At 40.2% G+C, this 144,179-nt stretch overlaps 9 protein-coding genes and 1 long non-coding RNA gene across 14 annotated transcripts in view; 3 read left to right on the plus strand and 7 right to left on the minus strand.

The window, feature by feature from the left end:
• The first annotated feature begins 1,903 nt into the window (after positions 1–1,903).
• Positions 1,904–4,111, plus strand: LOC134883611 (uncharacterized). The gene is made up of 2 exons (XR_010168300.1): positions 1,904–2,436; positions 2,527–4,111. It is a non-coding gene; the product is annotated as an uncharacterized LOC134883611 (long non-coding RNA).
• Positions 4,112–6,693: 2,582 nt separating this feature from the next.
• kif21b (kinesin family member 21B) lies at positions 6,694–64,037 on the minus strand. Its single transcript, XM_063910615.1, is given in 35 exon segments — positions 6,694–12,192; positions 13,978–14,177; positions 18,819–18,989; positions 19,236–19,353; positions 20,014–20,178; positions 20,458–20,638; positions 20,842–20,978; positions 24,005–24,043; positions 27,379–27,489; positions 27,643–27,711; positions 29,214–29,458; positions 30,134–30,182; positions 30,353–30,413; positions 30,703–30,868; positions 31,471–31,572; positions 31,718–31,921; positions 32,046–32,229; positions 32,784–32,952; positions 32,955–33,099; positions 33,963–34,070; positions 34,151–34,350; positions 34,490–34,678; positions 35,256–35,391; positions 35,483–35,615; positions 36,424–36,654; positions 37,114–37,177; positions 37,275–37,464; positions 38,167–38,362; positions 38,732–38,847; positions 39,072–39,278; positions 39,445–39,579; positions 40,888–41,037; positions 41,897–42,079; positions 42,609–42,831; positions 63,666–64,037. Coding segments are annotated over 35 exon segments (5,067 nt in total). The 5' UTR covers positions 63,707–64,037; the 3' UTR covers positions 6,694–12,143.
• A 7,965-nt stretch (positions 64,038–72,002) lies between these two features.
• On the plus strand, positions 72,003–75,646 carry lhfpl5a (LHFPL tetraspan subfamily member 5a). Its single transcript, XM_063909834.1, has 3 exons — positions 72,003–72,408; positions 74,607–74,851; positions 75,536–75,646. The coding sequence occupies exons 1-3, from the start codon at positions 72,006–72,008 to the stop codon at positions 75,644–75,646; spliced, it is 759 nt and encodes a 252-aa protein (XP_063765904.1). The 5' UTR covers positions 72,003–72,005.
• Positions 75,647–76,407: 761 nt separating this feature from the next.
• On the minus strand, positions 76,408–98,103 carry srpk1b (SRSF protein kinase 1b). 4 transcript variants are annotated; one of them, XM_063911252.1, is made up of 16 exons: positions 98,013–98,103; positions 97,326–97,380; positions 83,975–84,102; positions 83,631–83,739; positions 83,103–83,190; positions 82,915–83,002; positions 82,177–82,283; positions 81,860–82,025; positions 81,131–81,156; positions 80,810–81,035; positions 80,170–80,589; positions 79,557–79,651; positions 79,297–79,404; positions 78,524–78,593; positions 78,289–78,381; positions 76,408–77,890 (listed from the first exon to the last, which is right to left on the minus strand). In XM_063911252.1, the coding sequence occupies exons 1-16, from the start codon at positions 98,023–98,025 to the stop codon at positions 77,706–77,708; spliced, it is 1,977 nt and encodes a 658-aa protein (XP_063767322.1). In that variant the 5' UTR covers positions 98,026–98,103; the 3' UTR covers positions 76,408–77,705. The 4 variants fall into 4 exon arrangements, with proteins under 4 accessions (XP_063767322.1, XP_063767323.1, XP_063767321.1 ...); XM_063911253.1 differs by lacking the exons at positions 97,326–97,380; positions 98,013–98,103 and adding an exon at positions 95,507–95,699 and having other exon boundaries at positions 80,170–80,586; XM_063911251.1 differs by lacking the exons at positions 97,326–97,380; positions 98,013–98,103 and adding an exon at positions 95,507–95,697.
• Positions 98,104–99,291: 1,188 nt separating this feature from the next.
• mapk14b (mitogen-activated protein kinase 14b) lies at positions 99,292–118,902 on the minus strand. Of its 2 annotated transcripts, none has more exons than XM_063909822.1 (12): positions 118,460–118,902; positions 111,188–111,317; positions 107,421–107,479; positions 106,074–106,185; positions 105,434–105,463; positions 105,224–105,271; positions 104,984–105,098; positions 104,634–104,705; positions 103,220–103,299; positions 101,939–102,017; positions 101,574–101,747; positions 99,292–101,462 (listed from the first exon to the last, which is right to left on the minus strand). In XM_063909822.1, the coding sequence occupies exons 1-12, from the start codon at positions 118,576–118,578 to the stop codon at positions 101,395–101,397; spliced, it is 1,086 nt and encodes a 361-aa protein (XP_063765892.1). In that variant the 5' UTR covers positions 118,579–118,902; the 3' UTR covers positions 99,292–101,394. The 2 variants fall into 2 exon arrangements, with proteins under 2 accessions (XP_063765892.1, XP_063765891.1); XM_063909821.1 differs by lacking the exon at positions 103,220–103,299 and adding an exon at positions 102,471–102,550 and having other exon boundaries at positions 118,460–118,900.
• A 1,277-nt stretch (positions 118,903–120,179) lies between these two features.
• Positions 120,180–123,036, minus strand: tmem167b (transmembrane protein 167B). The gene is made up of 3 exons (XM_063909823.1): positions 122,857–123,036; positions 121,839–121,970; positions 120,180–121,289 (listed from the first exon to the last, which is right to left on the minus strand). The coding sequence occupies exons 1-3, from the start codon at positions 122,864–122,866 to the stop codon at positions 121,207–121,209; spliced, it is 225 nt and encodes a 74-aa protein (XP_063765893.1). The 5' UTR covers positions 122,867–123,036; the 3' UTR covers positions 120,180–121,206.
• A 1,014-nt stretch (positions 123,037–124,050) lies between these two features.
• b3galt6 (UDP-Gal:betaGal beta 1,3-galactosyltransferase polypeptide 6) lies at positions 124,051–127,862 on the minus strand. Its single transcript, XM_063912090.1, has 2 exons — positions 127,236–127,862; positions 124,051–126,746 (listed from the first exon to the last, which is right to left on the minus strand). The coding sequence occupies exon 2, from the start codon at positions 126,740–126,742 to the stop codon at positions 125,723–125,725; it is 1,020 nt and encodes a 339-aa protein (XP_063768160.1). The 5' UTR covers positions 126,743–126,746; positions 127,236–127,862; the 3' UTR covers positions 124,051–125,722.
• A 305-nt stretch (positions 127,863–128,167) lies between these two features.
• On the plus strand, positions 128,168–137,642 carry LOC134883241 (dnaJ homolog subfamily C member 16-like). Its single transcript, XM_063911528.1, has 15 exons — positions 128,168–128,551; positions 128,820–128,886; positions 129,048–129,193; positions 129,909–130,084; positions 131,270–131,454; positions 131,867–131,971; positions 132,418–132,576; positions 132,714–132,844; positions 133,083–133,260; positions 133,539–133,721; positions 133,924–134,000; positions 134,266–134,346; positions 134,612–134,701; positions 135,383–135,553; positions 135,760–137,642. The coding sequence occupies exons 1-15, from the start codon at positions 128,364–128,366 to the stop codon at positions 136,238–136,240; spliced, it is 2,418 nt and encodes an 805-aa protein (XP_063767598.1). The 5' UTR covers positions 128,168–128,363; the 3' UTR covers positions 136,241–137,642.
• On the minus strand, positions 137,614–140,455 carry cdab (cytidine deaminase b). The gene is made up of 4 exons (XM_063911529.1): positions 140,207–140,455; positions 138,881–138,992; positions 138,284–138,341; positions 137,614–138,058 (listed from the first exon to the last, which is right to left on the minus strand). Exons 1-4 carry the CDS (start codon positions 140,391–140,393, stop codon positions 137,927–137,929), a joined length of 489 nt encoding a protein of 162 aa, XP_063767599.1. The 5' UTR covers positions 140,394–140,455; the 3' UTR covers positions 137,614–137,926.
• Positions 140,456–140,730: 275 nt separating this feature from the next.
• The window catches only part of LOC134882902 (trypsin-like), a 4,724-nt gene continuing 1,275 nt past the window's right edge, over positions 140,731–144,179 (minus strand). Inside the window, exons 3-5 of the mRNA XM_063910914.1 lie at positions 143,596–143,737; positions 142,010–142,267; positions 140,731–141,262 (exon numbers count right to left, since the gene is read on the minus strand). Coding sequence (XP_063766984.1) covers positions 141,113–141,262; positions 142,010–142,267; positions 143,596–143,737 — 550 coding nt within the window. The 3' untranslated portion in view covers positions 140,731–141,112. The remainder of the gene's footprint in view (positions 141,263–142,009; positions 142,268–143,595; positions 143,738–144,179) is intronic.

Genomic DNA, 144,179 nt, shown 5'->3' on the forward strand with positions numbered 1-144,179 from the left:
ATAAAATGTCTAGAGAGCCTTTGCGCTGAGCCTTTCGCCAACCTTTTCTAATTGTGGTATATCACTTTGGGTAATACAGTCAATCTTTGGAGCTTAATCCTCTCCTTTCTGATGGGACACAAGGCTTCGACAAGCTGTCTCCATTGAGACATGTCTTGTGATGTGTGCTGTGCTTTGCCCCATGTTGGGTTTATCTCCTTTAACTCAGCCGTCACAGTTCATTGCCAGGTTATTTTGGACGCATCTAGCTTCTTTTCCCCCAATCGCGTCCATTGTAGTCCTTTGGGATTTGATTCCTTGCCATGTTGAAGAAATATCTTAGTCATTGAAATCGCTGGAGTTTGTCCTCCAGCACCAAGCTGTTGCTGAGATTTTCCCAGGCCAGAATATGCAACATACTCTATTTTGAGAGGCATCCATTGAGCAAGGATTCAATCTTTTACATACAACAACACAACAAGTCACTCTTATCTTTTAGGCTGTAATGCCTGTAATTCCAGATATATGATATAGGTTGGAGCCTTACAAAAGCAATGTAAGGCTTCCCAGTATTGGAAAAAACAAACCATGCTACAACACATATATTGCGTGCTGAAAGCTCTCATTGCAAAAAAGGGTTTATCATTACCAAAATGATGTTCTGCATTTTCTGCTCAGAGAGTGGTTCGCTCCAACCAACAAAAGGAACAAGCGTTGTTATCGAATAAATGCTTCGAGTTGTAACTATTACAATCAACTTAATGATTGAGCTGGATTAAATAAGAGAGCCGAGGCTTCGTCTTTTTCTCTGCTTGCTGTTGAAGAGAGTGGGAACCTTACTTGTACCCTGTAGAGAAGTAGGGGATTTGAAAAAGCGTAGTTCAAAAGGGCCACATGTTCCCTCCCACTGTAATCCTCCTCTGTGTCCCCGTGGATAAATCCAGAATCAAAACCCCCCTGAGGTGGCAAACATCAAAGAGGAACCTGTTATGAATGATTGCTCTGAGAACGACCAATAAAAACACGGAAGGACCCATGGAATGAAACACACTCTGGCGTACATACGGTATTTATGGAAGACCACAGCAGCCATAGGTGGCTGATTGACTGGCTAATGGCCCAGCGCTGCCTCAGGATGCAGCAGTGGGGTTCCAAAGAGCTGGATGTTATAACAGCTGCAGAACAGTAATATTAAAAAATAACTACCCGTTTCCTACAGTCAATACACAAGCACTCATGCTAATTATGAACTTCTTGAATCAATACTTGCTGCTGCACTTGATCAGATGAGCCCATCCAAAAGTTTTAATGCTGCCGTACTGTAGGAAAGTTCACTGCTGAGCCCTCATGGGACACCCTGCCCCTCTCTGCTTTTTTATGAACTGAGCATTCGTAGAGTTTTTTTTAACTCCAGATTAACACCAGACTGAGCAGAAAAGAACTCCCTACAGGCAACGTCTTCACCAAAGACTTTTAAGAAAACAAGAGCAAGCAATCTGCTCACTGACAGCCTAATGTCAGCACATTGTACTCGTTCTCTGTAACTCCGACTATTATAGCCACTTTTCGACTGTGAGATCACTAACTACATTAAACAGAGTAACTTAAACAGAGTTTACTAATAGATTATAAAAGATTAACATATTTTAGTTGTCAAATAATTCTTAAGACATGAACCACACTACTCAGAAAACAACAATAAATACAGTTTTATTTATAATATTTGATTAAAAGATGTCCGACAGGCTCTGTGTCCATGGTGTACAAAATGCAGTTGTAGTCTAATTTTGATTTCATTTCTGGTTACTTGACCACCGTGAGATGAGATGATTAATACCATGCTCAGACAACTGATATTCCGCCTTTAAGTATTATGTTTAGTAGCATTAGTCATAGACCTAAGATTGCATTTATTTAAAGACTTATAGTTGTTTTTTAGACATGATAAATAAGTATAAAAAAAGCCATTCAGTACGTCATTAAAACATTCACCTTGAGCTAAAAGAAAAAAGAAACTATTCAGTTATTCTTTTGTTCTTAACTATGCAAAGTAGTGTGTACTGTAGTGTCATTTTCCGGGGGGAGGGATTTAGTTGTGTTTTTGCAGGTTATAATACGGGTGTTCATGGATGTACTAGTGTGAATATCCCTGGATAAATTGTGCTGGTCAAACAAATCCTGCTGAGCGTTAATTTGCAAAACAAGGTGAAAATATTGACGCACTAGGGGATCAGTTTTATTGTGCCGTTTCAGGAGTGCTTTAACAAAACAAACATATAGTAGATTGTGTTATTGGGCAACAACTACAAGGTGTCCTGATAAGGAGCGCAGGAGGTGGATAATGTTTGACAGGACTGTTGTGACGACGGATCAAAGGTCCAAGTCTGTTTTCCTGTCAGATCCACCTTCACACTTCAGAGGGATTTCTGTCTGCCAGTGAGAGAAAATCTGATCCTGGTGAGTGTGTCTCTGCAAATACCCTCCCTCAGTACTTCAGCGGATTTCACAAGCTTCTTTCCAACACCTGTGCACATGTTAAACCCAAAGGCTTTCTAGTGCGTGGGAGCATCCTGTCTGCAGCACCATGGAGGAATTGGCCTTCTACCCAGCGGTGGCACTGATGTATTTTTTCGGGGTGATGAAAGCCACGCAGGACGATCGGGTGGAGCTGGACGACCGGGCGTCAAAGAACGTGTTCTGCCTGTTCGTGCTGGCACAGCCGCTTTGTCTGGTCTTGGGAGGATACACTGGCATGGCTACATACCTCCTCACAGCTCTAGTCTCCTACAACTTTCTGCCCTGGAGGAATCAGCCTGCTAAGGGAAAAGATTCAAAGAAGAAGACAAAGTGAGGAAATGAAACAAACACTGAATGGAGAAAGAGACAGTAGATATCATTGGTTGGAAAAGAAAAAATATAGAATGTATATGTATGTATATATATATATATATATATAATGTAAAGAATAAGATTTCCAGGTGAAACTGTTTTTATATAAGAATAAATCAATGCGATGGTCAACCATGCGATACAGTTTTTTTTTCATCTGTGGTTGTAAACATCTGTGAGAAGGTACTTTATCCAGGAACATTACGCTCTGTTCTGCAGAGGAAGTGACTCATTATTTCCTAATGTAGCAATGGGGTTTATTTTAGACTAATGGAAGGGTCAGCCGTATAGCTGTAATGGAGTCGGATGAAAGTTCTGGAAAGTTTTATAAATCCCTGTGTGCCTTAATTTTACAAAAAATATCAAAAGTTATCAATTTAGGCAAAAAAGCTTTTGACCAAAATTAGAGATTATTATGCAAAGTGAAGAACGCTCTTTTCTGTACTGTACATTTAAAGATGCCACTGGTAGGCGGTTAGTCTAGTTAACACAAAAATGTATAAAAGGGAAATACTTACCCAGGTTATATTCCACAAATCCATCTACCGGCAAATGTAAAGTGACAACAAATGTCTTATTTTTTCATTAAAAAATAAATACATAACTGAAAAAGAACAACCTGTTGTTTCCACACCTCAGCTTTTGTACAGAGGGTTTATGTGCTGCATTAGTTATTGGTTGCTTCTTTTAGTATATCATTTATTATGTAATGATCAAAAGCTTTATAGGTGCTGGTAGGCAGACCTTGTTACATAGTGACTGATATAAGTGGTATACATTTGTACATTACATTCTCTACAAGAAAAGGAATAAACATATTACCCAAAAGGGGAAAATATTATTTTAAGTGTGGAACTACTAAGTCATATCAATTTAACACCATTATACCTCAATGGATACCAAATTTACCATGAACGTGACCATTTTTTGAATACATGTAATATTAAATACCACTTCACAAGCTCCTCCTGTAAATTCTACCCAAAAGACATTATTCTCTAATAATAACAGTGTTGTGTTTTTAATTATCCACCCATGTTCAGAAATGACTGTGTCCCTCTGATGTGTTAAAACTGGTAGTGTGGCGACTCTGTGTGTGTGTGTCGGGCTCAAAGAGAGAGTGTATAATGGGATTAGACCGTGCTATTTAGTTGATAGTCCGAGGCTTTGTTCAACATGCAGATGCTCGCTGTGTGTATCTGAGAAACAGTGGGGATTTTTTTATTAAAGATGTTCATGACTTCCCTCAGCATTAAAATCCTCTTTGAGGTTAAGGGAAATGAAGTCATTTTCCAGCCTCGCTTCAGTGGTTCTCTCTTATTTTCTTTATAATGCGTAGTCAATACAGGGATATCTTGTAGTGTGGCGAATTCGATATGAGGTTGCATTAAAGCTTCTACACCTCCTTTCAAGGTTTTACCAGTCAGTCAGAAAATGTAAATATAATATTTGCTCATTAGACATGTGCAGTATGGTCTCAGTTTGCATTCACACTCTGCATCCTCCATCGTTTGAAACTGTTCAAATCTGCTCCTCCTGAACTGGCACTGCTCATTTATTGCCTAATTTTTATAGCATGTTTCCGTCCTCTTAGCTGAAAATCGTCCTTTTGTTGTTTATCCATCCATTTCAGTCATTCTGTATTTCCATTTAAGTTCATTTGCATCATATCATCTCACTTCCATTATCATATACGAGATCTATATTTACAAATGAACCGAAGCGCCTTTTACAGCTATGCATTTACTGACTCAAATTGTTACTGGATCATTTCTGTCATGTTCTTTTTATGGGCACTACATCATTGTGATTGTAATAGTTATTCAAGAAAATTATGAAGGCAACAAGTCATTAATTTTCTGCTCTGGTTAGGGACATTTTTCTAGCACTGTTTATTCACTTGAGTAGTTCCAAATTGTTGCACTAAATGAGAGTAGAAAAGTCATGTTGTGCCAACCGCCCTACTACTGAGGTTTATTACCTGCACTAAGTGTTGCTAAATTTCATGATAGTTATGATTTAGGAATAACTTGTGTTAAGCCAGGCTCTATTTTTGAGGAGGAGCTTGGTCCTAGTTTACCTTGGTTCTTCTCTCAACCACATTCTGATGTAAATGTGTGGTTCTTTAGCTGCTAAATATTACATGGAGTTTGCCAGCATGATGCTAACTTTCCCTGCTGGATGGTGGTGAGACATATGTATCAAGTATGATCAGAGTCCTGAATTATGTAGAGTGAATAAAAATGTGGTTACTTGTGATCAAGTCTTACAGTAATGACCACATGACGTAGGCAACAGTTGAATCACTCACACTGATGCTTTACCTCTTCCACTCACTGCTTTATTGACTTTAATAATGTTATTAAAATTGCCTTTTGAAAACAGATAACACAGATTCCTGTGTGCTCTGTAAAGAAATGTGATGTGTAATCCGTTTTAGAGTTTTGGAGACTTGAGCTGAGGTTTTCCTCTCTTTGTTTCAGTTTCAATGATTGTGCTTTGCGTCATTTTAGAGTTTAAGCAATTGAACATATTTTAAACTGTTTAGCTGGTATGTTTTCGGTCTTCCCCACCACCTTGTTTTAGCACGATTATATTTACTGAGCAGCATGAAACACAAAGTATAATCGAGGCAGTTGCTGCCAGTGGTTCTGCAGTTTTGCTAGTATACGAAAATAAAGTATTGGACAAATATAATTGGTGACTTGATGATGGAGCTGGATGATTGGACCATGAACATAATAACAATTTATCAGCTGGCACATTTCTGTGAAAAGTAGGGCTGCAAATGGGCCAAGGTGATGTCTTTAAATTCCTTATTTGTTAGTTCAAAATCTAGAGATAGTAAGGTTTAAAATACGATAGTTACGGTTTTAAATAGAGAAAAGAAGGAAATATCCATAATTGAGATGCTAAGTAGAGCATTTTCTGCCATTGTTCAATTACAATTACTATTAGAATGATCAATATTTACAATAGTTAGCAATTTATGTCTGTTGATCAACAAATAGATCAGTGGACTTCTTTTGGAAGAATGTGTTGTACAGACCCAGTGACATTGGCCTCCCAAATACATAAATATAACCATTCTAGTTGCTAGTTATCATAATCAATATGGGACCTGAACTATTCTCTCAGGGTATTTGGCTCATTTTCCCAGGGTGATTGATAAATTCAGTATGAAACAGACTAATGAATCTACAAGCGAGAACAGACTCTACTGAAGCATTGTGTGTAACTGAAACAGACGAAGACATTCAAATGAAATTTCAGGATTTGTTTTTACATAGAGAAAGCAGATGGAGCATACGCAGCTGGGAAGTGACAGGCTCTGTGTATGAAGGCGTATGTACTGGTGACTGGCATCTTCAAATGGGTTTTGCCTCCTCTGAGGCGTTAATGGTCGTCGTACATCACAGTGCTGGTGTCTCCCGTTGCGGCTGGGACAAGCTTAGCCCGACAAGAGTTAATGATCAGGGTTTGCAAAGGAAATGAAGATGTATGAGTTTTAAGTCTGTTTCTGCTGCCCTGGAGTAGAAATAAATGCCTCGGGATGAAAAACATCTCCCCATGCCTCCATCTCATCCCTTACAACCCGTTTGCCTGAATGATCAATAACCTCCCTGTCTTTCTTCTCAGCTGCTTTGGTTTTACTGTTAAACAGAAGCAGCTTAATGTTGTTATTTTTAAACAGCTGGGGAAATAAGAATTGAGGAAACCTGAAAAACTAATTTATTCAAATTTACAGGAGTGTAATTGGGAACATCTCTTCTTCTTTTTTTTATCTTTTTGATCCAATATCACACAGAAATACACAAAGGACAGTTGTTTTTAACTTATTTATTTTCTTGAGGGAATGTTGGATCCTTCATTAAATATTTACTTACATTATTTACAGTTATTATTTTACATGGCTTGGTCACATGCACATAGTCATAAAAAAAAAAAACTGTACACACATTTACACTCATTTAAGAGGGAGTTATCTGTGCAATAAAAGGCACAAATGACCTTTGACCCTGCATTTATGTCCCATGAGTAGATGTTTTACAAACACGGCCACATATGTGTTACCATATGTGAGCTCGATATGACAACACACGCCTGGGGACAATGACTTGAGCAGCTGCGTGTTGATGCGTGATAGCGATTTGCCGCCAAGCAGCAAAGTGCCCTCTTGATTGTGTTGAAATGCGATTCCATCCCCTTTGCAGCTCAAGGCAAAGTTGAAAGTCTCTTCAGCCATACTGATAAAGTGAGCTGTGTTGTTATCTGACTAAGAACAGAGGTCCACAATCTGTAGGACAATCTACAATCTTCAGAATAAGTCTATTACAGATTCAGGATATTAAATGAATGATTATCAATGTCCTACATACACATTCTGTTTCTTTAAGGCAGTAAGGCCTGTTTGCTGAGGCACAAGGCTGAAGTTGAGTTGACTACTTTGATGTCATTTCCTCGAGGTCATAAGAAGGTAGGGCTGGGCTGAAAATGCTACAGGTGGTAATCCCACAATCAGTTTAATGGCAGCTTTCCTCTATCTGTCCTGTGGTCCCAGGTCTCATACAAGCCAGTCTGCCTACAGCCACATTGATTTCTGTTAGTTTTCCTGTTAAATTTGTCTTTGTTTTGCTTTAAGCCAACTGACCCTTTGCTAATCCGTGCCTGTGAGAAGCTATTATCCAATCATAGCTAAGCAACCGTGTCTATGCACAGTGGACCTTTTGATTTCACCATACTGAAACATTGTTAATAGGACTCTAATATGGTCATAATTTGTATAAAATACTTTCAAAGGGGTTCTTTTAAAAACAATAAGTGCCAAACCTGAAGTCGAAAGAATACGATTGGCAAACTCATCATTCTTTTTCAAAATGATTTTCTTTGGTTGGGTTAATCAGTCGTTAAAACAGTAAATCGGGGGCAGGGCTTAGCAAATGGTCCAATTGGGTTCACAGAAACATTGAATTATAGTGGCTTTAAAGCTATTTAATTTGAGCTAGATGATAATAGGGGATCCAGTAAACCACAATGAATTTTCTTTTGCTCAAAACACTGTCACCAGCTGGTGTACCAATTTAAAGTCGTTGAGAGGTATTGATCAAACAATACCACATGCTCAATGGTACATTTGTGTGATAATATCCTTTTCTAAAAGGACATTTCATCAGCTAGATTTTTCCTCAGTCTATTTTTGCAATAGAAATAGATTATGGTTAGATGTTGTCACCCGGTGTCTATGATTATATCTTTCATAGAGTAACATGGCCTGTTTGTGGTCAGTATTATTAAGAAAAATGTCCAAATTACAGCAAACAGCCAGGGAAATAAGGAGGGCAATGGGGTTCTCCTGAGCTTCTACAAAAGTGGTGCATGCTGCTCTGTCAAAGAGAAAAATTCTCATTCTCAGGTATGCTATAAAAAGGGACGCTAAAGGCAGGGACATAATGAGGACTGCCTTTCTACTTCTTGACGGTCATCTTACATACTGTATGAGCACAAACATTTATATATTTGGTTTCTAAACCTAGCTAAAAAGATGTGATCTTTTCTGCACAATTACAGTGCTTTAAGCCTTGTTTTGACCACATAAACCTCATCTTTGTAAACTAAGTCTAAAAGGTTTAATACATGTCTGGAAAACAGTTAACAGAGTATTCACAGCAGTGTTCATTATCCAAAGTGCATGTAAATCCTAACTTGCAGAGATTACTCTGAGGTCAGCTGATGAGGAAGACGTCAGTTAACCTCCACTAAATCTCCTCTGCAATATAAAAAAAAAGGTATGACACACCTATTTACACATCATCAAGTAATGAAGTGGTGCTGACATCTGCAGAATACAAGACTCAGACGTCAGGGTAACTTTGGGTGGGGCTGATCAAAGACCATCTCGTATTTTTTTGTGAAGCACACTTCAGAATCCAAACAAATGGCCAATTCTTCAAAGATTTTGATATAAAATCCAATCAGGTGAACATCAAGATTGACAACAGCACAGGAAATTAATGTTTTAAAGGTGACCAATCCACAAATGAGCAGCACCAACATCATGCATTTTTTTAAGTAAATGTACAAGCAAAGGATGAGGACAGTACCTAAATCTACAGTACTACGAAAACTTCGGTCCAGAAAAAACAAAGAGATAAAGGCTGTCTGAGAATTGTTATCGCATTAAAAAAACACCACAGAGCTCTGTGAGCAAGGTCAGTTTGGCTAATGAGCACAGATAAATACATAATGTACAGCGAGGGGCCCAGTGGAGTCGGACAAGAGGTCAAAGAATATAACCCATTATGTCGAGGTTAATTTCCCTACAAACAACTCTTTGTATCTCTCCTCTCCAGTTTAACCATTATACAGTTATTCTTGAAATACTTTACACAAGTACTTAAAGTGAAAAAATTCAGTGCACATCCTCTCAGAGTTGCAAGTCGTTCAGCTTTGGCCAGATTTGGAAGATGTTGTTTAATTTGCGTACATTCTGTACGAAAAAAGCAGCGTACATATATAACAAGTAAAGGGAATTAAATGTAAAAGCTAAATATTGAAGTTACTCTCGTAACAAAAAGGGGGTTATACATGATAGTACCATTAAAAAAAAACTAAATCTCTCAAACAAGGCATTTGGTCAATTCAGAAAGCTACCTTAATTCACAGGGTCAAGTACTGACTAAAATATGGCCAAAATTATCCTTCAACCTTTACCTGAGTTTCTAAACATGGCAAAACAATAATTCCAGGAAGGATTCACCAAATCACCCCCATCCAAACATTTCCATTCACTTCACTAACCCCGCCCTTACCACAATATTAAAACAAAACCCAAGTCATTGCTTTTAGGAAAAGGAAAGCAGCTTCAAACTGATGTTGAAGCTTTTTTTAATTAGATAACATACACTGCCCGGCCCAAAAAAAGGTCACACTCTAATATTCGTTGGACCGCTTTTAGCTTTGATTACGGCACGCATTCGCTGTGGCATCGTTTCCACAAGCTTCTGCAATGTCACAACATTTATTTCTGTCCAGAGTTGCATTAATTATTTTTTTATCTTGAACTGATGACGGGAGATTCGGACCACTGCTCAAACTCTTCTCTAGCACATCCCAAAGATTCTCAATCGGGTTCAGGTCTGGACTCTGTGGTGGCCAATCCATGTGTGAAAATGATGTCTCATGCTCCCTGAACTACTCTTTCACAATTTGAGCCCGATGGATCCTGGCATTGTCATCTTGGAACATGCCGTGCCATCAGGGAAGAAAAAACCCATTGATGGAATAACCTGGTCATTCAGTATATCCAGGTAGTCTGCTGACCTCATTCTTTGGGCACATAACCAACCCCAGATCATAGCACTGTCCCCCACAGGCTTGTGACCTTTTTTTTGGCCGGGCAGTTTATATTTCTGGGTCTATGAAAAAAAAAAAAGTGCACTAATTGGCTAAATGAAAAATATGTTTTTCAACAGAAGGAGTAAGATCAACTGTGCTTTGCCATTTTACTAAAAGACATACATTGGGATTTATCAAGCCATAGGACAAGAAGCTTTTCAATTCTGCATGTCATTTTGAACGTATACAAAAAAAGGCTTAAGTCATTAACTGAAAGTTATGCAGATGCAATTTTCTGTAATCAGAACAAAAACATAATTGAATCACTGTTAGATGAGCCTGTTAGACTGTGTATGTATGAGCATGTTGGTGTCTGCATTGCTGAATCTGTTTCATTAGAGAGACACTTAATCATCACAGTGAGTGACGCCAAGACCCATCAGACAAGATGGATAACCGAAACATCCACTGAACTCATGTGTTTGTGTGTCATCAGTTTGTGCATATGTGTGCACACACATAATCTGCGACATAAACATATTTCAGTGCACCAGAACAGGACGTGTTTTCCTTTACCTTATATAGTATGTAGCAGCAAAGTGTGGGTGGAATAAAATTGGGATTTAAAAAGAAATCCCTCTCGGTTATGACCTACTTTCCCCTAAGTAATCTTGCCTGAAAAGCAGTCGGTAGAGTTGCTAGACCTCTAATTAAATTGAGTTCCCAGAGAGGTTCAGTAGCTGGGAAAGAGGTGCACTCTTCAGTAAGGCTGGTCAGTCTGATACAGTCACTAACCTCAAACATCAGAGCAGAGGAGAAAGCAGGCAGGGGGGAGCTAATGGGGTTCCTATAACCATTTGTGTGGAGGATTAATGGCAGGTAAGGGACACATACTGTACGATGGTCGAGATAATGATCTGGCACTTTGGCCTCATGTCTTCGGAGTGTGTGCTGTAGGTATGGGTTGTCTGTGTCATGTGCATCTGCAGGGAGGATTTTTATTTTTGCCGAAGTTAGCTCTTGGTATAGCAGATATTACAATCCGGTGGGATCCTCCAGGGCCAGTGTTATCTTAGTTGTGCTACTGGAGGTGTGCTTTCCTGTTTGCAGGGTCAGCAGTTAGACAGTCTTATAGCCAGGGAGGCCACAGAGGACACATCGAAACGGATGAAGAGCCAGGCATAAAATAAAAACTTCAAAATGTCAAGCACCAGGTGTTTGTACAGAGACCCGTAAAAATGTTCCATCCAACCTCAACAGCTGAGGAAGGGAAAATAATAAATTAGTAAAAGTCATTAAAAATATGAACAAGACACAGCAACGTTTCAGTGACATACTGAGAGCGCCTTGAGGGTGTGCCCGGTTTTCAAAACATAACATCCAGTGGTGTTTTTATGTGATTTTCCAGTTATTCAAGATCTGAAACATGACTCTCCAGTGAGTAAAGTATCAGAACAGTTATAACACTAACAGTCTTGAATGGAGGAAAGCAGGAAAATGTGTCCCAATTGTTATTTGACGATTTTTATGCGGTCCGTTCTATGACTTTCAGACAAAATCCCATATCTTTCAGCAAATTCATGTATCACTGTTCCTCGAGGACTCTGAGACCTTGGTGAGAGGACAGAAGGGCTCTTTTTTCTTCTCTTTTCAATAACAGGCTGTGGTTGTTTTCTTTTCAGGAGAGAGAAATGAAACTTTCTGAGTTTTTATTGCCCAAGTAGCATCACACCTGAATGGCACTTTCACAATCTGGAAGGCAAATACTGTTATGCCATTGAATTAATCTTCTGTCTCAGTCAATTTGCACCTTGACAAGGAACAAAAAAACCTTGATTGCCTTGGAAATGGTGTTTTCAGCTTCACAGCTCAATGAGCAGGTCACAGATCAGTGGCTGAAGTTGCAGCAAGATGGCCGACAAAGGAACCACTTTAGGCTGTCACCTCTTCCTCCACACCTTTGACGACCAGATCTTCACTGTCCTGTCACTAAAGAGAAACAGAAAAGGTTTGGATGATGAGCAAAGGGTTGCAAGGGGAACATAACAAAAGGCGAAAAGAAGAGAGCATCAGTCAGGCAGTCCTCCCTTTCAAAACAAACAGGAATGCTTCAGACACAGCACAATCAGTTCAGTTCAAAAAAGGTCTTTAAAGTGCACTTCACACACACACTTTGTTAAAGTTTCTCCTCCAAAAAATGTTAAAGACAAAAAAGTCACATTATATTATTCACTCACATTATTGTTGTTTTAGAATTTTTACTTATACAAATAAAAACAATGCTAATAAATGGCTATTTCCAGCTAGCCAGGGTACCTATTTCCCTCTTTTTCAGTCTTTATGCAAAGCTAATTGTTTGGTGCTCATAGCCTTAAATTATAAGCCAGACATGAAATTGGTATCCATCTTCTCATCTAACGCTGACATATTCCCCCAAAAAGTCTAAGAGGAGCAGCAGCAGCTTTTATATTCTGAACAGCACTGTGAGTCACTTGTTCAATCTCTGATAAACTGTTTGTCTTAGAAGAGGCAGCAATCTGCATAAAAACATACAACAAACACAGAATACGTTTTAAAAGTAAACGGCAGCAGGTTAAAAAAAACAATCAAGACAAAGAAAACCATGATAGAAGAATTGGAACAGAAATGAAAAGAAGGATAAAACAGAAGAGAAAAGGAAAAGAAAAAGGGTGGACATTAGTTAAGAGAGTACCAGAGGAAGGGAGGGTTGGTGAAGCAGTCATGGGAGGCTGGTGGCTCTGCCCTTGATGGCCAGGACCCGGCGAGGAAGACACGGGGTTAAGCCTGGCACATAGCTCCACAGCTTCACCCTGCAGTCACTGGGGTGGAGGTGGAGGAGGAGGAAGAGGAGGAGGACGGTGGAGAACAGGAGGAGTGGGAAGGCAGAGTTTAAGCAGGAACAAGAACACATATGTGTAAAGATTACAAAAGAGCAAATAGAGGTGATAAAGGGATTACGAAGAGGAAATGACCAGAAGAAGAGGGACTTAAAAAATCAGTCAAATTCGCTGAAAGCCCACCAGATGAAAAGAAGGATGAACACAGGATGTCCCACTCAGACACACATACATAGTCAGCAACCATTAACGCTGTCTGATGCAACCAGTAAAAACACAGATTTTAGAAGAAAACAGGATGTAGCTTGACCCTCTCTGAGCTACAGACGCTGACACACACCTGCTGCAGATGAGATGCTTGAGATGCAAAGAGAATGAATCTCAATCTGGTATTACACTCACATTTTCAACCTTCTAACCCTCCAACCTCCCTTCTGATAACGCTGGCATTATATCTATATGTTTGCTACTGTCAACATATTCCAGAAAACCAATACTTTTTGAAAGTTTTTCAGCGAATATCCAGCATTATGATATATTAGGCAGGCAAAACTTCTTGCGAATAAGTGCATTTTTGGTTTTGGTCTCTTTTCGAGAAAAAATCAAGTATCAATTGAATTGAATTGAATCAATTAAAACAATAATGTTACATTTAAACAACAGTCATTTGTTATTCAAACAATTAATAAATAAATGGCATTAAGACATAAAAGGTTGCTTTTACCCTCAACAAATGTATAATCTTATTAAGAAATTAGTCTTTTAGCCCATTAATCCCTTTACTACATTGAAGGAATACTGGAAAGATATACAGTGTCTATACCATTTGAAGAATACCACAAATACCAGCACTTCTATTTTACAGTGTCACAATAGAAAACATTTTTGGATCAGCACTCCACATAACTCTTCCTACCTGGACGCAGTGAAGATCTGTCTCGAGTTGGTACATATGGCGTTAATGGGGCTGTCGTGACCTTTGATCTCTCCTATGGGGGTGAAGTTGTCTACGTTCCACACCTTCAACATGCCCCCCCGACAGGCACTGAGCAGCATGGGCCGACCCGGGACATAAGCCAGAGCGCAGACCCAGTCCTTATGGGCGTTGGGGATTTGCTGTGGAGTCAAAACAGAGACATAAAGTCAGACATGATGAATGATCTTACATCTCGTGTTTTTACACAAGACAGTCATCTGGTTCTTCTGTTCTTAAAATAACAGCAATGTTTCGGTTTTTTATAAATGCAAACTATTGTCAGGAAAGCGCGGTATGCTTTAAGACAAAATGCATGTTGTTGCTAGGCAACGTACTCATTAATACTGTATTTAGGCATATTACTGTACTTATTCTTAGCTCCGGTGTCTGCTTGTTTAGTAATTTACAATGTCTTCAAACATGATTCATACACTGGAAATAGACACATCTGTCTTGGGTTTACTTAGATAGAAACACTGATATGAGCCACTATTCCATAAAGCAAATGGAGAAATTACTTTAAAAAGACAGTAATATGTGCGCTTGTGGACAGCCTTAAAGTGGTAGGAAGCGATTCAATTTTCTTCATTTGAGATTGCAGTGTGAAGGTTAATTTATGAGTAGTTCCCACCCTATGGGCACACCTAATCTCTATATGACATTTAAGAGATTCAAACAGTACTATTTGCTGCCGTTGTAGAGGATTAATTGTTCCTTCTGCTCGTCTCTAAACTCATCCTGAGAGGAAGAAACTGCAACACACTGACAAAACCTCTGACACATAGCTTCTGAACAAACATCACACTTTTTATCACGCATTGCTGTATTGGTTAAAGAGAATAAAGAAGAACACAGTGAACCAAGTCTGTGATCACACAGGACGACAGAGGTGGGATGTTAACATAATCAGCCTCTTCAAATTTAGTTTTTCTCAGAGCTTTAACAAACTTTGGCTTTTGCTGTTTTGAATGTATTTATTTCATCCAACTGGGCTGCAGATTGATTTAGCTCTAAAGGGAGGAACACAAGGAGATAAAACATGTCTCCACTTGTTCATGTTGTGTTTGATTTGCTTCTCACATTAATTATTTTCATTTTGAGACTAGCTAAAAAAGCACTGCGACCAAATTCCTTTCCATTGATGTTTCCATCAGTTTTAAAAATACTCATTTGTTTTTAGTAGAGTGCTTCTTTAGCTTACTGCAATTGCTCTCCTCTATATATATGACTTTAAACTCAAGTATATTTAAGCCCTATTTCTTGTGATCCAAACAGAAGACAGACAAGCCTAAATGCATGTGAAAAAATAAAATAAATGAATATTATTTAACTGAAGGTGAAACACAGGTCCAATATTTCTGTGTAGTGTTTGTTACAGAGGAATAGTCAAGAGCCAAGACAGATTCAAATACTGTGTGACATTACCCAAAAGGCTATAATTGGTAATTCACCATATCATTTAGAGCAGCTCTGTACACAAATGTGTATTTTAAACACAGCTTGACACTTAACAATTTATGATTCAACATACAAAATGAGAAGTACTCTTTGAGGCCACACATTCTCCTGCTTTCCATTTATAAAGTATCCATTCAAACACACACACAGCAAATGGTTACAAATGGATAAAAGATGGAAGAATAATTGGTTACTAAACATGGACAGCAGTGGTGGAACGAAAACAGATTGATACTGTTCACACATTAATCCACTTGAAGTCTTTAAAGCTCATGTTCATATTCTTTGGCAGAAAACGAATTCATTTCATTCAACTGTTACATACATTTATGTGGCCTTCTTGTTTACAGAACACAACAATTTCTTAGCCATTGACTCTCTCTCATTCACTCCTCAGAGCTAGACTGATGCTGGCTGGGCTGATATATATATATATACAGTATATACTCTGATATTAGTTGGTCAACAATATGTGAGTAATAGGGCTGCACAGTATTTCTTTTATTATTGTCAATACAATGTTAACTTGAACTATGTGTCTTCTTATCTCTTCATCTGTAGAAATATCCAATCATTTCCTTTTTTCTTATTTAACAAGCCATTCTTTTTGTACAGAAGAGCTGCAGATAAAGGCAAGACTGAGTCAAATGTATTATTTGTTGATGTCTGGCAAGTTACATCGTTATTGTGATATTCAACAACTTAATTTCATGTTTTCCTCATTTCTTGCAGCCCTGATTCATTTTAAAGTGTAACTCAACAAGCAAACGTGGAATATCAGGACAGAAAAGCAAAAGAGAAAAATAAGTTAAAGTAATTTAGAAGCAGTAAGCATGTGAAAAAGTGGCAGATTTATTGTTATCAGATTTTTGAATCTCTCATGTTGAAATCATCGGCCAGAAAAAATGAATGGGTCGTCTTTTATTCATCGTCTTGTCTCAGCAGGTTGGCTGTTTCATAGAAAGTTGATCAAGCATCAGTTATTACGGAATGCCGTGTTCGATGCGGTTCATTTATGTGCATTTTGTTTATCTAGAAGTACTTTTTTCTTTTTCTCTTTATCAATTAAACATTTTCTGTGTTTCCTTGTCATGAAAATGAATGTAAATGTTGATACATATGCATAAACTAGCTGAATATAAATATTAAATGGGTTTGAAAATAGCCCCATTCCAGTACCATCTATTCGAAGCTCCCTTTATGATGGCTGACAACTCCTTAAATACGGGAGACAACAGAGTCGGGATCTTAAGTCCAAAGAAATGTTGAGAAATTCATATTCAATACTGTCGAGGAAACCTTAGGAGGGCAATACCTGTCCCTGAATCCACTGATCTTGGGGAGGTTTCAGAAAGGGAATAACAACTGTGCTCCTTCTGTATCTAATACATCCAACCCGCCATCTGTAACAACTTTACACCAGTGGGTAAAAATGTGTTACTGCGATCCAACACTTCATAGAGAGCAACACCACACTGCAGCAACAGTTGCATAAGCAAAACACAGTGAATGTTCAAAGTTATACTATTTATCAAGCAACAGGGAATCACTAAACTTCAGAGTAGAGTAATTATAAACAAATTGCTTTACTTATTCCTCCAAGAAAAACAATATGGAGTATGAATTTTAACAGGGGGGTTGGAGCACAACAGCTTGCAGCAGCAAGCCTGGAGGAGGCATAGTCCACTGACTGTAATATATTCTATTGTACCCTAAGCCACAATTTGATCCTATTACATAATTAGACTGAGACTACTGGGTTAAAGAGGCTGTAAAATGGATTGTGTTGGCTGATTCACAAATGAGGTTAAAGTCATCTGCCGCAGACCACAGCACCCACCGAGTTGCTTTATTCAGCCTTTGAATGGAAATACTAATGTTGTGTGCTCAATTTCGCAGTTTGGATAAACAAAGGCTAAATGGAACACATGCAAACAAGAAGAAAGTGCTTCTTAATATGCATATTACTGTGCATGCAAATGAGGAAGCCACATCCACCCACAAGGTGCATTATTATGCATTATTAACATATGCAGCGAGAACAGAGGATACACCAGAGACAACGCAGCAGTCAACACATTCATACAAAGAGAAACACACACACACACACACACACACACACACACACACACACACACACACACAATGACTTTCCTTTCCGGTACCTGAGGCTCTGATACGTGTGGGCTCTAACGCCCTGATGTTAACTCACTGCATACCTGCCACATTGCACATGACGGCACTCTATTGACTTTCTCCACAGAGGGAACGGTCAGGGTTGGGAGACATGAAGGGAGCTGTCCACCAACTGAACGCTCAGAGGACAGCACAGTTCTGACCTGTCACGTAAGTGTCAGATAACAGGTAAAGTACAATCTCCACAGGGGCTGTATGGGCAAAGCTCAGGGTGTCTGTTTTTTATTCTTCTTTTAATGATAGTATAGCTTAAGAGCAGGAAAGGAGAGAGGGAGAGAGGAGAGGGAGAGGGAGAGAGAGGGGAGAGAGAGAGGAGAGAGAGAGAGAGAGAGATATGCTACAAAGGGCCATTGGTGGGAGTTGAACGCTGGGATGCTGCAGGAACGACTAAGTCTTTGAATATTGGTTTCCCTGAGAGTGACTTGTTAATAAAACGGTTTTTTTTTTGTGAATTTGTTAGTTCTTCCTTTACTCAATGACAATGTCAGTCTTTCTCAAATAAATCACAAACTATTGGATGGAATGCCATGAAAGACATCTCCCTGTCAATATAGAGTATTTTTCTGACCTTCCTTCTAGTGTTACCTTCAGGTAAAAATGTGCAAAGCTAGTGACATCCTCGACAGTGTCATCGGTACTTTGTGTTGTTTTGGGGGATATACTGATAGGAATCCCAAAATAATCTAATAATTGTTATACTGTGTTGGCCCTCTATCTGTTGCTCTACATACACCATACGGAAAGACTGGCTTTGCTCACAAGCTGATAAGGGTCAAAAGATCATGAATTAATGGGCGCAGAGAACGATGGACTCAGCATGCTTCTACCTGCAGGCTCTTGGCACGTAGCGTCAGGAGCAGCACTGAAGCACAGCCAGGTGGTAAACTTTGATGTGTGAACTTTACATGAATATAAAATCATTCGAATTCCCGCTTTACTCAACTTCACTGACCTCACAGACTGTATAGGAGCATAGAACACATGAACCCTTCATTTCAGGTAACTCTTGGCCAGTTTCGCTATGTTTCCGGGTGGTAAAAGACGAGTTTAAGGCTTTAAAAGACTCTTCATCATGGAAACCAAAATCTAACTAAAAACACATAATATCCACGAAGGCAAGTACACACCTGAGTGAGTTCCTGTTCTCCCAGATCCCATTTCTTGATGCCGTTGTCTCTGGACCCACTGAACAGCACATCTCCCTGTATAGCCAAACACTCGATGCCGTCATAATGGGGAGGCTCAAAGTTATGAGCTGGACCTATATTACCCATAGTTCCCTCTGCCACGTCAAACACCTGAGAAGAGAACAGGGGTATTAAAAGATTCTGCATCTGTGACACTCACTTGTCTAAAAATTTGAGAGTGAATATGTATGTGTGTGTGTGTGTGTGTGTGTGTGTGTGTGTGTGTGTGTGTGTGTGTGTGTGTGTGTGTGTGTGTGTGTGTGTGTGTGTGTGTGTGTGTGTGTGTGTGTGTGTGTGTGTGTGTGTGTGTGTGTGTGTGTGGGGTTGTCGATGTCGGTGAGTGCGTGCGTGCGGTACCTTAACATAATGGTCCTTGGAGCCAGTGATTACTTGATCTTTGCCCATTAGGGACTGTCCCACTGTCAGACAAATGACAGAGCCGATGTGGCCCATCAGCTTCCCCATCCCTTGCATCCTACAAACACATACACACAACCACACACACATGTGTAAAGGAGGTGAAGCTAAGAACTGTGAAATTCATTACTTGGAAGAAACCGATTTTCAAGGTTTCACCGTATGAAATCCCTTTCCGTCTCTGGAGTGGGGTAAAACTGCTGAGATGCAGTGATGCCATAGGCAGAGTGTTTAAAACATTCATTTTTCATTTCTGGGGGTTGTTTTGCATCATTAAGCGGGTCTGAGCCCCTCAGCGTAAACTGTCTCGTCCAATCTGTTAATCATTTCCCTTTAGACGCATAAAAACTAAGGGGAAGACTGCGATGTAGCTGGATTTCAGAACTGGCCGCATTGTAGAAAACATACTGATGAATACACCAGTGCTGAGTTCCTGCACCCTCTGTTGACAGCCTTCTTAAACTCTTAAATCAAGAATGAATCAGCTCTTTGGTTAATTAACATCTGACAAGCGAATATATACATCCACGTCTACAAGGATTAAGAGCTGGCTGTCACAAAGCTATCCGACTGAACCAATGAATTTTGAATGACTCGCACATAAATCAGTGGAGGAATTCATGAAGACATAGATACGCGACTGACTTAATACTTAAACAATCAATTGGATGAGTAGTTATGTAACTAAATGAATCTATGAGTTAATTCATTAATGTACCTGTTGAGGTCCCACATGCGAACAATGTTCCCAGCAGCAGCGTAAAGTACAGATCCTGACGGGTTCAGGGCAATCTGGTTGATCTGACACTCGCCCTGTGCAAAGGTTATCGTACGGGTGGTGGTGCCCGCACATGCATCACCTGAGACCACCTGCCCAGACGAACTGTTGGGATAAAGAGAACAGTGTAAGGGGGACATCGGGAGGAGGAATTAATGGGAACAGAGACAAGTGCAATGAGCAGAACTTTACATTAGTCAACTCAGCAGGAGGCATTTCACATCATATTTCTCCACATGTAATTTGCCACTTTTTTGCATATTGAAACGTATCACTGAACTGAAAAAGCATCCTATCCTAAAATTACTTCTATGAAATATCTCCTCAGTTGCATTTAATTCCTCCACACCGTTTCATCTGGCTGGTTGTGGGGAGGAAACTTACGTGAACGTGCGAACACACTTGGCTGAGTCTCGGATGTCCCACACCTTGATGTAGGAGGTGGAGACGGAGAAGACCAAACAGGAGGAGGGACTATATTTGATGGACACTACGTTGTTTGGGTGGCCTTTGAGGGTGACGATCTCTTGACCGGTTACCAGGTTCCACATCTTACAGGTGCGATCTGCAGGACGAGAGAAGGTACGTTCCCTTACCATCTAAAGGCTGGTAAATTCCAAAATGGAGATCTAATCTTTAAGGGTTGTAATTGTTTTCATATGACAACCATTAAGTTACCAGGTTATTTTCTACGACGCAAATAATATCCATTTAAAAGATCTTTTAAGAAGTATTTATACAGTAATGTATAGTAAGTGGAAGGTATACCTTTAGATCCAGTGAATAGCAGCTCATCGGTAGCATCCACACACAGGACCGGCTTTGAATGGCCCTCGGCTACAGAAACACACTGCAGGGGGGCCGTCCGACCCCCCTTAACACCCCCAATGGGATTGATCACACCCCTAAAATTCACACACACACACGCATTGTATGTCAGTATTGTCAGTATAAATCAGTAAAGGCGATTTCGTTCCACATATCTACATGAGCATTTAAATCAAATCACAGAAAGCTTACAAACATGCACACAAAAACACAAACGTTCATTCCATTATACAGAGACAATACCAGCCCATACTGGAAAAATAAAGATGATCCACCCTCGTTTAAAAAATGATACACAAATACAATCACACAAACTCCGGTTGTTGTTTATTTTATCCCACCTGCTCCATTCATCACCCTTCCTGCTGTTGCTGTAGACAAGACCAATTAAGGCACTAGAACAGTAAGAGCGGCTTTTCTTTCTCAACCTGTCTTTCTGTCTCCCCCTTCTCTCTCTCACACGCGCGCGCGCACGCACACACACACACACACACACACACACACACACACACACACACACACACACACACACACACACACACACACACACACACACACACACACACACACACACACACACACACACACACACACACACACACACACACACACACACACACACACACACACACACAGCCTCTCTGTTATATGTCCATTCCCTCTCTCTACTGCACCTCTGCCCTCCTCACACCCCAAATCGATGTCCCACTGACAGACGAGAGACCAAGAGTGCCTGGAGAGCAGTCAGCAGAGTGAGACAGCAGGCAGAGGGTGAGAAGTACAAGAGGGAAGAATGTGGGAAAATTGGTCCCCGGTGGGCTTCCTAATAACACCAGTGGTGGTTAGTGTGTATGTGAGTGCATATCTGTGTGAGAGGGTAAGGTAGAGAGCAAAACAGTGAGGAAAAGCCGGAGGATGTGAGGAGGAAAAAGAGAATCTGTTAATACGCACAGAACTCGGGGCAGGTTTTGTTCCTGCACAGACTGAGAGATGTGTTTGAAACCTGTCAAGTATGGCAACATGTTGCTCATCTGTGCCTGCACGTATACGCTGATGTCACAGCGTGACAGCACACACACAACTCAAAAATTAAATATTAAACCATACTTTCTGTGTATCTTACATAACATTTCAAATGCCAACCAAAATAGAACACTGTCATTCATCAGCCAATGAAAAAACATTGCATGCATGTCTGCCAAAACTCAAATACAAAAGAAAACCGACTTGTGTAGAATAAGCTCTAAACAATTGTTGACAACAGCCACAGCTTGAGAAACCAACTACATCGCAGCCTGCAACTCAAAAATAAACAACAGCACAATGGCTTGAGATGTCACCATCACCACATGCAGCATTCATTCTCCACCAGTCAGTTGGTAATTGACTCAGTTCAGCAACTCCACAACCATTTGCCTTTTAGAGCCTCTGGGAAAAGAGTATGTGGTACATGAGGGCGCAGAGACGTAACAAGTTGATATCATTGTAAGATTATTAGATTTAGCTCCTCTGCAGAGCTTCAAACAGTGACTGTGATGGCAGGTGTATGGAGTTATTGCAGTATCACATCAATCTGTCCCACCCTCATTTTGGTCCAATTTCATTAGGCAAAGACTGTTGACAGACCACAGGTAGTGATGAAATAAGTGGGGAAAAGACGTGAATAGAGATGTCCCAAAATGATCCCAAAAAATCAATGATCAAGACATTTCTTTAGTGATTGGTAAGCAGCATCACAATACATGTTTAGTCCACTGCATGAGACTGTTGATTTACGTTATTTTGCAGATTTATGTCCAATCAATGATTGCAAAGAAGAAGGGAAGGATGATTTTTGTAGAAAACCAATTGTAGTTTTAGTTTGAATGAACTTTATCACTCTTAAAGCAGTTAACACTATAATTGTGTACAATTAAGAAAGGCCTTATGCTCCATCCTCATTGGTCAAAACAAAGGAGCAGTAAAGTGTGAAACTATGACTAATTTAACTTTTAAATAAAACAAACACAATTTCACTGAAATGTCTTATTATACTTTTTAAATATATTTTTATATTATTACTTATTATATTGAACTAGAGCCCTTAGTAATAACCAATTACAAGCTACTGTGTTCACCTACCAGAGAAACCATTACGTTGTATTATTTTGAATACTTCTCTTTGTTTTCTCTATACAGTATACATACTTTATAAGGTACATTTTATAGTATTGCCTAATGCAGCACTCTATTTCACAACATGGCGCTGGCCCAAATGGCAGAAAGTGTTCCCATTCTATCAGCATCTGTGGAAGATATCATAGTGTGCTGCATAATGTGCAATGTGAGGGCTGCTAATGGCTGTTGCAGGGCCAAGCACCAAGAGACCGGCAACCTAATGAAAACATGGAGGGAGCTCATACTGTGCTCTTTCAAAATACACAACAGAAAAACAGACAAGACAGCCATGGTGAGCGTCAGTGCACAGAAATAGATTAACCAGGTAGAGAAGAAGAGGAAACTCTGCTTTTACCATTACTAAATCATTTTATTCTGCGTCTCAAAGGAATAGTTTAACATTTGGAGCAAACGTTTTTCTTATTTGCTTTCTTGCAAAAAGCCATGTCTGTACACTAAAAGCTATGCAACAGCCATGGCTCCATTTTTTTCTCACACAGTGATCTTGATACATATCACATGTTCAGATTCATGTAAAAGATGCTTCTTTAAAAAAATATTTCTACATTTTTGTATTTGTTTTTTTTCTGCTGCAGAAAAGTTGTAAGGTTCATTCAGGTCTTGTGTGCGAGCAACACTACAGAGAAACCCGACACCGGTGGGAAAAGGCCAGCGGGTCAATCGAGCTGCATGTGGTTAGAACATGCACCACAGCTACCTCGCCGACAAATGAGGAAAAGGAGGTACTGACTAGGTTTCAAGGTTTTATTGGTCATATGCACAGCATATACAACGTATATGTTGGCAATGAAAATCTTATGTCCCATGCTCCTCCAACAACTCAACATACATGTGCATACATGGACTACCGGTGGAGACGAGGTGACACCAGGTGAGTTAACAGGCAAACGGGAAAAACAGAGAGTGACAAACACAGTTCCTCTACCTGAGCACCTCGGAGAGCGAGGAGTCGCTGTCATCCGACCTGGAGGCAGAAGAGGAGCAGGAGAGGGGAGGAAGGGGCAGGAAGAGGAAAGGGTTAACCACACTAAGGAAAGACAGAAGGGTTACTGGCAAAGGGTTAAAAGGGAGGAGTGACTGGAGGAAGGGTTTAAGATATAAAGCAGTGAGCAAACTGGAAGGAAAAATCTGTCAAAAAATAAAGCTTGTCCAGTGGTTAACAGGCAGGTTGCCATCACGTGTGCTGCTTTCCATGAAAACCACTGAACAGACTTTATTCTTGACCGCTGTATGCAGATGTTTTCCTTGGTTAAGCATGTTTACTGTAAGTAAACCCACAACAAAGGCTGGTTAAGGGGAGTTTTCCCTGGTTGTGTTAGCGCAAGTTAAGGTTTAAAGGAAATGTTAAGACTTTCCGCTTTCTTCCTTGACAAGTGTAGATGAGACTATTGGTACCACTCTTATGTCTGAAAGTTCAGTCTACACCCAGCAGCAGGTTAGCTTAGCTTGGCATAAAATGGAAACAAGGGGACAGCAAGCCTGGCTCTTTCTGATGGATACAAATTGTGCTTACCAGCACCTCTAAGGCTCGCTACTAAAACGATCGTATCTTCTTTTAGTTCAAAATACAATGTTTGGAAACAACAATTAGTGGTTTATCAAAAAGACACATGTGTTTACTTAGCTTCAGCAGAGCTAGCAGCTTGATTTTGTTATCTGTGGCTAAGTTAGCTGTTTCTCTGTTAACAATCTTTTTGCTAAGCTAACTTAAGCTACTGCTGGCTGTAGACTCACATTTAGTTTACATCTTACTCTCAGCAAGATAGTAAACATTTAAAAACTAAATAATTTATTTGAACAAGGTAGAAAGAAGGTACTGAATGAAAGAAGGAAGTAGTCAAGCAGGAAACACTGATGCCAAGGAAGTCATACAAGAGGTCAACAAACTGCACATAACATTTTTACATTTATGCAGCAATAATGTATGACTTCCGTGATGCCAGTCTTTACTTGCATATCTAATCCTTCCAGACATATACAGGGAATTAGTGCAGAAAAGAACATAAGGAACCGCAAACAGGGTTAACAGAAGGGAAAATCTTGGAGGACCTGTTTAAAGCTGTCGAGGGAAAGAATCCAGACCACACCAATACAGTACCTCCACTGTGTGTAACCGTGCAATAAAAGTGTTATTATATTGTAAATATTTTATAGCCTCATGTTTGTCACCATGAGAGCCTGCTGTGCTTCACACTCTGAGCATGAAATAATAAAACTAAATGGTTGTGGAAGTGTCTGGAGGGAACAACAGTGTTAAAAAGGTGATTAATAATTCCTCCATCTCGTGGTATTCAGGGCTGGTCACAGTATTTATTAGCATAGTGATATCAGCTTTTCTTATAGACTCTTAAGATAAAATCCTTTTAAAATTCATTGTTTTCAGAAGATGCAAATGTAACGCGAAGATTAGAAATGGCTCTGGGATGCAAAGCCTCTTTATCCATCAGACAACATGAAAACTTGGTTCAAAATTAATTTTCCTCATTCTCATGTGTCTTTCAAATCTGTTTCAAATGCCTGATCCATGTCTCATAGGCAGCCAATCTCCTCAAATATTATACGGTCGAAAACAGAGGCAGAATGCTCCCCAACATCACAAACACATTTTTAATGGGTTTTCTGTACTGACAAAGATTCATCTGTGAACATCACAAGCAACTCATTTAAACCCAAATTACACTGATTTCAGACTGGCTTTCTCTATATTTAGAAATTGAAGAAATTAGCTAGATGTAGCTTTGAATTAATATTTGTTATAATAAAGTCTGGCTTCATCACAAGGTCATTGTCAGAAGTGTAAAGAAATTGAAAGCAAAAACAGAAAAATGGTTTAAATTATTAAGAAAACTGGCAACATATATATATATATCCAGTGTTCAATTCAGTAAACAAATCAAACTCTCCACACCTTACTTAGGGACAAACGTGCAGATGACTAGAATGCAGCAATGCAAATGCTCCCTGACACAAAAGATGAAACGGGGGAAAACCTTTCATACCCCTACATAATGCTCACTATAGGAAGGCCTTTCCTGTGAGAACTACAAACGCAACCCTAAACATAAATATCCTCCCACTCTGCCACTATGAGTTAACATCAAAATGGCTTCCAATCTCAACAGCTCCATGGGAAGATGACAACAGCCAACTCATTTACCTACCCCTGCTCCAGATAATGAGGACACACTGGCTCCTACACACAAATATACACATGTACAGCAAACGCAACCCCTACCTCATTTCTCACAGCATTTTTTGCTAAACAATTATGGGTCAATAAAGCTTAGAAATGTTCCGTTTTAATAAAGATTACAAAGCAAACACCTTTAGAGCAGAGCCAAACGCAGACTGAAATTAACTGCTGACATTTATCAGAGCGGCAAGCTGGAATTGATTGTAAGCAGGAAGGGAAAAGGCTGGTTGCTGACTCCAGACTTAGCATCTTTGCGGCTGACATTAACATGCATCTACAATTCTTTTAACCTCTATAAATGGAAATAGGACTATAAACCATTAAAAACAGGCCAATTCGTCATCAACTCTAGAGCCTCAAAAATGTCCATTAATTTTAATGGAATTCCCTCCGTCACAGTTTCAACAAACCTGAATATTATGAGATAAGATTTACTACAGAGCAGTTTCTTTATTAGATCAGACTGTACAACATGATTTCTCTTTGTCTTGCCCAAATGCAAATATGCACATCATTATCATGCACATCACAGAAACCTCTGAACAGACATACTACACATATACAGTTTTCTTGCAATACTGCCCTGACAGTTTGCTCTTACAGAGGATGTTACTATCCTAGCTGGTTCCCTCCTAATTTGCATTTGTTTCCTAGTAACTCCTATAAATGGAGTGGAAACACACTGCAATTACACCCTGTTAATAGTGTTGCTAAATGTTGCCTGTGGATGTGCTTTGATGTGGTCTTATCTTCTAAGTCATTAAACACCTGGATTCTGTGAATGTTTTCCCCATCTGTCCTTCCAGGAAATACATTCATGCCAAAAGTATTTTGTCTAAGAGTGGGATTCATCGGAAAATAAACAGTTGGTAAATAGCACATTCTTAAGAAGCTCATCTACACTGCGGACAGAAGCACTTTCCTCTCAAAAGGCCTGACCTTCTGAAAATCTACAGGGCGTGTAAAGATCTCAAACCATGGAAGAGGAGAAAAGAAAGGAATAGAAAGTGGTTTTAACGTAACATTGAACTGATCAGATGAAAACGTAGGTACAAAAGGACAAAAGCAGTGTGTGATTTAAAGTATCTGCGCAAGAGTGCACTCACTTGTCCAGAGCAGAACCTTGGGTCTGGTTGCTGGTGAGCCGGGAGAAGACATTGCGGTCGTTCCTGGACCTCAGAGGAGGGGAGGAGGGGGGAGTGTAGCCATCAGTGGGCCTGATAAGAGGCAGGATGGAGAGCAAGTTAAGGAAAAGGTAAGACAATAGGAGTTAGGAATGACAGAGTGAGTAAATTACATTATACAGTGAAAAAAAAATAGACGAATCTTGAGACAAAATAGCTTAAATCTGAGCATCACAGTGCATGTACCTGTACGAGCGGTCGTAAGATTTCCTCCTTGTTAGAGGGGAAGTGTCATAACCACGAGACTGCCTGGGACTGACACACACACACACAAAAGCATACTAAGCAATCTTTAAGGGAGTGCACAGGAGGGTGATGCATGCCTATAGGAATCAATAAGCAAGAGGGGTTAATGCATGTTAACAGCATTTCTAGCAGACTGAAGCAACTCGCAGACTAATTCCTTCAAAAATTAAATCACATACACTCAGGCTCCCCTCCCTGAGGACTGATGCTAATTTCATTGGCTTTTCCCTTTCTCTCCCTGAAGCAGATTTATAACCTAAAACTGTCAGGCCTCTGGCAGGTTTCCAGCGGCTGTTAACTTGGAAGTGAACTGCAGGAAAGACACTAAAGTTCTTGACAGCTTTGTCAGGAAATAAAATGTGATGAAAAGATGCTTTTGTTATGTTGTGTTGTGATATCCCACAGGGTGTATGGTTATGCAATTATCATCATGTTTCTATCACACTTGTTAGTCTATCTAAGCAACAGGTTTTATTTTTAAATAGTTGCAAATGTTCCCGTTCAACCCACGTCACCGACACTTCATGACTCTGCTCTTGCTAAAGGGAAGTGCTAAAGGGCACTTCAGCAGAACAAATGTTTACCATCATGGGGATAAAAGATAAGCTTCACTATTTGAAGAAGACTATAACACCAGCCCCCCTGCTGTCCCACACAGCTAAGCAGTGATTCCCAACCAAAGGGTGTGTGTTCCCCAGGGTGTACATCTGCAGGTTCCAGGCGCCACAGAGATTGGTAGAGAAGCTAAACTAAGTTGAACAAATGGGGTTCAGGATTTGATTAAAGGCACAATGAGTAAGATATCATAAAAACAATGTTTAGCCGGGTTAAAGGTTCAACTTTGAATGTTGTGTTTACAAACAACTAAAAATCCAACTGTGATAAATAACAAAATCAGTCAGCTGTAATACCTGAACACAAAAAAAACCACTAAAAGTAAAGGATTAAGCGCTTTAATATTTAATACATGTAATGGATGAATGTTAAAAAAAATTGTGGAAAAAATACACAGTAAGTAATATTTAAAAAATGTGTATAGTTAGCTTGAAGTAATTAAAAGGCTTAGTTTGATGAAATTGATAAATGGTAATTCGGCTATTGTTTCAACCACAAAAATAATGTAGTGACTTTTACTTGTAAGGTGTTTAAATCATCCTTAATTGAACCATGCCCCCAATAACTTCTTCCCGGTAACACTTAAGGGAGTAACTTCTTCTCCTGTTTTGTTGTTGTTCTCCTGTGCTTTTCATTTATCGGTTTCTTCATTTCCCTTTTATTTCCTTTGTTGCATTTGAGGCACCTAACGACTTATAACTGTACTATAAGTGGGTTAAAGTCTATTCCGTTTGTATCTTATTTCCTCTCTATGTCATTTTTTTAATGTCGTTCCTAATGCTTTTCTCTGGTTTAGCACTTTGAATTGCTGTGTTTGTAATTGTCTACATGTATATAAATAAATCTTTCTTAACCTGCCCCTTGTTACATCTCAGCCATCCATATGATTTACTTACAAGGTGTGTCCCCTGACAGGTAGGCTGTTTGTGCGGGTCGCCCGTTCCCTGTGGTAGGGGTCTCTTAGGGCGAGGCTGAGACCCAGACTTGCTGACCCGAGGCTCAGGCCGTCTTCTTGAATGTCTGTCAGCGAGGCCAGAGATTTGGTAATGAACTGATGCTTGCTGCTCGATGAGGGGTCCAGGATTGGCCCCAAGTACTCCGCAGAGACCGCCTTCATCTGAACTGACAGACGAGGCTCCATCTGGGAGGGAAATGAACGCCGTATGTGTTACGGAGGACCATAGGTGGGAGGATGATAAAAGGAAAGAGAACAGTGGGATATGAAAAACTGAGTAGTAAAATAAAAATATGAAGACGGAATAAAATCCAGGAACAGGAGGAAATGAATAAAATATCATTCAGACGGGAAAAATGAAGAATAAATAAAGAATAAGACCAGCAGCTTTTTGCAGGTTCAAACAAAGGCTGCATTGTGAACAAATACGTAGGATAAAACAATAAACTCTAGAGAGCACAGCATTAGCAAGAGGATAAGAGGAATTTGTGTCAAATTAGAGGCTCCTTCTCCAAATATCAAACCAAGCTTCAAGAATTGGAAGAATCTTTTAATTGTTTGCCTATACTGCCACCTCGTGGTTATAAACAGAGATGGCAGACTGTCTTGCAGAATAACTATGAAATGTGTGTTAAAACTGAAAAGTAAAGCAAGAGTCTAACACAATCATCACCACATGTAATGTTATCTGACAAAATGCTGTGTCCTGATGGTCTATTCCTGCATATGTGTTGAGCACTAACAAAGACAGATATTCTATAATGTAAAATATGGAAGTAATGTTAACATCTGGATTTAAATCTGAAACATCTGTAACAGCTGAATAACAATTTATGCACTTCAAAGTATAATCAGAAGTACCTTTATTTTGATATCATCTTGGCTGTTGGATTCTTTCATTCGAGATACACTGCAGAAGGAGAGGAAAGGAGAGTTAAACATACAAGGGTACTGAGAGATATGGAAATGGAGTACAGGTTTTTCAGCTAAATAGGAAAAACATCAGAACATTGTGGTCAATTCTTCTGAAAAATAAGTCAGGGTGAGTGGAATATTTTGTGTGGGTGACTGCAGTCCCACCTGATGTCAGACGCTTGGCTGAATTCAGACGGCTCCTCGTCAGTGCTCGCATAACCATTTTCTGGAAGCCAAGAAATCATACAACCTGTCAGCCCCAGCACACCTTGCAATCCAACACCATATGATTCAATTTCACTGTTACAGTTTAATATGTCCTTAAAATCGATTAAAGAAATGCAACATAAATGATGAAGTCTAAAATGATGAACACTAGTGCCATCCACACTTAGTCGATTGGTAGATATATTTTGTTGTATCGGTCGTAGTCGACTAAGATTTCTTTAGTTCTTTGCGTGATTCTTTGTGGAGAAACTCAGTTTTTAGATCTATCGATTAAAGCACACACTCACCCAGCTGTACATTGGCAATTAGAGCCTGGAGTTCAGGGATGTATTCTGCCTTTTCTCTCAGGGCATCGAGGATTATGTGATTGTGAGACGAGCCAATAACATCTGTTTGCCTCAGCTGACCCTCCAGCAGCCGGATCTGAGCCTCCTTCTGAGCCACCTGCAAACTCTGCAAACACACGATAAACAGAACATTTGAAATGATAATGCACAAACACATACACACTGAAACCCGACTTTGATACTAGCTAATTAATCACACAACAAGAAAAGTTATTTTTTAAACAAAATGAATAGAGAAAAAAAAAGCAGCATCATTTATAATGAGTTGAATTAAAATGTGAACATTATAATTGAATCATTAAACTATGTAATACAATAGTGTTATAGTGTTTTAACCCACTGAAAGGGGATTAATGATGTACGTGTACCACTAAATACATCCCTGATAACATCCTGCAGCAAACAGAAACACCACTAGTTGGCACTACAGTCCATCATTCACTGCACCTGCACTTCACTCACTTCAGGACATTGCAACATCATTACATTTACATTACATTATTGCATCTTATCCAGTGAGGTGAGATGATAAGTATAACTATTTAACTGTAAAGAAACACAATGTGTCTTTTATGCTTGAATATTTATTCATGTTTAGTTTCATATTCTCGTTCACACCTCAAAGAACGCAGATCTAAATTGTTTCAACTGCATTGATTTTTACAATTGTTTCTGAACCTGCACACCAGGCCCTGAATGATAACTTACTTTATCTATGGAAGCCTTCAGGAAGTGATCCAGCAGGTTGCGCGCTTCAGCCAGAGAGCAAGAGCTGATCACCACTGAGGTGTCCACCGAGTCCAGCTCATCCTGTAGGAAAATACAATCCATTACAAGAGGCCTCCTGTCCCTTCTCACAGCTGCAAAGCAAATATCAAAGAGTGTGCGTGTATGTGTGTGTGTGTGTGTGTGTGTGGGTGTGTGTGTGTGTGTGTGTGTGTGTGTGTGTTCATACCTTTGTCTCTTCTATCTGCACGATGGTGGCCTGGCAGTCAGACAGGCTGTCATTGATGTAGTCTATGTTGGCGTTCAGCACCTCGATGTCTTCGTTAATTTCCAGAAGGAGACGGTCCTCTGCCTCTGGACCCTCGCCATCGGCCATCAGTACCTCCCTCTTATGTGAGAGCGATTCCTGCTGGACCGTCAGCTCCTCCCGCTTCTGACTCATCAAAAACACAGACATAGAAAAGTTAGAGCCATACTTATTATGAAAAAGTAAGTAAACAGAAACTGCACTATTTTCAAACGTTAATGTAGGGGTAAATTGTGAATGCCCTTCTTACCTTGATTAGCCGATCCATGTCAGCTTCCACGTTAGAAATGGTCATTCTCTGCATGACGATGTCAATAATGCGACGCTCCAGTGTTTGCCACTTTTGCCTGGCAGACTTGGAGAAGCTGCTTACTCTGCCCGCCGTTGCAGCACTGCCCAGGCCTGCTGGCTTACGCTGCAACTTCTTCCTGCTGCTGGGAAGAGACAAGGAAGAAAAGCGGTAAATGGGCTGTCACAAACAACAATCATCAGCCATCCAACAAGAAATAAATCAATAATCATTTTAAATGAGACCCCTTGAACTTTATGCACACAGTGACACATTTGACTTATATTCAGTCACATTAGGAGCCTAAATTATACTGATTTTTCTACATGGAGAGCCAATTGTAAGACAACACTGACATCATCATTATTCATTTGATATGGTGATCCTCTCAGTAAACAGTTGCCTATTAATACATCCAGAATGTACGAAGTAACATTTATATTGATTTGGAGTAGTGTGTTTGTATCCACCTTAAGAGGATATCGCTCTTTCTAAATACTCCTAGAGCTTCACAATGAGCTGACTCTCACTACATGCTTCAGAGGTCAAAAACAGCTCCAGATTGGGTTGATCATAATCTGTTTTTCGTTTTCCCACTACCAGTGACTCCTTTTACATTCGACCCAAAAAGTGATTATAAAATATCCACTAAAATGACAGTGTTAAGACATCAGCTGTGAAGTAGAGATCACATCTTACCCAATGACTCTGGTTCCGTCTATGCTGCCCTCACTCTCAGCCAGATATCCAATCACGCTGTTTTTGCTGTTCCACTGTCTGACCATCCCGCTCACAGACCTCCCAGTCTCATGCTCAGAGCTGCTTGCTGTAGTGCTGGCCGACAACTCAGCTCCTGAGTCCGTTATTTGGGAGACTGGTTCCAGCGGGCCACACGCCCGGCCACACGGTCTGACATTGGTTTGGCCATGCGACGCAGGGCGGTCACCTCCTGAGTCTTCCTGCGCAGCACCTGCTCCTGCTGCCGCTTCTGAGACTCCAGCGCTCGGATCTGGTACTGAGGGACAGGACAGAGAGAAACAGTTCTTTAATACTTTTAGTCTTCATATACATTCGTTAGAGTGTTCTTCAATGTTAATTAGATTCCTGATCTGACTGTTTTGCAAAACAGGCTTATGAAGTGTTTATCATAAGAGGATTTAAAGACGAAAACTGAAATAAAAGGATTACGATGAGACCGTGTAAATGTTCCCATGCTTGTTAATAAGCCCTCTCCTCCAGGGAAAACAAATACATGTGGAAATGAATACATTTGGTGTATGTGCTTATCTTCAAAACATGGAAAGCCAAACCAACAATCTGTGTGCAATATGGACATAATAAATGAATCAGCATTTTAAATGCCATCCTGTCAAACAGATGGAGAACTTCAATGCAAGCAATACACACCTACTTATCAGAAGGAGTCATTCTTTAAATACAGTCGTGAAATTAGAATTTGGACCATCTGGGAAGTAGCTGAAAGGTTACCTATATCACCTATCCCACAAGTTTCCTAGTAATTATATTTCTACATGAGAAATAGGAAGGAGATAAGCAACAAGGAAAATATGTTTATCTAAGTGCTAAATATCTAATATATCTAATATCAGAAACGTAGTATCTAGTGTACAACTAATGATCAATTGTATTATCAATGCACGTAGATTAATCATAGGCGGTATAGAACAGAGAAAAAGCAGGATGAGAACGATCTGAAAACAACACTTTCTGCCATTTTGCCTTGAAATAAAAAAATGTAAACAATTAATTGATTGTCAAAAAAGTTGTCAAGCTTTTTTTGGGCGATTTACTTATAATTGCAGCTCTATTAGTATGTAGAGAGTATTTTGGTCCTAAACACACAGACTGCAGTCTGACCTCTTGTCTGCGCTGCTCCTTCTTGAGTTGGGCGATCTCACGGTTTCTCTTTGCCTCCACCATCCTCCTCCTCTGCTGCTCCTCCTTCATCTGCTTCATCAGCGTCACCTGGAAATATCAGGGAGGTCAGGTCACTAGTGTTCCTGCTCACAATCCTGCTCCTTCCCACTCACTGGACTCACTCTCACCTTGGCTTTCTTCATGTCGTTGACCTCTGTTTGGAGTTTCTTCAGCTCCCGTTCGTACCTGCTCTGGTTTTTCAGGAGACGAGCATGCTCTTTCTGTGCCACCTGTAGCTTCAGCAGGTCTCGGTTCATCTCCTTAAGACGTTTTTCATAGTCCTGCTTGACCCGGTTGGCCTTCTCCTCTGTGAAGTTCTCCATGGACACTGTGTAGTCATGTCAATATGTTAATGACTTAGAGTACGTCAGGATGGTTTGCCTTTAATAACGCTTTTCTTATTTTTCTAAAGATCAACAACTCTACAACTGTGTACGACTTAAAAATGCTATGAGGGATGAACTCACTGAGATTCTGCAGTACGCGGTCCCTCTCCTGCTGAGTGTCTCGGATCTTGTTCTGGAGGAGGATGAGCTTCTCCTCGTACTGCAGCTTCAGCATCAGCAGCCTCCGCTGGCTGTTCTCCAGCTCGTCTATCAGCTTCTGTTTGATCTCGATCTCGCAGGTCAGATCCGCCAGGTCCGCCTGGAAGTTGGCTGTAGGATGGAAAGGAAAATCAGACGGGGTGCAAAGTAGAGGTTGATGAGAAGTTCAAATAAAAACATTTTGAGGGTAATGAAATAAATAGCAGGAAAAACAGCCCAGATTAATGTCTTCATTTATTCTGAATTACATTAGACATGAGTCATATGTTGCATCTTCATGCTACTTTTAGAAAACTGTCCATAACACTGTAAATCAAATTCAGCTCTACACCATGAGATGTTTTTAACTGTCAAAATTAGATCAAGGTAATGTCGAATAGGACACATTTATTATAAGGGCCTGCTAGCAGCTCTGTGAGACTGTATACAAAATACACCATAGGTTGATGGGAATCTGATACATTCTAAAAATATGTTTTCATTAACAATAAAAAGCATTTTTTATATGATAGCACTCGGGGCACCATGAATGTATTTTAAAAATGTCATGGTATTCCATATCATAGTTGTTAGATATTGACCAACAAACACCCAGACATTGGCTTCTATAACTGTGATTTCCTATGGCTGAAAACAGAAGAAAAAGGGGGAAGAGGTTCTTCATTTTGTTACAGCAGATGAAACACACCTTTCTCTTCAGAGTCTGAGTCTGAATCCACCAGGCTCTCGTCACTGTCAAACCCGTTCTCCTCCTCCCTGCCTTCCTCTTCATCCTCCCCCTCATCTTCACACCCACTCTCCTCCTGCAGTGGAGACATGACATCCTACAAACAGAAACACACTGATACGTCAGACTTTGTTTTATTTGTTATTTGTTTTGTTTTGAACTTACGAACACCAACGCGTGCTCCTTACCTCGACGTAATTGTCATCAGAATCGATCTCTCCATTTTGTCCGTTTTGTCCGTTATGACCGCTCTGCCCGTTCTCTCCATTCTCGTGAGTGTGCAGTTTGACGCGTTTCTTCATACCTTTCTCCAACTCGGGACTTAGTAAGTAGAAAAGCATGATTGTTTAAGCCACATGAGAAAACACACAAATAACATCCTATGTCAATAAGTTCTACATCATGAAATTATTTTTCACTTTTTGTTGACAATCTCTCAATTGCATTACAACAGGGAACCACCATTAAAGCTTTGGGAGGGTTGCCAAGTTATGTGCTCAAGGTGAAATTTTATGTCATTAGCTGAAGTCCTTTTCAGCTCGTCTTACCCTCATCTTGACTTTTAAGTCTTAAACTTTTATTGCCAATTTTATTCTCCGCTTTGGTCCCTTTGTTACAGCCATCCCACTTATCACCCGTCCCATCTCTAGCTTTCTGTCTTCCTCCATCTCTATTCCATTAAACCTCAATTAGCCTATGAGAATGTGTGCTCTTCTCTCATGACCCACTGGCTGACTGAATTAGACCTTTTCTGTTTTCAAGCCAGCAGTACAACTCAGCACTGGCTGCATCTCAATTCTATTCAGAGGCTGGCCCTCCCAAAGTACTAATCGTCTTGTGAGGTGGCTCTTAAGCTAGATGAAAAAAACAATGAGTGAGATTACAATAATGTACTCATCATGCCTGCTTGGCTTTTAAACCATGCATAAGTTCATTGACAAGGGCTTAGAGGAACTAATGATAAGTTACATTTAAAAACTTCTTGGATATATGAGGATAAAATTGATTCCTGAAAGTCTGTGAAGGCCTCCCTATCTGTTATTTGTGTCCCGTTTGTTTCAATTGTTAAACGTTGTATTTTAGGAATAACAAATTAATTGTGTCTTAATATCTTAAATGCCTTCCTCACCTCATTCTCCTCTGCTTCCTCTCTTTCTTCTTCAACCTCTCAATGTCCATTTTGGCCCGTCTTAACACGTCTGTTAACTCGGCCTCCATGGACAAGGGAGCAGGGGAGGAGCCAGGCAGGTGACCGGGGGCGGGGCTGTGAGAGGAGGAAGGGAACGGGGAGCGTGTGGCAAGTCGGGTTGCATGCCGTCGTAACGACTCGTTCATGGCCTCGCTCTCAAGAAGCTTGGTTCTGACGGAGCAAGAAGAGAGACAGAGAAAACATGATTGGTCGTTCAGAATTTCTTTCTGTGTGGTTCCGAAGAGAGGGAAAACTGTAAAACTGGTGTAATGCAGGATGAACGCTTCTTTAAGCTAACATTAGCAAACGTGAACTATTTCTGTGACTATAACTGACTTTACGGTACATTTAAAATGTTATAAAAACCTATGTAGACTTAAAGGTATAATTTGCTCAAAAATGTGGTGAACAGCTGTAATATTACAAGTACAGAATATGCCACTTAACTGCCTCCATCGATGCATGAAACCGCATAGACATATTTCCCAAAATGTAAACTATTCCTTCAAAAAACACAAACTTCACAAAACTGGTATACGTAGTGTTATGGTAATGCTGTCCAAGTTCCTGTTTTGAATGCAAGTATTCATGGCGGTGAATAGGGGCGTGCCAGGAGGTTATGCAGTTTACCTAAGTTCTTCAACCTCTCGGATGTATTTCTGGATGAGAGCCCCGATCTCCTCATTGCCCTCACCTAAAAGTCAAAACCAAAAGGAAAGCAGTAATTAATATGGTATATTAAAAAGAAACAGACTTCATGTTCAAAGCAGTCCGACATCCTTCTCACGTACTTGACTTGGTCAGCAGAGTGCTGACCTCATTGGCCAGCAGATGTGTTACACGGGTGTTGAGATGGTCGATGGTCTCCTGCATGGCCTTTACCCTGAGGCGCAGCGTGTCGCTCTCTCTCTGCAGCATGGCGTTCTCCTGACACATGTCGCTGTAGCCTTCTGATCCATCCTCACCTGCTACACGCTTCCCCTGTACAGAGAAGCTGACAGTCAGCATGGAGAACAATGACACCGAACACCACACCCTTTTTAAGGAGAACACAACATCAGGGCCAAATGATAAATGATAAATAATAAATGAATGATGAACACAGACTTTCTTTGAATTGTTGGCCTATTACATGTCACGTTTCTGGTATCGTTCTCCAGCCTTCTCTCAGCCTCTTGGTTTATATCAGGTAAACCATGTCAGACAGGGCTTGTCAGCACAAGCACATTAAGGTACATGATCAATTTATCTCTGCATTAGCTGGGAAATGCTGATGTTGCACAGGTTCATCTTCATCATATTCTGCAGTAAATGTATACATGGATGTGTGTTCCAGTAAAGATCTTTAATTTGATAGTAAACAGCTGCTGCAGCAGACATGGCCTCTGCTTTTCTTATTCGCCTTTCAACACTAGCTTCACTTACTCCCATTAATGTTGTCTTTTTTCTTCCTCTGCTCAGTTACTGTTCACATTTTTATCCATCATGTCAGCCCTTTCTTACCGTTACACTGACAGCCATGTTCTTCAACCTGCCGATCTTCATTCAGCATCTCTGTCATTCAGCCACTTTGATCTTTTTTCTCTGAGCTCCTTCTTGTCTTTATTTTTTATTCAAACGCAATCACAATGTTTTCTGTCTTATAAACGTTTCTTATAGTCATCCATCCCACCCATTTCTCACCGCTTTGTACTCCATCAGCTCTATCTGCAGCCGGGCGATCTCTGCGCGCAGGGCGCTGATCTGCTGGCTGGTCTTGTCCTGGTTCACCACCACCTTGTTCTTGATGTTTCGTGCACGGTTGGCGTATTTCAGTGTGTTCAGTGTCTCCATGAAGTCCCGGTCTGACGGACTGACGCACGCGATCATCAATGTGCGACTGGTATTGGGGAGAAAAATGTAAAAGGCATCTTACAGAAGGACAATGGTAAGAAATAAGAATGTCTTGTAAGAATAAACACAACAAAAGCCCTTTTAAAGCTCAGGCATAACATTAGCAACTCCACAGCTGCTTCAGAAAAACTCTGTCAATAACTCGCGTTCATTTTTCAACCAACTTTGATTAATTGACTGTTTCAGCACCAATGGTTTAGTTAATTACAAAGGCCCACACCTAAACTTATATTGCGGAATTATAAGATTTGTAAATATGATACTATAACTATGGTTTGCCTGTGTGTGTGTGTGTGTGTGTGTGTGTGTGTGTGTGTGTGTGTGTGTGTGTGTGTGTGTGTGTGTGTGTGTGTACCTGTTGCCGCCGAGTGAGTCCTGTAGCAGACGAGTGAGTTTGGAGTCTCGGTAAGGGACGTGTCCCCCCTTCTTAGTCTGGTCTCCTAAAGCACTGATCACATTTCCCAGGGCCAGCTACAACACAAACAAGCACACACACATTGACATTTGTCTCAAACTATTTTTCTAAAATGATCATTTATATATACTGAAATGTTTGAATCAGAAAATAAATGAATGTATTTTTATACATCTGAGTAGGGAACAGCTGACGTAGGCTTTGCCATTTTCTTCAGTTTTATATCGCACAGCCCGCATATGAGCACACACACACACACAGTTTGTATTTTCTGTCTTACCAGTCCACAGTTAATAGAGATTCCCTCGCGGGCTCTCTCTCCCGTCGCCCCTGTGCGTTTCAGCCTCTCAGAGCCAGCCAGGTCAACAAAGTGGAATTTGGCCATCAGAGTCTCAAACTCCGGCTGAGCAATGGGGCCGGAGTCCACGCCGTTCAACTCCCCGTTCAACTCCCCATTCAACTCCCCGTTCTCTCCTCCTCCATTCTTCTAGCAGACAAAAAAACATTCAAACTGAGTTCATGAGGGAGGGCATACTTAAATGAAAAATAGCAAATATTTCATCATCTTTAATGATACTGTAATCTTGAATTAAAAATGTTTTAAATGAACTCTTTGCTCAGTTTGTCCTCCACCCTAAAACTCCATAGCTCACCATTTGATCCTGCGGACACTCTCTCATCTGACAGAGGTGGATGGTGAAGATGGCGTGCGAGCGAGAGCTTGTGGCGTTCATCTGGGTGCTGGCCGTGGTGCGGGACAGAGCACCGAGCTTCAGGCATTGCAGCAGCTATAGCAACAAGAACATGTGGAAGAATTGTGGTAAGGAATTTTATTTCAAACTAAAGGAAATAAAACTATGATCAAAGAGCTATTTTTATTTTGGATGAATGCTCCGGATCACTCGCTCCTTTCCGACTGTACAGCCAGCTTTTTTAAGGGAGGTGGGAAACTATTTATTTGGTTCACTACAGTCTTCTTAGTTTTAATTTGAACTTTTCAACCCTCTACACACATAAAATGCTGCCACCAGCAAGAGTTTTCTCTTAGGTTTGCCCTCCTCTCCTTTTTACACTCAACCTGACTGTCTTTTTCCCACAATCCATCACCAACACACTCCTATCTCCTCCTTCCCTGTGTGTTGACATTTTCTCTCTTCCCTTGCACAAGAGAGCCCATCTGTTTCTACTTGTCTCTCAGTTGTCTTTTTGGGAAGCTAATGAGGATGAACTCTCACAGATCTAGCATTATTCTCCTTTTCTTTCTGCATCCATTAAACAACATCTACTCCGGCTCCTTTTGACAATAAATTGAATAACACTTTAAGTGTGTTGTTTAAGACAGCGTTTACTGTGCTGTAGCTTTCCCCCTTAATCTCCACCTGCCACCTCTGTCAACGTCTCTGTGACTTCTCCACTAACAGTCATTCACCCTGCACTCTTGACCCCATCACATACTCCTACTTGCACACTGTCACTGATGATCTGTTCCCCTTTTCTGTAAGTATAACTCGCTCTTTATATCCTTCAACTTCTCAAGAACTAACCCTCGCTTAGTCTAGTCTATCGCTCAGATAATAGCCTCATGGGTGTTAAAGGAAGCATGGTAGTGCTAGGCTTCCCTTATTATCCTCGAAATGTTTCATTTTTTTGACGACTGACCACCAGATGGTTCTTGCCAGACTTCATGTCGAGCTGCTAGAGATCTAAGGCAGCTCGATCTGCCTCAAACAGTCAGCATTTATTCACATCTTCACAGTTAACTCTTTGCAATGCAATTAAAAATTACTTATTTACGATCACAAAAAAAAGATTGCAGCATTCATGATTTGAGTTTTGCACATTTTCATTACAACTACAGAAATGTACAAGGGAAGTAAAATAAACGCCTAGGATATTTAGGCATGTTTTCATTGTGTTCTTTTCACTGGTCTAAAAGAAGCCATGTTGGGGAAAGGAGAATAACTCCTAAAGTATACCATTGCATTAAAAAACACTGTTTTAGCTTCTGCCTAAAATCTATGAAATAATATGTGATTGTTTTAGGACATGAGGATACACACACGCTCACACGCTCACACGCTCACACACACACACACCTCCTCCTCTGAGTGCACCAGTCTGGAAGTGACTCCGCTGGTGTATATGCTGCCACTGGCGTCTTCATGGATCTTAATGGTGGACTTCCTGTTCCGACTATCTGGATCTCTGGCTCCGTCAAACAGGTCCAGCACCTCTTCATTGTACAACTGAAATAAACAGAAGCCACAAGACACATACCCAATATTAAACCATTTATACACACCTAAAGCTATAGCAATATTCTGATTAATCATAACATAACCATGAAGCATAATGTGTTACTGAGTCAACATTCTCCTCATCGCCTCCCTTTTCTCACAGCTGTTTGTCTTATTTACACACAGGTCAAAAGATTGACCTCTCAGAAACCAAAGAGGGCAAGGGCCACAGAGGTCAGCTGAAAGCTCAGCTGTCCCAGCCCCCACTGCTAAACACAAACACACACACACACCTGATTATAAGATAACCTTGTGTACTGAGGATTCATATAAAACACACTAACAACAGAGAGCATAGACAGGTACATTGAAAGAAAGAAGAGACAGGTAGAAGTAATGATTAATTATTAAAACAGTAAAAGGTATTACAGCAATATGATTACACATACACACAATCAGCTTCCCACCAAGACAATCTAAACACTTGCCTGACTGAAACCTGGGGAGGATATGATTACTTGTCATATTATCTTATTACTCCCACACAGGCCTGCCTCCCTCACTCCTATCCCTGGCTCTTTACCCAACTATAGCCCACAGTGACGAGGAATAATGTCAGAGGTAATGGCCAACATTAATCAGGACTAACAAAAGCACAAGCAGACAGTCCTGCCCATCTGTCATTGGGTTGTCACTTCCTGTTTATTGAAGAGGGGGTCTGAACCTCTCGTCTCCCTGTTTTGTCCCATCTGGTTAGAGTTAATGTGGACGAATGTCCATCGCATGCACATTTGCAAACAGGGGCATCAATACTGTTAACATGTGCGACCAAGCAAGAATGTTTACAGTGTGGTTGTGTGTCGCCTACCTCTAGGAACTGGGCGCTGACTTTAAACTCTGGCGGCTGGCTGCCGGCCTCCTGTGCGTGCTGTCTCCGGATCTTGATTCCCTCAAACAGATGGTGAACGGCCCGCGAGATGATGCCCTGCTCCTTCTGGCCTAGGCTCACATCGAAGCCCGTCCCCATGGTGTAGGTCTTCCCCGAACCCGTCTGAAACACAATTTATTAACCCCATGAGATCCCATTTACAGAGTACTCCAGACATCATGAACGCTACATTTATGTAAATTAACCTAATGACAAATAATTAAACTTCAACTAACTGTCACTGAGGTGTTTTTATAGGACATTAGTCAGGGGTTATAATGGTTAGGGTCAGACACATAGATGGACAGTCAATCAAGGATAGCGAAATCATTTACAGTGCATAATATTGCTGTAGATATTGAAGTCCCACGCTCTCTATGTGTTTTGTATTTGGAGCTCCTCTGTGCTTAGTTTTGGGAGTCAGGCCAGCCACGCTTGCATGTCAGTACATGCAAATATTTCCCTTCGTGTCACACTGGCTAGCTAATGGCCACCAATACGAACTGCGCTCAAATGCCTTTTTTTTTTACTTCTCCCTTATTAAAACCTTGCTTCATAATAAAAATATATAAATAACCACAAAAATGTGTTTCTATGCAACTTATTTTATAACAAAATCATTAAGATCAAAGTCCCAGCCTTAGAGTCTTACCTGGCCATAAGCGAACACAGTGGCATTGTAGCCCTCGAAGCAGCCCTCAATGAGCTTGTACACACAGGCCTGGTAGATCTGCTGCTGCTCTGAGTCAATGTCGAGCACAAAGTCGTAGGTGAAGGCCTTATCTTTACCCAGGAGGACTTGTGGTTCTCCAGGCGTAACCAGCGTGCACACATGGCAGCCCTCGATCTTCTCCTTTGCCATCTGAGGACGAATCCTGAAAGCAGAAAAGTAGAAGGCTTCGGGTAAGATTTTGTACCTCATAAATCTAAAAAGTCAAATAGGTGTTACTGATTGTGATTTTCCTGTTTTTATGCACTGTGCAGATTAAGCATTGTATTCTGAGTAGACAGGCTCTGCTTTGACCTTATGACCATTTCAAGTGAATGTCCAACGGGAAATTAGAAAACATCCACATGAGATCCAGCTCTGTGAAATAATAATCTATATCAGAAATATGAAAACAAAACACCATGCTTCATTAAAGTGAAAATTCAAACAGTAAGGATAAGTTAGGATAATGAAGTTATTGATATTGGATATATGGATCTACTTTATCTATTAGGACTTACTGAGATTGTTGTAAATCTTTTTGTTGAAGTAATTATACTAGCTTCATAAAAGTGTACTCCAACAATTTAGCATTCTACTATTAATATACTGTTTATACTACTATACCATATCTGATTTCCAAGTAAACATAGTTATTAATGCAGTCGGGCCAATAATATCATATTAATACTCCGTACATCATCAAAACCTAGTGCCTGAATCACCTACAATGCAATGATTTACATAACTGTACAGATTAGAGGGTATTGCTAGTAGCTGCTAATATAGCCTCCAGCCTCTCGCCTCAGGCAGAGATGAGGAGCAGACTTAAGAGATTACTTCTTTCTAACTCTGCATCGCCAGAAAAGTATTTTTTCTAACGTGTAGTCTTCAGGCTCTCCTGCTACTGACTGTGTGAAATGGCATTGAGGAAATGTATCCAACCTAGTTTTTAAATGAACCATCGATTTGACTGACTGGTAGAAGCGAGTGGAACAAATTATGGAGTGTTATTCACCGAGTCAAACAAGACATTCACTCAACGGTATGGAGTGTAACTAAAACACTCATCTGAAACAGAAGAAGAGCCCTGAGGACAAAGCTCATGGATTAACAACAGCTCTTGTGTTGGTGCTGTTCATTTAAAAGGTCTGAGAACATGTGGTGAATTAGTAATGAGGCATAAAAAGTACAGTTCTGAGAAAAAACGTGTGCAAGTATGACCACCAAAGATGATGTGGCACACTTTGGCAGATAAGTCACCATCCTGCTGCTCAGGACTCTGCTGGGCTTTTCATCTGACAGGTAGGTCACTGCGGTTAATTGCTTTCACCTGAAATTCAAGTTGTACAATAATCCCTGATTAGATGAGACTAAAGGAAAGAAGCCACTGTCTCTGAACATCTTTGAGCTCAGTGACAGAATGGGGGACGAGTATTTCAATTTGGAATCTTTCGAACTTAACTCATTGCCAGCAGAACGACGGAAAGCCTCGCAGGCACAACTGCTGATTAAAGGAGATTTAGCTGTTAAAGGGACATCGCTTTTTAGTTGCTTGTGTCGCATTGCTGATTCATAGTGAGAAAACATTGTCGAGAGAACTTAAGAGTATACGCAATGTACATGAAACAGAAAATCTGTCACATGGCACCACTGTTAATCTTGGGCTTTTAGAGGTACAATGCACAGTGGGGAGGTAATCACTTTAAGCTGTGGAAAAAAGCCGCAAGCCAGCAGTATTGCACACTGGGTCCACCTCTACACATGCTAAACCCCCCCGGTTTAATCTTCAGGGGATGCAAATCAACTCCCCCGCACACTCTGAGACCGCACCACAGTCTCCCTATGGGACGCTGCAACAAAGACACACACACACACACACTGTATAGAGTCATAAAAAAACAAGAGAAATCCCCAAACACGTACAGCTGCTGCAGGGGTAGTGGGCTCATCACAAAGACATACACAGTAACTCAAGAAGTAAATACAGTACACACAAGAAACAACCTACTGTACTATCTTCAGTCCACACATGCTTCCTCTCAAGCATGCAGTAAGAACCACACCCACCGCTAACACTGACAATAATCCTTTCACCACACGTCGTTATATTGCTGCACAAACACACACACGTGTGTACACACACACACAGAGCTTACAACAGCATTTTTTGGCTCTCTTTCAGGCCTTGAGGCATCTTTGAATTAGGTCTACCAGGAAGGAATTAAAAACATTAGAATAGGCCAATTCAACAGCAGCATGCTCACCCCGACCAATTTATAATAGACAGTGTGACATAGAAAGCAGCTTGCAGGCAGATGAGTCCCTTTTATTCCTGGAGGTGACCTTGACAACGGGGTTAATGTATCAAAAACCACAGATCCCCAAAGGAGTGCCGTTTAAGCCAATTATTAACATAAAGTGTACTATAGACGTGTGTGTGTGTGTGTGTGTGTGTGTGTGTGTGTGTGTGTGTGTGTGTGTGTGTGTGTGTGTGTGTGTGTGTGTGTGTGTGTGTGTGTGTGTGTGTGTGTGTTTTGTCTGAGCTGCAGCTGTATCGTTAAAAGGGTTGAGGGTCATTCTTCTCGCCTTTTCTCTCCGTTTACACTAAATTTTGTCAGTCTCTTGTGTGTTATATTTATAGGTCGGGAGTGTCAGGTGTTACACTTGACAGCTGACATTTAAAATAAAAGAAAGGAAGAAAGAAAGGAAGAAAAGAAGAGAGAACGAAAAAGAAAGAAATACAGTATGGCTTTGTTATTGTTAAAATGGAGTAAAGACATGTTAAGTATCACATCCATTAACCAGAATCTCTTTCAGAAATCTTTTGCAATTGTCAGCCCATCCCCCATTGAGATGATTAGATTTTCCCCAGTATAAATAAGCATCCCAGTAATATGGGATTTCGAGTTGGCCAGTTTCTTGCCAATGGACGGTAATACCATTTCTCTTTCTTCTGTACTTTGCTTTGTCTTGCATGGACCACTGACTTGCTGTGTGGGTGGCCACAGGACGATTGGTCTCTGACACTGTGCAGTCTCTCTGCTACTTGCGAATTCAGAATTTCTACTTCAACTTTTAGTTTTTCAAGCATCCCAGATCTAGAAATACAAGGTGTTTTTTGTGTGTTTTATTGCAACTACATTTTTGTTCAGACGATATTGCTCCTTAGAGGATGAGGCCTACAGACTTTGTTGACTTTTACACTTCCAAATACTTGAAACGGACCTCTTCCCTCTGTAGTCTTGCTCTATAGTTGTTAAACTACTGTACCTTTTGGAAATGAAATACAGTTGGGATTGATAGCTGCTGTAATCCAATAATTGCAACCCGGTTTGTGCGACCTCATCCGCGTTCTAACAAAATCTAGGTCCATGTCAGACGCTGCTTTCTGCCCCGCGTTGACCTCACTGACTGCAAGAACCATTGTTTATATAAAGTACTATTAGTGATGACTAGCTGACTATTTTGATTAACTAAATAATCATTTAAGCTATTTATCAAGCAATATGCCAATACTTGTGTGTAGATTACAAGTGTGACAAAAAGTTGCCTTACCCTATTTTACCATTGTAAATGTAATGTTGTTAGATCGTAGGGTAGACAAAACAACAAATCTTAAGACATCACCTGGGGGTCTTGCAAATTGTCATGGGCATTTCTTTTTTAGTATTTCGTATTTGACATTTCACACAATAAAAGATGAATTGATTTCAATGCATTAAAGAAAAAACACACAAAAGGTATCATTGGCTGCTGCCCTAAATATTCTATAATAAAAAATATATTTATGTGTCTAGATTGAAGGCTCTACATGCAGCCCCCAAAGACGTGTGGCTGAACACAGGAAAGTCTTGACAAGCTGCATCCAAAAAGGATAGACAAATACACAACAAAGACTCAACTACCACAGTCTGTCAGTGATCCAGAGAGAATAAATGGAACAGCTATAAATAATCAATTCTCAAACACACACACACACACACAGACACACACAGACAGACACACACACACACCATGGCTCAGCTGGATGAGAATTCCAGCGAGCTGCACTTACAAAAGATGGGATCCATAACATTGATCAGGACAAACACACAAACAGACACACAGACACACACACACACAGGTCCAGAATCAGATCACACACTTACTAGAGAACATTTGGCAGCTAAAAATAGCTTAACACTGCAATTACGTTTCTTTATGAGGCCTGGTGTGAAACAAAGAGAAGCAGATTGTGGATCCCTGATGCGGCAAATTAAGCTGTCTAGCTCCTCTCATCTTTGCACACTAACAGAATTTTTTTTAAATACCCTGGAGAACAAACAGAGTTCTTGAAAACACACACACTCACTCCGAGGGAATTTACTTATCACAGGAATTATCAATCGAAAATGATAATTCGGACCAGACACACACACACACACACACACCAAACCCTGACAGCTGCAGTAGTCATTGATGCGTGACTTGAGAGGGGAGTAATCCGCAGCATCAGGGAGGCAACGAATCTCCTAAAAAACTGATCACAGTCCTCAAGACCTTCCTGACATTTACAGCACCGCTTGTCATCCTGCCCGACTTCAGATTTCTTTCAAAACTCATCAGGCAAGTGGACAAACAGATTAACATCCAAATTAGAATAAGGTTGAATAGGTCAACATGTGACACACTGCAAGAGAACAGCCAGCAAAGATTCTACCTTCAGCACTTTAAAACAAGAATTTGTATGAATATTTACGTTATGTGTAATAAATGATAATACACCCTAAGTTTTCTAGAAAACTATTCTTTAGTACTGTCTACATTCTTCAGATCAGATCCAGTTTGGCCACATTGAGCAGAGTCGGGCACTGGTCAAGTTTGTGTTGCAAGCACAGGAAGTAGATGATTAAAGAAAAATATGGGCTGAAATTAATGAGCACGCTATAAGGATCCACTGTCAGGGGGGAGACATTTTGGTTTATATTTTGAGAAAAGTTATATCTTTACAATCAGGCTGTGATTTAATGAGAAATCAGCTGCATGATTTTAAGAATTATTTCAAAATATTTCAACACAAAGCCAGAATGTTTAAAAAAGAAAGATCTTTTTTTTTATTACAAATTAATGATAAAAAGTTTATAATAGTAATATAGTAATATTTCAAGGAAATAAATAAAAAAAAAACAATGTTTTTTATAAGAGAAAATATAAAAGAACATTTAGCCCTTGCGTCAAACAGCTTCTGAATTGATAATAATTCAATCAAGATGTTGTACTGTTGATCTAAAAACGCTTTTTCTGATATGAAAGAAGCATTTCATTAGTACATCACAATATTATCACTATAGACACACAAACACACTATGAAGGATAACGGAAATAAAGAGCATCGTTCCAGGTTTGTTTTTTCCTTCATCTGGCACACTTTACGAGAGTCCAGTTAACCTGGAAACTGCACACACTCTTTATGAACTCCTTATGTGCAATGGCTGCAATGGCTGCATATGTGTGCGTGTGTGTGAATGTGTTTAAGCCAGTAAAGTATATAAGGGTGTTGTAGCGGTGTAAATTGTAAATTACAAAATGCTAATACCCAAATTATACATTAATTCTCTCCTAAAACTCAACCGTTGACCTGCTATCCAATCACAGTCCAGAAAAAAGCCAGGACCAAATGCCAAGGCTGTTCACAACAAGAACCAGAACACCAATAAAATCTGCTCGCTGTGATTGCTGCCAGTAGCAGTTTGTGTGTGTGTGTGTGTGTGTGTGTGTGTGTGTGTGTGTGTGTGTGTGTGTGTGTGTGTGTGTGTGTGTGTGTGTGTGTGTGTGTGTGTGTGTGTGTGTGTGTGTGTGTGTGTGTGTGTGCGTTCGTGTTTATGCACACTCAACTTTCAAAGTCTGGTGCTAGCCAAAGAGCTCATTTCCCTAATGTAAACACTTGAGTAAAGACACAGTGCACACACACATATATAGAGAGAGTTAATTGTATTCTCTTGAGCTGTGAGTGTTTCAGAGCTCCCTCGGCATGGAGCCATGGGAGGAAGCCAGCCGCTGTGTCTTCATTTCCTTTAACTCTGTCTATTCATCAGAGGACATGTACTCTCATCAGGTTTCTCAATCAACAAATTTTACATCACAACCGATTATTCTACATGGGGAAAAATTTTAACCCTTGCAGTTCCACCTTATATACACACTGTCTGTTCGTACCCCTCCCACAGTTTGTTGCCAGTAAAAACAAGACTATCGGGTCAAAAGCTTAAATGGCAGAAACAGCAGAGGGGCCTTTTCCATTTCCTCTTTCTGCTGATAACAGCACAGACTAATCGCTAATGTGGACTTTTCCTGGTCGCCTTACTTCCTCTCCCTCTGCCTTTTTTAAAATTATCAATTCAAATATCACCTTCATAATGGAAAAACACATGTCTTTCATTCAGTGTATTGTGTCTGTTCCTTAACAACTGTTTTAAATGCAAACACACAATCCCCCCACCTGCTGCCATCACACAGCAGATCCAATAACTGTTAACAGGCGACTCAACAGTCAGTCTACCATCCATGAGGGGTTGTGCTGACAGGTAAATAATAAAAGCTCTACAGGTGACTTGCTCCCATGTATAGACACTAATCAGTGGTAAAGGATGGAAATATAAACAATGTAAAGCCTGTATAGGGAGGCTATACAAATTATTTTAAAGGGAGCATACTAATCTCAAATTATTGCCCAAGAGCCTCTTCTTTATAAGGGTTGGACAAGCCACACTTTCCAGATTTATGAGGGACAGGAGCCACATCTTTTGGTTTCCTTCTACTGTGCCATATTTGACCTCTCAGTTCTGTTTTTCGAAACCAAGATATATTGTATTATATAGTATACACTCGTTCTGATTCATGTCACATACATTTAGATGTGTGAAAAGAGATGAAATGCAATCAAGCAGAACAAGCAGAGTTGATGGAATTTTGTCTGCATGCAGAAGCTTGGTTTTCCAACATGACAGCATTAAAGCTCCACTAATAATTGTGTTACATTAACAGTAGATAAAGGACTGTGTAATGTGTAAAAAGTGCTCTGTAGCGAAGAACCCACAGATAATTATCACACAACTGCCTGTCTTTAATCTGTTCAGTATCTGCTCAGCTCAAAATGGCAGACAAAGCAACTAGCTGGTTAACAAATGGATCATTCAGCAGTTAAAGAGCCAGGTATTTCCCTCAGGAGATTGTGGAGACCGCAGAGCGACTAATATCGGGGGGTAATTAATGAGCACAAAACATACTGGCTGAAATATGAATGTATTGTGTGGATTCAAAACTTAATTTGGATTTCTGGAATAATAGATGCACTGCATATAGATCTCTAAACCAAGCCCCGCCCTATTCTAATAACCTGCTCCCTCCTCGCTTCTCGACATGGGCTGACAAAGTAGGAGGTGTTGAGACTTAATATCCCCCTATTGTCATCCCACTCATTAATAACCTCTCTGCGGAGAGACAAGTATAAAAGCTGTCATCACATCCCCTCTCCCATTCTCTACCTCTCTCTTACAGCTCATTACCTTTGTGTAATGAGGGTTGGTACTCATTTAGTAGCTACTGTCTCCTAAATCCTAAATCAGCAGTGTCCATTACTCAATATTGTCTACCAGCCTGGAATTGGTGCTAAACAAAGTGTACAGTGTCAGGCAGGAGGAATCAACGTCATTTGTATATTTATCATAAAATAAATGGATGACAGCCTTAAGGGTTTCTGTTGTTAAGGCTCTATACACACCAAATCAGGCGATTCAGCAATTAGTCGCAGGGTTGTGCAGCATTGTGGGATTGACTCATTTGTTTTCTGTCAGAGCTTTTTAATGATCTCGATATTTCCAACCCTCCTTGAAGGCAAATTAATTATATTAACAGTATCAATACAAGGAAAGAAGGAGGAACTGTACCCTGTGCTGGAGCGTTTGCAGGAAAAACTGTCAAAATCCCTAAACAATTGCTCCGAAGAGCATCTACTGTATGTACCCCGCTGTTTGACCAACTCCTTGGCAATACAAGGTAAGGGCTTGTGTTTTCTTTTTTACCCAAACTTTGTATGTTATTTTCAACCCCTGTCCAATGGCAGCAAGAGGCAGGGATGATTACTGTACTGTTGATTTGTCCAAAAGTTTAGTTTGTTTCTGCCTGTCCTCCAACCACCGCAACCCAAGCGCATTATCCCCACTCACATGAAGTGGACCTTAGGCCTCCAGATTGAAAACACATCATCGACAAACACTTTCCTTTAACACAGAAATATTTGAGAAATGTTGTGGTGCACTGCAGTGTAGGTCAAAGTCATATTTCATTATTTTTCCAAATAACATTTTCAGCTAAAAAGATTAACCCTCTAATTCCAAGCCTGTCGCCGCATGTCGGTGGTAGCCGTGTGGTTTTTAAAACTGCCTCAGGATGCATCCCTGCTGACTGCTCAGCACCACAGCCCCACAACACTGTCAGCTGACGGGGTGTTGGCTCCAAACAGCAAAGGCTCGATTTCTCATAAAAACAAAATGTGCAATGCCATTAAATAAGGCAAATACACTTAACAGAAGTGGCCTTCATTTATCAGGCCAGTCACTGAAATTGATCAATATACATGAATACAAAGTATTTTTTTGAACTTCTGCCAAACCCAGAGCTGTGCATACATTGCAAATGAAAACCAACTACAAATACCATTATAACTAAGGATTTAAGTACCTATGACCAAATAAAATATGATATACCTTATCCCCGGTCATATTACACACATTCAAATCTTGTTTATGCCACAGTGTCAGTAAAAAACATATTTTTTATGATTAATACTCAAAGCTCCTCCTATGTACTATTAACCAGCACCAGTCAGACAACATTAGTACTGTGATACATTTCAAATACAAGCCACCCCTGAAATAAACATTTACAATCAGGGTTGTAGTGTTATTCACTGAGCAGAACTGTTTCCTTTCTGAAAGAGATTAACTTCATGCCACCAGCCCAACAGAGATTATATAAACAGGAGCACAGTGTCTCCATCTGGTTCTGTTCTGTTTGCTCGTACCGTACCTCCGATTAGTGCTTTGTCATTGTCAGAGTTCAGATTAGGATTAAACCAACCGGCACAGAGGGGCATGTGTGTGTGTGTGTGTGTGTGTGTGTGTGTGTGTGTGTGTGTGTGTGTGTGTGTGTGTGTGTGTGTGTGTGTGTGTGTGTGTGTCCTGCTAGAAAAAAAGTCTTTAATAGTAAAATGCAAGTATAGCAAGCATTCATAAAAAGTGGCTGTGCAGTCGTATAATTGTCACACATTGTGAAACATCTCGTAATCAGTGTCATTTTACAAAATTAGAAAGAGACTAACAAATAAATGTCTGCTATATACTATTTTTTCTCTGACTTGCCATGAAGTACTGTAAACAGCTGTGCTCTTATCAATGTCAATGTAAAACATGTCAGGGTTATGTACCCATTGAAACGGGGACAAGATAACACTGCAGATACTCAAAAATAAGTACCTTCAAAATATTATTATTCATACTAATTTCCACTACAATGACCTTTCCTAATGGCAATGACACCCAATGTGAAACTGTGTATACACTAAGAAAACGAGGGTAAGGAAGCAGACAGAAAAAAAAGATAATAAAATAGAATGAGAACAAGAAGGGCGGTGACATACAACAAAGGTTACTGACAACCATGGTTGTTTAAGTTAACGTGTTTAAAATGTTAAAGAATGTCTCCAGAAGTATCGTGGCAACACAATAGGGGCCTGTTGCCCTGTACACCCGATACAAAACTCATGAAAAGCTGTGGAGGTGGAGCTGATTTTGCTCGTTGAACCTTTATCTCCCTGTTGCTTTCACTGTATCTAGCTTTCTTGTTAAACTGTTAAAAGACCTATACAGATATATAGACAGAGGGAACAAGAGAAAGGGGAAAAATGAGAACAAGAACAGGAGAGCGGGGATAATATGACAATTCATGAAGATTGTCGAATGTCTGACATGAAAAGCCCTGAGAACCCAGGAAATTGGCTTGGCATATTTTGGGTCAGAAGCTCTGGGCATATCAGTGACTGTGGGATGAAATGCGAGAGGCCCCGAGGTGCAGCGATGGATAGAGGGGAGGCAGACCAGTGGCTGCTAAGGTCACAACTGGAAGAAAAACCATTTAACTAAATGAGTAATAGAGCAGAATGGACGTGAAAAGGAACATGCGTGTTAAGGACAATTGATCAGTAGATTAATTAAAAACCACAAAGGGCTTTTGTGGTTTTTAGTAAGTCTAAAAACCAGACTGTCCAGTAAGTCTATACGTTGATAAACTTAAGAATATGTATATATGCTTAATAATTAAGTCAATCGGAAATTCCTGTACTAAAATGGGAATTTCCCTTTGGTAAATGTATATTACGTTGAGAAGAATAGGTGAAAAACATTGTAAAAGAGTCTACAACCAAGCTGGCAGTTTTTGTGAGATTGCACTTGGGAGTAATGGTGCTTTTGGGCTAAATGCTTACACAGGTACAGTGGTTAGCTTAGTTTAGGATATAAAATAGGCTAACATTTGCTCAATAACATAAAGAGAGTTTATGTTGAAGTTGAAGCTGAAAGGAACATTTTCAGAAGGGTTTTGGTTACAAACTAAATTATTCAACACTACATGATATTATGGCTATATTAAAACTCTCTGCACCAAAAGTCCTTGAAATCCAACCCGTAATCCTTGAGATATACAATTTTGGTCTAAAAGATTGAATAAAATCCAACATTTTGTTTTCTATATATGACACTGAATAAATGGAATCACAAACATCATTATTATTTATGGAAATTGTGTTTTGAATTTTAATTAGTGAATTAGTGCAGTTTTGTTGGCTGTGAATTTAAGATTTTCCAATCCCTCTCCTTAAAGTAAATGTATTCAGCACTAATGAACTTGCATCTAATAGCTTTCATTAATTAAGGCCTATTCATTAAAGACCCACTGTAATACCCACAATCTCTATAAAACACCAGCAACAGTGCAGCTGAAAGGCTCGATTTTTGATTATTAAGCTACAGTAGGCATTTCTGTCCTGCTGCTGCCCATTTAATCAGTCCTCACATTGATTCCCGGGATCAGCAGTGATTCCACACATAAACCCATCAACTGTCTCTCTCCCTCCAATCGACCTTCTCATCTCTCTGTCTCTATCCATCACAATCCATCTAAGACACCTTTCCCTTAGCATCATGCTATCCTCTTATAATAATCAGTTAAGCATCTGTGCATGGGTGTAACACACCCTTCAATAATGGGTTATGGAGGCAGGCCAAACACTACAAAATCTGTCTCTCGCTTCGGCCTCCAATCCTCCACATGGGCCAAACATCACAGCAGGCTAACAGGCATGTGACCAAACACAGATACACATACATATTCAGAACCTTGTGCTAGCCAACACTCTCTAAGGGGATGACAGAAACAACCAATAGGAACCTGTCTATGCTTTGTCTCTGGCAAGGTAAGCTCACGTTAGCTATTAATGAAATAAGCTGACATTAAATAAATAATAAAAGTGAATGAGGTTTAAATTATGGCATTTAGCAAGCTTTGACTTAGAGAGACAGAATACCAGGATCAATAAAGAGAAGCGCGGACACAAGGGCCGCAGGGTTCAGAGCGCAAATTGCTGGCTCAGGTGGGAACACAGGAAGAGAATGCCCTAACGAGGACACTTTGAGAAGTAGATGGAGTATTGGAGTATTATAAGTAGTCGTGTGTAGGGGAAGTAGGGCATCGGTCACAAGAGGCTGGCGCTGGGCGCAGACAGCTGTCTCAGCCAGGTGGTGGTAGGCAGGCTCAGAGTGGATACCTTCTGCCACTTCCTTTGCGTCTGTCTCGCCAAACGGACACACGTGGTGATTGAAAAGAGGTCAAATAGCTTTAGATTTTGGAATGTTGTTCAGACATAGCAAGACATTTGATGACTTTAGGCTTTAGGAAATTGTAATGATGGGCATTTTCCACAATTGTATGATATGTTGTAGACCTGATGGTAAACATTTGACAGTTCCATTATATATTCTCTCTCTCTGGATTACACTAACAGTGATGCTACACACTCATCTGATGATGACCTGGCAGTCTATTCACCTCCACACTCATATAATGGATACAATGGATACAAGCCACTTTTCATTTTATCTATCCTTCTATTTTCACAGACTGGCGGCCCTTTGGCCCTAGGCACTTCTGCCGATTGGTAAACAGTGATAAGGAAGAGCAGGGCTCACATATATTGTGCTCATTGGTTTGACTGGTTGTGTTAGCTTGCAGTGTCGCACACTGGAGCACAAATGAGCGATCTGGTTCATTGACGTTAAAATGAACGTTTTCTTAACTGAGCTGGACTTTAAGGACATAGTTGTCCTACATTGTCTGGAAAGGGCTAGGTTAAATGTTCCAGTAAGATTAACTCACCATCTCTATCAGGAATTTATTTCCAAAAGATGTACACAGTTATAGTGTAATGTCTGTTTAATGTTTTTCTTGGTACACAACTTTGGCCTTGATGCTTTCTTTTTGTTTGTTTTCCTTGAAACAGAAAGATAGATATATATCCATGTACCATGACAACAAACCAGCACATCATAGATAAAAAGGGGAGTAAAGCCAAGGCTTCTGAGTGGAATCTGTGGACAATTCAGTGTCTCAAATATCACATTTTTATGCTGATGCTATCAGGTAAAGCGGGACAGAGCTGCGTGACTACACATGAAACTGGAATACAACACAAACTGGTGAACTACATCAGCTGTAAAACACATTGCCATGTTTTATCAACTGCGCCATAACAGATGGAGCTATACTGTCTGAGTGTAAGGGCCCTCAGGCTTTTCACACAAGCAAAACACTCCTCATACTTAAAGATCATGTTAGTCCAAGTTTGGTACATAATACTAAAATTGAATTCTACTTAGTAATAAGTGTGTAATCACAGAGGCATTATTTAATGTCTTCGATCATCATAGCGGAAATAAGAATTAGAATTTCTCACCACTGGCCATCCTTCAATTTCAGATGATCATCTCGTCTCATTGTTACAAGGGCACATCAGTCCGCATCATCGGAGCCGATTCTGGGTCAATCCCCAGCCCTCTTCCTCATCCCTTATTTCACCCGCCTCCCAACACCCCCCTCGTCTGCTCTGTCTGCTGCTCCATGGGGGAGGTGGAGACAAAAATCAAATTAGCCTTCTTTCCTACAATTTAATAACAGACGGCCTAGTCAAGGTCAGGGAGGTGCTAGACGATTTCTGCCTTATTCTAATTAACTCCAACGGCCTGAGAGAGGAAGTGTGGGCCATCCATGTGAATACATACAATCTGGAGAGTGTAAGTGATATATTTCACTAACAAGCCAGAAACTAAGTCACATAATTGTTCCGGTCTGAGACTAAATTATGGCATGGGCCCTGGGAGACCCAGTATGGAGTTCATAAAAAGATCAAAGACTAAAGGTGGCAACATAAAGCAGCCATTAATAAAAGGGGTCATTGTGAGTTTTGGTTCACATTTTGCTTTTAATTATCTTGGGTTCAGCACTCTTACATCTAAAGCACATGTGAAGTTGTTCTATGTTTTCAAATTTAACACATGTGCATTTATCATGCAAATGTATTACCAACGAAAACCACGTGCCTGTAAACAGTTTTCTTACGCATGAAATACTGCTTTGTATGTGATGAACCGCGCATTGTTTCAATGTAAAGTGATGTTTCGAGAAGAAAACGACACCAAATTAATCAAAACAACTAAACAAAATATTAAGTATCATACAGTATTAGTGTATTTAATGATGTATCTGTTTCAAGAATAAAAAGAATAAACATTGCAACTCAAACAATCAAACACCTACCAAAACCCATGATTGTATGTTGAATCCCACACACGCTGCTGACCTGTAGACTGCTGCCATGACTCTGCTTGTCTGTCTGTCTGCCTTGCAGGCTGGTTGTTACGCTAACCAGCCTCTGTTCTGTCAAACAACATTTAGCATGATTGCTAATGTAGCCAGCCAACACATCTGTCTGTAGGTAGTTGAATTCAGCCAGGGGCTAAACTCTTTGCTTTTCTGTCAGGTACATAAACACGCATGTATTCTCCTTAAATGCCTGCAGCACTGTATGATGTTATTAAAACAGAGTGAAAATCCTCAAATGGTGATTATGAGTCTGATGAATTTTGAAACGTACAAGATAACTAACTGCAGCTAAATTTGACTAATGCTTTTCTCCCAGAAAGGATGGGGCTTTAAAGCTAGCTTATCATAGTATTTGGAAGTATTACAGACCCTTTCCAAGACAGTTTATACAATTGACAGGCTAATTAAATTGGGTTTATCTGTAAAACCGCGTTACAGTGCAGACACATGCAATACACATGTATAATGATATAATGCAGCGTTAAGTGTTTTAGCCTTTAGTTTAGCCTGTAAGCATGCTAATATACTGTATGCTAATTAGCACCAAAACTTAAGTCTCCAACATATGTTTGCAGATGGAAGTACTGGGAAAATTGAAGTATATAGATTTTAGATCATCAGCCATTTTGTGCCGTCCTACTGTCATATTCCTGCCTTTACATCCAACTACTAAACAAAACAAACACACAGTGACACAAACTCCAGCAGTGATTAAGCTACTTAGCACTGAAGGTGATTATGGGCCAGCTGGTCACACACACACACACACACACACACACACACACACACACACACACACACACACACACACACACACACACACACACACACACACACACACACACACACACACACACACACACACACACACACACACACACACACACACACACACACACACACACACACACACACACACACACACACACACACACACACACACACACACACACACACACAATATCTGCAGACAGTGACAGCAGCTCTACCGAAACATCCACACAGACACAGTCTGGCACACATTCAGAGGTATTCTCATATTTTATGTTGTCCACAATGTCCACACGTCCTTCCTGACAAATGCAATTTTCATATTCAGGATGGCACACAGGGATTAAGGAATTTCGAAGGAAAAACAGGGTTATTACAAGTGTTCAACTGTTGGACACCCTCTCAAAATGTGTAATGCCAATGTTATATAGTTCTAGTTCACATATTGGAAAAGCAGAAGAATTTTATTTTACATTGTTCAGTAAGGACATTCAAGATTAAAATAGAGAAGTAAATAAACAACATAGTCTAGACAACACTTCAATCTCTGTCTCTCCATCTCTCTGCGGGAATATGGCAAACACGTGCAGCTGTGCCCAAATTATTCATACACATGATGCTCGGACGCACACACATACACACACATACAGTTTGAACACATGGACAGGCAGACACACAATAATTTCATGTTTGGCTAAGAGCTCATATTTGCACGCTACAGTAGCCCTTTTGACAACAGCAGACACTTGTGTCTTTTTCCTCCCTCCATCCCTTTTCCTCTAGATATTCCTTTGAATTTCGTGTTGAATTGAAGGAAGCATTGCTCTTTTGGAACAGGAAGAGCAGTTCATAAAGCAAAGACAACATAAAAAATTGACTCTGCAGACTTTGGGTTTTTTCAGCCATTTCCATCTACTGACCTTTCTAAAAATATAACCTGTTCTTCGACCCTCTTTTACCCTCCAATTCTCCTCCCTTGCTCAGTGTGTCTTTATATGAATGTGTGTGTGCGTGCGTGCATGCGTGCGTATGCAAACTCAGCACAGAGCATAAAGACCTGCAGTGACATCAGACTCATTCACACTGTGTCCTCTGTCTGGGCTCACCCGAGGGGTGCTCTGTTTAAAGGGCCCCTGCTACGCCTCATCCCCCATCCCACACACACACCAACACGTCAACACACACAAATCAGTTGCAAATTGCTATCAAAATATGCAGTTAACAGGAGGTTGAAAGCGAAATGCTAAAGAATGAATATTAAAAAAAAATCTGCGCTGTCAAAACAACCCATTAAATGGGTTTTCTTGATTCCCAGTGGCATGAATGGTTATAGTGAGGACTGTTTAGAAGGCCAGCTGACATATGATGAGACCCTGATAACAGAAAAATGCAAATGTTCAGACTGAAGCGCCTTTCATTCCTTGACAAATTCAAATGGATGGATTCAAATAAATACAGATGTGTGTGTGTGTGTGTGTGTGTGTGTGTGTGTGTGTGTGTGTGTGTGTGTGTGTGTGTGTGTGTGTGTGTGTGTGTGTGTGTGTGTGTGTGTGTGTGTGTGAGCAAGTGCACGTGCAAGAGAGTTGGCGAATACGAGGCAGAAGGAGCTGGGGGGGGAAGGTGGTGACATTCCAGAATTTTGTTACAGTTTCACGCTTTATTTTGCTCACATTGCAGACGAGCTTGAGCGAGAAAAGATAACAAAACGCCAAAAAGCCTTTTTTTTATCTTAGAAGAGAAGATTTTATATTTATTGGACTTCTATTTCAGTGCTAATTCAGGCTACAGAGCATAAGACTGATTCCTATAGGTATAATTTGTTGGCCTGACACTTAACTTCCACATACTTTTCTCTGAAGTTTATTTTCGTCAGTGATGATGAAATCTTAACTGAACTGCGTCAATAGGTTCATCAGCATTTCAAGCAGGAAGTGAACAGGAAGTGTGGATAGTCCGGCAGCACCCGCACAGGAAGTCATTCTGCAACAGCCACACACCATCAGGGAGTGCTGATGCATTTAAGAGGGACAAGATAATAAGCAGTTACTCAACTCAATTTATATTCTGTGCCATATATACACAAGCAACATGTCCCTGAGTCAGCTCTTTCAGAAAAACATTCAAACTGCTCTGTTCAACAGCTGTCATCAGATGCGTATGAGGAGTTATGTTATTTTGAAAAATGGATTGAAAAACTAACATTAACGAATGTTGCTCGGCAACCTTGGTTACTTATTTGTGTTCAATAGCTTTTTCATCTTGTCATCAATCTGCTGGTAAAGCCTCTGAGCATGCACATTATGTAACAGTCACTTTAGGTGAGGAACAAAACACCCAGTACTATTTTTTTAAGCTGATTACTGTCACAAAATGCTCTGATTGTGGACTTTGTTTTGAACATGATGTTCCTATCACCTTTCAGGTCTTTCCTCTTTCTTCTGCTTAGAGCATACACTGTTCACTCAATGCTAAGCCATTATAGACAGGCATCAGGCAGCGTCTTTAGCACTCTTGCCCCAAAGGACATTCACATAAAACTGTGAGGTCTAATAGAGCAACAACAAAAGCATGTGACCAGCAGGCCAGCGTGAGGAGGAAGTGATGCCCAGCTGTGGACTGCCAGCTTGGGTGTGTGTTCCGTCATGTTTCCTGCTCCTCTTCCCTCGTTGCAGACAAAATTGCTTATTAGAGAACAACTTCAGTGGTGACTCCCATCATCAAAGCACAAGCGCTTTCACTCTTTCTGGCCAGTGGCTGTAAATCTGCAGCAAGCTGGTCATTGGGGGGATAAATGTTGAGCCTAAATGTAAGAATGCACTCATGAGGAGATTACATTGCGACACTACCCTGTGACTAGAACAGACAGTCTCATACAAAAACAAATTTCCCACTAGAGTCCAGTCATTTTAAGGGGAACCCCCTGGGGAGGTGTGTAACCCAGACAGAGTATGTGGGGTAAACTGTTATCACACACAGGAAACAGGCGAGACTGGTAGCCTACACAGGACACATCCTAAAACAAAAAACTCCCATTTTTTTTATGTATCAGCTGTGAGGGGCCTCTTCCGCAGTTGTACTCCTGTTTTGTTTTGAAACAAGTGTTTTGGTCATGGGGAGGCAAATGTCTGCAGCAGTTTAATGGATCTATGAAAAACGTTTGCGTTTCTGCAAAGCACTATTTTTGGACACGTCAGCAGAAGAGCAGAGAGATAAAAGCTAATCTTTTTCTCAGCTGAGCTCCCATTTAAGGGGCTTTGGTCCATAACTCTCTGCGTCATAACTGTCCACAAAACCCCGGTCCTCCACCTGTAGGCTATGAAAGAACACTGGATAATTTGTGCTCTATTTTCAGAAGATCAGGTTTTTCCTTTGAGCATCAGTACTGGTATCACCTTGAACCACAAATGTATAAAACAGTCATTTATTAGTAATTCTTTAAGTTTATCCTCCACAAAAAGCCTCGAGAAAGAGTCTGTTAAGGTGAGAATGTCAAGCACTAGTCACAGGGTTAAAACACCCTTGCAGCACTGAACAGATTTGTCTTTGTGTCTATTTTTAAACAGCTATTGAGGCTGACTTAGCACTTTGGTGAAAGACGGAGTCGCTCTCTGATCCGAGATGGTTTGCAGAACTTAAGAAACAGAAACTGCTAGAGAGAGAGAGAGAGATCGATATGCTAATGGTAATTAACACACTGCTCGTAACTCTCATGTCAAGTTACACCTAACATACATGCATACTCACAAAAGTTGAATTATTGACATTTATAGCAGCACATGCACACAGAGCCAGCCATAACATAAAACCTTCAATCAGGAGGAAATGCAGCACTTAGGATCGACGAGATGAGGAGGAACCCTTCATGTGAAGTGATACAGCGCATACGTGTGTGAACATGAGTGCGAGTGTGTGGGGGTTCAAAAGGGTGAGACTCAGGAAGAGTATTATAGAAAATCTGCATCAGACGAAGCTTTCCTCTTAAGTGAAAGCAGCTGTATGAAGATGAAACAGCCAAGCCAGAAGCAATTTAACGATGGCCACTTAGTAGGAAGTAACATTACATGGGCCTCGTCATGTTTGACTCGAATGCACTGCAGAACCACCATTGCCCTGTGTGTGTGTGTGTGTGTGTGTGTGTGTGTGTGTGTGTGTGTGTGTGTGTGTGTGTGTGTGTGTGTGTGTGTGTGTGTGTGTGTGTGTGTGTGTGTGTGTGTGTGTGTGTGTGTGTGCTTCACATCAACATCCATTCCTCAGACATTCAAGTCTGAATGCAGGATTGTAGGTCATGTCACTGGTTATTTGGCCATTGTTTAGGGAAGGCAGTGCAGACATTGAGGAAATGGATGCTGGCGACTCAGACTGTGGGTGTGTGTGTGTATCTCAGTTGGCCCTCGAGACAACCTCATTGCCCTCCAAAACATACTCACACATGCACACACAAACACAGAGTCCCAAGCTCGATGCAGTCTGCCCAAGGGCTGCACAACATGGAAGCAATTAAACACCGTCCTCTCTTATCAGCAGCCGACTTTCTCAGGGAAATAAAAAAGACGCTTGGCTGTCAGTGGGAAAACCATCGCTTATACGACAGGAAGTTATCCTTCTCCTTGTGTTTATTTGGGGGCTTCCCATTTCCTGTCAAACACACAAACGCTTTGGTGGCACTCCCTGTGATACACGCATAGATCCCACATGATGAAAAGGACCAGAATTAGCTCGCCCACCAGCATAGTCATAAAATTACACAAACTGTTTAATTACAAAGTGAAGTTTTTGCTAATAAAACTTCACTGTGATTGTAATCCCCTTCGTGTTGGGTTGATCCTCTTTTGCAAAGTTTGACAATATGCTTAACAGAGCTTAAGACAAGGGCGTCGGTGTGGAGTCCGTGTAGCGAGATCTGTCACCTTCACTTGTTCAGTAACAATGTTACAAGAAGCCACTTCTGTCCAGACTTCAATCAATAACTTGAGTTGAGCAGCAGCCACCAGCTGTTTAAGCGGCTACTCTATTCACCTTATGTCTTTTCCTTTTTGGCAGACACCACCCACCCCACACTTCCTGTTACAGTTGTCGCTGTGAACAAGCACAAAAGAAGATCCACTCAGCGGTTGATTGACAAGTGAGTCTGAAACCTCCCCTGGGGAAATGGGGCCATCATTTGTAAGGTTCATCTTAAAAGGCTCCTCTACTGGGCCAACCCCCATCCTCAACCCCCACTAGGCTCAATCAATGGTTCCCAAAATGAGGTTGGAGACCATAATAGATTCCATGCTCTAGAATAGTAACAATTTTGCTGTTACTTTGCATAAGTTGTTTCACATTTGCACATCAAGGGAGGATGTATGGATGCCTATTTCCTCTTAATCTTCTTATGAAAAACTCTCAGTATGACCAATTGAGGTTCATTAGCTGATGGCCGGCTTTTGGAGGGTGTGAGTTAAAGACCACCGCCTCAGCGCCGCACACTGCAAAATCAGCATGATTGCAGACGCAGCCCCAATCCCATTTAAGTCATGAGTTTTAGTGGCAAACAGTTCAGCACAGCACATTTATGTGATCTCTCCCAATCTGCATTTTGTCTTGGCACAGACAATCGATGTGCTGCTAAAATCTCCTGATACAAATCCAGGAAAGCTGGTCTGCTGCCCAAGCTCCTGGGTGCATTTCCAACAAAGGCAATGAATGACACAGCTTTGAAGGAGAGCATGTGTTTGTGCCTGATTCATTTGCAGAGGTAGGATTTTCTTTTAAAATACCACAAGCCTCTGCTTTTCAAACCTAGTTAAGGAGCTAACTGAGCCATACACAAGCAATATGTTCACTATACTAGATTATGATTAGGTGAGACTGTAGGTAGTTACATGTGAGAATAATAATTTAAAAATGTGTTGGAGCAGAAACGCCCATTCTCCTCCCTGCACCTGGCTGCAGCTGTCCTTGTCACTCCACCCAATGTTAAATGATGAATGCAATCCTCTGCTTTGCACAAAACAGACAAATGCTGTGGAGAACTTATGCCCCCAACATAAACACAATCATATGGAGATAGCGTGGTGCTGCCACATGCGTTTCCTTATCAATACTGTGCAGAGCACCACCCATGCAGATTATAAAACCAGGTGCTCTTGTCTGTAGCTGTACCAGTAAGTAGGTAGTGCAATAAGACTATTGTTCAAGATGCATTTAACTGATCATAAGGAGGCACATACACAATGTTATCCGATCATTTGCAGCAGACAGACGTCGGAGGCTTACCTCAAAGCAACCTTCACACAGCAGTCACTCTGGCTCGCCATTATCGGTTTAAAGGTTCACCGATGCGATGTGCAGTATTTCGGCTATGTTGTGTTTTCAGCGTGTGTGCACCGCGCGGAGCTGCGGCGGCGCTGGGCGTCTCAGGTCAGCGGGAGCAGCCGTCAAGACCTGCTGGCGGTGAGCTGCCTCATCGGTACTCCTTCTGTCTGCTTCTCCTCCGCTGTGGCGCTCATTTCTGCCTCCCTGCTGTTTGTCATCTCGCAGAGTTGAACCTTGTCTTTCCGTGGTCTGCTTTGTGTCAGTCGCTACATCCTGTTTGAAACGGGTTTGAGTGAAGCGTCTGAGCGCTCCTCAGAAACCACACCGCTACGCTGAGAGACGCGATCACGTTGAATATGTGCTGCTGAGAGACCGTAAACTGTAGGGGGTAATGCTGCCTTCAGGAGCTGTCGGATATTTTGGATCCACAGCTAGAGCAGTCGTTCACAGAGCTATGACCTCTCCCAACTCCCCATTGAAGAGGGGTTTGTATGGAGGATTTTTTCGCCCAGAACTTAACCACTCAATCCATTACTATGGATACCGATGGATGCAATTCTTCTGCTGAGCTGTATCGCGATAAACCTATGGGTCAAGTTTAAAAAATCTTTGACCCTAAATTTCAAACAATGCAACTGTATAGTGTATTTTATTAGATCCTCAATGCCCACATAGTTCAAACCATAAGTGCTACATTAGAAAAATAACCCCCTGATGACATCATTTTAAACTTTGGAAAACTCACAGACACAACAGACATTCAACTATTTTCATATTTTTAGTAGTAGGCCTACTCATCCTGACAAATAAACTCAACGTGTGGCCAATATATTATAAATAAATAAAAACTGTTGGCAAATATTTTATATCTAACACATGCTTTTAAAGGGGTACTGACAAGTATACCACGTAGATCGGAATGCAAAGTGGAGTGAAAGTAACATTTAAAAAAAACATAAAGTTGGCCAATAAGTAGCTTGAACTATCACTGAAAAATAGTATCTAGGATCAATTCCACCACACTGCACCATGATAATTTAAACGAGTATCAAATTGATATTTACAATTTAACATCCGTTTCTAACGCTAATACAATATTTCGAGGAGTCCCTGAAAGCAGCAACAACCGCTTTCGATTGACATGCATTTGGGCCAATTGCTGGGTTAGTTCCGCCTTCATTGAGCATTAGAGACCAATCAGTGGCTCGACATGTCTTTGTGTCCCCGCCCAGCAGCACTCCTACAGCGGGCTGTAAAGATCAGAACACCTACCGCTCACTGACTGCCAGGGGCCACATCTGAGGTCTGTTAAACTGCCATAAACAGGGGGGCACTGTTCCCATGACAGAGAGGAGGGGCCACAGGTTAAAACGCCTTTAGGTCAAAGGTTGTAACTCATGCAGGGGCTATTATGTTACAGCAGAAGATGAAGTTCGTTTTCTCTGTTTTGTATGGGAAGTTACACTCTGCACACTTCCCTCTCCTGCTGAGTCAGATTTCTTGAAAAGGGGAAATCCTTTCTCTTATTGGAGTCAGACAGCCATGATACTCTTTTAATCTCTCTCTAAAATATACTTTCAAAGAAGATCTACTTGCATGACCGTGTACCAAAACAGTAAAGCCAAAGCACACTGTACAAAGGTTTTATTACAGCTTCCAAAATGGTTCACAATTAACAACCATGACAACAATGTATTGTTGTGTAAATATCAAGAAAAATTATCACAATTATGTCCCTAGCTCTCTTCTCAATTCAGTTTCCTTTCACAGCTGTGTCTGTTGGACTTTTTTAATCGATCCATGCAAAGTGACTTCACACAGTAGGCTACCATTGCAGCTGTCAGTGTTGGCAGTGCTTTAGCCTGGCAGGATTCAAAATCTACACTTGCACAGAAAACTCCAGTTTTTCCAAATCCTCATTCTCTATGACTCATATTCAAACAGTTTGCCAATGACAGCCATGTCCAAACGGCAACAAGTTATTTCCCAATATAACACAAACACATTTAAGTCAACTATTTCACAACTCCAGAAACATACAACATAGGTGGCTTTTTATATGCCTACATATCATATAGACAACAGCTCCAACGGTTGATAAGTAACATTTTTTTTGTCTGAATGCGGAAAAAGTCTCTGCGACAACAACAACAACAACAACAACCCCTCTTTTATGTAATGGATCACAGTCTGCAAATGATTGCATGAACTATAAACCTATTCTACAGAGGAACTTTCAAACTGTGTGTTTCTGTGTGTGTGTTGGACCAGGCGGCGATGTTAGTGCTACGTTCCCCCAAGCAGTGCTTGATTCCACAAGATTAACGTCCAGTTATAAGGATAAAGTTGCAATCCTCCTAGATTTGCTGGGAACTGGCCTCAAGCAACAACAATCAACAACAAGAGTGGTGCACACACAAACACACACTCCTCTGTTTTCATCGGGGGAACTTTTAAGACCAACTCTTATATAATTAGTCTGCTCTGTACACCTAAGCTTATTTATAAGTACCTTTTATTCCTCTTTAGGCAGGTTTTCAAATCCACTCCAAAAGATTTGTTCCCCGCATGCCAACTCCACAACAGCACTTTAATACAAATATTTCATAACTTTACTGATAGCCTTAAGATATTTTAATATTGCAATTGCCAAACTGCAGCATAATCCCTATACTTAGGGCTTCGTATAGTCAAAACAACAGCACCCTAATTACATAAGAGCGTTAAAATACAATCACTCCAGCTGCCCTCAGGTTCTGGCAGTCACGGTGAAGTCAGCAATTCAGTCTTCCTCTTTGGATTCGATACCACACTTCTAAAGCAAAATGCGCACAGGCGCACGCGCGCACACACACACACACACGCACACACACACACACACACATTAACTTGCCCATATTCGCATTCCTCCAGGAGGTGATTATATCCTGACCTGAAAACAAGATGATGACTCGTAACTTAATTGTACTGTTATCTCTTCATAGATATTTTTCAATGTATGATTCTGAAATTAGACATATTAAGTAAAACTGATGGCAAATAAAATAACACACATAATGCAGACAGAAAGCATCCACTGCTTAATTTCCAGCACAAAATGTAATTTATTCCCAGTGATGTGCAAAACCCACGTAACAACCTTGTAAATTAATCACAGAAGATGAATGTGATGCCAATGAGTCTCTTTCACTGCTCTATGCATCACATTACCTATTTCAATGGTAAAAACCAGAAATAAGAAGAGATGGAAGACGAAACTGCACCCTAATGTATTCAGATTCTTTATTCTTTGATGTCTCTATAAGCCTTTGCATGCATTTTCTATATTTGGCTTTGAAGCTCCATAAACTAATCCTCCATTCTTTACCATAACAAAACAGTTTGAATTGGCCAGGATTACGGAAACACACACGACCCAGGCCCTTTGCAGAGGAAGCGGAGCACTGGCAAAAAAAAAGTTGAATACAGTTGTTTCATGATTGGTCTAATAAGTGTCTCTCAAGATGTTTAATGGTGTCTATGTTATATAGTTAAATGTCTGTGACAGGAGCTGCTTATGTGGTTTAGATTTATGGTTGCAGTGGCATGATGCAGAGCAGGTCCTTGGACCCCCCATGGTGCTATATCCCATCACCCCTCAGAGTTCTGCAAACACTGGGAAGTGAAAGTATGTGTTTAATGCAAGCGAGTGTTTAAAAAATAAAAGGACACATTTCACAATAAATAAAACATCAACAATGTGATGACAATTTAGGTTCAGTCTCATGTTTGCATCCATTAAAAAAGATTTAGATAAATTATGTTATATATTTTCTTGTTAGGAGTTATTTTATAGACTGATACGTGTATAAAGGACTATAGACGAACAGTTTATTCCTGGAGTCTTATTGTCCCCATTAGCAAAAGACCGTCAAAACCAATAGCCCACGGAAATCCTGTTGTAATATTTCTATTCCTACATAATATTGTATAAATTTGTACTGTCAACCTATCTTAAATTAACATAAAGTAATAATATATGTGTGTGGCATTTTATTTAGCAACAAACATGTTTAAGTACTTTTTAATTATATGATCTCTAATTAAGTCATGACCGAAAGAACGAGGTCGCGGATACAAGCGGCTGAAAAGGGATTTCTCCGCAGGGTGGCTGGCATCTCCCTTCAGGATAAGGGGAGAAGTTCAGTCATCCGGGAGGGACTCGGAGTAGAACCGCTGCTCCTTCGCGTTGAAAGGAGCCAGTTGAGGCGGTTCGGGCACCTAGTGAGGATGCCACCTGGGCGCCTCCCTGTGGAGGTGTTCCAGGCACGTCCAGCTGGGAAGAGACCAAGGGGTAGACCTAGGACCAGGTGGAGGGATTATATCTCTTCGCTGGCCTGGGAGCGTCTTGGAATCCCCCAGTCAGAGCTGGTTGATGTGGCCAGGGAAAGGAAAGTTTGGGGCTCTCTGCTGGAGCTGTTACCTCCACGACCCTGACGGAAAAGCGGGAGAAGATGGATGGATGGATGGATGGATGGATGGATGGATGGATGGATGGATGGATGGATGGATGGATGGATGGATGGATGGATGGATGGATGGATGGATGGATGGATGATCTCTAATTAATATCTATAAACATCACTTCTCTTTTCTCACAGCTCGAACTAAAGAAAATTGTTGGATTTTTTTTATTGTACCCTGATATGATGATAGCTACTGTAAATATCATTCTATGACATTTATGTATCTTTTCCAGGGTCTGTCATGACACATTTGCTATTCTTAACATGCTTAGAAAAAGCAGTATACTGTAGCCTACTTTAAGGATGCATGTACAACAGCCAACGAGAGCCTGTGTCTATATCATACATGTATTCACATAGAGACCTAGGATTTGACATAGGATGAAACAGTAGAGAGCGATCAGTAATGAATCATGAACATGATCCCCTGGAGAGAAGACCTACATTTCAGCTTCCTTCCCCGGGGCACACACTGACCCACACTCGGCAACATTTGTTGCCCAGGCTTGGATGCTTCCTGCTGGGCTGTAAATGGGCAGGGGCTGGGGTGGAGGCAGGGCATCCCATAGTGGCTGTTGCAGCCTCGGGGTGTTTCAGAGAGGTACAGTACACACTCATTGATGAATTTACTGCTGCATCACATGGTGTGTGTGTGTGTGTGTGTGTGTGTGTGTGTGTGTGTGTGTGTGTGTGTGTGTGTGTGTGTGTGTGTGTGTGTGTGTGTGTGTGTTTGAGAGATGAGTGGAGGAGGTCAACAAGGAGTGGTTGTTCTGTGATCCCCTGCCCCATGCCCATTGCATGCTGTTACTCACACTTTCACTAATAAAGTCCATGTGTGACAGCAAACCCCCCCCCCCCACACACACACACACACACACACACACCCCAAGGAAGAAGCTGCGCCAACTAATTTAAACATGAAAAACAACAATTAACCTGATACCCAGAAGTTTGGTACCCATCATGTACAGACACAAAGTACATTCTCGATTCAGGAAAAAGTCCACTTTCTGAAATCATATTTAGTTTTAAGATAGATTACGAAAGGGGGAGATTGAGGGGATGACATGCGAAACAGTAGCCCCAACATGAGCCGCCAGCTCTACCAAGTGAGCTATGTGGGAGTGATTTAAACCAGAATTTTTTACTGAATCTATCAATGATTTTCCGATTTCATAGAACTTTCATAACAGTAGCGATCTGTATTTTAACTAGTATCATTATCTAATTATGTCATGTAGTTAAATGCTCTGTCATCTTGCCCCATCACTTCCTCACTCATCGCTTAAGGGGGAATCCTGCAACTTGTTTCTATGGAAACAGCCTCTAAAGAGTGCAGGCAGAAAGGGACAGGAAGAGATGCTGAAATGGCAGAAAAGCCTCTTTGTGCTCTCAGAAGCTCTCAGAACGTATACGCCTAAAGAGGGTCTAAAGGGTCAATCCCACACAAACACACAACTTCTACCTCAGGCAAATGGGAAGATACTATGAGCATCACCAGACTTCTGGATTTCACTTGAAGCCATAGATGCCTTATAAATCCTTTATTGTATACAATACTCTGTGTGTGCACTGCACATTGTAGAAATGTATTTACAACAGCTGTAACCATATGTAAACAATACAGTATTGTAGTGACTTGCTCATGATTTGTGCCATTTCACTGTTTTGAAACATTTAAATGAATGCATCTATTTGAAGTGCTGTGACTAACAGGTTTGATCACATTATGTCATGTGCTTTTGAAGGCAAGCAGTAAATCCCAGCAACACACAAGGACACACAAATACATACACACACAAACACACACACGGACGCACACACACAAAATCTCACTCCATTTTGTATCGGAAAATTGAATTGCTGCTCCTGAATAACTTGATTATAAACAACCTCCCTCCAACTCTGGGGCAGCATCACTTAATAAAGCTAAGTGCATTGACACGCCAGCGCCAACACTCATACACACACAAAGACACTGCAGATCTATAAATCAACCACGAATTACATGAACCACATCCACAAAAAAGAAAATATTAAGTGGGACTAAACTAAGATTGGCCAAACGTCACTGACATGGGACATTAGGGATTCAAGGATCAGAAATCAGGCTCTGAGATTATTACGTTATTCAGTCAGCCAGGGGATTGTGCACTTGAGTATTGGCCGATTACAATCTCAAAGCTACCCAAAGGTCAAATACGTAAGCTTTAGTCATGTGAAAGGGCTTCTTTAAGTCTGTACATTAATGTGTTGTCACAGTACAGCAGTGGGCTGTGGGGAAATAATGGCATGTGACATAAACAAGTGTTTTAACACTGCTTTGTCTGCCATAATAAGTTAATGTTGCGTGGATAAATCCAACAGATTTACAAATGGACACAACACACATTTAAAACAAAACCTAGGTGATTACTCATGCATCAGAAAAAGGAAGAAAATGTAACATCCTCTTTTTCTATAATCACAGTTACATTTATGGGTTTACTCACTGTCCACTACATTTCAGAGGGGGGAACTATTTTATCTGCTCTATTTATTTAACAGCTATAGTTAACAGTCGTTTAGCAGATTTTACAAAGAAAAGGCTATCAAATATAATTCATTGTTATAGATAGAACTACCCAAACATATAGCTCCACCTCAGCCAGCCACAACATTTAAGTGCTAACACATCAGTAATACTACTAACCCAATAATGTATATAAAGTGCTTTGGAATAGCAACTAAACATACGTAAGTAAACAATTAGAATATTTCTTTCACCACTGAACCCCTGACACCAGCAATCACCAGCACCGAACCCACCCCGCCTCCACCAGTAAAAGTGGAACTCCTGTGGCTTTTTATGGTTACACATCTGGGATATAAAGCAGAGGTACAAAGTTCAATACCTTTTGGTTTCCTTAAGACTGCTATAAAGTTTGATGTTTGAAACATGTTGCTGAAGCTGCAGCCCTATACCTCCATCTAGTGTTAGATAGTCATACATACAAGTAAGTTAGTCTTTATTACTGGCTCATTCTCTTGAGTTATAGAATAGGCTCACATTCCTTAAAACAACAATCACATACCCATGTGCAGCACATTTAATCTGTTCCTTGTGTTCATACTGACTGTGAACAGGAATAGCACACTAAGTGATGGGAGAGACAAGTATCCAGCAGTCTAAGTCAGTCTAATCATGAAGGGGTCAGTCAAAGAAGTCTTGTTAGTTCAAAAAGAAGAAATAGATGATAGAAAAGTACAGTTACAGTTCATTACTAATTGTTTTAGTGGATCGACACTAAAACATGAATCTATAAGTAAGGCTGACCACAATGCTGACCATCTGCATTACAGTTTCTTACCTGAACTCTGAACAAATGTGTTGTGTTAAAAACAAACAAATCTGAAAGAAAGAAAGAAAGTAAATTCAACATATGCCCTTAAAAGTGAAAGGGGGATATCCTTGCTTGCCACCTGTGTTACTCTATTCTGCAGATCTTGTAACCATTAAACATTCATTACCTGGAGAGGAAAGGCACTGCTAGCTGATACAGAGTGGAGGAACAGCCACCCTCACATTCACCCACTGACGAAATCCGTTACTGCTGCTATGGTACCCAGTAATGTATGACTTATGAGGTGACATTATTGAATTTAAACTTACTACAAAGACAGAGGTCATATATGATCTTAACCAAAGGTAGCTCTTGGTCAGTCTTTAACAGCTTCCCAGAAATAAAAATCACCAAGGATACTTTTCTACTTTTAAGACGATTCCTGGGTCTTGTTTTTAGCCATCTCTGTCGCCATGCTCCCGGCTGTTGAGGCCGCCAAAATCTACCACACCAACTACGTGCGTAACGCCCGGGCCGTGGGCGTGCTGTGGACGGTGTTCACCATCACCTTTGCCGTCATCACCGTGGTGGTGTTCATACAGCCCTACTGGATCGGGGACAGCGTGCACACGCCGCAGGCCGGATACTTCGGCCTCTTCCACTACTGCATTGGGAACGCACTCACCTCGGAGCTCACCTGCAAAGGGAGTGCGCTGGACTTCGGCTCTATCCCGTCCGGTGCCTTCAAGACAGCCATGTTCTTCGTGGGGATCTCCATGCTGCTGGTGGTGGGAAGCATCGTCTGCTTCAGCCTCTTTTTCTTCTGCAACGCAGGGAGCGTCTACAAGATCTGCGCCTGGATGCAGCTGGCCTCCAGTGAGCACCGTGCACGGTTTGGTTAAAGTTTGTAGCTGTGCACATGAAAGGTTTTACTTTAAAAAAAGCCGCTGTAGTTTTGAATGATTCACATAAAAACTTCAATTTTTTTCCCCACGCATTTAGCCTCGTGAATTAAATGATTGATTTTGCATTGCAATCCTATGTTCTTTAAAATAGGCCTATACGATACAACAAGCCATACACAGAATGCAGTACTAACAAAATATACAAAAAACGTAATTGTATTCTTACAAAGTTTTACTCCAAATGATGGCATCTGTGTATATTGAGTTTCTTTATTTATTTATTTTCTCTACCTGTATTACCACTAGTCAGAAATGTATGAACCTTAGCCATTGTTCCTACTTTACTCCCAAAGAAAGGACCCACCAAATTTCCGGTTTTAAGTTCAAATGAGCTGTTTATTAATCAAACAAGTCTTGAAGCACTCCATAGACAAGATGAAAATGCTACACTGTAAAATGTGTTGTCACAATTATTTTATTTAAATGTCTACTTCACCAGTTATTCCATACTAATGTATCTAATGTGATTATGAAACACAGGTTAGACATCTCCCTGCCCAAAGTAAAAAGTAACTTAAGTTGTCAGTCAAATGTTGTGGAGTAAAAGTATGATACATTTTCTCTGGAATCTGGTGGAGTTGAAGTTTAAAAGCAGCATGAAATTGAATAACTTATTCACACCCAAAACACCTTGCACTACTATGTGTTGATGAAAACATCTGGCCCTTATACAGAAACATAAGAAAACGGTGATGCAAAATCCAAATAGATTATTTCTTTTGCAATATGTGAGTGAAATATTATTTAAGCTTGGGTACAACCTCCAGCAAAAACATGTCATTAGTTCCCCTTCACACAGTTGCGCACAGAGGAAAGTGAAACACGATTCTGTTTCTGAAACATGAAGCAGCTTGTGAACAGATGTAGCTGTAAGTGAAAGGACAAGCCTCTAATGAATCAAATAATGAGATTAACCTCGGGTGTGCTGTTACACTTTTTCCTCCCCCTTTTCATACCCCTCAAAACCTGCCGGTCAGAGTGTGTGTGCATCTGTCTTGTAATTAGGGAAGAGACTTGGAAGAGAAAGTGTGTTTGAGGCTCTGAAAGTGAAAGTGTGTGAGCTAACGTTTCACCTCTTCACCTGATAGTTGACGTGGTTGCTAAGGTGGGACGGCACGAGGGCGTCTTTCTGCAGAGTCAATAATGGATGAACAAGGTCAATCCCTGGAGTTGAGATGCTCTGGTGTTGCTAGGCAACTCACCTCGCATGAATGAAGTGTACATAACATTATCTTTCTGGTTGTTTCAGCATTGAGTTTTTAAATGTTGGTTGCTGATATTCTTCATGAACAGAAGCAATATTTTACCAGTTAACATAAAATATATAAAGAACTATTCTTGTTGTGCAGAAACATTCAGATCCTTTTCTTAAGTGGAAGTTAAAGTAGACCCACTGTGATAATAATCCTTCACTGAAAATGTTACTCAATCAAACATATGTAGTATTATCAGGTAAATGTGTAATAAGTATAACAATTAAAAGTACCTAATGCAGGTAAATCCTATGTGGGTTGAACTATTTATTATTGTATAACTAAATGATTTTTCTTCATGCAATGAATGTTTGAGTAGCATTCAAAAGATGTGTTCGGTTTAAGTAAAGCATACTATTCGCAATTGAAGAGTATTTCCATTATGTTTTACCCTGAGTTGAATTAGCTAAAATCATCCCTGGATTGTTTAGTTTGTAAAAAAGAAGCCTTTTTGACTCAACCCTAACCCTAACCCTAACCCTAACCTTTTTTTGATTTGTCAAACCAACAGTGCAAACCTCAAAATTATAAAAAATAACAAAGAAAGGATTAAGAAAAGCAGCACATACCTCACTTCTAAAAAAATTGTAATAATGTAATGTGTAGCATTTTAACAAAATAGTGTCAGATCTACTTGTAGGTAATAGGAACTAAAGCTGTCAGATAAATGTTGTACAGTAAAGGTGCAACTTGCAAGTAGAAGTATATTGAAAAGAAATTATAAACAAATTTGAATATATGTTCTTAAGTATCGGTAATTCAAAAAGAAAATAATTCACAGGTGCACCATTTCACAAGTCTAAAAATTCTGCTTTTAAACTGAATCTCCTCACCCCTTACCTCCCCTCTCTCTAAGGCACGTGCATGGTGATTGGCTGCATGATCTACCCTGACGGCTGGGACTCGGACGAGGTGAAGCGCATGTGTGGCCAGCGGACCGACAAATACACTCTAGGCAACTGCACGGTGCGCTGGGCCTACATCCTGGCCATCATCAGCATCATGGACTCGCTCATCCTCTCCTTCCTGGCCTTCAGCCTGGGCAGCCGGCAGGACAAGCTGCTGCCAGAGGACTTCCAGGTGGAGGGGAAAGGTACCAGAGTGAGGGGAGGAAGGAAAAAAGGGTGGGAGAGGAGGACAGGCTGGGTGAGTGTATTAGGGTGGGGAGTAAAAGAAAAGAGAGGGTTCCAATGGAGAGGACATTATTTAAAAAGGAAAGAAAAAGGTAAAGCACAGACTAAAAGTTCAAACTCTCAACAATTATCGAGTGGAGTGCCATAAAGTCTTATATAGACATGCATGGCTTGAATGAATTCTACTAATCCTCAGACTCAAGCATGTCAATGTTTTTACTTATTCAGTGAAACACGTCAACTTGTACTTGATGGATTACCTTCCTCCAGCAACACCTCGAGGTAGACATTTTAGTTTTTTAATTACATTTTCTCAACAACTATTGGAAGGACCACCGTGAAAGATGGTACATTCATGTTCCCCAGAGGATGACCTGTAAGGTTTAACATCCCCTGTCCTTTCGCCTCGCATCATCATCATGTCTGAGGTAGTTTTGTTCCCACTATGACAAGCAGCAAGCCTACTTTTGTTAGGTGCTGTTAATGGCTAATTTAGCAAATGTAACCATACCGTGCTTCTTGTATAGTCGGTGTTTTTGTTCAATCTAGTATGCCGACAGAAATCTATAGTGTCTGACAGCTGCGTGCGTGCGTCTCCTTTTATGTTTTCTGTGAACTATAGATAACTTAATTTAATTTCTCTCAACTTCAGATAATGCCTAGGCCCCCTGTGGACACCGGAGGGAAGACATGGACGAGACTTTATGAGGAGCGCTACGGAGCCCAGGGATTCAAATGTACTGCAGACCTTCAGGACAGTTAATTACCATCTTAAAATAACTCGCCATAAAAAGTTCACCCTGTCCTTGACATCGTGACATCTTATTAACAGACGTTGAAAACATGTGAGGAGTCACTGTCCACCTCATAACTCCATGTCTTTTTAGCTGATGGCTGTTTTAGACTAATAGAAGGGAAAGTAGGTGATGTAGACTTTGCTTTGATGACCGGAGCAGCTCCTTTTCACTTGGGAAGGAATAGTCATAAAATGTTAAAACAGATTGTTACAGCATTACAATTAAATGTGTTATTCATTTGACATGCAAACTAATAACGGTGGTGTATTTAAAGAACCATTGGGAGGTTTTTTTATGGGCAGTGTATACTCAGAGTGCATGAGGAAATCCAATAGAAAACACACTAATGCTGTTAGTCCTATTTAGAAGAGCTGGGAATGGTGCCCTTCAGCCTCTGGTGGCAGAAATACAGCAACACACCAAAAGTATCCAAAAACAAATCCCCTGTTCAGGACTATTTCACAGATGTAAAGCAACATACAAAAATCATACTACTTGTATACTGTATCATACTGTTTCTGTATATTAGGCTGGACATCCTAATAAAATATGCTCCAAATTGTTCTCTAGATAAACTCGGATCATGGATCTGTTCCTGCCTGACTGTATGGGCCCTGTGGATGTCCTGATGATGCATTCATGATGTAATGAATTATGTCCCTGTTCGTTTATGTGTTTCAGAGAACAGGAAAACTGCAGTGGTGAATTATGAGGAAAATAAAACTAGTTCATTTTGAAAAATGTTTATTAATATTACCTACAGAAAATGAACAAAACAACCAATGAAGAGCAGAGTCATGGAGAGAAGTAGGAGACGTTGTAGAAAAACAAGCAATCATGGTTTAAAGAAGCATCAAAGCATTATAACACCGTTAGTTTTACGTACAATCAATGGTTTTCAAATCAAACACGTCCATGTGCGGCTGAAACACTCAGAACGAAGCTTTAGTTTTCAAACTGGAAATCACCAAAGCATTCCTCGAGACATTTTCAAAAAGTGTAAAAGAAATAGCTCAAACCTTTTATTTCAAGCCTTTAATATACAAAGCAGAGAGGGAAAGACTGAGGGCCGACTCTTTGGTGCACTGCACATTTACTTTGATTTGACTGTAATGTGGGAAACGTTCCAGGAAGCCTTTCATAACAGGCTAAATATTGTCGAGGTATAAAAGAGCCTAACGATGTTATCTGTGCATGATGTAGGAAAGGGATCACAATGTTTTCCACACTATTTTATGCAAGTGTTTTCTTAAGACAACATATGATAATGCTTTAACTAACACTTAAAAAAAATCTGAAATTACACGGTTTGGAATTCCTGAAAAATAGTGTGATTTGTGACGAGTATCTTCAGAGCTTGAAATGTAATTATGTAGTCCTGCCTGTGTATAAATGTACAAAAGTTTTATTTTAACATAGCTAACTTAACAGTGCTAAGAACATTACTAGTCTCATCTTGGCCATTAGCATTACGCACTTATCAGTTCTGAGCACTCTGCAAACATTTGACAGCCATAGGCAGAAAGCTGGCACAGCTAGCACGACAACATGTCCTTAATGATCCTCATCGCTCTCCGTTTGACCAAATGAAACAGTATGTGGTTTTAAGGGATGATTTAGCATCTTCGCCTTCTGCATTTGTAGACGTGCAACCTCCTCCTAAATGAGCCAGTTTGTTATCTATAACTAAAAAAGAATAGAATATTATGCTGCAGAAAAGAGAGCCGGAGGAAAAAAAGAACTGGGCTGATAAGTCCTATACAGCCAGTAAAAAAAAGAGCCATAAATACAGGAACAACACCAGGATCTCACTCTATCTCCAGTGTAATCCAAAAGAGGATAAAGACTCCGCTCTTTTTGTTGTATGTATGAAACTGTGTGTGGGAGAGGAGGGTGCTGGCACAATGCAGTCACAGGGTCTTTCAGATATGAATGCGTTTGTTTTACTGTACGGTTTCCACCCCAGGATCCTCAAGACTCATTGATCCTGTCAAAATGTGGCGGGTGGAGGGGTGTGGCGGGCCTCTAGCATGTGAGCCAAGGGTGGGAGAGGCACTGGGCTGCGGTGGCCCTCCTCTCAGGCACCAGGTCTAGCATGGGCAGCAGGAAGCTGCTGAAGGTGTGCGCCTCGTCTTTGGACCACTCGTACTTTTCTGCCAACACGTCCATCAAACCCCACGGCTTCAGCTTGGTGATGTGACGCAGGTCGCCTGGGAGAAAAAATACATTTCGATAATAACACAGCAGAAAAGGCAGAAGGCAAAGTCATAAGTGATGATTGAGATGATTCTATTTATAGGTTTGTACACAGGTTTATTTCTGGGGGGAATATTCAACTTATTTTGCCTTTTAAATTGTACATATTATATAATGTGCAAAAGTTAGTATTGTATAAATATTGTGAACGTGTCATTGGTTGCCATAAATCCACTACAGCACCATGAACTGCAAATAGCTGGACTAAGTTTAATTTGCAGGTTCTGCCCCATACTGAGCAGATGGCTGTTTGTCTGAAATAGTGCGTTTCACACCAGATACCTGAGCGTATTTTAAGGATTAACAGGATTTAGCGGCAGCAGACAGCTGGTGGCAGGGCGGGCGTGTTTACCTTTCTTGGTGAAAAACTCCTTGGAGTATTTGCCCGCCAAGATCAGCTTCCGGGGAACTTTACCGAGCAGCTCGATGATGAGCGCTATGTGATCTATAGGCAGAAACACACACACACCGATGATGAAGCACCAACTTGCTACAACTTCCCAAGAGAGCCTGGCATTAACACTCATTTCAGCACATCTTGGCTATTGGAGTAGTGCTCTCGTTAAAGCCTGATGTCTGACACTGACCTTCATCTCGCGAGTAGTCTTCTCCAGAGTGGGGCTCAAACAGATAATCTCCAGTTGCCAGCTCAAAGGCCTGAGGATTAAAAACACACACATATGAACTCACTAACGAGTAGATGGTTTGGTCACTCAGGTGTAGACCCTGGTTTTTTACTATAGGTTGTTTTTTTGACTTTATCTTAAAGCATGCGACTTGGTGTCTTTGTGGTCACAACCCTTTACATCTTTAGGGTTAGGCTTTGTTCTGAAGTTCAGCAAGCTTATATTGTTTTTCATTTGTGGTGGAAAACATTTGAATTTTTCCTTCAGGGAAGTAATGTTTTTTTCTAATATGCAATATTGACAGGTACATAAATTGTGTGATAGCAGGACATAAAACATAAACGGTTTTCTTTTGGCTAGAAAAGTGTTTTTAAAATCGGAGATTAAAGCAGCCATTAGGAAAAATGTAAATGCTCTTTCTGATATTTAGAACATGGGGTGGTGCTGCACTCAGCCTCTTGTGGTCAAAACAAGTATTACAACACAAAATGATCCTGACCAAAAACAAAATGAAGCCTGAAGGATCCATAGGTGATTTCAGGAGAAATTGATAACTCGGAATGCACAGAATTTAAATGATTTTACAGTAAGAGCATCTACAGAAATATATGAATCATTGTGATTAACACTGAGTTGTTGCTGTGTGTGTGTGTGTGTGTGTGTGTGTGTGTGTGTGTGTGTGTGTGTGTGTGTGTGTGTGTGTGTGTGTGTGTGTGTGTGTGTGTGTGTAATACCATGCAGGCTGTGCTCCAGATGTCGGCTGGTGTGCTGTACCCAGCTCCCGTCAGCACCTCCAGAGAGCGATACTGCCGCGTCTGGATGTCATCAGTGAAATGTTTGTGCTGCGAGAAGAGGAAGAGAGATACCCTGAATGATGATGCACACAGCGATAATTGAGCCGGTGCTTACAAAGATCTAAAAGAGCGATGAACCTTGTAAAGGCGCTCTTCAGAATCCTGACAAATACAAAGCGATAATGTAGATTTGTGCTCACCACCCAGCAGGCATTGCCGAGGTCAGCGATCTTAACCTGCAGCTTGTCAGAGTTAAGAGGGTCCAGGGGGTTTACTAACATATTGCCTGATGCTCCTGTTAAAGAGAGGAGAGGGAGGCAGGACAGAGGGGGTGGAGGTTGGGTAACAGGGGGGGTATAATTAGGACACATGGGAAACAACAAAGAAAAGTCTTTCCAACAATTGGGAACCTAGCTCCTAGGTTCCTATTAAATAAACAACCCACTGTTCATGTTGTAGAGGCTGCTACTGGAGCGTGCAGTGGCAGGTTTATTTTGGATTACATTACGGAGCACACCAGTGTAATTGCTTAGCAAAGGTGCCAGGATAATACGTATCCATCAGCCTTACAAAGGACAACATTTTTCTGTAAATGTCCTTAATCTTACTAGAAAACTGCCCACACTCCAGATAAAGCTACTCTCAAGGTTGTTAGTCTCATTGTGTTGCATGTTGCTTTAATGGGAATACAAAGGCTAATTCTGACTTGTACTGAAGTGCATGTTAGCTGAGCTATTGATAAACACATGTGATATCAGTGGGAAAATATATTAAATAAACCATGCTTGGTTAAATAATTCAAGTTTTACTTACCATCCTGGCTGTCTTCTTCTTCCTCCCCTCTTTTGGTGTCCTCCCCCAGAGTGTCCATCTGCTCCTCCTTCTTCTCCTCGTCATCTCCCTCCTTCAGCTCCACGGTGACGGAGTCAGGGCTGAGGGAGGAGGGCATCAGCTGGTCGGGCTGCTCGGCTGAGCCGTTACAGGCTGGACGCTCCTCTTTGTTACTTAACGTGTCCGGGGTCTCTGTGTTCCCTTCTGCTTGGTTTGCATTCTGTTGGTCCTCCAGCTCCATCGACTGCTTGGTCCCTTGTTCCTCTACGCTGGCCTCGCTCTCTGCTGGGGAGGAGTGGCCGTTACAGTTCACCTCCATCCCGCCCGGCTCATTGGTCGCATTGTCTCTCCGCTCATTTACGTTTGGTATCTGCTGGGGCTGTTCCTCGGGAGTGGAGTCTGCTGTAAAGAGACAGTGAGGGTTATTATCATGAAATGTTTCTGTGTAGAAGTATCAAGCGTTTGTTCCCCGTCTAAATTTCTTGTTCACTGTAGCAACATCGGGGCAAAAACAGGGTGATCTATAAACAGGTTTACTGCATCACATTTCTATTGTCCCCAGATCATGGGAGGTCGTCACTCTTGAGCCTCGGTAAAGAATCTCTTCTCCTGACATCCTCACCTGAGTTGGCATGGTTAGCAATGTCCTGCAGCGTGGCAGACATGGAGAGGGTGGCTGTGGGAGTCGTATGTTCTGTGGCCTCTGTTGTCGTCTCCTCATCATCCTCCTCTTCTCCTCCTTCAGCTGCTCCTCCCTCCATCTCCTGGATCCTCTTCTCCAGAATCTCGGCCTGCTTCCGCTGCTTCTTCTTCATCTTCTTCTTTTTGTTTTTTGACATTTTGGCAATCTTAGGAAAGTAAACATGGGATGAGGAAAAGTCAAAATTTGTATTCTGGCGTGATCCTAAATGTATTTGGCAAAAAAAACAACAACACCACTTACTGGTTTGGGTGCTGGGGCTGTACTCACTGTAGGAAACAGGAAACATCAGAGGATTACATTAGTGACTGACATATGTGGCGTATCCTTCGCCTCTCTATAATTAGTTTTCTGTTCAGGGGGCTGAGTTGATTCACACCGAGCTGTGCTAATAGACTGCGGCGGCACCCGGCTCAGCAGGAGTCATGCGCTCAGAGCAAGCCTCTAATTTCCATAACCAATCCAGTGCTGACTCATAATGACACACGGCTAAGCGTTTCGCTTTTTTAGGAACTTCCACTTGCTTTAACGCAACGCTTACGTGTCACACACACACACACACACACACACACACACACACACACACACACACACACACACACACACACACACACACACACACACACACACACACACACACACACACACACACACACACACACACACACACACACACACACACACACACACACACACACACACACACACACACACACACACACACACACACACACACACACACACACACACACACACACACACACACACACACACACACACACACACACTTTGTGCCTCGTGACAATAAAATCTTAAAATTAGGGTAAATTATCGTGGGAACCAAAAGGGAAATAAACATGTCGGTCATGTAGCTGCTGATAAATCTAAACAGGAATCCACTGTAGTCAGTAACATGCGGATCAAACCACTGAAGTTGCTCAGTGCAGTGCAGAGGGAAAGAGATGTGGAGACCTGCAGAGCCCGAGGGAGGTGCAGCGCCGGTCTTCTGCCACTGAGTAGCTTCAGCAGCCATTTTCTTGATGTAGGGCTCGTTGACGGTCAGCAGAATGTTCTCCGGTTTGATGTCTGTGTGGATGATCTTACACTTGGTGTGGAGGTAGTCTAAACCCTGAAGAACCTGCAGGGCAGAAAATGAGTGTCACAATGATGGATGTTCGGAGAAGCAAGTACTGCTTCCTGAGATCCATAAGTTACATAATTCTCAATCTATCAGGAGTTGACATTCCACTTGAACAAACAGAAAAGGATGTAGATTTATCCCACAGTACCTGTCGTATGATGCTTTTAACACAGGGGAGGGGCAGGCCTTGGTAATTAGACTTGATGATCCACTTCAGTAGGTGATAACCCAGAACCTCAAACACCATGCACACATCTGAAGAGGCACATGGTCAAGGACAGACAGAACAGGACCTCTCAAATGAATTTCAATCCACAGTATAGATAAGCCTATAAAGTTTGCATATTTTCAGGTTGCAACAGCTGAATAATCTTTCAGTATGTAACACAAATATTAACTTCCCAGAGGATGTCTGGGCATGTTGCCTGTGCGCACAGCTGTAGAAGGGGCGGCGTGGGAGAGACAGGGATGGAAGTGTTGCTGCATCAGGACTGTGACGCTTAAAGACGTGCTCAAGCACACCGCTAACTGATCGTGGGGGAAGCAGCTATGAACGACAAACAGCAGGGTAGTATGTGGAAATTGCTGAAGGCTTGAGACTGCCAAATGACTGTCACTCAAAATTAATTTTGTCACTTCTGTCTGCATTCAAACTTTATAATTGTAGTTGAAATAAGTACCCCGTTTTTAAAGTAATGCACACAAATGTGGCCTTCAAGCACAAAGGAGTCATCGGATAACGTTGCTGTTTCCATCATCCACACCCTGGCAGTCGGATTAGAGGTCAGTAAAAGTGGTACAGCATACAAAATAAATTGAAAGTGGATTGATTTTACGGTGTATTTTAGGAAAATATAAACTGCTGCTTCTTAACAACAAAGGATACGAGTGCCGTTCATGCCGGAAATTTTGAAGTCATCAAGAAGCTGCACCACTTTCTCTCTGCTGGGGTCACTGGGATCTGTGTTTCTCACCTGGAAAACACACAAACACACACAGGTCAGGAGTCCTGGAATCACTGGAGCATGTAGTAGGCAGTGTGTCAGTATTTATCTCAGTGACTTTGTGACTTACAGATTTGAGCAGCTTGATCTCGTCCAGAGCTGTCTCTGTGTAATGCTCGGCACTTTTCACCACTTTCATTGCCACAAAGCACTTCTCCCTGAAAAGAAATCAGTGATGCAACTCATCAAAACAACATGAACTTGTTGTTGAAATATCTATCAAGTAAATAATTTACGGTAACTTCAAACCTCTCCGTGCACATAGCCATTAAACTTCTAAAAACCATCCAAATACATCATGTCACTACTTATGCAACAGGCACTAAACAGAACTTCCATTAGTATCTATTATAGGACCATGACGCTCGCCACGAGTTGCCCAGGGTAACAGAAATAAGTGCATAATCTATAAATATCACATATAGGCTAAAACATGGCTGACAGTTCTGGCCCTCACCATCTCTACCATTACATACCACGACTACAGAAGTATTACATCATTAAGAGAGTACACTTTTTTGCACCATGGTGTGTTGAAATCCACTCGTGACTTCTGCAAATCTGTACATTACAGTTTTAATTTAAAAAGAACACTTACTGGATGTCCCAGGCCAGCCAAACCGTGGAGAAGTGCCCCCAGCCCAGTTTGCGGATCACATGGTATCTCCCGTGGAACAGATCTCCAATCTTCACATGGTGATATCCACCTGAGCAAAGAAACGATGCAGATAAACTCAGTGGTGCCGTTTTCTTTATGTTCGCTGAATGTATGCGCTGACAGTGTGTGTGTTCACATGAGTTTAAACTGAAGTGCAGGTCAATTTATGAGCAAAAGGTTGTTGCACTAAGTAACACATTTAGGTGTTTTATCCATTATTGAAAAGTAACTGTTTATGTCTTATTGCATCATTGATAAGTTCTATTGGCTTTTCCAACACTAACCCTTGCAGTAGTCATTGGGGTCCTCCTGCTCATCGTCATCAGAGCCCAGGATCTCCTCATCCTGCTCTGGGAGTGGGGAGTCTGCCTGGCCCGGCTGAGAGCCACCTCCCCGACCATGAGGCTCTGGTCTGAGGGGAGAGACGGACAGAGAAAGGGATGTTAAGAGACACTAGAAATCAAAGGAGTTGGAAGCATAAAAGACAGGAAGGAATGGCAAAAGACGGGGGTGGAAGACGTTTGATTGGCTCAGGGAGAGAAATAGAGATCGTGTGACACCAAGAAGAAAGAGTAAGTGTGGTTTCACTATTTATTCATTTTCAAAAAAGGCAAGACATTTGTATAAAGCTTACAGAATGGTTCCATCCAGAGAAACTCATAAGCCAACAGTGGATAGGGATACATTTTATTTTTATCAAAAGTACAAGTAAGCAAAAATGCTGAGCCTGTATTTCTGCAATGATAGATGGTGGTGTAAGCACAAGGGGACTGAAGAATCAATGAAAATAATAGGCTTTGGGGAATGACTAGACTGACATTGTAACCCGAGATCAGGGCAATTACAGCAAGATATTAACATCAACTAGTTTCAGTCCGAAAATTATTTACTCTAGTTGTAGAAATATTTGCTTCTTCTATTAAGGCGTTGACATAAAAGACACTCAAAGAAATTAACTGCAGACAACCTTTTTTCAATTGAAAAAATACCAATAATGCAAGTCTCTGTATAGTCATTTTTTTGCGGGGGAAAAACACTAAAGTAAAGTGGGCACTAAATCATTGCAGGACATAAGTGGACGAGACCAGCTAAATGTCCTGGTTAGGAGAGCCGCTGCAGAGAATTTCATTTTCAACCCGTTAATCATTTCTCACCCTGACTCTTCTTCTACTTAAAGGGCAAAAAGCAAACTCAGCGACAGAACATTTTTCTAACACCGCTCTCCCTGATTGTACCCACAGATTATTTACGGTTTATACATCAGGGATTCTTGAGATGAGGGACAAAACATGTCCGAGAGATAAAACTCATTGTAATTCTTAAAATGTGTTTAAAAAATGTCCAATAATTTGATTAAACAATAAAACAAGAACTTATTTATACCACAAAATGTGAATTAATGCTTTTTTACACATATATTTTATTTTACATCACCTAGTGTGCTGCCTGAACCCCAAAATACCCTTGTCCGAAAGCAAGTTCCATGACTTTACAATACTTAAATAATTGTTAAAATTAAAATAAAACAAACACAATAGCTACTGTGATCATGTATTTTAAGTAATTATTCAAACTATATAGAAATTTACAATTAAAAATATATATTTATGTACTTTTTACGTGATTGAAATCGCGTCCGGAGTTTCTGTCAACACCATAAGATTTTTCTAAAAATGCAAAAAAACAGCCATTATATTGGCCAACTCATACTCTAAGGACCCCTTTTCCACTTGCTGTTTGGTGGACATGCCATGAGGCCACTGCTCTGGTAAGTAAATATTTCTCATAATTTTCCTTAATTATCTTCTTTTACAAAACCAGCTATGTCACAACCATAGAGTGTCAACACCATGGTCGATAAAATTCAAGGTTTATGTGATTTTATCAAGAAATAAAAGTTTAATCTAACGTTATTGTTGAGGCCACTAGCAGCTAGTGATAAACAAGATGGCTTCTGCAAAGAAATCACATGTTATGATGAAAAATTGAAGATATCGTCAACTCCGTAAGACTCCATCAGACGTCAACTCCGTAAGAAATGTTGTCTTATGGAGTTGACCACTTACCTTATGGTGTTGACAAATGGGATTTAAATGTATCATTTGCCCATTTAATTCAACACCACGGCATCCACACACCACATTGTCTGGCAAAATCCTCAAAAAGTATCGCCTGATGCATCAGGTTCGTGAATTTGGCCTTAGCTACAAAACACTCAGAGAAAACACACCAATCCAAAGAAAGCCCAGTTACCTCCAGACAATCTCCTCAGTGGTTCACACATTTTTTGAAAACAATTCAAGAATCACGACAGACAAGCAAGACACCATCACAAGAAAAAAAGTGAAACGTCAAAGGATGGTAATGACAGACACAATGCAGAATCTCCACCAGTCATATACTGAGCAAAACCCCAGCATTCGCCTGAGTTATTCCTCTTTCTGTGCACTACGTCCCTTCTACATAACACCACCCAAAACCTCAGATCGAAACACTTGTCAGTGCCAGATCCATGAAAACGCCACGCTCATGCTTGATGTTTTGAAATCTTTCCAGGCTGTGTCAACCAGCAAGCTTAAAGAGAGTTTTCAGCTTGTCTGTTGTTCTCCACCAAGTGAATCGTGTCTATTGCGCACCTGTGCAAGATGCCTTCACAAATCATCAAGTCTGCCTTTAGAGCAAGGGAAAACAAAAGTGGACTGGAAGCAGTGGGAACGGGTCGAAGAGAAAACAGAGGATGGAGTTCACTTTCATACCAGACTACAGAAACGTACGGGTACTCTGTCGGAGCTGATGGATCTCTACCAAGACAAATTAAGAAACGAAACAACCACCCATGTCCATCTTGTTCAAAATCAATCCAAAGAGTACCGAAACATGATTGAAAATTGCAATGAAAGAACAGTGATTGTGCATATTGATTTCTCTGAAGCATGGAAATGCAAATACAGCTCCGAAGTACAATCCTGCCACTATGGCCAAAATCTCCCACTGATAACGCTCCATACAGGCATGTTTTACACCAAGCAAGAAAAACAAGCTTTTTGCACAATTTCCGAGTCCAAGCGCCAAGACGCAGCAGCAATATGGACCTACATGGATGAAGTTCTGAAGGACATTCATACCAGATTCCCCCACATTGACACAATTCACTTTTGGTCTGATGGTCCAAGTAAACAATACAAAAATAAAAAGAACTTTCTCCTCCTCTCCACCATCCCTCCTCGACTGGGGTTCAACAATGTAACATGGAACTTCTTCCCTACATCCCACGGAAAGGGCGCCCCGGATGGTATTGGGGCAACAGTTAAGCGGTGTGCTGACAGAATGGTTCTTGGAGGAGTGGACATCGTCAATGGCATGACTTTTCATCAGCTTGTGTCCAGCAGGCTAAGTGGAGTCCACCTACACTATGTCAGCACTGATGATTTCCTGGCTTATGATGCTGTCCTCCCCAAGTCCCTACGACCCATCTCAGGAACAAGAAAGGTTCATCAAGTGGTAGCTCGGGGCAATACCATCTACTGTAGGCATAGTTCATGCTTTTGTAATGAGCCACAAATCTGCCGCTGTTTTAATCCAGTTGCACACCACCACAATCCAGTTGCACACCACACCACACCACACACACCACAGCATGCAGATGAGCATCGGGCTGTTCAGAGTCCTCTTGCCATGTTAGTGGAGGCAATGGAGGAGGAGCCGACCAGAGCACCTGAGGGCTTAATGTCAGCAGTGGGGCCGAGTGACATCAACACAGAGGATTGGCTTGCTGTGGTTTATGACTACAATTGGTGGCTGGCTAAAGTGCTTAAAACAGATCAAGAACAAGGGGATGTTCAAGTGGATTTTTTCCACCCTCATGGGCCATGTAGTCGTTTCCAAAGGAAACAAGGGTGCCAGGATGTCTGCTATGTTCCATCTACTGACATCATAGTCAAAATTCACCCATCATTACCAGTCCGCACAAGCCGCACAAGGGATATCTACCAGCTCTCCTCAGAGGTCATGGACTTCCTAGATGAGGACCTTTTCAATCGGTTGTTGCCAGGTGTTTAAATTCATGCCATGATATAAGATGAGTTCAAGATTTACAGAGAATTTTCCATTTCCAAAGGCTGAATTAATGAATATTCTTAGTGTTTTTCTCCATGATCTGTAAATTTGATGAGTTTATGGACTGTTCAAAAGATCCAATATGAGTTTATGGACTGTTCAATAGATCAGATATGAGTTTATGGACTTTTCAAGAGATCCGATATGCCTACTGCCAAGTTCCTGTTTTTAAAGTGGGTGTGAGTGCAAAAATAACGATTGATATTAAATGGCCTTTTATCCTGAAATGTTACAGTTGAAAAGTTGAGTTTTTGAAGTTCAATGGCCATGTTAAATGAAGTTATCTCCAGTTCTCTTCTAATTCGTCAACACCGTAAGATGTGCGTCAACACCGTAAACAGCTGGTCAACTCCATAAGATGAGTTTTCTGTTCATTTTTGTTTTTAAAAAGATATTTTATTACATTTTCTCACATTATCTCAACAAAAGCACTGCATTTCCTAAATAAATGTGTAATTTCTGTATTGCTGACTAACATTGTTTGTTTTTGAGATTAAAAAATAAATGTGAACATGTATATTTCCCCAGTTATAATAATTGGCAGCTTGATAATATATATATTTTAAAGTAATAGTATTAGTTTAAAAACATGGATTGAATAACACAGATTAAAATAACCTCCAGTAGTCAAAATAACTGCAATAAGTTTATTCAAAATACATATTTCTATGTTTCTTTGTGTCTTACGGTGTTGACAAAATCCCAGGCTTGTCCAGCAAACATGAAAAAAATGTTTAAAATGTTAAACCTGGGAGATTGTATTTCAACAGCATCAAAAGGCCAGCACCTGGGACAAATATAATATATAGATATATTTTGGAAAAATCAACATTTTATTTTTAGAAATTAAAAACCCATTTTGTCCCTTGTCTCAAGAATCCCTGACATACATTATTGCCAAAATCAGAGGGTATTTGCTTTTAATCATTTCCATTTTTCCTGACTTTGACTTTCATTTTGTCCATGTATTGAATTCAACCCAGATTTACCACACACACACACACACATCAACTATTAAATAACAAACATTAATAATTAGGGTTATACATCTTGATAAACATTAGCTTCGCATCAGCATTTGAAGTGTTCTTAAGGGTGGATTATTTACTTAAAGCATACATCTGCAGTGGATTTTGAATTAATAAAAAAAAACCTGATGGTTGATTATGAGAGTCAATACTAAAAGGAATCAGGAATCTGTGTTGCCAATCAGCTTCATAGTAATTCACTGCTGAGTACTAGGAGGGGAGTACCGAGAGGGATGAGATGCATGTTCTTTTTTCAGACCCATCTACTAAATCTGGAGCATCACCACAAACACAAATGCTATTAAACAATGAAAGTCCTTCGACCAAGACATAATATCATGAAATATTAAATGTATTGCTGAATAACTCATGGTGCTTACACAATGCTTAAATGAGCATGTTGTGTTGTGTGAATCTGAACAAAGTGGACTGAATTATTAAGTTGCTCACGTAGGAAAACCCATCGCAGAGTAACAGAGACCGTGTTTTTTTCCATGAGAATCTCACGCAGGATTTAAGTTAGAAAACCAAACAAGTAAAACAAGCGGTCCCTGCAGATGAAGGTGCGGTGTGTAACCACAACCAGTTCACCAGGTGGGAACACAGCTGCACACACTGGGAACAACGCATACTCTATCTGAGTGTTATTAAAGATGCACGATGAGAGTCTTGGCCACACCAGGTCACTATATTGTCTCACATAATCGTACCTTTCTTATTTTATGATCTATTAAGTATATTCATTATTTCAGGACAAAGTGAATATCCTGTGGTTTCTTATCAATTGTTCTTGGTGCTGTCCATGGTGCTGAAAGAGGAGAGTGCACTAACATACATATCTTCCTTAAAATAAGAAATGTAAACAAAGCAGTCACAGCTAATAAAACGTGCAACCCCTGCAAGCCAGTCAATTCAAGGTTCAGCACACCACAATAACGCCTTCATATGATCAGTCGACATTAGATCAGTGGCTTGGAGAGGTTATCCTATACTCAGAGAATTCATGTACTCCAAATCTTGTTGTGTTTTCTTTTTATTATTCCTTTTTTAAATTAGACAAATCTGCCCATCCATTTGGCTTGTTTTGTTTTTGTAATCAACACAACATCTGTAAATATTACATCTGGACAGGCCCGTGGATAAGTAAATGCTATTTCAATACAGCGCATTTTAGTCACACCATCTGTTCATCTTTCTTCTTTTTGAAGAGTTAAATATCAGGGACATGGTTCTTTAGAATGCTTAGATGTATAGCTACTCGTCATTGTGCATTGTAGAAGTAAGAACAGCAAGCAGTGCAGACAGATGTTGAGTGCATGAACGCTGTTTATCCTTCATTACTTTAAATGGAAACAAGGATCCTGCAAACAGAATCTCCTTTAAATGTTTCGATGACAAAACACATCAGTCATGTGTTCTACATCTAGCCTCTGTGTTCCAGTTTCAGAGTCAAACCGTTAAAGATTTGGAGCTAATTAAAGCTACTCACGTTATCTCTTAAGCTATGGGAGGGAAAACATGTTACTCCTGACTGGATGTGCTGCAATTGCTTCTAAACTGTGATAGTGGAGACAAGAAGGTTTCTGGTTGTTTTGGTTGAAGGTACTGTTTTGTGAAGTGCTTGCAAACAGAGTTGAAAGCCATTAGAATAAGCATGCGTAGCTAATCAGTTCATTGGCATAAGTATTGGCTTCAGAGGAAGGACAACTTTAGATGCATCGTTGCTCGCTTACAAAGCTGTGTCATGCTGGGCCGCCTGCAGAGCTCCACTGTTTGTTGACGCTCCTGAAGGGGAAAGGCTATGATCGATGCTGAGCTGAAGTCAGAGCTGAAAAGATGTTTTAATAAACCTTATTTTTCACAACAGACAGGCACAGAGTACAAGAAAGAAGACAAATTTGAGTAAGGGCTATTTTTGGAGCATTATCATTTCAGGGTTTATGATGGAGATTCCAATATCACAACTAAAGGGATGGCATGGGAATGATCTGCGTTTATCCAAATATTAACTCATAATTTGCTGCTGATATATCTGTCTGGGTCACATGTGTAGCAGGCATCCTTGAAGATGTGAGACTTGATTGTTATTCATTGTGTGATGATAAGGCTTCTACAAAAGCTAACCATCTGTCGTCAGATTCTTCTCTCAAAAGGAAATGTGTAAAGTCAGAACAGCCTCAAACTGTGTGCTCAACCAAAATGAAGGTGTGAGTCTCCCTCCTGATAGCAGTCGTTAAGTGAGTAGACACTAAAAATGCTTCGATGATTTTGGGGTTTTCTTTTCTCATTTATTAGAATTACAATACTTAAAGACTAATGTGCAATCTTCAGATTGGCTGCGATTGTGGCGATGACTTGCAGGAACTTTTTCAGTTAACACACCATGTGGCAAAGATGGAAAGTAACACTGCATTTATTCATTCACTCCCGTGCACACAGTGTACAAATATACAAACAGAGCCAAGGTCAGTCTCCTCTCATCCCTCACCCCTAGTGCTTCAAAAATAAAAGAGCATTCCTCATTCATCCCCTGCATGCTGTGTCATAAATAATCACACACACAAGCTTTGGAGTTTTGATAACAGCAGTGAACAGTAAGAAGGAGTGGGCTTAAGTATAATGGTTATTTTGTTCAAACACATTAAGAAAACATTTGGCTAGAACAGATCTCAAGAAGATTATTAGTGATAACCTTATTAGCAAACAAAAGCTAATAGAATCTCTCTAAAAATGATCCAAAAGTGGGAAAAGTTTTTAAAAACTAAAAAAAAAAGCTCTTTACTTTCGTCACAAAAAAATGTGAGACCAATGACATATGATGGAAACAAGAGTCAGGGTCATTCATGTCATTAAATATAGGCAGTTTTTTACTTTGACTAAAGTGTTCAAAATATGTGTATGTTGAGCAACTGAATCCCAACTACTTCATTATTAATATTTAGGGTTCTTGAATAATATGACTTTTCTGGCTTTTTTTAGACCAAAATCTAGTAACAAAAAACGGACATGTGCACCCTCGGTCCCAGGACAAGAACTAGATCTAAATATAGGCTGGTCAAAAATCACTATTTTTAGTAACAAGAGAGCAGAAAAGGAGATTGAAAGTCCGCATTGTGGATGTTTAGGGACAATCTTTACATGAGAGAAAAATTATAAATAAGCAAATACGCAACAAATAAAAATCACCTTATTTTGACCCCAACACGCGCTCGCATATAAAATGCCCACAGACTGCAGATGACACTGCGTTGCGATGGACAGTTCAAGTTTTTTTCTCACTGCGGTACATGGACAGTTCAATGCCCTCTGATGGCCAGACAACCAATGGGAGCAAAAAGAAGAATATTTGAAGGACTTCTGCAACACTCTGAACACCTGGAGCTGTGACGCCTGCCCACACTCACACAGAACCCGCTCTTACCTGCAAGATGCACGGATGCCCATGGGACGTGACGGAGGGGGAAGGACAGACGAGTGGAGGAGTTAAAAAAAAACCTTCTCACTCCATCGGACAAGTGAAGAAAAAAGAAGAAGAGGGATGGAGAGTGGAAAGTGGATCGGGGGAGGAGAGAGCGATCAGAGCTGAGTGAAACGCAGAGATTACAGAGGAGGTGGGTGGCAAAACAGAACGAAAAGAGGGGAAAAGAGTAGAGGTGGTAAGACATGTGCAGAGAAGAGAGGAAGAGGAGGAGAAATGTGGAGGCTCGAGTGCAGGCTGAACACTGAGGCAGAGTCCTGGAGCATGCTCGCAGACTCTCTCGCTCACTTCTCCCTCACTCTCTCTCTCGGTCTGCGTCTCTCCCTCTCTTTCTCTGTCTGACCGAGAACTCTCCTTGGCTGTCGTCAGCCGCTGGCCCCGCCCCCTCCACTGACAGATGCGAGATGATTGGGTGATGCAGCCCAGCACTGCATTGCAGGTGAGGGACGACATCAGCCCTCACCCCTCCTCGTCTGACCAAAACAACACCATCCCTCTTTCCCTCTCTCCCCATCTCTGTCTGCTGTCCATCACCCCCCACTCCCACCATCTCATAAGCATGCCTTTCCAGCAGTGTTTCACTCATCTTTCTTTTTCTTTGCAGTGAGACAGCAATGCAAGTCAGACTGATTGTTGAACACGCATTTTGCCCCAACGAGCCTTCACCACTAGAGGCATGTGCCAAAATGTTTGACCTCCATCTCTAATTAAACACCAACTTCTTTAATATGGTGATTTATAAAGTTTTTAAAAGCCTTTAAAGAGTTAGAGAGAGCTGCATTGTTAAATATACACAACGTCGCCTGAACACTTGGTACTTCATTGTTTGGCTCAAGTGCAAGTCATTCTGATTCGTCATTCATGTTTTTAAATCTGTAATAGGTCATTAAATTCATATTAGTGTGTCTGTCGGGCCAACAATGAAGCATGATGGTGATGTCAGCTGATCCGTCAGCTGATCCGTCAGCTATCTCAACCAATAGTTTAATCCATGGAAAATTATAACATTTTGATCAAAAGGTCATTAAAATAGCAATCACGTTTTTCTTAAATAACATTTCTCAATGGTTATGGATTGAGATTTATCAGAGAAAAAATAACACATCACTTGTGAGCTCTAACATGGAAAAACCTGCAGAACCTATTAAAAGTTTTCTGATCCACAGCCACAGCTTCTGCAGATAAGCAACACCTGTGCACCAAATGACCCGGTGCACAGGTGCAGACATGCTCTGGTGCTCTGTGGGAACGACGGGATTTGGCCCTTAGTCCACATTTATGCAAAGCCAAAGATTGTCTACTAAACCTACATTCATATTTTTACTATCCCAATTCATTCGAAATAGGTGTACAAAGAACACATGTCTGTAAGAGTTGTGTCATCCCAAACTTGATTTAATACAAAAGAGTTTCATGCACCAGTACAACCGCGAAAGATAGTGTTGGCACACATTGAAATGCTAGAGTAGACAATTTAAACATTGCCAATTAGTATTTCATTGAAAAAGACCGCAATAAATTCCGGAAGAGTAAATGGGTGATACATTTTATTAAGTGTGTCTCCACACCAATCTTTTTTCATGTTGTGCATGATGTTTGCATTCAAGGTTTACATTATTGATCAACCTGCTGGCCTCGTGGCTACACTGGTCCTCCTCATCCCACAGAACACTGAATGAAGTTAGACAATATAAGACACATAAAAACATCAAATAAACAACATATCAACTGCAGCCTCACTTATCAAAGATCCAATGCCATAGTTCCTGGTCATACTTTTCACGAGCTGATGCTGAAACAGACTTACACACTGAAAGCCTAGATGGTTTGTTAAACTGCAGCCTGGGCCACATTTCTGTATGGGTTAGATTGTGCCTGTGTAGGGCTTTAATCAAACAAGGAGTCACAACCACTTGACATCTTCATCACTCCTGTGCCCTCATCAGACATGACAGTGTGTCACTGGCTCCTGGTTTCCCCTGGCTCTATTGTTTCCACCAATCCAACCCTATCAAATCTCTAGAGCAAATAAAACAAGGGCATAGAGGAGAAAAGAGCTCTTGGGGATGGAGTGTGGCCAGAAAGTTTACGTCTTCCTCCTCTCCTCCCCTCCCTCCGGATGAAATCAATGACGAGTGCCTGGGTAGCAGAATGAAACAGCAGCTCTAGCTAACTGTACTGAGGGTGCAATGCACACCCTGTGTAAATGAGAGTGCTGCAGCACCTGCATTTAGCACTCAAACACCTGCTGACAGTTAACATGTGTTGGGCAGGAGACAATGTTTTCTTTTTACTTCCAAGCAGATACTGCATGACATACAAAGAGAAAAAGAGGACACTGCAGCTTTTGATATTACAGCACCAGGTAAACCACTGCAGTCTTTCTAACATTGCAAAAAAAGAATCTGCACAAAAAATCTAAAAACCCAACATCTGCATGGCCTGGAGCAATGCATCTCTCCTTCACAAATCAACAAACAAACATATATTTAAATATTTTTCCCACTGACAAGATGGGGGAAAAAAAGGGAGGTTGTTAACCCGCAGGCGGACATGGGAGGACAGAGAAACATAGAGGGTAACAGATCTGTAGTAGGCTGAAGATGAGTTGATGGGTTATGTAATACACTGCAGCTCTGGAGGCTGAGATAAAAGCTAAATACAATAGAGTACAATCATGCTGGTACATACTCTGTAGTGCTGGATACTCTGTATTTTCCTAAGTGCACATGCAGTCCTAAAATGATATGTGAGGCACTAAAAGTTAAGGAGTCAAAGACCTTTCATGTCAAAAGTGATGCAAAATATATATATATTGTAATGTAGAAATTATGAAGACATTGTGTGTGATCTTTAAAAAAAAGCTGGCAGCACAAATCCACCAAACATCATCAGTGCTGTTCTCTGCACACAATTAGCAAAACACATGAGCAGGTAGTCAGGTACCTCATAGAGCAGCAACAGTCAGCATCTGCTCCTTAAAGAAAAATGGATCACTCCATCAATAACTCAGCCAAACTCTGTGTACACTGGCATCTGGCGCACACACATCCAAAACACTACTGCTGACATCATCCCAGATTCAACAACCATTACAGACATAAGCAAAGCCCGAAGCCTAGCTCTCTTTCCTTCAGTCACGCTTACTATCTCTCAAAAACAAATACTACCATGAGAGGTATTGCACTACTCACTTGCATGTGAGACCGCTGGCTAGCTTCACCACAGCTGTATTGATGGAGAATATCCAGTCCAGGAGCCACATGACACAGAGGACACTTGGCTGAAGCTATTTTACACCACTAAACTAAACTTGGAAAACAGAGAATGGCACACTGCTCTTCTCTACACTGGCTCTACGACTGAACAGTGGCCGCTGCGTCCTCTCGGCAGCACAGCAGCCACAGCAGAGCGGCTGACACAAGAGAGCGGGAGGGAGAGAGCATAATGGGTACAAAGGAGTGGGAGGAGTTGATTTATGCTTGGATGCTTGTCCCTTGCTTGATGGTTATTGACAGAAATTATGCATTTTCAACTGGGATCTCCTTCACAGCATCACTGTCATGAGGGGAAAAGGTCAGAGACACTGCTTAAAGTGAAAGAGACAGATGCATGCTTGTGTCCAAAAATCAATGGAAACTCTGGGAGTAAGTCATTTTAGTTTGGCCAGGTGATTTGTCCCAGTTAGCAGCGCCCTCAGCAGTTGGTGCAGCATCAGGGGCTGTGACAAAGCTCAAGAAGAAAAGCAAAGACCGGTAGCTCCCGATTACCCGTTTGCATAAAAAAAAAATCTTACTATTTTCTGACAGATAACTCAGTTAGGTCTGTTGGGCGGGCCTCTAAAAGAGTGATTTCGATGAGTCAAAATCATTTCTTGGTAACCTGTAAGCCATTGTTTCTTTGTATTAAGGAGCTTGAGCTTTGTGCTCTACTAAACAAACATTTGTTGTAGCCTATAGATATGGATGGAGTGAATGGCATAAAGGATAAAACATTGTTCACGTGACAGGGGACATTTTTCCAAGTTTGGTCAGGTGGGTTGCCAACATTGACCTAGGACTCTTGTCACAGATTCACAGCTCTGAGAAGCGGTGATGTCCGGGGGAGGGGCTATGCAAAGCTTTCAGTTCATTATGAAACTGCGGCTGGCTCACCTAAACTGTAGCAGGCCCCATTTGACTATGTTAATTTTGGCTCAGATCATCACCAAGACTTACGCAGATTGATTTTCTGTTTGCAAGATAGATATATATAAAAAGGGGGGGGTTATCAAAAAACCGGTATAACACTGAATACCTCACTACAGAACAATGGCTAGAAATAAGAGAAAAACAAATCTGTCAACTTTTTTTTTGTTTTATGACACTGTGGACAGAACTTATGGAATAACTGCTATATAAATGTAAATATATACGTCATTTAATAATTATATTACATTTGAAATCCTGGCTTTTTTTTTCGTGTACAAATATCCTAATGTTACATACACAATACTTACACAAACAAAATTCATTAACGTAAAAAACAACTCAGGGAGCAGGTGCACCTGCCACAGATACATACAGAATAGTCTCTAGCTGCTCATTTGTCAATGCTTCTTTGTTTAAAAATAGTTAACAACCGTAACAAATAGTTCAATAAGTGACAATGAATGCTCCAAATTAAAAAAAAAGGCTATGTAAAGTACTGCAACCAATGGATCTGGGTTCTAGTTACCGATTACAAGTTGCTCAGTTTAAGCATAAAGAGCTAACTGTATGTATATAGCACTTTTCAAACAAAAAAGGTAACTCAAAGTGCTTCACAAAACAAACACATAGACACAAAAAATAAAATGATACTATTTCCCCTTTCTCAGGAAACCAAAGAAACACATAGATTTGTGACTAATAAGGAACACTTAGCACCAACAGGACTGAATACAACAGGAATAAAATAATAATAAAACATACTTCTTAGTTCCGGAGCAAAGAGTAAAATGTGGTATGAAGACAAACAGGCTTTTCTACTCACTTTTTGCCAGGCTTCCTTGGCTTTGTCCTCTTCTTCCTTGCTTGCATTGCAAGTACTAAAAAGTACAGAGAAAACTGTTTAACACATACACCAATAATGTTAATTGCTGTTGTATTTATTTATTTGGGCTATTTTTTTATTTATTTATTAAAAAGCCCGCCGGGCTGCAGGTGTGTAAAAACACGTCGCAGTTACGGGTTGCATTAGCAACTCTGAGCAGCTAGCAGGCTACCTAGCTGAAGTGAACGCCTCTCAACAAGCTAACGTTTACCGGCCTTGGCGGTGTGTTGCCAGGCATTTTAAGTTAGCTACTAACAGTCAAAATAGTGCCTTTTCACAGTGAATTTCATACAGGTATTGTCCATTATTACGACGAGCTATGGTAAACGTATGAATAGTGTTAGGGGTGTTGTGGCTTATTATTTTCTATGACTTGTTAAATGTTTTGGCGTACACATAACATAAGCTAACGTTAGTGTCTTAGCTAATGGTAGAGCTAGCATACAACATACACAGAGCAGAACGCATGGTCCACTTATGCTCTTCATTTAAACTGTTACGCAGCTTCTTACAGTTGCAAAAAGCATTATGATTATCAATTTCCAAGAGAAATGCAATGAGGTAATGCGTGTGTGTTTTAAATACTATGTGTAAATAGCATTTTGAAGTAAGTTACATCAACGTTACCTTTTCTTTCCATGCTGCTAACCAGTCAGGAGATACGCTGCGTTCACGAACTGTTGGAAATGCCGAAACTAAAGTGCGCAAAAAGGAACGACCAAACAGAGCTGGGCTGTAGGGGGCGGAGTGTAAAGAAAAGGACTGTCAATATCTGTTTTGGTTGTATGTGGTATCCTTCGGTGATTCATTTAAACATTTATCACATCAATTTAGAAAAGTTTTCTTATATATATTTATTTTTAATGCCAGCACAGCAAAGACGTGCATGGTCAGATATACCTGTCAAGGAGCCCCAGGGCTTTCAAGTTCCCATCCGGTGTAAGCTAAGTTCTCTCTTTTGGAATGATAGAATGTTTTTGTTTGTGCTACTCCAATTAAACAAAATTGTATTGAATATATGCACACTGTGACCACAATATACACCTGAGTAGTTAATATATTAACACTTCATTGTGAGAGAGGGCTGCAAATTGTTTGTTTTTCTACTTTAATATTGCAAAGTCCCAAAATAAATTGGCAAACACTCAAATTAGGTTTCATCTTAATTGCAATCAGGCTCTCTAGGGATTCAATTTCAATGGCTAGTACAGGAACATTTTCTCTTTCTGTTGCATTGCAAGATTTAGTACTTCAATGTTACCCAAAGCTGGTAAAGTAAGTCCATGAAATTGCTCAGTACTGTCAGTTCCACAGAACAATTACATTTGACAAACAATAGCCACAATAGGCTCCTACCAGGCCAAGGCAAGATAAGAAACATTTCTTATTTCTTCCGAACGTCACATAGTTGTGCTTTGCGACACACGCCTCAAAATCAGCCATTGGTCTGTAAGGAGCATCCTTTACATAATACAGTCTAATGGAGCATCGCATTGTGAAAGACTCAATATAATTCCTCAGAACTAAATCAGAACTTGAGTTATGTTCACCTGTTAAATTCAAAATGACTTTCCTTAACACTTTATTCACCCTTTCACTGGCTGGAAACACAAACACATTATTCTGTTATTCTTGCATTAGTTAAGGATTTATGTGAGGACGGGGATTCTGACTGTGTTTGCATGCATTCAAGTAGCCATACTTGTGTGTATATTGTTTCATTCAGTTTTTTCCTTAAACGTTTTATTTGGATTATAAATTCTTCAACTCTGTATTACCTGTATTATCCTTCCCTACATGTTTTATCATATTACACTTTGGCAGAAGTTTTGCTGTTCTTGAGCTGCATTGCCACCCAGTGGTGGCATACTGACCACTAAAACTTAACACAATATACTGTACACTGTTACAAGTTTGAAAAATAGTAGCCTTTATTTTCTAATGGTGGTATTTACAGGTGGCGTGCTGTGTTGGTACATGTGATGAAGCATATAGTAATAAAAAGATATGAACACATCTCAGGCAAAGAAAAAAAACCGTTTACCAAATTAACTACTGATAATTGAATATGGAACAAGATAAATATCCTATCTAATGTAGTTTTAAAACTACAAAGAACGAGGCTTCAGCTTTGCCCTTCAGCATCCAGTGAGTAAACGTACACTCTGTCTTACAAACATGTGCCTTGCTAAATTATTCAAATGAATGACAAATACAATTCTAGCATTGCTAGAAAAACAATCAATATTACAAGAATCACAGAATAACATCACATCTTGATTTAACACACAAAGAATAAAATAATATTAAGAAAAAAGCTACAAGAAAACCACCAGTTACAAATGAAATTGTGAAGACACGGATGTTTGGTTGACATTAGCCAGAGTAACTGTGGATATAGCCTGTATCTCATAAGGATTCCTAAAATAGTTCACATAGAAATAATATTTTGTCAATGTTTGTAGTACACTTCAGAACAAGGAGTATACTGTTTAGTGGTTTTGGCGACAATACAAAATCATGTAATGCATAGTTTTGCTGTTATGTTTTATGTTGAATTTCTTTTTCAAAATAGGATTCCTTTGGAGGGCAGTACCTCAGCGAACACAATAATATAAATACATGTTAGAGAACTGCTAGAATATCTGCAACGTTGTAATAATGATTTTGGCTCTGATACACAAGCTGTAACGGCAGTCACCACGGCTTAACAGATGTTTGAGATCATTGACGATACATTTGGTTTCTGAAACAGTATGCTTTCCATAAATAATAAAAGAACCTTAAAATCTGACAAATAATATTCTCTTTTACATCGATATACAAACATAACAAAAGATCATAAATACAGGGTGAACTGGTGCCCCGAACATTCAATAAACATTAATAGTACTGTTTTGTAAATGCAATATGATTAAAGTACATTGTCAGTTGGTGTTGTGGTGGGAAAAAAACACATTTCAAAAAACTAACAAGCCAATTTTGGCTTTTCATGCGAAAGTGTAGGTTGTTATAATGTGGACTGTAAAATTCTTCTGAAAGAGCAGAAAAGAAGTGCTTGAAGAAAAATTGATATGGAGAGAATAGAAGAAAATAAACTAATGTTAGGTAGAAAGAGATGGACACATAAGCCATGTTTCCCAACACTACAAACTCAAATTTTGGTTAAAAAAGAGTCACCGTAAACCTTAAAATCCAACAATAAGAAATATGAAGCTTTGAATTTGTCAAGTAGAGGTACATTTTTTATATTTTAGCCTATCATATACATACTTGTACTAAATGACATACTGAATATTTTAATATACTATTTTAGGCTAAACTCTAGTAATAAAAATCATACTTTCAAAGGGTTCAGCCAAGTGTGACTCAGCAATTATGTCTATTATAGAAATAGGGTAACTATTTTGTCTAAATTAACTCATATACAAATACTGTTTGTCATATTTACACAATTCTCTATTATGATAGAAATATCGGGGGGGGTTTTAAGTGTGGGGGAAAGACAAACTTTAGACACATTCCAGTATGAACGGTTTCTATCAAACTTCTTTCTTATAATATTAATTACTGCTGAGTGGTCAATGTTTTATAAAATACATAGGAGTTACATTCCTCCAAGTTACTGACATTGTTTGTAGTTTTCTGAATCAAAGAGGGGATCAATATTAACAATAAATGACTAAGGTAAAAACTCACAAAAAATATAAGAAGAAATTAAAGTCTGCCTCAGCGCCTCGGGATTCAGAGTAACAGAAACAGCAAAGTAGGGGACTCAAGGAACAGGATGTGGAGTTTTGTCCCTGATAAAACAACATCCCCTGGAGATGAATGACGGCAGGCACTTGAATGTCGTGTGTGTGTGTGTGTGTGTGTGTGTGTGTGTGTGTGTGTGTGTGTGTGAAAGAGTAAGAAAGTCATGGATAGTCACAAGAGACTCATAGTCCTCAAAGAGTGTTTCTTGGAAAACAAAATATGGAAGTAAAAAGGTGCCTCCTCTTTATCCAGCTCAGGATTCCATCTCGTCTCCATCGAATGACGGTGGCTCAAAACTGACTACCTCCTCATAGGTTAACCCTGAGAGACAACAAATCATTTTAGATGTGTTAAAAGATGTTAAGGTAATCTATTGATAAACAAAAAGCATATATGCTAGTTCAGGTGGTTGCCCATGGTGTGCCAACTTACTCTTCCATCCCTCAATCTCCAGCTCGCGACTTTCAAAGCTCTGGTCGTATGGCTCCGCTTCGGGCTCGTCGTCAGGGTCGTGGTACTGGGCGAAGTACTGGTGGGCCAGAGCCTCAGAGGCTGTGATCCGCTTGTCAGTGTCTAGCACCAGCATTTTCTCCAGCAAGTCCACAGCTTAAACAAAGCAATAAGAAAAAAATTGTAGAGTATGCGAAAAGCAAAAATTAAAAGCATCCATCTTTACTTTTATTTGTAAGTTATTATAACTGGATAGATTTTACTAAGAAACAGTGACTTTATAATACCACTAGAGGGACTCAGTGAGCCAGGTAGTAGTATAGCTTGATGCTGAAAAGTGAACTTACCAAGAGGGTTGGCACCGATAAACACATCAGCAAAGTTCCTCTTAGGCATGTGAGGAAGTGAGTTAATGTAGTTCCTCGCCTATGAGAAAAAATAACAACAAAATAGCACAACAATGAAAGATAACACAGTGACACGTCAGAGCTGCAGCCTGAGAGTGTAAAATATTTTGACAGACTTAAGATTGATGTAATACATTACATTCTGGTGCAGAAATAATTATTGCCTTACAATCTCCCATTAAGGCACGATGCAAGCACTTTAACAAAAGCCACACTCATTACACAGACATTAGGCTCTAATTTCAAAATCAATACGCGTTACCAACGGTACAGATAGTCTTGCTGAGAGAAGCACAGTGAGTCAGAGGAAACAGAGAGGAAGTGAGAGCAGAGGGCTAACATGCAGATGCAGACTGTAAGAAATACTACACATGAAATCTAACTATCGTTCTGCAAACAGGACTGTGGCTCGGCCCTGAATCCAGCTCAGGGGAGGGGGGGGGGGGTGGTTGCAGGTGGGCTCGTGTCTCACCTCATGGCTGGGCATCCTGCTTATGAGGGAGGCTGGGGGCGTCCCCGTCAGGCGCATTATCTGCTGCAGCTGGTTTATATCTAAAGCTTCTGAGTCAAGGGGCATCGTAACATGGAGGTCATCATTACAAAGAGCATGGGGGTTTGTGTATGAAGGGGGGGGGGCACACACACAGGGTGAGGATAGAGATGATGCAAGAAGAAGAAGAAAGTTTTTTGAGCTTTCGATCTACACAGTGGTGGAATTTAACTAGGTACATCTAGTCATCGTACTTGGAATTTAATTGAATATTTTGTTTTTTGTGCCACTTTAAACTTCTACTCCACTACATGTCAAAGTGTTATATTTTACATTTTACTTCACTGCATTATTATGCATCTGAAACCACTAGTTACTTTGTCAGGATTTTTCCACTTCCCTGATGAATGACAACCAAAGCCTGACTATAACCCTTTAGAAATAATAGCATTATTAAAAAGATTCATGGTTGCAGTTTCCAATTGCTGCACTAAGAGTCCTCTTACTTTGTCATAGGGAGAGGTTAGAATATTGTTCAGTGTTCATAGTTTGTGCTAGAAAAAAATGGGAATCAAAGCCTTTAGCTAAATGCAAATAAAGCCACACAATTTCAGGGTGAAACAGGTGCAGCAGAGAAGTAGTGGTAGCGGTACAAAGTAGAGTAACTGTCTGTCTCTTGCCAAGGCAACACAAACACAGGCAGGAGGGGCGGCAAGGTACTTTACACTCACAGACTCAGAAGAGCTTTTCATCAAGAGCTCGGGCCCTGGGGTTCCGACGAGCATCATTATAAGTTTCAACTGATCAATGTCTACCACACACGCATGAAGGAAAACAGGAAGGTGGGTGTTGGATAAGGAGAGAGGGGGAAAGAGCTGGCATAGGTGAAGAAAATATTCTTTCATTAAATCAAAAAGCAAACGAGTCAAATGTGTAGTGTGTCACTTTGATGCATAACTGATAGTTACTGACCACAACATTTGATGGTAAACAAAAAAAAATCATTACCCATTTGATCATTTATAAGGGTTTATAAGGGTAGTGTGTTGTGATTAATGAGGCAAAACTAGCAAAGCCTTTTCCTTCAGCCTGCCATGAAATATGAGGTAATTATTAAGTTTTAAATGAAAGGAAGAAAAGGCAAACAAGTAACCTGGCAACTAATGTTCATTGTTATTATTGCTCTGCAGATTATTACCAGTTTCTGCTTATAAATTGTCAACAAATAGAAAATATATGTGCAATTAAAACCTAAACATGTTAATCTACAAATTTAGATTTTCCCTTTGAAACAAGCTCCTGCACACTGGCCCTAAACATGTGCATGAGTTTACATTATGCAAGATTTCATTTTGCTTTGTCTTTAGCCTCTCGATTTATGACAAAATACCACTGTTCACTGATCCACTGACACAGGTAAAATGAAAAAGTCCATAAAGAGTGTTTTTTTAACTATGCCTTGTAGGTGGGTGGCTACACCACCTCTCGAGAGATTTAGGTTGGATCCGAGGGCGCACATTTAAACACACACACCCACAGAGCACTGAGTGAAGGAGGAATGGTGTGTTTGATCATTAAAAGCAGAAATCACAATCACAATGTGCAACAGCAAGCCAATTACCTGTGTGTGTGTGTGTGTGTGTGTGTGTGTGTGTGTGTGTGTGTGTGTGTGTGTGTGTGTGTGTGTGTGTGTGTGTGTGTGTGTGTGTGTGCTGATTACACAGTGTCTTCCGATGTGTTTGGACATTCTTATATTCTGTTGCTGCTGAATGAGGAGCTCTGTGAGAGGGAAACATTAAGGTGTACTGCATCTTAGAGAAGCAGTGCAGACAACAGTGGGCAGAGCTGAGTCATAGACTGCAGGGGGCTCTTAACTATCATCACATGCATGCACATATTCTAACACATGATGCCCTGACTACTCTTGCATGCACTTGTACATGTGTGTGTACTTGAATCACTATGGTCAAAGCAACAGCTTGTGTGAGAAGACCCTTTAATGTAGGGAACAATCCATCTCTCTCATGTATTATAAAGTATACATTCATCTACTACCTCCTCCAGATCTACTAAAGACCTACAGCACAGACTGACTTAAAGGAGCCAGTTTACTTTTGCATGGCAATGCCAGTGCTGTAAGGATACGGTCTGTGCCAGGGAAGAGCGTCTGTCCAGTGAGTAGTTCAGCCATGATGCAGCCCACCGACCAGATATCCACTATTACATGAAAAGAGGAAAATATTCACCATTGTAAATAGAATATGAAACAATTTGTCTGTTTCAGGTAAAGTATAAGTTACATTACATACAAGTTTAAGATTCAAACAGATTTCACAAATAATCGTATATTGTTTGAAAAATGCATTGCTGAATTACCACAACTGTTAAACACACAGATGTCAGCAAGGTATTTCGATACAAGCTATTTAAATTGTGTGAAATTGGTAATATTTACCGTTCAGCCCCAAACATTATGGATTCATTATTGTGTGTACCTGTCATATTGTAGTGCATCCAGTTGAGCATGATTTCCGGGGCTCTGTACCACCGGGTGGCTACATAGCCAGTCATCTCATCGTCTGTGTGCCGTGCCAAACCAAAGTCCAGGATCTGATGGGGAAATATATTTTTGGTATGAGAAAAAGAAAGAGTGAGGAAATGGGTTGCATGCTTAAAACTCTACACTTGTTCCTCTGAATCACATACGATGACATTTTAACTGAACCATATTTCACCTTGAGCTCACAGTCTTCATTTACAGCCAGATTACTAGGCTTCAAGTCCTAAGGAGAAAAGGGAGCAAGAAAATAAGATTGAGCAACGGAGCCTTTCCCTTTCAGCTGATGACCTCATCAGGAGGGTAACTCATCAATCCTCTGAGCAACAACATCTATCAACCTTTAAAACTGAAATGGTTTAAAGGAAAGTAAACAGTCATTACTTACTCTGTGGATAATATCTGCAGAATGGATGTACTGTGTGGGGGAAAAAGAACAAAATAATGATGATTGAACTTATATTGCAGTCTTAATTGGAACATAGCACAAAGTGTATGTAATCTGCTATTTTTGCACAGCTTATTGTGTAAGTGTGCGTGTGCCCACGTGTCACTGCAGTTACCAAAATATCGTCAGTTCTGCCAAGCACTTCCCCTCTACCATTTTCTTTACACCAAAAGTAATGTCTCTTAAATAATAGAACCGTTTGCTACATGTGCCATTCCAAACAATTGTATTTACACACATTGCAAATAAAAAAGACTGCATATCTTGATGAAAGGATCAATGCCAGATACCCTCTATTTGGTTACCTTACTTTGGGTTACCCTAACAGATTTAGTAGTCATTATCAGGAACAATAACGGCAAGAGGTCGGAGAAAAACTTTAAATAGGCGGATAGATTCATTCATTTGGCGGTCAAATTAAGATAAACATTTCTTACTGAATTTCATTTATGATACTTCAGCCACAAAGTTCGTAGCCTAACTTAAGAACATAGCAGATCAGTCGAGGAAAACAACCTGCTGATAAACATGGCGAACAGCATCAGTTTCTAGATACATTCTTGTGTTTCGCTTCACTGACCTTTAAGCCTCGGAGAATCTGGTAGATGAGGAACTGGACGTGGTCATCTGTCAGCTTTTGACACTTGACGATGTTGTTAAGGTCTGCACCCATTAGGTGGGTCACCAAGTATCTGCAAATCATACAGTACAGATGATGAGATGTGGTCTTCAAATGTCTGCATGGCTATACTTGTCTTTTGAAACCTTTTGTTTTTTTCTTCTGCAGCTTTCTTAAATTATGTGACAATTTGGAAACATTTGTTTTAATATTTGCAATGATGACTTTGAATTATTGACTTTATTCACAAATCGTTAACTATTCTTCTAACTTGGCCAATTTGAAGGATAGCCAGTTGTTCAAGCATTCTAAACATGCTTTAACAAAGGAAAAAAGGGAACTGATAATGAAGATTGGGAACAGTAACATTTTGATTGTTTCACTTGACTTTTCTTGACACAAATCTCTACTACAACTAACAGATCAGCCATAAGAGATCAAATATAATAGAACAGAATATGTGAAGTTTCTTCATGGCAAATCTCAGTCTGTATTGCACAACTGTTTCTGTCTTTGTTGCAGGTCACATTTGTGTCATTTTTATCTTTAAGATTTGTATGATCGCCTCTTAATTAGTATTTGTACACTTCACTTTTGCTGTAACAATGAACATTTCCCCTCTGTAGACTAATAAAGGTATTCTGATTCTGGTAAAAAGAGAAGTATCACATTTCTATTGCGTAACTTCAGTGCTGGGTTTCTGCGGTGTGTGTAGCTTCATCTTACATTTACACAAAAGCACAACATGCTGATGACGCCACACCACGCTGAGAATTCAAGGACGCTGATTGAAAACACACACACACACACACACACACACACACACACACACACACACACACACACACACACACACACACACACACACACACACACACACACACACACACACACACACACACACACACACACACACACACACACACACACACACACACACACACACACACACACACACACACACACACACACACACACACACACACACACACACACACACACACACACACACAGCCAGATGGCTGTTACCATGGAGACTAGCTGTGATGTGCATTGTGCACAAGTTTGCCCTACAATCACCTTGGTGAAACCTGCCACATGCTGGAGTTACATTAAGTTATTAGCTGCACTGATATGCGTTTGTAACTTTGCTGTCGTGTTTATCTTGTGATCATCTGCTGATATTAAGGGTTGCATTGTGTGAGTATGAAAACAACTGAAGAGAGCTTAAAGCGAGGCAGTGAAAATAAACACACCAAGAATGAAACCACAAACAAAAGTGAAGGGATCACATGAAGTATCACTTACACATCATTGAACTCCTCTAAGCTTGTTGCTGGTGTGAAAACATCTAATAGACCGATCACCTGAAGACAAAAAGAGAGATCAAAAGGTCAGAAAACACACAGAATATATCCGACAGAGATTTTAAATAAACAAAAAGGCAATTTCTGGTGTTTGATAACAAAAACATTACTATATCAGCATATTTATTATATAAAGCACATTTGACAACAAACTGACTATCAAAAACTGTGTGACATGTTGACCATCTTAATAAGTTTGACAACTAAACTTTGAAATGATTCTGTTATTATTCTGCATATCTAACTTATTTACTCAAACATTCAGACACGTTTCGCCTTGTTACTCAAGTCTCAAGGACTCTTGCTAGCTTTTTTGCACAGTGACGTACACTAGGTTATCTTCACAGTCTGTTTTGGTTACCAAATCAATTCACATAAATGGAGCTGATAGCAACCAAGACAGATGAGTTCAGAGGAAGCGCAAAACCTGTCTGGTAAAGTTGGTGCGTCATACTGACAGAACAGACACCAGGGGTGTTACATGATGTGTGTAAGTGTGAACAAAAGAAGATCATTGACATTTGGCACAAAAGGAGTGCGTCTTATTGGAAAACAATACCACCACAACAAGTTTTTTGTTATAGATTTGAAAGTTTTTAGTGTGTTGTATTTTTTGTAATTAATAAACATTGCACCAGCTTCGAAGACATGTCATGTTGTTTTTATTTGGAGAAAATGCCATTTGCTAGATCTTTTTTTATTGCAACTGATAAGTGGGTTTTGACAGCTTGACAGGGAAAACCATAACCAATATGTAGAAGCAAATGTAATAATAGACAACTGAATTATGTGGGCATAACTAACTTGTTTTTAGGTATCAACAGTTAAAAATAAGAGAAAGGGAACAAAGACAGGAAACATATCAGAGGATAATCATGAGTGTGGGTGTCTATAAGTGAGTGTGTGTGTGTGTGTGTGTGTGTGTGTGTGTGTGTGTGTGTGTGTGTGTGTGTGTATCTACAGTAGGCGTATATGCAAACATTCATGCATGTTCTGAGCATGATAGCACACTGGCAGCGAGCAGCCAGCCCCAAGTGCCAACCCTGCCCCCCGCCCCCTGGAGACGCTGAGGATGGTAGGTATTGTAGAAATACAGGAGCAGCCCTCCCACACAGGGCACACAGACACAGCTGATTGGTGGGCTGATGCCACAACAAACAGCTGATTGGTCCACATAGCCATTCCAAAACTGAAACCCGGGGAGTCTCCTGGCAACAGCATGAGCACAACCAGAATCCACTCAGTGCAAAGCATAGGTAGGTTTTAAAATGCTTTGATGATTTAAGAACAAAAAGCACAGCTTTATGCAATCGTCCCTGTTTTGCTGAAACAGAACCTGGCATCAACATGTTCATAATCTCAAACAGCAATATAACCTTATAAATAGGCTGTCTGTACCACCACCCTCAGATTAAAACAGGTTTGATTTCATATTGACATATTATAAAGACATGTAAAATGTGTATTTGGCCCATGGTAAAGGCATTGATTCTGCATAATCCTAAATAATCCTAGTAAACCCCATGTATTTTTCTGAATAAATACACTAAGGTACTTTACCAGTACTTTGTGCACCATGCAACACTAATTCCCATTCTGCCTAACAACAGTTTTCAAGCTGTACTGGTAGTGAAATAAGACAAGATTCAGGAAAATGTTTCATATGCATATGAAATGTCAAATAACAGCTTCAATTTTAGCATGGGATCTGCTATATGTCGGTCTTTAATGGCTGCTGGTGAGTCTTTCGATACTTCTTCGAGCTGCAGTTTCCTTTTTTCCTGTGTGTGTGTGTGTGTGTGTGTCGTGTTAAAGTAGAGAAAGCCCCAGTGAGTGAAAAGAGGAACTAAAATCTCATAACAAGCTATTTCACTATTACAATGGTAGACAACAAACTATTGAATCAACTCTTTACAATGGAGAATTCCCATTTTTCCCCCTACAAAGACCCAAGCTCCAACAGAAATTACTAGTCTTACTCACACACTCAAACACACCTTTCAGCAGCAGATTTTCTCCCACACAGGAGTCCATCACCTGATACATAATAACCACTGCTATTACATAACACAAGAGGATACAGAATAGTTGGTCAAAAATATAGTACAGCATAAAAAAAGTAGGAGCTTCGTTTGTGTTTCGTATGTGGGCAAGGGACTGCATGCACTGTATCCTACCTACATAAACAGACAACCGAAAAAGAGAAGCAGGAGGGGAATTAAAGTCACTGCCTAAAGTATTAAAGTAAAATTGCATCAGCTGCAACAAAATGAGATTGTAGAAACAGACAGCAAACTGTAAACCTGTTTGGTGTCTCGTTCCTCACAACGCTGTTCAGCACAACACACATGCAGGTCTCTCCCAACAGGAGCTTAGAACGACCGCCTTGCTTGGGGCCACTGTGATCATGTGTGTGTTTATACTGTCACGTGTTAAACTACCACAAGGAACAACTTCACACTTCTTGACAAGCTGTTGCTCTTTCATATGTACGCCTATACTTGGTAACGCCTGTTGTATTGGCGCATTTAGAAGACCTGTTTCAGTCAGCCGGATGAAGGGAGAAGCGTCAGGGGGCACATCCACCTCTGCTCGATAGTTCACAGAGTTGATGTCTGTTTGCATGAAGGCATGTAAAGGAGGGACACCCATGCCATGTGTATGTTTAGTATACCATGTGTACATAAGGGCTGTACAGAATAGTTCAAAGCATATTTAATTCAAATTCTAAATCAACATTCAAATTCTGTGCAACAGTTCATTTCCCATGTCTATTCATCCTGTGTCTATTCAACCCAGTGTTTCTTCACAGTTGCAGATGAAGATTAGACAAGATTAATATTCTTAATTCTAAACCATTATCCATACTGTGATTACAGTGATGGCTGTGTAGAATTATTTGTAACTCATGAGCATTGTGAAGTCCAAAAGTCGAATTTCAATTTTTTTTAAATTACATTTGTAACCATTTCCACAATTGTCATCATGTTTGTATCTTTAAAAAAAAGTAGTTGTCTTAAAAACAACTGTATTAAATGGGCGGTCAGGCAGCAATCTCACAGCACCATACATTACATAAATAAATCCACAATATTCAGAGTGAGGGTGATGGCATCATAAAATAGGACAACAGATCATTTAACTTTCATTTGAAAACCTAGATAGTAGCTTTAAATGTAAAAACTAACAAGACATTTGCTACAACCCAAGTAGAAATGACATTTCAGTGTCTTCAAACTAAGTATTTTTATCTTCTTCAATAAAGAAGAACACAAACTGGTCTGTCAGGTTTGTTTATCACTGATTTGTGATAGTTCAAAGATCTATTTTATACCTTTATTTTGTCACCACCTTGCGGAAACTGTACAACTTGTTGAGCCATTAAAGGTGTTTCCCAGTTTTGGTTTATATTTCAAGCTCGCTATCAACTCCTGTCATGTTGGATATAGCCACAATCCTAAGGGCAGGTCTAAATGAGCTCCGGGAATAATTGTAAGCCACAAATAAACACAGTTAAAGACATCAGTGGTAATAGTGCCTGCTTCTGCACGTTAGAACTCACTGTGCAAACCTCATGTGCACACATATGCAATCCTTGCTAAAGAGCTTATCTAGAAACAATGCATATCCACACAGCAGTCATGCCCTGGCCAGAGGTTTAAGTCAGGGCGATGGAGGTAAAGGGTGGGTGTGTTGCAGGCGACTTACATTCTCGTGCTTCATGTGTTTGAGCAGCCGCAGCTCTCTGTAGGTTCTCTTTGCATGGATGATGGACTGGAAAGGCCTGGACAACTTCTTTACTGCAATTTTCTGGCATGACTTCAGGTCATACACCGAACTGAAAGACAAAATGTTTGAAACGGATAAGACCTTAATTTTACAAAGTACAAATATCGTAAAACTCATTACACCAGGATTATTACTGTCAAATCAAAATCATAGACATGTCCCTTTAATTAACTAGGAATGAGACTGCGTAGTGGCGTTCATTTCCTCAAAGCAAATAATTACATAACACAGGGCTGTTGGTTTGGTTTTGCTTCTTATTATATTCTGCAGCCTTAAGGGGGATGTGATTGACTGAATGACTGAATGTGTTGTCAAATGTACTGTTTCGAGGCGTTACACCACAACAGTGTGATAAACCATTAATTGATTATTGCAAAAAGGATTAAGTTAAAAGCAAATCAATGATTATAAAAAACCATTTGCAACAGCTGATTTGTCATAGTTCAAATCAGCACCTGCCCTGTGATTCTTAAGAAACTTTCTGATGTCAGTGTGCATGGCTTTATGTAGTCATCATTCATTCATTATTTTGTTTGTTTTATTGTGATGATGTAACAAAATACATCCTTGTGGAGGAGGCAGTTTACGAGAAGAAGAGAACAGGTGTGGCAAAAAGAACAGATAAACAAGTGTTACAGAAAGCTGTGAGTAAAATGTGCTCTGGTTCTATCGTTATACAATTATCACTGTTAGGTTACTTAAACTTTGGAATGTAATCATAGGATTGATGGTAATTGGTAATTAGTCTTTTGCCAGGGAGTAGGATCGACGTTCTGTACAAATCAACACACTTTATGTAGAGGGTGAAAAGAGAGGCACATTGGCTTTGCTTCCTCAAGAAGCGTGACATTGCTGCATTTCCTGAACTAACAATAAACCAAATTCCTTCCAGGTCAATCACTGAGGCTGTATCACAAATGGAAGAGTGCAAAATCTGTCAAAAGAAATAACTGTGTTCAGTTTGTGCCAAAACATATTATTTCCTCTTCTTGTGGTGTCACCAGGAGGGGAGCAGGAAATGAAACTGAGTGTTTTGCTTAGTTTTACACAAAAGTACCTTTGCACTGACTAGCTACACAAAATAAATCCAGAGAACCTTCAGGGAGTGTTTCAAACTCATTCATATACAGTAAGTGCAATACACTAAAATTATAACACTGGCTCATTCTTGGCTGCAATGTGGCATTCCAGCTAAAGATTTCATCCCAAGGCCATGTCAACACTATGCGTTACGGAAAGAGCTTACTCATTTTATTCTGGACAAATTGCCAGAGCTGATTGAGAGATTTGCCTGAAAATTCAACATACTTGTGTGCAACATCACAAATAGCAGCATTAAACGTAGATCTACGTTGTTCTGCATTCATAATAAGAACATTAAGGTAAGGAGTGTTTATTCCATTAAGTCAGAGATAATCTCCCACACCCTCTGTGCTATATGTCCTGGGCTTCCAGAACAACTGGTATATGTGTCACTTGAGAGCGAAAACCCACACTCAGTACACACAAAGTAACCAAAAGCTAAATGACAAAACAAAACGACACACGCAAGCTGTCTTTAAAAACTGCTGCTAATTTGCAGGACAAACAAGATGGGTCCAAGCACACATCATCCAATTAGTCTGTAATAAATGGAAGTGCAATAACATAATGGCCATAAAAGTGTGGGCTGTAAAAGGAGCAGCGTTATGAGAGCGGGATCACGGGAAAGAGGGATCGTCAGCAGTATGTTGACTAACAGACAGGCAAATGTCCACAAGAAAAGACTTGTGGAGATGTCTGAATCAAGTGTCATGTCCTTCCTATTCCCATCAACTCACTATACTTCAGAAAAATACAGTTAACAATAGATGAAAAGATAAAGGCTAGTACATTTTTTAATGATATAGAGATAACTCTTAGCAAATAAACCTCTACACCCGAGCACCAAAACAAAACAGTGATGCATTTCTTAGGCAACTAACATTTAATTGAATTGTGCAAATCTGCAAAAATAAGAAAAACATTGCTTATCATAAGCAGACATAATAATAACGGGTCCTTGTTGCTGTGCAGACAAACATTACGAGCCTCAAGGCTTCATTTCGAGTGATTATAATTCACATAAGTGTTACCATAAGCAACCTGTTCTATATCTCATGTGTCATCTGCAATGTAGCAAGCATCTTGGCACAGGAAATACTTTTTTTTAATGAATCTGAACATCTAGCTAAAAAGCTATAGTTTCAGTTTTGAATCTAATGTAAAAGTCAGCATTGGAAACATATGACTCATACAGTGAAGGAAATAAGTATTTGATACCCTGCCGATTTTGTTAGATTACCCACTTACAAAGAACTGAACAGCCTATACTTTTAATCGTAGGTGAGAGTGAGAGACAAAATATCAAAAAGAAAATCCACAAATGTACATTAAAAAAAGATATTAATTGATTTGCGTTTAATGGTGAGAAATAAGTATTTGATCCCCTTTGCAAAACCTGACTTAGTACTTGGTGGAGAAAGCCTTTTTGGACAGCACAGAGGGCATATGTTTCTTGTAGTTGGTCAGCAGGTTTGCGCACATCTCAGGAGGGATTTTGGTCCACTCCTCTCCGCAGATCTCTCTCAAAATCCTTAAGGTTTGGAGGCTGATGCTTGGCAACTGGAAGCTTCAGCTCCCTCCACAGATTTTTTATGGGATGGAGGTCTGGAGACTGGCTAGGCCCCTCCATCACCTTAATGGGCTTCTTCTTTAGCCACTCCTTAGTTGCCTTGGCCGTATGTTTTGGGTCATTGTAATGCTGGAAGACCTATCCATGTCCCATTTTCAGTGTCCGCACTGAGGGAAGGAGGTTATCAGCCAATATTTTACGGTACATGGCCCCCTCCATCCTCCCCTCGATGCAGTGAATCGCCCTGTCCCCTTAGCAGAGAAACACCCCCAAAGCATTGTGTTTCCACCTCCATGCTTGACGCTGGGGATGGTGTTCTTCGGGTAATAGTCAGCATTTCTTTTCCTCCAAACACGACATGTGGAGATGATGCCCAAGATCTTGATTTTGGTCTCATCTGACCTCATCACCTTCTCATAAGCCTTCTCTGAATCATTCAGAGGATCACTGGCAGACTTCAGACGGCCTGTACATGTGCCTTCTTGAGCAGGGGACCCATGCAGTGTGTAACCAATAGTTATCTTGGTGACTGTTGTTCCAGCTGCCTTCAGATCATTAACCAGTCCCTCCTGTGTAGTTCTTGGCTGACCCCTCACCTTTTCGTGATCATTGATGCCCCAAGATGTGAGATCTTAGATGGTGGAGTCCCAGACTGAGTGCGATTGATGGTCATTTTGTGCTTCTTCCATTTTCTAATAATCAAACCAGTTGTCTCTCTCTCACCAAGCTGCTTGCTGGTGGTTTTGTCTTCTATTCCAGCCGTTCACTGGTCTACAATCTTGTCCCTGATGTCCTTAGACATTAGTTCCACCATGATCACGAGACCTTTGGTCTGGCCCTCGGTGGAGAGGTTGTAATCTGATTTATTGACTGTGGACAGGTGTCTTTTATCCATGTAAAGATTTGATATTAGGAGTACTTTCTTAAATCGAGAGGACTGATTTAACCGGTCTGTGGGAGCCAGAATTCTTGTTGTTTGCAAGGGGATCAAATAGTTGTTTCCCACAATTAAACGCAAATCAATTTTTATCTTTTTTTAATGTACATTTCTGGATTTTCTTTTTGATATTCTGTCTCTCACTGTTAAGATAAACCTACCAATAAAAGTATAGACTGTTCAAACTTACAAAATCGGCAGGGAATCAAATATTTATTTCCTCCACTGTAGGTGTCACAAAAACATCTGCATGTTGAAATAAAATCACAACCTTATTTACAAGATTGATCTACTTAGACATGCCATACACAAGTCAAACAACACTGACTAACCCCATTAGTGGATCAATAGTAAAATGCAGCACTTATCATCAGCTTCAATCCTCTTGATTGCTGATTGTAAAGGGCAAAAAAAAAATCATACAAATACTCTTTCATCATGGAAAAGACACTAGCAGGTAAATGTAATCATTAAGGCTGTTTCTTTAATCTGTTTATGGTTATGACAGGAACTAACATGCCAGATATGACAATTACAACATTGTGGACTCGCAACATTACTGCTGGGGAGAACGATAACAGTTTTAATGAGCAGGTTTTAAGATATACGTTTCGTGTTGACTATCAGTTTCATGATTCCTGTCAACATTTAGCTTTCCTGTAACTATCATCAGATGTAACTATCATGATGCACCTTAATCTTGAGCAGAAAACGCTTTGAGTTAACACGGGCTGAAATTGTTACAAAATGTTTTGAGCTCTCATCATAAATCTAGCACACACACAAACGTTTTCACTCCCCTTCACCACAGATGCTTTCAGTCATGCACCTCACATGATTTAATTCCGGAGCTTAAAGTCATTTCAAATTGCTGGTTTTAATCTTAAGCCGTGTTTATTTGGAAATCTGACAAGTCAGTGGACCTCTCTGAGGTAAAAACCAAGTGCGTCAGCCAGACCTTGTATACCACAATATTGCACCTTCTCACCACATTAGCTTCATCCTACAACCTTTCTTCATCAGCAAAATATGTCATGCTGCATACAGACCTTTTTATTTGCGTCTAAATACAAAGAGAACAGATGTTGGTATTGTTCTGACATTAAGTCTGTACGCACTTATTTGAAAGCTTACAAAATAAATATTTAGGGGACACAATTATGGTGCATTTGAGTACGAGACATTACAGTACAGTATTACGAGTACAGACGCAACAAGCAAGGCACATGTATTCACCACAGCAGCACCTTTAGCTGGGGCTGTGCACAGAAACTTTTGTGTAATACATTTTCCAAAGCTGTCGTCTAAGAAATAGGAGTTTTTTAAATGTCAATGTGTTTTTATGAATGTCTGACAGAAAGAAGGACAACATTAAGCTCCTAAATAAGATGAGTTCAGTGTTGCTTATTAAGAAAACAGTGTTGTTATTGTGGCATGCAGTGATTATTTCTCCTCTATGTCATTATATTTGATTCAACATTTCTTTTAACTTAAAATAAATTATGTCAACATGTTTTTTTTAATGGCCTGTGCATATACTTATTCCTGGGTAATTATTTTTATGAATTTATCCAAGCCTAAAATATTTCTGTTTTTTTTAGCCATGATTCACTTCCCTGCAGTGGGCTGAAGATGAATGATTAAATATGCATATCTGCCCTCATTGCCCCATGAGCCTGTAGGGGTTTCAGGCTTGTTTCATTCTGCTGAGAAACCTAGACTGAACAACACGAGGAGCTCAGCACACAGTCCATAAAGTAACCCCGGCCATCAGCATTCACTGTAAACACTTTGTTTCCACACTAACCCTGGATCACATCCACGTCTGACATTTCAAAAATGGAACAAAGGTCAGAAATAAGGAAAAGGGGGTCCTCTTTCTTTTCTTAGAAGTCTTGTATCTTGTATCGGAGTGATGGTTTAAAGACTTCACAGCTTTAAATATTTAAAAGTAAGTTTAGAGTCCAAGTCGAGAGCCTGGGGAACGGCATGGCAGCAACAACAAAGGCTGTGCTGGTGGAGCAAATGAAAGCTTGTCCAACTGACCATAGGGGTTGGGAGTTTATTTATACATTTCAGATAACTTACAAATGATATTAATGACACCCTGCTGTTTGGATCATTTCACCTGCAAAATTCATTGTAGTATTCAAAAGGCTTTGTGATCATATGATGTCGCTTAGAGATAGGCTGACAACTCCTTGCCCTGGCTACGGTTGAAATACAGAAAGGTATTTAGCTGCAGGTGACAGAAAGAAAGATGCAGCTGGCCTTTTTTCAGCAGGGTTAGGACTACGAGTATCTTTGTGAAATCTACAAATTTGGTGAGGCAGTTATGTTCACTGGTCATGATGAAGGTCACTTTCTTGGCAGCAGCAGTTTTGATTTCCTTTTAAAAGGTTCACTACATTCATTTGAAAAAAAGGAACAATAAATGACTATGAGAATAATGGAAGTGTCATTTACAGACCAACATCAGGGGTTTAATGTTGTTTTTTACCAAAAGCAAAAAAATAGTTGATCATGAAACATATTGAGTCTCGCATTGATTTCCATTATAATGACACTGCATACATTCATGCCTTGCATTAGCAAAAGCAGATTTATGCCAATACAGTGAAATGAATAAGGTCATGCTATACCCTTATTCACCTCTAAAAACTGCTAAAATCTCATACTCATACACCACATACTCAAAAGTAGAAGGTGTGAAAGAAGGGTCAACACTAACAGTTAAGTTGAAATGACGGCACCATGCTATCCATGACTTTGTGATGACTAAAAGTCGTCGCAGCTGAGGCCACTACCTAACCTCGGGACTGTGAGTCATGGGTGTTCCACAACGGGCGAAAGGGTGACATCATTCTAGAGTCATCACCGTGGTTGGATCCTATAGAAAGCTCTCCGTGTGCACGAGGGGGCCTACTTTCTGAAAACCACGTGACCTCCTGGTACTCTGCAGGCTGCACCCTACTGGAAAATGCATAATGCATGCTATGTGTGGTTGTGTGAAGTACCAGGTTGTACGTGCAGGATTACAATACTATTGTAGTGAGGCGATTATTTCGCTAGGTGTAGGTTTTCGCCTCACCGCAAATGAGCACAGATTGTGGTTAATGAGGAGGCACCACTTTGGCAGATGATGCAAGCGTGGACATGCCACTGATCATCAGCCTTCTTTCTGAAAACACGGACAAACGATCAAAAAGCTGCACGTTTAACACTGTGGATCTAGTACAACTTGATCCCGACGCTTTCCGTGTGCTTGCTGAACATAAACGCTATACACAGGTGTTTACTGAACAGGAGTAAGTAGAACAGCAGAGCAAGAATGTGCACAAAAACAAATATAATCCCCACCCTCCGAAGAGAAGCGAGCCAACCCGAAGCGTGCACAATGTGTCATTGCTTCGTAACAGCCGAAGTATGAAAATGTAAACAAACGGCACAACTGATAGTTTCCCTTTCATCCATCGGCCCCCTTTACAGGTTGATCTGCAGCCCGTAATGAGGTTAACTCTGTCGGGCCTCTGTGGGTGGTGGGAAGCCGTTGTGCAATCGTTCAATGTGCTCTGTACTCTCTGCTGCAACAACTGCTTACCATACGGATCCGTAAGCTCCGGAGCCGACGGGAGATAATTTTTGGTACCGCTCCGGGACCTCCCACACGGTTTTGTTGAGCTCCTGTCGGTAGAAAGTGGGTCTCTCCTTCTGCGACATTCCTGCGGATTTACCAGCCGCGCAACGACAAAACAACCCAGCGGAAACTTCTGCCCTCTCCTCTTCTCCCCGTGAGTGGCACGACGTGGTGTGGTGCTGCTCCCGGATAAAAACTAAAAATTGAGACGCCACTGAATTACATTAGAAAAACTTCTGCCGCCCAGTCCTGCAGATTCGGTGCAGTTATGCAAAGAAAATCCCCACCTTTGCGTGCACGTTGGGGCTCTTTCAGACAACTTCCTCTGCTAAACGCACTCGGGTCAGGAAGCTCGGTCTGGACTATCTTTCGCTGAATTGTTTGCACTGTTCTGGAAACGTGAACGCGAACGTCAGTTCGTCACTGCGCGCTCCCGGTATTAATTATTTTATCGCGAGAACTGAGACACTGTTGAGAAACAAGGGGATATCCCTGTTAAGGACATTATTGGGAAACTCCCTCTATTGAATATATCTAACCTTTTTAAAATATACAGAAGATAAAATGACGTTGAGCAAATATAATTACATCAGTGTTCAGAGGAATATATGTGACTGGATTCTAATCATGTCTTCATCAAACAATTGAGCATTAATGCATACAAATTAACAATACATAAATACATAAAATAATAAACATTTCTTCTAATATTAACCCCCATTAACTATTTATTTTACAATAAAGTAAAAGTGAATTTTAAGATGCTTTTGCAGTTGCCTATGTGTAACATGTGCGTCTGAGTTGTTTATAGGAATATATCATGTCATGACAAAACAATGACAATGATGACACACCACTAAGATTCTTTAATACAAAAATAAAGCAATATCTATGACTATATAAGATAATTAATAGTACTAGTGCTAGACATACTCATCCATTTATTTTTGGCTCACCCCAAAATGGTAAAGCGAAGTCATTTATTTATAACCTGCATAATTAGCTGAGTGGTTTATTTGTAAGCATTATTGTTAATGTGAATGATCACAACTGTACTTTCTCTAGTGTGACATTAAAATATGTAGGAAATCATTCAACTCTAAACAATGACATTGAACATTTCAAGTTAAAGCTTCAATATATGACAATTTCCAAAGCACTAAGGTTACTGGAATTATAAATCTGCTGGCAGCAGGTTGTCCTCAGACAAAAATAGCTTGTGACAAAAGCCACAGGGTTGATTGGGTGGGTTGGGAGACACTGCATACCTAATGTTTCAATTTTTTTTTAGTATTATGTTGGATTTATACGAGACAACTCAATCTGAGGTTGAACTATTGAACATGAAGTCAATGCTAATAGATGTCTTTAAAAACAACTAAATTAGTGACCATGAAAGACTCAAACTTAATGTGACATGACAGTTTATCAGCAGAGACGGAAGAAATCATTTGGGATGAATTGCAATAATCCAAAGTAAAAATCTGAAGCAGGTCTATCTACTGTAAATACAAATCGACTCAAGTCTGTAGTTCCGGTCAAGCTGGCTCAACTATTAGCCAAAAAGGTGAGAACAAACAAACATTATAACACACAATTGATTTAAATCAATAAATCATTTAAAACTTCCTGAATGTCACTTGAGATTTGTTTTGTCTAATAAAAATAAAAACACACACAGAAATTGTCTGATTAATTTTTACTCAAAATTGCATCCCCTCCAAAAACAGTTGAATCTTTAAAAATATAAAATAAGGTGGCATAATGAAACTCAGAATAAAATGTATGTAATTAAGAGGGCACAAGAAGCACCATCTCTATTTGGCATTGCATTTACATCTCCATAAATCTGATAACTTTCCAATTTCACAATATTGTTATAAGCCTCTTTCAGAGTTATGCTTGTCTCTGTGATACTCTACAGTGTGTTCTTGGAGTCCTACATATCTTACAGTTTCATTTCTTTACATTTTAAACATGTAATCTAGTAATAGGTAAAAGTAAATATAACATACACCTGTGCAAAATGTGTATTTCAAACCTAAAACAAAGCTTAAAAGATGCCAGCAATGTTGAGAAAAAGCAACAGATTCAAAACAAGAAAGTAAAATATAGTGTGTACCCAAGAACGTCTTTATATATTAGTTTTGTTTATGTTCCCCTCCACCCTTGACACTACAGGTGACACAGAAAATAAAACAGCACAGATGGGAGCAAGCACAATTGATCATTTTCAATTAATCTCTGGCAAATCTCTATTGGTCATATCTTTTTCCAAAGTATATACAGCTAGACCCATTTTAGGTTGTATACAGGTATAACATATAATGCACACAATGCCCTTCAATTTTCTGCATCCTTCAGTATAAATATTCATGGGGTGTGGATGGAGACAACCAACAGCGTTACCCAACAATGAATGATACAAAGGGACCCAACTGGCTCTCTCCTCTGTGACACCTGTGGAGTAGATTCCGGATGCCCTTCATGTCTGTACTGCACACACATTATCGAGGGAGCGGTTATGTACCCAGTCACCAGAAGGGGGCAGCACTAGCTAGTCTTTCCCTTGGGGTCAACATGGCCAAGGGGTTTTCATGGCCATGTAATCCAAAAGGTGTCACCCAACAAGGATTAGCACATGGCCACAGCGATGAGTCCATCCCCAGCCTGCACCCGTCCTGTGTCCTTTCCAGTTCAGTCAGTCTGTATCATTTCAAGAAGACAATGTAGAAAGCCATGGTCAAACACGAAATCGCCACAGCAATATGCAGCCGCGTCCCGATTATCGCAGCTGAAAAGAGAGATGGAGGAAAATTACATGTAAACTTTGAACATACAGAACCAGTACAACATAGCTTGCCATGAAAACATGTTAACCTCTCTGATGAGGAGTAATCATAAGCGACGTGAGTATTGTAGAGAAAGACAAGAGTTGAACATTGCACTGCCGTCAGTAAATATTTGGGCAGTAACACATTTTCGGTTGTTTTTACTACATACGACAGAACACTACATTTAAAATGAAACGATGACATTGAGATTAGAGGGCTTTTGCCTCTACATATATAGGGCTTTACACTGTACAATAAAACTCTCAAAATACATGAATAGAGCTTGGTTTTAAAAAATCTAAAAAGTAGCAAGGGAAGACTGAGATACAGTTTCACACTAAGCTAGTATGCTAACGAGAATAAAAAATCCAAACAACACTATCTTTTCTTTCTAAATTTCATTTTGATACAACCACTTGTTAAAGATCACCTCTCATGGGACATTTTGTTTAAAAAGCACAGGTACAGTATGTGTTGAATCAGCAAATGTGAATTAAATATATCCCTACCTTTGTAGAAGACGCCCCAAACTCCTTTCTTCTCTGATAGCAGCCAGCTGTTGATGCGAGGCACCTTTTTGAGATATGCACAAGTGCAGATGAGCAGTAGCCCAAACACCAGGATACCATCGAGGGAGTACGCTAGGAAAGAAGGGGAAGGTAAAATCACACAGAATCAGAATAAAGTTTATCGCCAGGTAGGTTTAAACAGGGAATTTGATTTGGTGTCTGGTGGTGCAGGTAAGACATTCTGTCTACCTGCCAGTTAGCTGAAAGCATTAGCTATTAAAGTTAATCAGACAGTACAAAATTAAATCTGATAGCTGGTAAATATTTAACAGTCTATACAAATATTCACAGTTTATTTTAATAGTTGTAATGATGATAAGTAATAGATGTATCTTCACAGCTCTTTCTTAATGGCTTGGAATGTAATTCACTTAATTTATAATAATATATAATATAATATAATAATAATCCTCTTTGTAATAAGAGCCAGACTGTTGGCGGCCTAACTATTTAAAATGATAAAAAGAGTATCATTACAAACCCTGTATTGTTATCGATTAACAACCTGTGTTGTTGCCTCAGTTTCTTGCTTGCAATTGCAGCAACAATAAAAAACGTTCTCGTGCACCCACATCAGAGGTGGACGAGAACAGAAGATAGTGGATATTTCAAACATGGTAATAGGTTTTCTTGCAGTTTTACGATTATTGTTGTGGTCTAGCTATCAGGACCTTAGCATTAGCAACCAAACCCATCCGTGAGTCAAAGCTAAGAAAACTTGTAGCTTAAAAAAACACAGTGTTCCCAATATAAAATGTCTTGGGACGCTAGGAATCATCTCGGATTGTAATACGGCGCAATGAATCTGTTATTGTCAGACACAAGTAATATATTCTGTACATAATAACAGTGTTGCTGCCCAGGGCCACGTCTACAGCTAACCTAGCTTCCAAGTTAGCATACCGTCCAATAAGTAGCTAGCATAACTTCTTAGCTAGTTACACCACCGTAAACCTACCATTTGTCATGATGGCAGTTTGCTCTTTGATAGTTTATTATGACTGATTCTTCATTTAAATTAGCAATCCATTATGTAATGTAAGTTATAGAAATAATGCAGTCTACTTCGCTTCGCAGTCAGTCAATTGACATTTCCGGTTTCAGTGGCTTACTCGTTCTTCTTGTTTTATGATTGTTGTTGTCGAGCTAGCATTACTGCCATCTATTGGAATACATGAGTTATAGCTCCCAGAGGCACAACCTGGCATTGAAATATATTAATCATTCACGTAATTACATTCAACAACATGCACATGTTTCAATTCATCTCCATTTATACAGTAGCTTATACTTCAGTGTACAGAATTAATAACACATATATATATATATATATATATACACACGAAATAGGCAATATTTGCATCATATATATATAATACAAATATTGCCTATTTCGTGCATTAACACAACCAAAATATCAAAACAGACAAGTATTAACCTCAGTCTCAGCCAGGGCAAGAAGCTTCTGAAATAAGTGAGCAAATCACTTTTTGTGTAAAACATTAAGCATCAAACCTATAAAATTCAGTCATGTTTCAGTAAATATCCATACGTTTGCATGTGTATTGCCTATGAAATGTCCTAACCTTGGACTTCTGTTCATATGAACTGAATCTAGTTTTTTTCACTTCAATATCTTTAATATAGACCTACATAAATATTAGTACATTTGATTTATTTTCACTTGTTTACGACAGCACATATAGCATTTGAAAGAATCACTGCTATTTTTGGAACATCCTCTTACCATTATCATCTGCACAAACTTAATCCCTTCATTTCTATTTCATGTGTTGTTGCCGGGCTGAAATAGTCACTGACTCTGTGAGCCACATGTTTTCTGTGCAGTTGTTGCTAAACTGACCTGATTTTAACCTAGGAGCATTAAAATAACTTTTATGGTGCATTATCCTAATACCTGGATTACATTATCCTAATCCCGGCATGTATTGTTTCAAAAGGAGACCAACATTTCTCTCATGGAGGGAACAAGGCTGGAAGGAAGTGGGTTTATGTTATTTTGTCATATTGATTCAAAAACATTTAATCAAGTTATATTGGTAGCAATGCCCCTCTTGTAAAGAATCTTAAAACATGTATGCATTTTTATCTGTAACAGATCTTTTCCACAATATAAAAGAAAAGACAAGAAACAGTTTGACAATGTTTAATTAAACATCCAGGGAGGCCGGCCATGTACGTAAAACAAACACTTAAACTGAATCTGCTTGTGACAACTGTGAGAAATGATTCATTGTTCACAAAGTTAAACAAGCTGCCATAAGAAAAAGAGCTTGGACATATCTCTTTTTGCAGTATTCCTCAGCTGTCGGGGCTCCAATACATCATAACCTTTATACACTGCACACATTTCACAAGGTTCAATATACAGCTAATGACATTGCAGGGTAGGTTCAGGTTAAAGATGTTCACATCAGACACGGGAACAAGTCATTTTTGAATAATGACTTATGGACTTAAAAATTAGGTTCTGAATCTGTGGTGCCCTGCAAACAAACATTTACATAACTTGATCTCAGCACAGTAAACGTAATGATCTTAACTTTTTAAAGTGTGACTGTTGCCTTGTATTAGTAAATATCCTCACATAGGCTCCAGTGTAGTGTATATAAAGGCCTGCTGAATAAAACCCATTCTTTGCATCTCCATCTCCTTGTCATACCGATGATTTTCATCAATAGTTTCCATTTAAAGAGTAAACATCTCTTGTCAAATAATTCTATACATTTTTTTTTTTATTATACATGATCCCGTCCCCCAACATTTTATAAATAAAAATTCCGCTCAAAAGCAGCAGCCACCACCACCACTGTGCTTTTGAAGTCAGCACCAGTGTGTTGTGTTGGCTGCAGAATAAATTAACAATAAATAAAAAACACAAGAAAACATGTAGACATCATGGCAAGGTAAGATTCTCCCATCTGCGTTTCCCTGTACTATCTACTACACTGAAATTACTCAAAAACATATCTCATAGTGTTGGAAAAGCTACAACAAGAAATACTGCAGAAGAAGCAGACTGAGGAGAGAAATAGGCAACCAACGTGGAAAAGAGGCGGTAAGGAAAGCTCTGACATAAGCATGGGGCCAAAAACAAGGCTAAATGAGCAATCTTGTAGAAAAGAACAAAAGGCTGAAGTTGGCTTCCTGTTCGAGAGTTATTGGGTTATATTTTTCAGTCAATTCCCCATCGTTACATCACTGCAAGTTGTGGAACTGGTGGTATAGGTCATGCTAAAAGCTTTAACAGTGTATCAACTATGTTCCATTGGCGAAAACAGTACAAAACAACAAAGAGCTGCTCTCAATCTATATTTTAAATCAGAATGAGATAAAAACAATTTCTATACTCAAGTAATACAGGGACTGCTTAAAGCCACTTTTGACATTTCAAACATGGACTAAAAATGTCATTGCTTTTGCTACACAGACCAAGTCTAGCTCAAAAAACACTCTACCTAAATTTGTCACACCTGTTCTTACTGACTGAAAACTCTCAACACTGTTTGAAACCTTACACAAATTGGTGGAAATCGCAAAAAAATTAGCTAGGCTTCATTTAATGTGGTAAACATTATAAATAAGCAGTGAAATTGCCCTTGAGATTCCTTCTTGCAATTGGTAGATAAGGGTACATTAAATCTAGAATTGGTGTTCTATCAACATCAAGACATTAACAATGTTGTTTGGAACCTGTTACTTAAATGTAAACAGAGAATTGGTTAAAAAACATGATTTATTTTCTTTTTCCTGAATATTCAAATGAGAAGCCAACTTCAGGACCTTAAAAAAAAGCACAAAAATTAAGGAATGCCATCCTTTCTCTGGCAGCACTGTGAGGGTGGCACGCTCCAGTCATACACATAGGACAGTCGCAGTTTGACTTCCTCCTTGCAGAGCCTGCCGTCACGCTGCAGAGTCTGGTGTTTTTCCAACATGTCCTCCAAGCTCTGCTTATGTGTCACCAAGTATTTGTTGTTGCAACCACGCGATTTATACTCTGTGTCAAAGCGTGGGTCATGCGTCCGCCGAACATCCACTGGTGCCAGCCAGGCGCCCAGGGACACATCCTCACTCTGCCATGTCTTAAAGTAGCCCCCATTAAGGTGCACATAACGTACCAAGTCAGCCGACAGGATGTAGCCTCCACCCAGTGCGTATGGCAGGTAGTAGTCACACAGCTCCCAAAAGCTTTCCCGCCACTTCCCAGCAGTTTTCACTCGCCCTCTCCCTGAGAAAAAGCCCCAATATAACCTGTTGGGCTCTTTCCCTTTCAGCTCCTCCTTAAGGAGGTCCAAGCGAGCAAATGTATCGTCATCTGCTTTGAGGACAAACTTAAACTCCACATTCTGGTCCAGCCAGGAGTACATGTGCAGCAGCTTAAGTGTTAAGTTCTCATATGAATCTCGCAATTCAGGCAGAAGGAGCAAGTCTTTGTGCCGCCCTTGCTCTGTGTTAAGGTTCTGAAGGTCCTCGCTTGGAAGCCCCTGGGTTCCCACCACAAACTTGGCAAGCACATCAGAGTCCCGCTTTGCTAGCCAGGTGCTGCGGATGATGCTCCTCCGCTCTGTGTACTTAGGTCCAGTCGTGATGAGGACCACGAGAAATGCAGATAAGTGTTTGGATGTCGAAGTGGGGTAATACTGCTCTGGACGGGATTCTAAAGCATTGGCACGAGGGGCCAGGCCTGGAGGATCCTGGTGTCCCTGTTTCAGGGTTTCTGAGGTACATTTCGCCAAGAAGACCAGCACTACGGCAAAGCTGCACACAGTGCCGATGACCAAGGCTGTCTTGTGGCGGCACAGCAGACGTATCAGGTTCATGGTGCTGAGTCAGGGGTAGAAAAACATAAAAGAAGTAAGCGTTAATGTAATTCAAAGTATCAGTTAATCACACAACACCAAAGGCTGACCATAGCCAAACGTTTAGTAAGTGCTATCAAAACCTTGTATTAGAGGCAGAAAGGTAATGAGCTAAGAGTTAGACATAAATGACTGCGTTTTTGCTTGTTTCTCAATTGACTGCTGTGTAAACATTACAGATGTAAACAAACATTTATGAACACAATCACATATGTGTTATGTTATCTAAAGATATATTAACAAATGGCATTAAACACACCGTTGCCCCTTCAATTCCCGTGTTATAGAGTTAAGTATAGGTTTCCATTTCTGCATTTAGTAAATCTCAGCAGCATACTATAATTTAGCACCGTCTGACTGCCAAATTTCCCGTTAGTAGTTGAACTTTTCGCTGCATACACATGTAACAGCAGTGTTATAAGCAGTAATACATTAAACAGGAAGCGTTAGTTACCTTAGCTCCTTCAGTAGTACCAGTCCCGTGAACGATACAGCCACAGCGGCCCACAGATGGTTGTTTTTGCAGGGCTAACGTTAGCTACCGAGACAAGACCCTCTGCGCACTTTCCGAACTCACTCCACTGAATGCAAACACACACAGGCTGCTCATATTGGGCTAACCCGGGGAAGCAAACTAAAAAGAGTTTAGAGGCGTCGGTGAGACAGGTTACAACAAGCAGGATAAATATTTCTCTGGCTGTGTTGAGTCCAGGTTGAGTCATGTATCGATGTATTCATTTTTTGTCTGTTTTAAGTTGTGTGGCAGTGACGAAGAGGAACCGGAAGTTAAGCCCCCCGTCAGAGGGGAAATAAAATAACACAAAATAAACTCTAATATGCCATTTTTGTTTTGGTTTTATTTATATAATTGTTGTTTTGTTAATAGAATATATTAAATATAGTCTTAGAGAAAATGATGTAACTCCAACTCTGTGGACATGTTTGCCAAGATCTGATATGAACATTTAAAAAATATTATACATTTCAATAGGATAAAATGAGACCATTAATCTTCTGTCTGTTAATTATGTCATGCATAGTCAGAAAATCATTTGATAAAGGGTTAGCATTGTGTGGACAGCTGCTTACCAGAGCATGCGCAGTGTTTCCAGTGCTGCAGCATCAAGTTTGAGCCACTAGACCGGATGCTATATGGTTTGCTTCAGAATAAAAGCATATAAGTAGACGTTTGCATTTTTGTAAATTAAAAATGACTTGTTAAGATAATAATAACTCTGCCAAATTGATTGATATGTTTTTTTTTCTTTGTATTTATTGCTAAAAGTAAATCATTCTCACGGTTACCCTCATGTTAAAACTGGGTGAGGATTTTATTTTGGAATATGCAATCGGAAGTTGAATGTTTAACTGCCGGCGTGATGCTAATGATTTGCATTAACCATCAAAATGATGGCCTCATCGTAGTAAAATACTAGCATGTCGGCTGTATTTAATTTTACATTGAAGACGTCAACATAGCGGACCATGTAAGCTGTTAGTTTGACATATTTGTCCTTTAGAGAATATCTTTGTTACATTACCTGACCGGCAGTTCTAGCTTGGACGAAGACAGTGGAAAGCAATGACGCTCAGCAGGATCTGCCGACATCCTCTGACATGTCCAGTTTCGCTCGCCATCTTTCTGCTAATTTTAAGTGTGCAGCTGGTGAAAACAGCCTCTGAAAATGACCCCTACAAAATCCTGGGTGTCAGCAGGAGTGCGAGTCAAGCAGAAATCAAAAAGGCATACAAGACCCTCGCAAGGGAATGGTGAGTGACTGACATGATGTCCCCTACCGGTAGGCCAGCAGCACCTATGGGCTGCAGCTGGTCACTCAGTTAACAGCTGTTTAACGGCTGCACAGACATGATTATAGACATGTATTAGCAGCAGCAAATGGGTCTATTGTGTTGGTGTGCATCTGAAGTGGTGCTTGTTATCTTAACTCTTCACGAGGCAGTACACCTGAGAGTTTTTAACCCTGTATGAGTATGACCCAGCAGTGATATGTGGTGTTATGCATGTGTTTTTGTTCAGGCATCCTGACAAGAACAAGAACCCTGGAGCTGAGGACATGTTCATTAAGGTTTCGAAGTCATACGAGGTGGGTGAAAATGCATCAATACATGTCATGTATTCCATATCATACAAACTCATGCTGGAATTCATTATGACTACTTTTTTTCTGTTTCACTTTCTATATCTAATGGTCTTGCTATTGTTGTCACAGTCATATCATGTTCTTTTCTTTCTCTTTGCACACAGATCCTGTCCAATGAGGAACGAAGGTCCAACTTTGACCGCTATGGGCAGACTGATGATAGCCAGCCCTTCGGCCAGTCACAGCATCAAGGTTTCCGTGGCTTTCACAACAGCTTCTACTTTGATGAATCTTTTTTCCATTTCCCCAGGTACAGGTTCAGATTTGTATTGTCTATCAAGTATTTGTCCCTGTCTTTTATATAGACTGTCATATGTTTGTGAAAACACTATTGTTAAAGAGAACCAAACTGGGAAACTTTGAGCCTAGCTGCTTATTTTTATATACATTATAATATTGTCAAAAGCTCTCTGTGGATACAGTCAGTGCTTTTTCAATTTCTTAAAAACCAAACCTGTTTGATAAGGTTAAAAGTATTTACTTGTGTCTCTTCTGACACATTCCCATGACTGCATTTCTTAAAGTGTATTTCCCGGCAAGCTGCTCTGTCCAGCCCATATTGAGTAGTGTCAATCGAAAACAGCTATCGTCCTAGATCCAAGTCTTTAATTTAAGAAGTTATTGTATTTTTCCTAGATTTGGCGGACTTGAATGATAAAGAAATGTTAAATTAATTGGACAACTCACCAAAATAGTGATCATCTGCTTGCTCTAACTAATCAAAAGTGATGATGTGCTAGCTTATCACCATTTTATGCCATTGTGAAAGGAATACCTTGTGCATTTTCTGCATGTGAATAATACATTAAGCATTAAAAAAACATCACATTGATCTCTGCTTAGCTACTTGTTGATTTTGAGTAAGTAACACATAGTTGTTAGTTGCAGACGTTAGTTTAAGATAAAAGGAAAAAATTGGCCTAATTAAGAAAAGTCTCACTGTCTTGCCTTCGACCCTCCTCCAGGTCCAGGGACTTTGCTGACAGCAAGTACCTGCTTCACCATGCACAGTTTAATAGCGACGTCCTCCCAGACAGCTACAAGAGGCCTTACCTGATCAAAGTAACCTCTGAGTGGTGCTTTGCATGCATCCACATTGAGCCTGTGTGGAAGGAGGTGGTGCAGGAGCTGGAGTCGCTGGGTAAGTCTGATGTCACCACACTCCCATCAGTCCACCCCCAACTCAGGAACATGGTTGGTTCTTCTAAAAGCATCATAATGTTTGCTCAGTGGCAGGCCATTAGATAAATGTGTTTTCAAGTGTTGAGATGCTTTGCTGGGAGCCAACACTTTGATTAATTATTTATTTGGGTTGGTTTTGTTTTCCTTACTTTCCACGAACAAAGAGTAAAGCCAAGGGAGGAATTTAACCAATTACAAACATTGTCTGGCACTGGAGATGAATTTCAAAGATGCTACAGTCATTTTGATAATTAGATATACTGTTTCCTGTGCCCTAGAGACTTCATCTGATTCATAGTCTTTAATGGTAAAAAATAAATGCCTAGAAAAAATATCCTTCATATTTATGTTCCCAATGCTCTTTACTATGCATGAGTCAAAACCAGTGGAGGTTTCATTCAGTGAAAGTTCAGATTTATACTTAAAGATTTATGAAAAAACTGCAGCCTAACTAAGCTCTGTACACAAATCTATTTCAAGCTTTTCTAGCTATGAGTTTTTTCTGTGGGTTTGTCTTCATAAGCCACCTCCTTTAATTTGAACTGTAAACATTTCAGCCATTGTTCATTAACAATAAAGTTATTGACAAATGCATCCCATGTATCCCAGATGCAACGCCTTTACCAAAATCCCCCTTCAGAACGATAAGATAAAAAAACATGTCCAAGTGTGTCTTTCTGCTTCTTTTAAAGCCTACTTTGGCTTGTTCTGTCTGAATCTGTGGGATGAAGATGCTAAAAACAGATTTACTGCATAGATCCTTTTTACTACATACATCTTTTATGAACCCTATCCATTAGGCCCCTCACTTATTTCAAAGACAAAAAATCCGATGGCTTGCAGTTGTTCTCCTAAAATATTTTCAGTGCCTCTGTTTGGTGAATGAGAGAAGTCACATGTGTTGTGTGTGTCTGTGTTTCTTTACCGCTCAGTTTCAATTCCCTATGTTAACGGCATCCAGTTTGATTTTTGCTGGAATATTGGCATATTTGCCTTATCATTTCGATATAAATTATCTTAAAATCTATGAGCCTGTGTGTCTTGTTTATATCATCTATATCGAAATGGGTTTTATGCAGCATTACCCCTTTGTGACACAACTTCCTTCAGGTGCAATAGCAGTCTATTTTTGCCTTTACACCAGGTGTTGGCATTGGCATTGTGGACCTGGGTTATGAGCGTCGCCTGGCCAACCAACTGGGAGCCCACCGCGCCCCCTCTATCATCGGTCTGGTAAACGGCAGGGTGACTTTCTTCCATCAGGCTGTGATACGAGAGTACCTGCGACAGTTTATAGACGACCTGCTGCCCCAAAAACTGGTGGAAAAGGTAAACCCAACAGATGTAAAAATACTACAACATGTGCAGTATATATCTTCAGATTAATAAAGCAAGATATCATGCATTTTGTTTCTTCACTGATTATTATGAAATATAGGACATATTAAAGCTTTTGATTCTTTGCCGTGACAGTATTTTACAGTGAACATGTATGTTTTAATGCATGTATGTTTTTTTATTAAATTTTCTTGGCAGCCCAACATTTCTGCCACTGTGGGTCTGGCTTAGACTACAACTCTGTTCTTGTAGATCTGGGACAGATTGTTGTCATATTTCTAAGGCCTGATCATGTAAACATACATTTACAACAATTACTCACCAAGTGAAGTTCCACAAAAGGCAATGTGGTTTTCAATTTAGCAAAAATGCACTTTTTAACTTGTCGCCCTTGTTCCCCTAGATCACAGATAACAACTACCTTGCTTTTCTGGATAGCTGGCATGTGGAAAATAAGCCCAACGTGATCTTGTTTGACCAGGTCCCTGTGGTTCCTCTACTCTATAAAGTAAGCAATGCATTGACACACACACACACACACACACACACACACACACACACACACACACACACACACACACACACACACACACTGGTTGCACAGATAGGACTAAATATTATAGTGAAAAACAAAGAAAGCTGTCTAGTTTCACTCTTGAAGCTTATTAATACAATGATATGTGAAGCAAATATATAGGCAACAGCTTGTGAGCCATCTGTGTGAACAGCTGTTTCCTATTTTTCTGTTCACTAAGGAATCAATATTTCTTTCTTTGTTAGACAGTATTGTCAGTTTGAACCTGTATTTAATATAGACAGAGTGAGAGTGAGAGGCTAATTATGGGAACCCGGTGTCAACCAATCAGATGTTCTACCTATAACTATCTTATGAATACAGCAATGTATCTTTTCTAAATATTCTTCTCCTATTTAATGTATTTTTTTATGCTCCAGTTAACAGCCTTTGCTTACAAAGACTATGTGCGTTTCGGCTACGTGGACCAGGGTGAGAAACACAACAATCGGCTACTGCGGCAGTTCAACATCAACACGTACGCCCCCACCATGCTGCTGTTTAAAGAGGATACTGAAAAGCCTGTTGATATCATCCAGGTACAAACCTAAAGAAGGGACCGAATTAGCTGACTAGTGGCAATTTTTGACAATCTGCATTATACTATTTGCTGTACTATACTACACTATACTACTTACTCTGCACCCTTCTCACTCCCTCACCTTCTCTCCCTCAGGCCAGAGGGATGAAGCGACAGATCATGGATGAGTTTGTTTCCAACAACAAGTTCCTGCAGGTGCCACGGCTGGTCAACCAGCAGCTTTTTGATGAGCTGTGCCCTGTCAAGCAGTTCCACCGACGGAGGAAGTAAGATAGTTTATGAGCAGGATCTTAAGCCTGTGGTCCTGTATTTAATGTATTTGTTAAATTGTTGTATGTAATATTGTAGAAGGGAAATTGGAAAAGCCAAGCCCAGAATTTGACCTTTAAACATCACAAGAAGCTGAAATCGACACAGAATTGTCAGACCCGTATTACAGTGGTTGTCACTGAACCGAAATGTTGTGCATTTGCTCTAAGTTGATTGACTGTGAATGTTTTGCAGGTACTGTGTACTGCTGATCACGGGGGAGGACCAAGCCTTCCTAACAGGCAATAAAGCCTTCCTGGACTTTGCATCAGTTAACAAAAAAGACGTGCTGCGCTTTGCATATGTATACCAGCGGCAACAGCAGCCTCTCTGTCAGGCACTGCTCCATAATCAGGCTGCACACTCACCTCAGGTCAGTGGCAGAAACGCATACAAGGTGCACACGCATGCAGCACTCACATGCTCGTCTTTTGTATGCAAAGTTGCAAAAATGCTGCTCTTAATCAAATGCATGACACAAATGAAGAAAATCAGTCATTCAGTTCATTGAGGACAACGGGTGCTTGCTGTAAAACGTTCTATATCCAGCGTATCCACAATTGGATATGTGTCAGGTTACCAATATGTTCACCCTGATACTCTGTATAGCAGCAGTTTACAGGGAAAGTGATTTCTTTTCACCGCTGACAGGTGGTGATTCTCGAGAGGCGGAGCCAAGCGGGCAAGGTCATGTACCGCTCTGTGAGTGGTGGCTGGAACGGCAGCGAGGAAGATAAGTACCGCCTCCATGAACAGCTGGAGATCCTTCAGAAAGACCCCACCTATCTCAGCTCGGACGCCACCCTGCCAGAACTCAACAACGAGATGGCCCCTGTAAGTTGCTGCAGACGCACACACACACACACACACACACACACACACACACACACACACACACACACACACACACACACACACACACACACACACACACACACACCTTTAGCGTTGGACTAGAGCTGGTGACAGTTCTGAATACGAAGACAGGTATTGTTTTTGTGGATTAATGTGATTCTTGTCTGTTTAATTTCCCCAGATGTTTATCGTTCAGTGGATGAATGCTGCCTACGATTACGTCCTTCAAATATATGATGACCTTCTCTACTCAAACTGGTAAGACAACACTGGCCCGGAGAGTCTGCAGCATTTAGTGCAAACAAGAGATAGACAAATAAGGTTGTGTACTTTCTGAACTCTTATCAGAAGCTGAGTCATGCTTCTGCATCGAGGCGCTGCGATAAATACCTGCTTGCAGGTACACATTTTAGGGTGTCCTGTCATTAGGTAAAGGTGACAGGAAGACTATGAGTGTTAATGGTTGATATTTGCTGTGTGTTTTCTCCTACTTGTTTGGATAACATAATTTTCTGTCCTCAAGGCGAGAGATGATGCCCATCCTGTCGTTGATCTTCTCCGCTCTCTTTATTCTTTTTGGCACCGTCATCATTCAGGCCTTCAGGTGAGAGTGGACCATGACTCCTTTTTTTCGTGCAACATTTTAATCTTATTCCCAAGCTTTTGTCTTGAAATTCCTTTCTTTCCAAATATCTTGTACATAACAGTGTAAGTAAATCTCCAAAAGACGGATGTTTATCTTATTAGTCTTCTAATTCTACATGATTATTCCTGGTTACTTCTGATGAGTCAAACACCTGCTGGATAGCCTTCCCCCAGGAGCCAGAGCTGTTGGTGTTCACGCTAATGATTTCCTTTTTTGATGTCAGTGAGCCGGGTGAGAGCACACCCCGGAAACCAAAGCCGAAGGAGCAAACGCAAACCGAGGAGGACGCATCAAGTAGAGCCAACACTTCGAGGTAATGTAATGAACGGGATCACAAGATAGACACAGATACAACAGATACTTACCTGCTCACCATACGAGCCACAACCTAGAAACTAAGGACACCAAGAACGGTTAAATGTCAGAGCGATGTTTCTCTTACTTTGCAGTTAAGATATCTTGCTGGCAGCATCGTAGGGGGTGGCTTGCTCCTACTTAAACACGTTCTTGAGTGGTCAAAGCCTCGCCCCACAAGATGTTTTTCTAATTAATAATTAAACATGACTCAGCATTATAATGTCAATAAATATGTATTTTCTGTCACGTAGCCAGCTGTTTATCCACACCTGGCTGATGCAAGGTGCTTTTCTGTCATCATCAGTTGTGGAGTATTATATATTTCCCACCTTTGCTTTACTTTTGCTCTATCAGCTATGCAAAAACTCATAAAGTCTCAGTGGCTCTCCATTATAAGTCTGATCCAAACTCCTGTAGATAAATATAACCTTAAAGGGACAGTTTTACATTCGATTTTCATGTTTTCCCTCTTACCTTTAGTGCTATATATCAGTTTAGATAAAGAAGACCAAACAAGCCATCTTCCCTCGCCTGAAATGTAAACGCTGACAGATGTAGTAGTTTAGATTTCTAAGATTTTTCTCTTTTTCCTCCCCATCATTTTCCCTCACTCCATCTTTCTCATTGGCCCCTGCAGTCGTCCTCCTAAGAAGGACTTTGTGGAAGTGACGGAGCTGACGGACATCACGTACATCAGCAACCTGGTGAAGCTGAGGCCCGGCCACATCAACGTTGTACTAGTGCTCACCAATGCCTCCAAGAATGCCCTGCTCAGGAAATATGCAAAAGAAGTTTTTTCTTTCTCTGGGTAAGTGTCCTTACTACATTTTTTAAAAAAGTTTCTATTATTCTTTGTTATTATTAGTTTAGTCATATCAAAAGAAAGCCTTCCGAATGCAGTCTGTAACTGAACACTGATTGTGGTTAAACTATTCATTTGAGTCTACTTGTCTTGTCTCTACTGATGTGGAACTAACTTGCCTTTTAAAATCCTAAACCCCTCTGCCACTTCAGGACTCAGACGCTCCACTTCTCCTTCCTGAACGCTGATAAGCACCGCCACTGGATGCCATCGCTCCTTCGCTCGACATCTGACACCATGCCGAGTCATTCAGACGAGGATGAGGAGTCTCCAGACTACGCTGGCCACGTCCTGGCCCTCAACGGCCACAAGAAATACTTTTGCCTCTTCAGACCCGTCTTCTGCGGAGACGATCCCAACGAGTCCGCGTCTGACACCTCCTCCTCTGACAGCAGGAGAAAGTCCCGGTCCAGGTCCAGGTCCAGCTCCCACTCTCGGTCCCGTTCCCATTCCAGGGAAGATGGGGCCGTACCCAAGAGGGGCTCAAACAGGGCCACAACTATAGAAGTGCACCATAAGCTCGACAGACTGGGACTGTGGATGGAGAGGCTGATGGAGGGAACCCTACTCCGATTACAGGTCCCCGCGTGGCCCTCTCTTGGTGAAACCAATTACTCCTCCACAGAGAGCTGAGGTCAAAGTGAACAGGTCAAACGGTAGCGCATACATGCCTAATGAGGTTCTTCAGCAAGAAAACTGCAGAACAATGTTGCAGTTTTCAAATTATATTTTAAGTTCTGTTTCGCAGTGGTAGGTCGTGGCACTGAGCTGCTGCGACATGTTGCAGACGGTTTTATTTTACTTGGTACACGGTTTGAAGCAGATGGTTTAGAAAGAGTAGTGTGCTACCACAAACCTTTAACACGCGCATGAGGCAAAGGTTAAGAGTGAGCTGCATGATGTGGCTTCATGTAAGAGACAAAAGGGGGGGAAAAGACTAAAGGAAAAATCAATACCTGTAATACACACACACACGCACACACTACTCATAAGCAACATGGTACTAGCCAGCTGTGTGTGTGTGTCCATGTATGTACACATTAAACTCGGTTCCTGGTATTATTCTTCTTTCTCTTTTCTCCTCTCATCTCCGTACACTCATTAGATGATTATCTTGCTGCTTGAAGTGCTCTACTCTCTACTTTGAATCTACGGACAGCAAGAGCCTCTAAAACTTGCCACGACACATGACCACATTTTGAGAGCCCTCTATCATGAGTCTTTACTTCTGACAGTGGGTGGAAGCAGGTTTATATGAATAATGGTTTGGACACTTAGCCTAATGTACTGAATTATTAAATATACTTTTTGTTTTATTGTTTTTAGATTTTTTTTTAACTTTTAGGACCTTTCAGTTAAGATTATTGACATTGATTGCTGACATAGAGATTATAGTGCATTATTAGCAGAAATAATTACGTAGTCACATGACACCATCTGCATTTCATCTACCAAAAGAGTTTATAATTAAAAAGGATTTTTTTTCCTGGTGATATCTACTCGGAGCCAAGTTGCTATGTCCTGCTGCTGTTTTGGGGATTTAATATTTAACATGCTGTCAGCCAAGTTTCCATTCTGATAAAGTTGTGTATTATTTTGGGTAGGTATTGCCCAAAATAAAATCTGCCTTTTTTGTCTTTTAGCTGTAGGACTTTGGGCTGGTTTCACCTCTTTTTTTTATTTAAATGTAAATAAAAACTCTCTGAATCAGGGGGAAATGATGAATCCCATCTTATTGAACTTGCCCTATTAAGCCTGTGCCCTTAAACCACTGTAAATGTCAATGCATGGAATATGTAGACCTAAAATCACTAACCATTGTTAAGTGAATTTGCACTGGCAGGTTTAACCCTTCACCCTGTCTCTCTCCCCCTTTTACTCTGTAATTGAATAACTTGCTGCTAAACTAACAATATTTGCAGTACACTGTAACTCATTTTTTCCCCTTTTGTTTGTCCGTGTATATCCAACTGTAAGAACTGAAGTGTAAATTATTCAAATAAAAACTCCTTCTAAAATGTTTTATTTATTAAAATGTGTTGATATAATACAATTTTGTTAATTCTTCTTCATATTAGGAAATGTTATCTACAGCATTAAGTATCTCAATGTGGTTAATAAAATAACCAAGGCACAATAGATTCTCCATATAATAGATTGTATAATAAGACAGTATACATGAAGAAACGGTTATCATTTGACGTTTACAATCAGCACATGCTAAAATAACAAATATTTCCCATAAATATAACTACTGCTAAACATGAATACACAGCACATGTCTTTCTGTTTTGTATGACTATACAGGCTCAGTTCTCTTTAAGGAGATGAAAACACTTTGTTCATGTGGAGTTCCTCGGGACCGAAGGAGACGGGCAGCAGATCGTCCACAGTCATCTTCCGGTGCGAGCCGTCTGGCTTTGACAGGTACACATCGCAGTCTAAACCAAACTGAAGGACATGGCAAAAAAAGAAAATATAAAAAATTGTCTTATTCCATTACAAAGCCTCCCTTATTTGTGTGTGTGTGTGTGTGTGTGTGTGTGTGTGTGTGTGTGTGTGTGTGTGTGTGTGTGTGTGTGTGTGTGTGTGTGTGTGTGTGTGTGTGTGTGTGTGTGTGTGTGTGTGTGTGTATTGTCCTGACAAAAAAAAGTGATTTGAAAATATATATTTTACCTCTCTTATGAATTGCCTGCAGCCCCCACATGGCGAGATGAACTGGTCTTTTAAGTCACTGCAAAGAACATAGGAAGCAGTTTTTAGGAAAGAAAACTTGGGACATTTTTTTATAATGTGTGATGACTCACTACGAATCTACACATACCCAAATTCCCCATAACTGGGCTGGGTTTGTTGAAAATAATAATATTAAGTTGAACCTAATATTTGTTATTTAAACTTAATTTGATTGTTGTTAAACTAAGATAATAGCGACATGTGAAATCTGTTGACATACTACATTTAATTCAAGTCAAAATTTCACTTTTTTTTCAGTGCAGTGCTTCTAATGTTGATCTGTTCTAGATTTTCACTTTTTACTGTAAACATGTTTCATATTTCTGCAAAAACTAACACTCCTCTCTTTTATACATCTTCTATTTTACATTTCAGATGCCTAATACAGTCAATCAACTGTTGGATGTGTAAGATATGCATAAGACAGACTTGTGTTGTGCAATAGGGGGATGTTTAATGACGTGCAATGACAACGGGAAAACAAGTGAGTAATAGTTGGGTAAAACAGGAATGCATTCACTTAGGAGGGGAAATTACCTGGAAATTGCAATTGCCTTGAAACTTCTGTAGCCTTCAGAAACTGCTTTTGAGATAGCATTCCTTTCAGCACATATACCCAAGTTGTAGCATGCATTTTCTATATTGCAACCTGCCAGGGACACAATTACACTCATCCGTTAGTTTATGAGCATTTGCTTCTCTCAAATGAAACTAAGACATTAGCAGTGGTATGAAATAACTAAGTAAATTTACCCAAGTAATGTACTCAAGTACAATTTTGAGGTAATTCACTTGAGTATTTCCATTTTATGCTACTTTGTACTCTACCCCATTACAATTCAGAGGTAAATTTTGTACTTTTACTCCACTATAGTTAAGAAGTATCTTTAGTTACCTTACCTTGTAAATTAAGGATAAACAGTATAATCAACTCTTAAATTAGACTTTAGTTACACCTGGAGTAACTTTCACAAGCTACCCTGCAGTAAAATAAGTTCCACCTTAACCAGCATTGATAAATACATCAATAACTACTACAATCAATATATATCATATAATATACAGTATATTATTCTTGAATGGGTCAATCTGCTTAATGACTACTTTTACTTTTGGTCCTTTAATTATATTTTGATGCTAATACTTTTATACTTTTACTTGAGTAACTTTCTGAATGCAGGACTTTTACTTGTAACTTTGACTTCAGTACAAGATCTAAGTACTTCTTCCAACTCTGCAAATTAGAAAACAAATATGTGAAACAAATAAAAAGAGGCTCTGTTTACTTCTTCTATTATGGTCAAACAGTTAACAGGTCATTGCACTCAAACCTGTTTGCTCACAATTTGCCCCCCAGACCTTTCTGTTTGGGTTCACGTGAATGTATAAGCTTTAACTAAAAGAGCAACATGAACAGGAGAGTTGCGTCTTTGCCTCATTGTTGACAATCATTTGCCAACCCAGATATAAAAGGTCAGCTTATCCTGTCTTCCTTTCCACCTACTCTCTGTTGTCCAGTAATAATGAACAGTGTTGCAAATTGGGACTGATCAAGCAAATGATCAAAACCTTGTATTTTTGATACAATTCTGTTACTTCTCCTGCATGTTAAATGACAAAAAACTACACCAAAGCAGACGAAGAAACTCAAACACCAGTTACCTATTGCCCCGGCTCTGATTTGACTGATAAGACATTTTTTACTTTTACAACAGAGCCATTTAGATATATTATATTTTTTAAAGTCTACCTAAGAATGCAGATCAAATGTCGGGACCAAAAACAGTTGTCTAATTAAATTGGAATTCTTCATGCCAATTATTTACTCTAAACAAGCAATCCAAAGGCTTACATGTACATTACCTGTAAACACACTGTCGTCCATGGTCAGGAGGGCAGCTCCCACTCTGAACTTGCTGTAGGGACAGTAAGCATGCTGCTTGGCCTCCTGAGATTGTTGGATCAGCTTCTCGATTGCTTTTTGAGACAAGTGTCTGGACCCATAATTGTTAATATGCGTCACAGTGCCGCTGGACTTGACTTGGTCCATGATTGCTCTTGGGGTCTGTAAGGCTGTTTTTCAGTGAGTCAGTGAGTCTATTGTGGCTCAGCTTTAAATGGCAATGGGACAGAGGGAAGGGGGAGAGGGAAATGTCCCAACCAATCAATGGCTAGATGGCAACATGCTGTCATAGAGGCAATGGGAGTTGGTTGTCGACACATTTTGTGCAAACCTGACAATCAAGTTCAGGCAGAGTGCTGTGACTCGCCTGTACAACAAATACCTATTAATAGTTGTTTCTTTTCTGCATTTTAGATGAACAATGACAGAGGAGACAGTTTGAGAAAATATGTGTCTTTATTGTTCAGTCCAGCTTCTATTTGAACTTTGAGTCAATTGGACCAAAAGGATCCCTTAAATGATCACCAACACCCTGTGACATGGTTTTAAATCACTTCTGGAAAGCACTAGAAACACCGTACAACAGCTATTAAAAAAAAAGTGCATTTAGTTGTAGTAGTTTATGTCCGACGTTTATTTCATGACAGCCTTAGTCTTATTTGCTAGGTGATATTCACTTAATGATAAAACATTCACACTCATGCTGTATATGTTACATATCTTTTTTCAGCCAATGTATTTGTGTTCATACAAAAGTAATGTATAAAAGATAGCACAAAATGTCCATGAAGAGTCCATGGTCTGGTCAATCTGTTGAAATCTTCATCACAATACAGTCTTAAGTAAGCTGGTCATCGTCAGTGTTATTAGCTGTTCTGGATGATCCAGTTGATCCATTCGAGGTAGTTAATGACCTTGACGTAGACACCAGGGTAGATAGGATAGGCACAGCCAATGCCCCAAGACACAATGCCCTCAAGTTTACCGTTACAAACCAGAGGTCCTCCTGAGTCACCCTGAGGATAAACAAGAGTCAAAAGTTACACTTTTTAATATATTTCCTGATGAAGCCAATCATCAATATGCATCAATGTAAATGGATCATAGGACTATGAATGATGTGAAAGGTGTTAGTTATAATGACGAGTCAAGAGAAAATACAACATTTTGTTCCTATTCTTGCCTGCAAACCCGCAATTGATTTCAGCAACGTCAGAAAAAGCTCTGAAACCCAAACAGTAAGTTCCCAGCACCAAAGAGCATGCAGGTAAGATAGTGAAATAGTGGGACAATTAGCAGCTAAACATCCAGATCATTCTTTTATAGTTGATTGAGACAAAAACAGAGGTACAGGAAGAATTATTCATGCTAAATAATAGACTTAGAATGATAAAAGGCAGCTGTAACAGAAACAGAAAAGTGAGTAAATTCAATGAATTGTTCTTTTTTGTCCTTCAATTGTCAGAGTCGATAAATAATCAGTCTTGCGTTTTACATTTTGGTGGTGGGTCTGGATAGGAATCATATATAGGACAAATATTGTAGTGAATACTATTGCAGCAACATTCACTATAATTTGACATCTAATCATCATAGTACATGATTAACATTAAATTAACAAAAATTAACATCTAAAGACAGTTCTACCTCTAAAACACACACACACACACACACACACACACACACACACACACACACACACACACACACACACACACACACACACACACACACACACACACACACAAAATTCTATGCCTCACCTGACAGGAGTCTTTCCCCCCATAGAAAGATCCAGCACAGATCATGTTATCTGTGATCCTGAAGTAGTAGAAGTACCAGCAGTTTCTAAAGATGTCCACATCCACAGCCCTCAGTTCAGTTGAAAGGCTGTAGCTGTTGACTGAGGTCACACCCCAGCCGCTGACTCTGCACCGGGCAAAGTCTGCCAAGGGTGGTGAGTTCGGATCTGGCAAAGAGACCAGCTTGACCCAGGAGTTTAAGACAGCTGGACGGTCCAACTGAGCCACAGAGAACATATCCTTCAGTCAGTCAACATAGAAAGCTAATGCTGAAAAAATTGCAGCTTTTCATTTAACATTCAAATGTGAGTAAAGAAAGGTTATTGCTCTTCTAAGTTACCTCCAGCTTTCTGAGCTATGGTTTAATGTTTTACAGGAATTGCATACAAACACTGTATGCAGCAGACTACATTGAAAGTGGTTGGCGAAAAGGATAATAAGAACATGGATGTGAAGCTAATTGTTAATGAAGCGGTCAATGTAACTGCATCTCAAAAAGGAGTCTAGTTCAAAAGTGTTTCAGTGCACTGGAAATTCAGCTGAATAGAAAGCCACCGGTATTGGAATAATAAGCAAATGAATTAGTATCGACTGAGTGAAGTACTAGTCATCAAAAGAGCATTTCCACTCTGTCATAGGGTGTGTGATGAGGTAGCACATCAAATGAATAATGGGAAACTCGCTTAACTAATACTCAGCTTGTGAAAAAATTAGCTTTCTGTTGCTCTTGAAAAATCTTCTCTTGCTGTCAGCAGGGGTGAAAGTCACATTTACACAAGTACTGTTTAGCTTCAACTACATCTTTGAGGTACTTGTACTCGTTTTAAATATTACTTAGTACCTCTATAGCTGCTAGTTATCATTCATAACATCCTAATAAAACATGATCGGCTTCTAAAACATAATGCGTGTTTAAGTGAAACACAAACTCCTTTGTGTCATTTATTTATGGTTATATTTTTTTCTGTATAGAAAAGTTAGACAATAAACATGCAAACTCTTAAGCCGCTTTCAGTTCAGATTCAGACATGTTTAGTAAAATCAATGTTTTCATAATTCTAGTATTGCAATCCTGCTCTGTTCTTTCCTGTTTCAAAATAAATAACACATTTTCTCTATTTTAACACTTCTGCTCCTCATGCAACATAAAATCATTGATGATAAACTAAATACTCAAGCATTAAAAATCTTGACTGTCGACCTCCACTGGTTGAGTACTCCGTTTTAAATCTATCTTTTGTGAGTACTCCAACTTTAAGGAAATATAGATTTTAAATTATATGAATAGCCCCTGTATTGACCATAATAAGACACATCCTTAGAAGGTCCCTTGAGAACGACAGTCCTTATATTATTGAAATATGTAATACTTTGTACTTCTAGTCTAAGAATTGGATTTTGGATTTTAGACATTGATTAGGTCACTGACTCACAAATGTGAGTCAGTGACATTGATTACGTCACTGACTCACAAATGTGAGTCAGTGACGTAATCAATGTCTACAATCTTTACAAATGTAACACAATCATCCACAATCATCCCTCACCTTAATCAGCATGATATCATTGTCAAATGTCCAGTGATTGTACTGGTAGTGCCTAATCACTAAGGAGGCGCTAAACCTCTGCTCAGTTCCTTCCTCTGTGTTAAAGCTGTGCTCACCCAGGACCACTTGGATCTTGTTGCTCCTAAAGGAACAAAGAAGGAGGAGAATACTTTTGTTTTTGTGCTTATTTGGCAACTACAGATCACAAAATCTAACATTACTTTCTAAGTTAAAGAGACCTCGCAAATATGTTTACACCTTTGAGTTTTGAATGCAAGTTGCAGCATGTGCTTCAATGGATATTCAAATACTACGTCACCCACATTATTAAAATCTGTGCATCCCCCAATATTACCTTCAATTCCTGACAAAAAAAATCTTTTGTTTCCTGCATGCCTCTATAATAAAGCAATTCACTTTAGAATCTTGATTGAATGAAGTAAATTGGGTCCACATTTAACTAGAGCAAATTCACATCAAACCATCCAATAACAAACTCTCACACAGTGTAATGCTGTGTACATCTTAAAACCCAACAAAATGAGTTGTTTCTTATTTTTGCAGTGAGTAATAATATTTGATCT

The sequence above is a fragment of the Eleginops maclovinus genome, chromosome 20, assembly GCF_036324505.1.
Source record: "Eleginops maclovinus isolate JMC-PN-2008 ecotype Puerto Natales chromosome 20, JC_Emac_rtc_rv5, whole genome shotgun sequence".
Lineage (NCBI taxonomy): Eukaryota > Metazoa > Chordata > Actinopteri > Perciformes > Eleginopidae > Eleginops > Eleginops maclovinus.

Excerpts from the sequence above, each read along its gene's own strand:
- lhfpl5a (XM_063909834.1), top strand. The coding sequence starts at position 72,006 with ATGCTCCCGGCTGTTGAGGCCGCCAAAATCTACCACACCAACTACGTG. Across the intron at positions 72,409-74,606 it reads CTGGATGCAGCTGGCCTCCA|GCACGTGCATGGTGATTGGC; the intron begins GTGAGCACCGTG and ends CCTCTCTCTAAG. Across the intron at positions 74,852-75,535 it reads TGGAGGGGAAAGGTACCAGA|ATAATGCCTAGGCCCCCTGT; the intron begins GTGAGGGGAGGA and ends TCTCAACTTCAG.
- srpk1b (XM_063911251.1), bottom strand. The coding sequence starts at position 95,577 with ATGTGGCTCCTGGACTGGATATTCTCCATCAATACAGCTGTGGTGAAG. Across the intron at positions 80,590-80,809 it reads TGCTAACCATGCCAACTCAG|CAGACTCCACTCCCGAGGAA; the intron begins GTGAGGATGTCA and ends GTCTCTTTACAG. Across the intron at positions 79,405-79,556 it reads TCGGCAATGCCTGCTGGGTG|CACAAACATTTCACTGATGA; the intron begins GTGAGCACAAAT and ends CTCTTCTCGCAG.
- mapk14b (XM_063909822.1), bottom strand. The coding sequence starts at position 118,578 with ATGTCGCAGAAGGAGAGACCCACTTTCTACCGACAGGAGCTCAACAAA. Across the intron at positions 107,480-111,187 it reads AACACATGAAGCACGAGAAT|GTGATCGGTCTATTAGATGT; the intron begins GTAAGTCGCCTG and ends TTTTGTCTTCAG. Across the intron at positions 105,099-105,223 it reads ATGAAGACTGTGAGCTCAAG|ATCCTGGACTTTGGTTTGGC; the intron begins GTGAAATATGGT and ends TTTCCCCATCAG.
- tmem167b (XM_063909823.1), bottom strand. Across the intron at positions 121,290-121,838 it reads TTGGGGCGTCTTCTACAAAG|CTGCGATAATCGGGACGCGG; the intron begins GTAGGGATATAT and ends CTCTCTTTTCAG.
- b3galt6 (XM_063912090.1), bottom strand. The coding sequence starts at position 126,742 with ATGAACCTGATACGTCTGCTGTGCCGCCACAAGACAGCCTTGGTCATC.
- LOC134883241 (XM_063911528.1), top strand. The coding sequence starts at position 128,364 with ATGACGCTCAGCAGGATCTGCCGACATCCTCTGACATGTCCAGTTTCG. Across the intron at positions 129,194-129,908 it reads TCTTTTTTCCATTTCCCCAG|GTCCAGGGACTTTGCTGACA; the intron begins GTACAGGTTCAG and ends ACCCTCCTCCAG. Across the intron at positions 130,085-131,269 it reads GCAGGAGCTGGAGTCGCTGG|GTGTTGGCATTGGCATTGTG; the intron begins GTAAGTCTGATG and ends CCTTTACACCAG.
- cdab (XM_063911529.1), bottom strand. The coding sequence starts at position 140,393 with ATGGACCAAGTCAAGTCCAGCGGCACTGTGACGCATATTAACAATTAT. Across the intron at positions 138,342-138,880 it reads AAGGCAATTGCAATTTCCAG|TGACTTAAAAGACCAGTTCA; the intron begins GTAATTTCCCCT and ends TGTTCTTTGCAG. Across the intron at positions 138,059-138,283 it reads GCAGGCAATTCATAAGAGAG|TTTGGTTTAGACTGCGATGT; the intron begins GTAAAATATATA and ends CATGTCCTTCAG.